The 144,179-nt window shown below is 45.6% G+C and overlaps 1 protein-coding gene across 1 annotated transcript; it reads left to right on the top strand.

Annotated features, from left to right (window-relative positions):
- The first annotated feature begins 60,237 nt into the window (after positions 1 to 60,237).
- On the top strand, positions 60,238 to 138,593 carry LOC138266271 (ubiquitin-conjugating enzyme E2 G1-like). The gene is made up of 6 exons (XM_069214877.1): positions 60,238 to 60,405; positions 69,729 to 69,831; positions 78,097 to 78,194; positions 81,244 to 81,422; positions 89,785 to 89,886; positions 138,078 to 138,593. The coding sequence occupies exons 1-5, from the start codon at positions 60,363 to 60,365 to the stop codon at positions 89,869 to 89,871; spliced, it is 510 nt and encodes a 169-aa protein (XP_069070978.1). The 5' UTR covers positions 60,238 to 60,362; the 3' UTR covers positions 89,872 to 89,886; positions 138,078 to 138,593.
- The last annotated feature ends 5,586 nt before the right edge of the window (positions 138,594 to 144,179 follow it).

The following is a 144,179-nucleotide window of genomic DNA, read 5'->3' as shown; positions in this document are numbered from 1 at the left end:
TGCTTCGAGAAAGTTTCTTTCGATGTGTTTGTCTCTATGTTTTCTCCTAATCCGTCTCCACCTCTACTTTGGTGAGCGCTTTGTCTCCTGCAGCCCACCACCTTCCCAGATGTTTTAAAAAAACTTTTTAGTTCTCTTTTTCTTGGGAAGTTGCTCCTGAGGACAGCATCTTTTAAATTTTATGTTATCGAGTTTAAACAGGAAGGAAGACAAAACACTGAACTGTTCAAAGCGCGGGTATTTGTGTCACGGTGAGGTTACATGTACATGGATGCTCTTAGCACCTGCATCATCGCTTCGGGTCGCCTCGGCCCTCCACCTATTTACCCTGCGAAAACTCAGCCCCACGCAACATTAACGGATCAGATCAGTCGACTCCCATCAGTTTATTTCGTCATTCAATTCAGGTATGATTGCAAGTCCCGATTCCACCCATGCTAGCTTGTCAGCGAGTACATCATTCCTATAAGAAAATGGAGGGAGGGGCTGTGTTTGCCAATTTTCCATCTGTCTCCAGGTACCAGGTCAAAGGGTGACGTAAAGTCCAAAAATGCCATATCCAGTAGTATTTATTTTTCTTTGCTGTATTCGTACACTATTGAATAAAATGCAAAGACCTGGTCTAGGGTAGAAAGCCCCTTTGGTTGTATTCAATAAATTCTGATCTTCCATCCATTCTTCCACAAAGATTAGGACTTTTTTGGATCATATTTTGCAGATATATAAAAGAGGATAGTCGGTCTGTAGGGTTTCGTTCTTAGTGCCTTTCTGTAGAGGGGGATAATTATACTGGTTAGCAATGAAGGAGGCAGGCCTGGTGGACTGAGGTCTCAATCAAAAGAGGTGTCTGAATTGATGATTGTTGGTGCTTGAAGGCCTCAGATAGCATCATGTTTGGACACAGAGGCCCTCATTCTGACCTTGGCGGGCGGCGGAGGCCGCCCGCCAAAGTCCCGCCGTCAGATTACCGTTCCGCGGTCGAAAGACCGCGGCGGTAATTCTGACTTTCCCGCTGGGCTGGCGGGCGGTCGCCTTCAGACCGCCCGCCAGCCCAGCGGGAAAGAGGCTTCCACGATGAAGCCGGCTCGGAATCGAGCCGGCGGAGTGGAAGCTGTGCGACGGGTGCAGTTGCACCCGTCGCGTATTTCACTGTCTGCGCAGCAGACAGTGAAATACATGTAGGGGCCCTCTTACGGGGGCCCCTGCAATGCCCATGCCAGTGGCATGGGCACTGCAGGGGCCCCCAGGGGCCCCGCGACCCCCCCTACCGCCATCCGGATCTCGGCGGTCCGACCGCCGGGATCTGGATGGCGGTAGGGGGGGTCGGAATCCCCGCGGCGGTGCAGCAAGCTGCGCCGCCGCGGAGGATTCAATGGGGCCGCGGTACACTGGCGGGACCCCGCCAGTGGTGCCGGTCCGACCGCGGCTTTACCGCCGCGGTCGGAATCCCCATTGGAGCACCGCCGGCCTGTCGGCGGTGCTCCCGCGGTCCTCCGCCCTGGCGGTCAAAGACCGCCAGGGTCAGAATGACCCCCAGAGTGTTCCCCCTTGTGGCTTGTTGGATTATCTTCTTTACATTCTCCTCTGTGAAGATTTCATAATATTTCCTTCAGCCTGGTTATTGAGCCTTCCAGCTCCTTTCTTGATTTTAATAACCATGCCTCCCTCTTGTCATCATAACACGATCCCAGGCAAGTCTGTGATGTTATAGGTTGCACAGTAGTGTGTGTTGAATGTTACAAGGTAGGGTTATGGAGGTGCTTCTAGCACATCCTGTGTCCTCCTCAAAACAGCCTTAACGCTGCCATGTGCTCCTTGAAGGTACTCTGTTGCTCCTTTGCTGATCCTTGATGTGCTTGTTGATGTGTGCTAGTGTGCTAGTAGTAAGCTCAGACGCAGCCTGCTCTTATCCTGTGGTCTGACTGAGTCGTCCAATGTTAACTTGCCTTCGTATTGTCTCAAGCCATCACAGGCAGCCACAAGCCAACACATTCCATCTCAGACTGTCGCCAGCTGTTTGTAGCCTCAAGCCACATGCCAGAAGTCACTGAGCGTAAGCTGTTACAAGTCTCATGAGGTTGAGCGTGTAAATGCTCTGACGTGTTGTAATCTATCAGTGGGCTTTTAACCACACATACCACATGCCCATCACTATCACTCGTTCATGGGCTTGCCTTTCAAAAATCCTTTATTCTCATTGGTAAATGCTTTACGTTTGTCCTTCCTCGGGGCGGTTTTGTTACTACCTTGGCCATCGACCCTGTTACATGGATAATTGCACGTTTGCCCATACGTTTGACTGCGAGCAAACTTCTTTTTCCTTTTGTGTCTCTCCTTCGCGCTCACGCTCATGGCGGCCCTGGCGCTTTGAATTGGCTTGCTTATATCAACTGTTTTACTTTTAATTTTCAATTTATGTGACAAGAAAAGTCCAATTAGGAATTTACAGTGCTAATATCTCTAACTCGAGCAAACACGAGACCCATTGTATTGTAAATGCTAGGTTTGTTTTAGCTCTAAAGCTGCAAGCGCCCCAGGAATGCCGTCCTGTGTTGCTGAAATGTTCTGGTGCTTACTGCAGGCTGCTCTAGCTTCACTAGTCCTTGTGAAGGTCATTGATAAAGCACTGTCATTAGTCTGTTGCGGCTTCTTTTAGCATTCTGTAACATACTGTAATAATATTTAGCCTTTTAGTAGTTTGATGTAGCATCAGCAGGCAGTGTGAGGCTGAATGGCGTGTGAGAATGTATGCGTACCCATATGCCTTCAGAGGCACATAAATGGCCTATTACTTTGCTACCTAGTGCTACTGTCATTTGCTCCCTTCCTCCTCCCCAGGGGGTCTTGTATTCCTTGCATGCCTTGTGAACTTCTTTGACCACACATGTCTCTTGCAGGCCTCTGGGCCTCCGTGGGCCACAGCTTACACACCTGCTGGGTGGCCTGTTATCTTGCTGAGGTTCTGGGCGGTACCATGTAATTTCAGCAACCAGCACAATCAGGACCAGGACTGAATCTCTCCATCCCCCTGCCCTTGCCCTTATACCTGTCTCCTGGTTCTCTTGGTGGCTCAGCAGAACATCTCATTTGGCTTCTAGTAAGCTTGTACATCAGGTCGATGTTGATACTAAAACCTACTTTTGAGGGACAGGGGCTGTAAATAGGAGGTGCCAAGGCTACTACAACAGAGACAGGGCCATCCTAAATGGCTCTTTGGGACTGCCAAATTCAAAATGAAGCCCTTAATCCCTTGTGTAGGAAAGTACCATCTTGCCTGGCATGTTACCCCCATTTTTCACTGTATATATGTTGTTTTAGTTGTATGTGTCACTGGGACCCTGGTAACCCAGGGCCCCAGTGCTCATAAGTGTGCCTGTATGTGTTACCTGTGTAGTGACTAACTGTCTCACTGAGGCTCTGCTAATCAGAACCTCAGTGGTTATGCTCTCTCATTTCTTTCCAAATTGTCACTGACAGGCTAGTGACCATTTTTACCAATTTACATTGGCTTACTGGAACACCCTTATAATCCCCTAGTATATGGTACTGAGGTACCCAGGGTATTGGGGTTCCAGGAGATCCCTATGGGCTGCAGCATTTCTTTTGCCACCCATAGGGAGCTCTGACAATTCTTACACAGGCCTGCCACTGCAGCCTGAGTGAAATAACGTCCACGTTATTTCACAGCCATTTTACACTGCACTTAAGTAACTTATAAGTCACCTATATGTCTAACCTTTACCTGGTAAAGGTTAGGTGCAAAGTTACTTAGTGTGAGGGCACCCTGGCACTAGCCAAGGTGCCCCCACATTGTTCAGAGCCAATTCACTGAACTTTGTGAGTGCGGGGACACCATTACACGCGTGCACTACATATAGGTCACTACCTATATGTAGCTTCACCATGGTAACTCCGAATATGGCCATGTAACATGTCTATGATCATGGAATTGCCCCCTCTATGCCATCCTGGCATTGTTGGTACAATTCCATGATCCCAGTGGTCTGTAGCACAGACCCTGGTACTGCCAGACTGCCCTTCCTGGGGTTTCTCTGCAGCTGCTGCTGCTGCCAACCCCTCAGACAGGCATCTGCCCTCCTGGGGTCCAGCCAGGCCTGGCCCAGGATGGCAGAACAAAGAACTTCCTCTGAGAGAGGGTGTGACACCCTCTCCCTTTGGAAAATGGTGTGAAGGCAGGGGAGGAGTAGCCTCCCCCAGCCTCTGGAAATGCTTTGTTGGGCACAGAGGTGCCCAATTCTGCATAAGCCAGTCTACACCGGTTCAGGGACCCCTTAGCCCCTGCTCTGGCGCGAAACTGGACAAAGGAAAGGGGAGTGACCACTCCCCTGACCTGCACCTCCCCTGGGAGGTGTCCAGAGCTCCTCCAGTGTGCTCCAGACCTCTGCCATCTTGGAAACAGAGGTGCTGCTGGCACACTGGACTGCTCTGAGTGGCCAGTGCCACCAGGTGACGTCACAGACTCCTTGTGATAGGCTCCTTCAGGTGTTAGTAGCCTTTCCCCTCTCCTAGGTAGCCAAACCCTCTTTTCTGGCTATTTAGGGTCTCTGTCTCTGGGGAAACTTTAGATAACGAATGCAAGAGCTCAGCCGAGTTCCTCTGCATCTCCCTCTTCACCTTCTGATAAGGAATCGACTGCTGACCGCGCTGGAAGCCTGCAAACCTGCAACATAGTAGCAAAGACGACTACTGCAACTCTGTAACGCTGATCCTGCCGCCTTCTCGACTGTTTTCCTGCTTGTGCATGCTGTGGGGGTAGCCTGCCTCCTCTCTGCACCAGAAGCTCCGAAGAAATCTCCCGTGGGTCGACGGAATCTTCCCCCTGCAACCGCAGGCACCAAAAAGCTGCATCTCCGGTCCCTTGGGTCTCCTCTCAGCACGACGAGCGAGGTCCCTCGAATCCAGCGACACCGTCCAAGTGACCCCCACAGTCCAGTGACTCTTCAGCCCAAGTTTGGTGGAGGTAAGTCCTTGCCTCACCTCGCTGGGCTGCATTGCTGGGAACCGCGACTTTGCAAGCTTCTCCGGCCCCTGTGCACTTCCGGTGGAAATCCTGTGTGCACAGCCAAGCCTGGGTCCACGGCACTCTAACCTGCATTGCACGACTTTCTAAGTTGGTCTCCGGCGACGTGGGACTCCTTTGTGCAACTTCGGCGAGCACCATTTCACGCATCCTCGTAGTGCCTGTTTCTGGCACTTCTCCGGGTGCTACCTGCTTCAGTGAGGGCTCTTTGTCTTGCTCGACGTCCCCTCTCTCGGCAGGTCCAATTTGCGACCTCCTGGTCCCTCCTGGGCCCCAGCAGCGTCCAAAAACGCCAAACGCACGATTTACGTGTAGCAAGGCTTGTTGGCGTCCATCCGGCGGGAAAACACTTCTGCACGACTCTCCAAGGCGTGGGGGATCCATCCTCCAAAGGGGAAGTCTCTAGCCCTTGTCGTTCCTGCAGTATTCACAGTTCTTCAGCCTAGAAAGAGCTTCTTTGCACCAACCGCTGGCATTTCTTGGGCATCTGCCCACCTCCGAGCTGCTTGTGACTTTTGGACTTGGTCCCCTTGTTCCACAGGTACCCTCAGTCAGGAATCCATCGTTGTTGCATTGCTGATTTGTGTTTTCCTTGCATTTTCCCTCTAACACGACTATTTTGTCCTTAGGGGAACTTTGGTGCACTTTGCACTCACATTTCAGGGTCTTGGGGTGGGTTATTTTGCTAACTCTCACTATTTTCTAATAGTCCCAGCGACCCTCTACAAGGTCACATAGGTTTGGGGTCCATTCGTGGTTCACATTCCACTTTTGGAGTATATGGTTTGTGTTGCCCCTATCCCTATGTTTCCCCATTGCATCCTATTGTAACTATACATTGTTTGCACTGTTTTCTAAGACTATACTGCATATTTTTGCTATTGTGTATATATATCTTGTGTATATTTCCTATCCTCTCACTGAGGGTACACTCTAAGATACTTTGGCATATTGTCATAAAAATAAAGTACCTTTATTTTTAGTATAACTGTGTATTGTGTTTTCTTATGATATTGTGCATATGACACTAGGTGGTACTGTAGTAGCTTCACACGTCTCCTAGTTCAGCCTGAGCTGCTTTGCTAAGCTACCATTATCTATCAGCCTAAGCTGCTAGACACCCTATACACTAATAAGGGATAACTGGGCCTGGTGCAAGGTGCAAGTACCCCTTGGTACTCACTACAAGCCAGTCCAGCCTCCTACATTGGTTGTGCAGTGGTGGGATAAGTGCTTGAGACTACTTACCACTCTTGTCATTGTACTTTTCATAGGAGAAAAATATACAAAACAAGGTCAGTGTATATACACATAGACAAAAAGTTTTGCATTTCCTCTTTTCACTCTTTTCTAAGTGCTGAAAAGTACTACTAAACTTTCAAAAAGTTCTTAAAAGTTTAAAAAGTTTTTTTTCTGTCTTTCCAAAAAGTTCTGAAAACTTTTTTCTCTTTGTCTATCACTTTAACTCTCTCTAAAAATGTCTGGCACAGGCCAAAAAGTTGAACTGTCCAAACTTGCATATGATCACCTTAGCTGGAAAGGAGCAAGGAGTCTCTGCATAGAGAGAGGTTTGAGTGTAGGGAAGAATCCTTCCTTAGAACTGTTAATTAATATGCTTAGAGTACAGGATAAGGCCATAAGTGCCCAATCTGTAGAAAAAGTAGCTAATGGTTCTCAATCTGATCCAGGGACTCCCCCAGGAAAAGGTTCTGGAAAGAAAATTCTCAGCCTGCCCATTACTAGACAGTCTAGCATAGTTGGTACAGAGGTTGAATCACATCATACTGATGATGTGCTCTCACATTATACTGGTAGCCAAGCTGTTAGGGTGCCCTCTGTAAGGGACAGGTCTCCTTCTGTTCATTCCCATCATACCTCTGTATCTAGAAATGTCCCTCCCACCCACCCTGATGACAGATTGTTGGAAAGGGAGCTCAATAGATTGAGAGTGGAGCAAACCAGACTGAAGATCAAGAAGCAACAGCTGGATTTGGATAGACAGTCTTTAGAAATAGAGAGGGAAAGACAGAAAATGGGTTTAGATACCCATGGTGGCAGCAGCAGTATTCCCCATAGTCATCCTGCAAAAGAGCATGATTCCAGGAATCTGCATAAGATAGTTCCCCCTTACAAGGAGGGGGATGACATTAACAAGTGGTTTGCTGCACTTGAGAGGGCCTGTGCTGTACAGGATGTCCCTCAAAGGCAGTGGGCTGCTATCCTATGGCTATCATTTACTGGAAAAGGTAGGGATAGGCTCCTTACTGTAAAAGAAAATGATGCTAACAATTTCCAAGTTCTTAAGAATGCACTCCTGGATGGTTATGGCTTAACCACTGAACAGTACAGGATCAAGTTCAGAGATACCAAAAAGGAGTCTTCACAAGACTGGGTTGATTTCATTGACCAGGCAGTGAAGGCCTTGGAGGGGTGGTTACATGGCAGTAAAGTTACTGATTATGACAGCCTGTATAACTTAATCCTGAGAGAGCATATTCTTAATAATTGTGTGTCTGATTTGTTGCACCAGTACTTGGTGGACTCTGATCTGACCTCTCCCCAAGAATTGGGAAAGAAGGCAGACAAATGGGTCAGAACAAGAGTGAACAGAAAAGTTCATACAGGGGGTGACAAAGATGGCAACAAAAAGAAGGATGGTAAGTCTTCTGACAAGGGTGGGGACAAATCTAAAAATGAGTCTTCATCAGGTCCACAAAAACACTCTGGTGGGGGTGGTGGGCCCAAACCCTCCTTTAATCAGAACAAGGAAAAGAAACCATGGTGCTATTTATGTAAGATAAAAGGCCATTGGACAACAGATCCCAGTTGTCCAAAGAAAGGCACCACAGCTCCTACCACTACAACCCCTACTGCTACACCTAGTGTCCCTACTAATAGCAGTGGTGGTGGGAGCAAACCTACTAATAGCCAATCCAAGGGAGTAGCTGGGCTCACTTTTGGTAATTTAGTTGGGGTTGGTCTGATTAGGGAGACCACAGAGGCTACTTTAGTCTCTGAAGGGGCTATTGACTTAGCCACTTTGGTTGCTTGCCCCCATAACTTGGAGAAGTACAAGCAACTAACCCTAATAAATGGTGTTGAGGTCCAGGCCTACAGGGACACAGGTGCCAGTGTCACAATGGTGATTGAGAAACTGGTGCACCCTGAACAACACATACTTGGACACCAGTACCAAGTAACCGATGCTCACAACATAACACAAAGCCACCCCATGGCTGTTGTAAATCTCAACTGGGGGGGGGTATCTGGTCCAAAGAAAGTTGTGGTAGCTTCAGATTTACCTGTAGACTGTCTATTAGGGAACGATTTGGAGACATCAGCTTGGTCAGATGTGGAGTTGGAGGCCCATGCAGCAATGCTGGGCATCCCAGGGCATATTTTTGCTTTGACAAGGGCTCAGGCCAAAAAGCAAAAAGGACAGGGAAGCTTGGATCCTGGAACAATGGACCAAGTGCTCCCTAAAGCTAGGGCTAGTAGAAGCAAACCACTTCCTACTATCCCTCCCTCTACAGTGGATTCTACTTCTGAGGAAGAAGAATTCCCTCCCTGTGCAGAACCTACACCAGAGGAGCTGGAAGCAGACACTGCTGAGCTTTTGGGTGAAGGGGGGCCTGCCAGAGAGGAGCTGAGTGTGGCACAGCAAACCTGTCCCACATTAGAGGGTCTCAGACAGCAAGCTGTCAAACAGGCTAATGGGGATGTCAGTGACTCACACAGAGTTTACTGGGAGGACAACCTCTTGTACACTGAGCATAGGGATCCTAAACCTGGAGCTGCCAGGAGATTAGTGATTCCTCAGGAGTACAGAAAGTTCCTCCTAACACTGGCACATGACATTCCCTTAGCTGGGCACCTGGGTCAAATGAAAACTTGGGACAGATTAGTACCACTGTTTCATTGGCCTAGGATGTCTGAGGACACAAAAGAATTTTGTAAGTCCTGTGAAACCTGTCAAGCCAGTGGCAAGACAGGTGGCACTCCAAAGGCACCCCTTATCCCACTGCCTGTGGTTGGGGTTCCCTTTGAAAGGGTAGGGGTTGACATAGTTGGCCCCCTTGACCCTCCTACTGCTTCAGGCAATAGGTTTATCTTGGTGGTAGTGGACCATGCCACAAGATATCCTGAAGCTATTCCTTTAAGGACCACTACAGCTCCTGCAGTGGCAAAGGCCCTCCTGGGAATATTTTCCAGGGTGGGCTTCCCAAAGGAAGTAGTATCAGACAGAGGAAGCAATTTCATGTCTGCATACTTAAAGGCCATGTGGAAGGAGTGTGGTGTAACTTACAAGTTCACAACACCCTATCATCCACAAACAAATGGACTGGTGGAGAGATTTAATAAAACTCTCAAAGGCATGATTATGGGACTCCCTGAAAAACTCCGCAGGAGATGGGATATCCTTCTACCATGCCTCCTTTTTGCCTACAGGGAGGTACCCCAGAAAGGAGTGGGCTTCAGCCCCTTTGAACTTCTTTTTGGACACCCTGTTAGGGGTCCACTCACACTTGTAAAGGAGGGTTGGGAACAACCTTTAAAAGCTCCTAAGCAGGATATTGTGGACTATGTACTTGGCCTCAGATCAAGGATGGCTGAGTACATGAAAAAGGCCAGTAAAAACCTTCAGGCCAGCCAAGAGCTCCAGAAGCAATGGCATGATCAGAAGGCTGTTTTGGTTCAGTACCAACCAGGGCAGAAAGTGTGGGTCTTGGAGCCTGTGGCCCCAAGAGCACTCCAAGATAAATGGAGTGGTCCACACACAATTGTTGAAAAGAAGGGTGAAGTCACCTACTTGGTTGACTTAGGCACTGCCAGGAGTCCCCTTAGGGTGCTCCATGTCAACCGCCTGAAACCCTACTATGACAGGGCTGATCTCACCCTGCTCATGGCAACAGATGAGGGACAGGAAGAAGACAGTGATCCTCTACCTGATCTCTTCTCTTCCACAGAACAAGATGCTCTTGTGGAAGGGGTAGTTTTGGCTGATTGTCTTACTGCTGAGCAGAAAGATAATTGCATAAATCTCCTAGGACAATTTTCAGAACTCTTCTCCATTGTGCCAGGCACCACTTCTTGGTGTGAGCACACTATAGATACTGGAGACAGTTTACCTGTCAAAAGTAAGATCTATAGGCAGCCTGACCATGTCAGGGACTGCATAAAGCAAGAAGTTCAGAAGATGTTGGAACTAGGAGTGGTTGAGCACTCTGACAGTCCATGGGCTTCTCCTGTGGTACTGGTACCAAAACCCAATTCTAAAGATGGAAAGAAGGAAATGAGGTTTTGTGTAGACTATAGAGGTCTCAACTTGGTAACCAAAACAGATGCTCACCCTATACCCAGGGCAGATGAGCTAATAGATACACTGGCATCTGCCAAGTATCTAAGCACTTTTGATTTGACTGCAGGGTATTGGCAGATCAAAATGTCAGAAGATGCTAAACCTAAAACTGCATTTTCTACCATTGGAGGACATTACCAGTTTACTGTAATGCCTTTTGGTTTGAAAAATGCACCTGCCACTTTTCAGAGGTTGGTGAACACAGTCCTGCAAGGGCTGGAAGCTTTCAGTGCAGCATATTTGGATGATATAGCTGTCTTTAGCTCCAGCTGGGATGATCACCTGGTCCACCTTTGGAAAGTTTTGGAGGCCCTGCAAAAGGCAGGCCTCACTATCAAGGCTTCAAAGTGCCAGATAGGGCAGGGTAAGGTGGTTTATCTGGGACACCTTGTTGGTGGGGAACAGATTGCACCACTTCAGGGGAAAATCCAAACTATTATTGATTGGGTTCCCCCTACCACTCAGACTCAGGTGAGAGCCTTCCTAGGCCTCACTGGGTATTACAGGAGGTTCATTAAGAACTATGGCTCCATTGCAGCCCCTCTTAATGACCTCACATCCAAGAAAATGCCTAAAAAGGTATTATGGACAGCAAACTGTCAGAAAGCTTTTGAGGAGCTGAAGCAGGCCATGTGCTCTGCACCTGTCCTGAAAAGCCCTTGTTACTCTAAAAAATTCTATGTCCAAACTGATGCATCTGAATTAGGAGTAGGGGCAGTCCTATCACAACTTAATTCTGAGGGCCAGGATCAACCTGTTGCTTTTATTAGTAGAAGGTTGACCCCTAGAGAAAAGCGTTGGTCTGCCATTGAGAGGGAGGCCTTTGCTGTGGTCTGGGCTCTGAAGAAGTTGAGGCCATACCTGTTTGGCACTCACTTCATTGTTCAGACAGACCACAAACCTCTACTTTGGCTAAAACAAATGAAAGGTGAAAATCCTAAATTGTTGAGGTGGTCCATATCCCTACAGGGAATGGACTATACAGTGGAACATAGACCTGGGAGTAGCCACTCCAATGCAGATGGACTCTCCAGATATTTCCACTTAGACAATGAAGACTCATCAGGTAATGGCTAGTCTTATTGTCCTTCGTTTGGGGGGGGGTTGTGTAGGAAAGTACCATCTTGCCTGGCATGTTACCCCCATTTTTCACTGTATATATGTTGTTTTAGTTGTATGTGTCACTGGGACCCTGGTAACCCAGGGCCCCAGTGCTCATAAGTGTGCCTGTATGTGTTACCTGTGTAGTGACTAACTGTCTCACTGAGGCTCTGCTAATCAGAACCTCAGTGGTTATGCTCTCTCATTTCTTTCCAAATTGTCACTGACAGGCTAGTGACCATTTTTACCAATTTACATTGGCTTACTGGAACACCCTTATAATCCCCTAGTATATGGTACTGAGGTACCCAGGGTATTGGGGTTCCAGGAGATCCCTATGGGCTGCAGCATTTCTTTTGCCACCCATAGGGAGCTCTGACAATTCTTACACAGGCCTGCCACTGCAGCCTGAGTGAAATAACGTCCACGTTATTTCACAGCCATTTTACACTGCACTTAAGTAACTTATAAGTCACCTATATGTCTAACCTTTACCTGGTAAAGGTTAGGTGCAAAGTTACTTAGTGTGAGGGCACCCTGGCACTAGCCAAGGTGCCCCCACATTGTTCAGAGCCAATTCACTGAACTTTGTGAGTGCGGGGACACCATTACACGCGTGCACTACATATAGGTCACTACCTATATGTAGCTTCACCATGGTAACTCCGAATATGGCCATGTAACATGTCTATGATCATGGAATTGCCCCCTCTATGCCATCCTGGCATTGTTGGTACAATTCCATGATCCCAGTGGTCTGTAGCACAGACCCTGGTACTGCCAGACTGCCCTTCCTGGGGTTTCTCTGCAGCTGCTGCTGCTGCCAACCCCTCAGACAGGCATCTGCCCTCCTGGGGTCCAGCCAGGCCTGGCCCAGGATGGCAGAACAAAGAACTTCCTCTGAGAGAGGGTGTGACACCCTCTCCCTTTGGAAAATGGTGTGAAGGCAGGGGAGGAGTAGCCTCCCCCAGCCTCTGGAAATGCTTTGTTGGGCACAGAGGTGCCCAATTCTGCATAAGCCAGTCTACACCGGTTCAGGGACCCCTTAGCCCCTGCTCTGGCGCGAAACTGGACAAAGGAAAGGGGAGTGACCACTCCCCTGACCTGCACCTCCCCTGGGAGGTGTCCAGAGCTCCTCCAGTGTGCTCCAGACCTCTGCCATCTTGGAAACAGAGGTGCTGCTGGCACACTGGACTGCTCTGAGTGGCCAGTGCCACCAGGTGACGTCAGAGACTCCTTGTGATAGGCTCCTTCAGGTGTTAGTAGCCTTTCCCCTCTCCTAGGTAGCCAAACCCTCTTTTCTGGCTATTTAGGGTCTCTGTCTCTGGGGAAACTTTAGATAACGAATGCAAGAGCTCAGCCGAGTTCCTCTGCATCTCCCTCTTCACCTTCTGATAAGGAATCGACTGCTGACCGCGCTGGAAGCCTGCAAACCTGCAACATAGTAGCAAAGACGACTACTGCAACTCTGTAACGCTGATCCTGCCGCCTTCTCGACTGTTTTCCTGCTTGTGCATGCTGTGGGGGTAGCCTGCCTCCTCTCTGCACCAGAAGCTCCGAAGAAATCTCCCGTGGGTCGACGGAATCTTCCCCCTGCAACCGCAGGCACCAAAAAGCTGCATCTCCGGTCCCTTGGGTCTCCTCTCAGCACGACGAGCGAGGTCCCTCGAATCCAGCGACACCGTCCAAGTGACCCCCACAGTCCAGTGACTCTTCAGCCCAAGTTTGGTGGAGGTAAGTCCTTGCCTCACCTCGCTGGGCTGCATTGCTGGGAACCGCGACTTTGCAAGCTTCTCCGGCCCCTGTGCACTTCCGGCGGAAATCCTGTGTGCACAGCCAAGCCTGGGTCCACGGCACTCTAACCTGCATTGCACGACTTTCTAAGTTGGTCTCCGGCGACGTGGGACTCCTTTGTGCAACTTCGGCGAGCACCGTTTCACGCATCCTCGTAGTGCCTGTTTCTGGCACTTCTCCGGGTGCTACCTGCTTCAGTGAGGGCTCTTTGTCTTGCTCGACGTCCCCTCTCTCGGCAGGTCCAATTTGCGACCTCCTGGTCCCTCCTGGGCCCCAGCAGCGTCCAAAAACGCCAAACGCACGATTTGCGTGTAGCAAGGCTTGTTGGCGTCCATCCGGCGGGAAAACACTTCTGCACGACTCTCCAAGGCGTGGGGGATCCATCCTCCAAAGGGGAAGTCTCTAGCCCTTGTCGTTCCTGCAGTATTCACAGTTCTTCAGCCTAGAAAGAGCTTCTTTGCACCAACCGCTGGCATTTCTTGGGCATCTGCCCACCTCCGAGCTGCTTGTGACTTTTGGACTTGGTCCCCTTGTTCCACAGGTACCCTCAGTCAGGAATCCATCGTTGTTGCATTGCTGATTTGTGTTTTCCTTGCATTTTCCCTCTAACACGACTATTTTGTCCTTAGGGGAACTTTGGTGCACTTTGCACTCACTTTTCAGGGTCTTGGGGTGGGTTATTTTGCTAACTCTCACTATTTTCTAATAGTCCCAGCGACCCTCTACAAGGTCACATAGGTTTGGGGTCCATTCGTGGTTCACATTCCACTTTTGGAGTATATGGTTAGTGTTGCCCCTATCCCTATGTTTCCCCATTGCATCCTATTGTAACTATACATTGTTTGCACTGTTTTCTAAGACTATACTGCATATTTTTGCTATTGTGTATATATATCTTGTGTATATTTCCTATCCTCTCACTGAGGGTACACTCTAAGATACTTTGGCATATTGTCATAAAAATAAAGTACCTTTATTTTTAGTATAACTGTGTATTGTGTTTTCTTATGATATTGTGCATATGACACTAGGTGGTACTGTAGTAGCTTCACACGTCTCCTAGTTCAGCCTGAGCTGCTTTGCTAAGCTACCATTATCTATCAGCCTAAGCTGCTAGACACCCTATACACTAATAAGGGATAACTGGGCCTGGTGCAAGTACCCCTTGGTACTCACTACAAGCCAGTCCAGCCTCCTACACCTTGGGACTCTCGAAGAGCTGACCAACTTCACCATGCCTTCAGAAAAAAAGGTTTGGAGCGCCCTAATAAAAGTCATTCAGATACAGTGCACCAAGGTTCCTTCAGACAAAAGTAATGGTTTCCAATTTTTGATGAACTGGTGGCAAAGATGTTTGGCATCTGCCAAAGCAGAGAGAAAGACAGTCCATCTGAACACTTTGATGTTAAGGGAACTACCTGATGAAATCTTGGAAGGCGTTGCTATTGATTTAATTGGATCCATTACCACTGGTCAGTGCCATTGCATTGTGCTGGATACATTTCCCAGATTTCCTGAAGATGTGTCTGTTCCCAGCACATCAGTGGAAGTGGTCATTCCGACTCTAAACAAAATCTTCTCTACCTTCAATATTCCTACAACAATCAAGTCAGACAAGTTAAATGCCAAGGACTTAAAATAATTTGTGGAATACAGGGGATTTCATGACCACAAGATCATGCCTTTAGGTTCTTAGGCTTATAGCATTGTGGAACATTTCATGGCTGCATTAAAGACATTTGCAATGTCTCGAAGTTTTATGACCAGACATGCTAAGTCAAGCCTCACGGACTCATAACATCCCTCACAACAACACTCAGAATTCTCCAGCTGAATTGCTGCATGGCTATTACCTGAGAAGTTACCTTCCATATGTCAAGCTTGGATCATTCACTGACCTGGATACAATGACCATCGTAAGAAGGGGAATAAGAACAACTACGCTGATCACACTTGAGACACTTTTTTTAAGGAGACTAAATGACAGCCCAGTAAAACTTTCTCTCAATGATGATACCTCTTTCAATTCTCAGCAATGCATTGTAACATAAACAGGTCCAGGAACACACGCACCTCCTCATACTTCTGTATGCTTAATAGAGATCCTTCTGAACTGTCATCTACTGATGAGCTACTTGACATTGTGGAGTCTTAGAAAGGTCCACCTTTCTCTGAGGAGTTAGTAACTGGCCCTCTTGCTTTCTTCTCCCTCTACATCTCCAGTTCCAAACATGTCCCCGCACCTAAGACCGCTCAGCTTCTCTGACCCTCCTTGAGAGACTCATCACTGTGATGAATTGACCCTCAAGTTGCTGTTCACTTTGGGGTTGTTGTTGTAATATCGCCTTGACAGAGTATCACTCCTGACATGCTTTACCTGGGACCTCTGGACGCCTGAACAGCCAGGAATCAGAGGGTCGAGAAACCCACCCACACAGGAGACAGTTACTTACATGACAGAGTTCCTGTCTGCAAGGAGACTGCTACCTAATTATCTTTGGCAGTCTTTTACTGTCTGTAATTACATTTTGTTTCAGTCTGCTGCTTAAGTCTTTTTACCTAACAATTACTGTGGTGTTCATACAATTCAGAAATAAAAGCAACATGATCCTGATTCAGCTTATTCAAGTATGTAAATGTAGCAGCTATCTGCTGAATTGTCTTGTTCAGCAGTCACAAGGAGGCATCTGTAGATTGCCAATGTGATATCTTTATTTGATTGCAGTTATTTGTTTATAATATAGGAAAGGTTGTTATTAGGGAATTTTTCAGTATCTTTGTCCACAAGTTGGATTGGGCGTCTGACGTATCTAAAGCTTTGGGTGCAGCGTCTGCTCTTCTTTCTGACTCCCCCACCCCGACCTGTGCTTCTGCAGCGCCTCTCTTCCCCATGTGAGACAGGAAATACATCTCCGTGCAGAAGGAACAATGCGACAGGAAGTTTGAAATGCCAAGATACCACACTAGTTTAGGATTGTGCTGAAAATTTTCAAACTAGTTGCTTTCTGCAAATCACAAACCAAAAATAACTCATAACATATACATTCAAAAGATTTTACTTCATTTAGTAACATTTTACAATGCCAAACCAAATCGATACTCGTTTTTAGGTCTTGCATGATAGAGTATCTGGCGCTACACTTACGGCCTCATTATGAATTTGGTGGTCCGGGCACCAGTAGGCTGTCGGAGAGGACCGCCAAATTATGGCATTGGCGGTGATGCATACAGAATCCCGCCAAAGCACTGCCGGCACCACCAGTGGATTCAGACAGCTGCGTTTGATTGGGAGCCACCATCAGTCTGGCGGAGACCATGTTTCCTCCAGACTCATTACAAGGCTGCTCAGCGCCAACATAATCGCCGCAGTCAGACCACCATGGAACACCAGGCAGAAACAAACAGAATAAAAGGAGACACTCACCTCCAGGAAGCCATACTCATCCAGAGCTGCCATTGAACCACTGCTCCTGCTTGCCAAAAGATAACGGAACCATCGCCGACGAGAATGACAACAACCATAAGTACACACACTCACCTGTTACATTTGTAAAATGTGTCTTTTTGAACAGTTATATAAGATACCATAGGGAGGGGGTGCGAGGGCTATACACACACTCACATACAGCAATAAATACACCCACACATACACAGCACACACACTGCAGCCAGCACACACACACCACACATCAATAACACATATTTAGGCACGACAACACAGCACAGGGCCAGCCTCACCAATTCATATACAACGAATGAGCTCGTAACAACAACACCACAAGTGCACAAATATGAACACATCAAACTCTCACAACGACACTGTCCAGGAACTCCACACACATACAACACAATTTACAACCATCTATGATGAAACACACACATTTACACCATCATACAACCTTGAAATCAATATACACATCACACAAAGACATACAGTACACCAAACCTATTATGCCATACCGTACACCGAATCTATTATGCCATGCACAATACACTCAGACTCAAACAGGCCAAACACACAAAGCCACACAGCAGTACAACAAACACATATCAACACTAACACACCACACCACCATGGCAACAACAATTCACCTACATACACATACCCATCACACAAAACAACCCTATCTCTGGGGATAAAAGCACTGCACACAACCTCACAGACGGCCCAGACAATACCAGAAGCATCAAGCAACACACACACAAATACTGCCACACAACCAATGTCAGCCAGGAACAACTATAACCTAGGAAAGGAAATGCAGGACAAAGATGCAACCAGAAATACCAACTATTGGTTGGTTTAATTGTTAGTAAATTATGGAGCTAAATAAGATTGTCCAGGGCCATAGGCCAGTTTATTCTCCTCAAAAACAGCACCAAAGGGACCAAATGGGGCCCCTACTTGACTCTGGACTGCCATGAAACCTCCACAGGTAGGGGCATCAATGGGTCAGGCAGGCTCCTCAGGGAACCTTGGGAGTGGGAGGGGTGTTTTTGGCATAGGCTTTAAAGGGGGAGGTTTAGGCTGTGGGGGGGCGTTTGGGCTTAGGCTTGAAAGGGGGAGGTTTAGGCTTTGGCTTGAGAGGAGGAGTGTATCTTTTTGGGAGCAATGGACTTCTTTTTGGCAGGGGGAGGGGCATGGGTGCTAGCAGGGAGGGGAGGGGAAACAGACCTTGGAGGTGGAAGGGATGGACTTGGGGAGGGAAACAGACCTTTTAGGGGTGTCACAAGAGGAGGAGAAGTAGGTAACAGGTCAAACTCGGAAAGGAAAGTTTTTGGGGATAGACAGGGACGGTCATATGAAGGGGGTTTGGGTGTGGAGGGTGAGGAAGTGGTTGTATGATGTGTTGGTGTGGATGTTTTGGGTGCTTGTTTGTGGGAGATGTGCTTGTGGGTGTCTGTTGGGTGGGTGAGTGTGGGTGTTTATGTGTCTTGGGCTGAGGAGGGGTGAAGGTGCTGGCGGATGCCATGGTGGGTGAGTGGCTCTCTGTTGGGGTGGTGACTGCAGATATGGTGGATGTGCTGCATGTAGGCGTCTCAGTAGTTGTGATGTCTGTGGGTGTGGTGACTGGAGTGAATGTCTGAGGGTCTTTGTTGTTGTGGTGTCTGCAGGTGTGCCAGGTGTTGTGTCTGTGATCCTGGGGGTAGGGGGGGTGTCAGGGCAGGTTGTGACTGTTGCTGTGTCTGCAGGTGCATGTTGTCTGTGTGCGTGCCGGTGGTATGTCTTGTGGTGCTTATGTTTGTGTGCTTTGACTGGGTCGGATTCAGACTGGGAAAGGAAGGTGGAGGGGGGACTGTAGACAAAGGGTGACTGGCTGCCATCAGTGTGGAGGCCAGAGGCGGAAATGATCTCTGTAGGCCAGCCAGTCCACCATGAATGCCCTTCAGGAACGCATTGCTCTGTTGATTTGAGTTGCCAGTCCCTGGATGGCATTCACGATGGTCAGCTGACCCACAGAGACCTCAGGAGGTCCACAGCCTCCTCACTGAGGGCAGCAGGGCTAAGAGGGGCTGAGGTAGAGGTGCCTGCGGCAAAGGAGATGCCCACCCTCTTGGATGGGCTGGCATGGCCAACTGGGTTGGGAGCTTCAGGAAGGGCAGTGAGAGGATGGGGGTGGCAGACAGAGGTGGTACCGGGGTGGTCCACGATGGGTCCACCACCAGTAGGGAGTGGCCAGTGGAGGAGGATTCCAAAGAAGATGTACTGGATCCAGTCTCCCCCGTGGCACTCCCCTCACCCTCAAAGCTACTGGGTCCCTCGATGTCAGTGTTCTCCTGACTGGAGATCCCAGGGCCGGAAGCTTCCCCACTCAGCTGTGCCCGTCTCCTTTGCCTACTGGTGCTGAAAAATAAAAAAACAGGTATGGTCATCACATTCACAAGATAACACTTCCATCATACAGTACACATAATTCACATTACATCCTGTTCACTAACACCCTTAGGTAGTGCTGGTAAAGTGCCAACATCATGTCACAACAAAATATGATGTATGTCCCTCCATATTTATATTGTTAAACACCAGCTAAGCTACCTAACTGACACCTACAATATTACGAATGAAGTAGACCAATCACACTGACCATACCATTACCAAGTGACTTTGTCACATGATACAGGTTCTCTATCCACAACAACATAGTCCAGCACCAATGAAGAAATAGTTTAGGAATGTGAAATTGCTTTACACTGATTAAAACCACATACTCAACACATACAAACAGTTTTATTCTGATGTCATGTACCAGGTTATGACACCTGTTGTAAAGTAAAGGCAAGCAAGCCTAGGATAGACAAGCCAAAACGTCTTAATTTCACATACTTATAACCATACAAAATGGACATATGCAAACCTGTAAGAACTCAAATTGCAATACATTGCAAGTTAAGGTAAATGAGTCAGAACACATGTCAGACACACATGCACCAATAGTGATGCATCAAGTGTTGAAATACAATGTGGACCAAGTCATCTAGGTCATTGGTCTTCAGACAACAAACATCATCAGTCAAGTAAGGGCCAAGTTAGCTCTGACCTATGTCCCACACACAACCATAAGATGTCAAAAAGAGTGTACCAGAAATATGGACAACTAAACTGTGCAGAAAGATGACAATCAGACCTACCTAATCATGCTTCTAGTCCATCATAGGGCCACTGACTGAGTCGGTACATCACTACACACACATCAGACATGACAAGCCTCACATCTGTCTGTGGAGGATTCTCTGGGTCAAAGCACATGTGTTGCTAACATAACAGGTACACCTACCATGATGCAAGCCACAAGCCCAGATACACTTACATTACTACTCACATGTGTATGTGAACGTCCATAACTGCATCACATGGGTACCAATGCCAAAATTAGGCTCCCAAACAGCCAGAACTCATTTGCCACATCCTTCGTACCAACAGTAAGTATACATCCAACATATTTGCAATGTTGAATCTTCCCTGAACCTTCCAAATGATACATGATGTTGATACATATCTGTCAACAATGTATCTGTGAATAAGCTACCATTGCCTATGTGGTATGCCTACAACAGTTTGCCCAAGGACAATGTTGTGTGGCCACTTTCCACTAACAGAACAGTAGCAAGGTTGTAACATTCCTAGCTTCTGAAATCAAAATATGATCAGTGTCTGCACTTTCTTGGTGATGACACACCAAATCCCCTTCTTCTGATGGGCATTGACCTGCACGGATGACATAGATAAAAAACATATGTGATGTCCACATGTACCATACTACAACAGGCAGAGTGATAACTAGTTAGTACAACAAGCCAAACACAGACTGTCTTTAACATCCCCTCCACTGATAGATAAGCATATGCAGTCAGGCCAGATGTGAGGTGGAAACAGGCAGACAACATGCATCTCCAGCACCAGCTGTCATGTCATTACACATGACCAGACAGCAAACTCATTTGCAAATATGCTATTTCAGGAGGAGTCTTGTATACCAACTCCACTAACCTTGTGCAACAGTCACAATGTGGGTCACGGAACATATATCAAACACTCTCCACATTGTCTCAGGACTCACAATCTGTCACCAAATGTAGGTACATGACCAAGAACTCATGTAATTCTATCAAAGCTTTGCCACCCTACAGACTTTAGGCACACAATCAGAAATGTTGCCCATCAGCCTTTGCTTAGTTTCACAAAGTATAGTTGGGCTCAGGAAATGTTTGTGCACATGGTGCACTTACCTGCTCCTCTGGTGCACCATAGAGCTGTTCATACAGGCGTAGGACCTCCTCCACCAGATTCTCAAACTTCTCGGGTGAGAAGGCACGGGCCCTATTACCTGTAGGACGTGACACCATCACCGCCAGCGAACATCATCATTGACCTAAGACCACCAAATGCAGCAAGGTGTTCCAATGGCAATATCCGCCGCTGTAGTATCCGCCTCCCGCCATGATGATTTCCGCCGGTGGACGTAGGCCATTTCCTAATGTCCAGTATTGTCACCATCTACCTTCTGCTTACCGCCCTGGACAGATGGAGCTGAAGTGCGACCTCGGTTCTTGTAAGTCCTGCTATGGCCGAGGTAAGGGCGACCCCTTCCGGTAACATCGGTGAAGGTGACAGTGGTATGCCACAACAGACCGTGCCATCCTGAAGGAGTCCCAGAGGAAAAATCCATAAGGGAAAAAACCTCTATGACAGGAACTCCCTGGTACAGAAAAAGAAGGACATGTCACAAATCCGAACTCCAGCACCAGGAAAAGAAAAACAGGATAAGCTGGAAAAGCAGGAACAAAAACTGGAATCAGAGAAAACCAGCCGGAGCGTGATCACCACCAAGGGAAGTGTTGCAACACAAAGAGAACAAGAATCTGACCCCTTATATACCACTTAGCAGGAAGTGACGTGCAGGAAGAAGCAAGAACACCATCTTGGATTGGGAAAGGAGCTATAGAATAAGGCAGAAAAAGGCACCATATTAGAAAAGGAAAGAGATACTTGCATGGGAAACAAAATAAGAATGCTGGGAAGGAGAGAACATGGCCCTACAAGGAAAAGAAAAAAAAGGAAGAAAGGAAGAGCCCTAGATCAGGGCATCAGGTAAGTGAAGGGCCAGGGTGGGGGCAGACACCCCGCAGCAAACACCCATGCCACGCGTTGAACACAACAAGGCCCGACACCCACCCCTGACCCTCCAATATTGCCGCGGGCAATAGAATATACTGCACCTGAGGAAAAAGGCTGTGGCAAGCCCTGCAGCCTGAAAAACGGACCGCACTTAAGCACGGGACGCCGCGGGTGCCTGGGCGTGACAAGTATAGTAAGTCAGACAGCTACCACTGAAGGCCCTTAGATGGTCGGAAAAGTTCAAATGAAGATGCGCCACAAGGTCAGAAACAAATCTATGCCATCGTTTTCGGTGCTGGCTTTTAGCAACCATGTATTTTAATTCCAATTTAATATACATGTTATATGATACATGATATGTGAGTTATGTATCATTAGAGGCATGGTCTACACCCTCATGGCAATTGGATAGATGGTATTAGTGTCTATCATATGTGAAACATGATAAGAATGTCATTATCACTGAGACTTTCAGTGACATGTGTATCCATTTCCAAGTCATAATCGAGGTAAGTGGATGACATGGCAGCAATAATCCATTATCTCCCTAGGTATGTCCTGTGTATTATGTTCAACTATTTCATATGACAAGTCCATGCATCATGTGTGACATATGTGGATTCACACTTACAATGGACACAATGACTGATCGACATACCTTCTTGTATTCCTTCAACTAGTTACCCTGGAATGACAAGGGTCAGACAACCCCCAGTGTACCATCCACTAGCAGACCATGGAGGATCAACATGTCATCCAGATCTACCGCCTGGATAGGCAGACAGTCATGGATCTGAGTCGTCAGTTGGAGCCAGATCTGATGCCTGCTATTCATCATCCAAATAGCATACCACCCATTGTACAAGTCATGTCAGTGCTGCATTTCCTAGCCAAAGGGTCCTCTCAGAATACCGTGGCCCTAACTGCAGGCATGTCCCAGCCTATGTTTAGTCTAGTTTTGGAGGATGCACTCTCTGCATTGTTGAAACACCTGGACAGCTACATCAGATTTCCACAATGTGAGGATTTGGCTCATGTGAAGGCAGATTTTTATGCTTTGGCACATATCCCATATGCGGTGGGAGCCATTGATTATACCCATGTAGCATTGGTTCCCCCAAATGGCAATGAGCAGGTGTATCGGAATAGGAAGAACTTCCACTCTATAAATGTGCAAGTAGTCTATTTGGCTATCCTCTACATTTCCCAAGTATGTGCAAAGTACCCAGGTTCAGTTCATGATGCCTTCATCAAGCGAAACAGCAATATCCCACTGCTGATGACACAACAGTACACAGAGAGGGCCTGGCTTGGTTGTGATGTGTGTCAGTATCTTATGTCTGCTGCCAAAAGTAAAGATATGAAAGATTTATGTTTGAACACTTTTAATGATTCCTTACAGGGGATTCTGGCTACCCAAACCGTCCCTGGTTATTGACACCAGTGAGGTACTCAACCACGCCAGGGGAAGTTCGCTTCAATGAGACCCACGGAGGACAAGGCATGTCGTGGAGCAGACTTTTGGGCTCCTAAAGGCTAGATTTTGTTGCATTGATAAATCTGGTGGAGCCTTCCTCTACTCACCCGCCAAAGTGTGTCAAATCATTGTTGCCTGCTGCATGCTCCACAACCTCACACTGAGACGTCAAATCCCATATATACCAGATGAGGGGGAGCCAGCAGTTCCAAAGGGTGAGAATGCAGAATTACCAAGTGATGGTGACAGTGATGAAGAGGAAGGTGAAGACAGCCGAGCAAATCTCATAAATCAGTACTTCAACTGACTGTAGGTATGTGTTGCTCTGTTACATATTTGACTCAGTGGGTTATTGGGGGGGCTTAGAGATGTTTGAGAAGGGTCTTTGTATGACCATCAGACAGCTCATTAGTTGCTTTGCAGTACATAGCTCAGGTGTGCATGCAAAATTGTACTTGGAGCTGTGATTATCATGATGATCTCCTTTGTTAATGTTTGTCACACTGCACAACCAGTGTTACTCTTGTATTTGGGACATGTAATAATATAGGTCTCCCTTACCATTACCTGCCTATACGTTTTGTATCACATTTGTACTTTGCAGATTTTTTCACAAAGTCATCCTCATTTGGTCCTTTGTGAAATGTGTCACAGACAGGTGGTATTTGCAGGTCCGACATGTGAGGGGAACATGGATAGATCTAGGAACTGTGTGTCATCATGTTGGTGGTGTATTAGTTTCATGCCCAGAATGGCAGGACAGTGGGATGGTAGTGTACTGTTCCACACATTCGATATGTGTGCCATGTTATCTGGGTCCAAGGGTGTCAAATGTGTGATCTTGTGTATCTGACACGTCATTCTGTGCAATCCATAACCTCTATCTTCTCATTCGTTTGATGTGGATGCTATTTAGCTTCTATGTAGCTGTCAATGTATTACCTCATTACAGGCCACTGTGCATGTGTGTAAAGACTGACATAGGTGAGTAGCATCCCTACAGATACCTGACCATGGTAAGTGGAAGGTTCAATGACTGGGGACAGTTGTACTGGCCTCTGTCTGTATCATGGGGTATAGTCATAGTGGTATGGTATGGGAATGAGATAAGGCTTTAGCTGATGACTAATAGAGCCAATCTGTTTGCCTATTTGTATAGACAAAGACTGACATGTCCCTAACTTCATTAGTCTGTGGGATGCTTGTTATTCACACCTATGCTTAAGCTTTAAATTGTGAAGCTATACAGCATGTTGTCAACCTGTATGCCAGAAAGTTCAATAAATGGGATTAGGGATGTGTCCGTTTGTATAATTGTACATATATGTGAACTAGATTCAATAGTACATGTGAGATGAGACTTAATAGATTTGGTACGTATGGGAACATCATGTGTCAGCAACAAATTTCTCAGTTAACTGTTCAAAGTAGCTGACAAATGGCTCTCAAACATGATATATGGTTTAGTAGTGTTTATTTACAAGTGCTCATGGATATTTAAGGAATAGGATCAAATCATTAAATGCACACTGTAGGAAGCTGGCTCTGTGTGTGCTATTTCAAAGTAAGAAATAGCATGCACAGAGTCCAAGGGTTCCCCTTAGAGGTAAGATAGTGGCAAAAAGAGATAATTCAAATGCTCTATTTTGTGGTAGTGAGGTCGAGCAGTAGGCTTATCAGAGGGTAGTGTTAAGCATTTGTTGTACACACACAGGCAATAAATGAGGAGCACACACTCAAAGACACTTCCAGGCCAATAGGTTTTTGTATAGAAAAATATATTTTCTTAGTTTATTTTAGGTTCAAGGTTCAAGATTTACAAGTAATACTTCAAATGAAAGGTATTTCACTTAGGTACTTTAGGAACTTTGAATCAGCAAAATAGCATGTACAGTTTTCACAAAAATGGCAATAAGCTATTTTAAAACTAGACAGTGCAATTTTCAACAGTTCCTGGGGGAGGTAAGTGTTTGTTAGTTTTGCAGGTAAGTAAACCATCTACAGGGTTCAAAGTTGGGTCCAAGGTAGCCCACCGTTGGGGGTTCAGGGCAACGCCAAAGTTACCACACCAGCAGCTCAGGGCCGGTCAGGTGCAGAGGTCAAAGTGGTGCCCAAAACGCATAGGCTTCAATGGAGAAGGGGGTGCCCCGGTTCCAGTCTGCCAGCAGGTAAGTACCTGTGTCTTCGGAGGGCAGACCAGGGGGGTTTTGTAGGGCACTGGAGGGGACACAAGTCAGCACAAAAAGTACACCCTCAGCGGCACGGGGGCAGCCGGGTGCAGAGTGCAAACAGGCGTCGGGTTTGCAATGGAGTTCAATGGGAGACCCAGGGGTCTCTTCAGCGAAGCAGGCAGGCAAGGGGGGGGTGGTCCTCGGGGTAGCCACCACCTGGGCGAGGGAGAGAGCCACCTGGGGGTCACTTCTGCACTGGAGGTCGGATTCTTCAGGTCCTGGGGGCTGCGGGTGCAGTGTCTTTACCAGGTGTCGGGTTCTTAGAAGCAGGCACTCACGGTCAGGGGGAGCCTCTGGATTCCCTCTGCAGGTGTCGCTGGGGGGTCTCAGGGGGGTCAACTCTGGCTACTATCGGGCTTGCAGTCGCCATGGAGTCCTCCCTGTAGTGTTGTTTCTCCGCAGGTCGAGCCGGGGGCATCGGGTGCAGAGTGCAAAGTCTCACGCTTCCGGCAGGAAACGTGGAGTCCTTTTAAAGTTGTTTCTTTGTTGCAAAGTAGTTTCTTCTTTGGAGCAGAGCTGCTGTCCTCAGGAGTTCTTGGTCCTTTTAGATGCAGGGTAGTCCTCTGAGGCTTTAGAGGTCGCTGGACCCTGTGGAACGCGTCGCTGTTGCAGTTTTTCTTGAAGTGGGGAAGACAGGCCGGTAGAGCTGGGGCCAAAGCAGTTGGTGTCTCCGTCTTCCCTGCAGGGCTTTCAGGTCAGCAGTCCTTCTTCGTCTTAGGTTGCAGGAATCTATCTTGCTAGGTTCTGGGAGCCCCTAAATACTCAATTTAGGGGGGTGTTTAGGTCTGGGGGGTTAGTAGCCAATGGCTACTAGCCCTGAGGGTATCTACACCCTGTTTGTGCCTCCTCCCTGAGGGGAGGGGGGCACATCCCTAATCCTATTGGGGGAATCCTCCATCTGCAAGATGGAGGATTTCTAAAAGTCAGAGTCACCTCAGCTCAGGACACCTTAGGGGCTGTCCCGACTGGCCAGTGACGACTCCTTGTTTTTCTCATTATCTCCTCCGGCCTTGCCGCCAAAAGTGGGGCCGTGGCCGGAGGGGGCGGGCATCTCCACTAGCTGGAGTGCCCTGGGGTGCTGTAACAAAGGGGGAGAGCCTTTGAGGTTCACCACCAGGTGTTACAGTTCCTGCAGGGGGAGGTGAGAAGCACCTCCACCCAGTACAGGCTTTGTTACTAGCCACAGAGTGACAAAGGCACTCTCCCCATGTGGCCAGCAACATGTCTGGTGTGTGGCAGGCTGGTAAAACTAGTCAGCCCACACTGGAAGTCGGGTATGTTTTCAGGGGGCATCGGTAAGATGCCCTCTGGGATGTATTTCACAATAAAATGTACACTGGCATCAGTGTGAATTTATTGTGCTGAGAAGTTTGATACCAAACTTCCCAGTTTTCAGTGTAGCCATTATGGTGCTGTGGAGTCTGTGTGTGACAGCCTCCCAGACCATTTACTCTTATGGCTACCCTGCACTTACAATGTCTAAGGTTTTGCTTAGACCCTGTAGGGGCATAGTGCTCATGCACGTATGCCCTCACCTATGGTATAGTGCACCCTGCCTCAGGGCTGTAAGACCTGCTTGAGGGGTGACTTATCTATGTCATAGGCAGTGTGAGGTTGGCATGGCACCCTGAGGGGAGTGCCATGTCGACTTAGCCATTTTCTCCCCCCCAGCACACACAAGCTGGCAAGCAGTGTGTCTGTGCTGAGTGAGGGGTCTCCAGGGTGGCATAAGACATGCTGCAGCCCTTAGAGACCTTCCCTGGCATCAGGGCCCTTGGTACCAGGGGTACCAGTTACAAGGGACTTACCTGGATGCCAGGGTGTGCCAATTGTGGAAACAAAGGTACAGGTTAGGGAAAGAACACTGGTGCTGGGGCCTGGTTAGCAGGCCTCAGCACACTTTCAAATCATAACTTGGCATCAGCAAAGGCAAAAAGTCAGGGGGTAACCATGCCAAGGAGGCATTTCCTTACACACACAGTGAAGGGTTCAGTCATGGTGACTGTAGTCATCAGAATAGCTGCTACAACATTTGGAGTCTCACGTCAGTGTCTTTGTGCCATTGGAAAATGGAGAGTGGTTGTAACACAGTCAACACGGAGTATCTATGACACACAAGTTGAACCAATGAATAGATTATCACTTCCTGGCAGTGGTTGAAGTCTTGGCATTCGCTACTCCTGGATGTTTTGGTGGATGTCCACGTTTACGGGGGGTTCTTCAGCTACGGAGGCAGGGGTGTCTGAGGCATGTCCTTCCCCTTGAGGAACCTCCATTCCACTGGCTGCCACAGATGTAGAAGGGCCTGATGTTACATGGCCAATGGAAGGGGTCTGCCGTTGAGGACATAACCTACTCAGGGTGGTGTTAATGTCTCTCAGCACCCCTGTTAGGGAGGCTACATTGGCACTGTGAGCCTCCCACTTTGGCATGACTTCCTGGTAGTTGTCCCTCTGCAGGTGCTTAATCTTCACCATCATGGCAAGTCCTTGGCCCACATGCCTTGGTACTCTTGGTAGCTTCCAAGGCTTGGGAGATTGTGTCCTGGCCAATTGTATCCCTAGGAGCCTCAATCATCTGGCCTACAACATCCCTCCCATGCACCCTACTCCCACATGCCTGTGCCCTTGGCACAGTTTACCCACTCCCACTGGTGCCACGTCCTTCATTGTCAGGGTTTTTAGTGGTGACTCCAGTGCCTGTACTGAGGGACACATGATGGTATTAACTGTCCTTGGAACACAGATTTAGGGGCGAATGGTTGCTTGGGATGTAGATGCAACATGGCTGAGAGGGGTCAATATAAGCAGGGTGGGGCTGATAGTTGTAGACTGACCAGGTGTCCCAGATGGGCCAGATTCATCCTCAATGTTCTCACATCCAAGGATGTTGTCCTCACTGAGAGCTTCTTCTAGGGGGGAAGTGGCTGTCTCAGGTGTCCTCTCCCAGTTCACAATGGGTAGGTGACCTGTCAAAGAAGTGGAACAGACAGTTATAGATTGTAATGCAACATGTGGTGTCAAGCTTTGACAGGTAGATATGCATTGAGCCATGTACAGAAAGCCTTAGCTAGATTCCCTGATATGGCAGTGCCACCTGCTTTCAAATCTGGGTTACAGCTATATGGGATACAGGGAATTCCTATGACATACACCTTGCTACAGGATACAAGATTAGTATGACAGTTAGATGTCTGTTGATAGACTCATATCTTGTCTAGTGTGTAGATTAATATTGTCCATGTTAGCTCTGAGTTAGTTCAGTATTGAGACACCAGGCAGCTGCAGAATGTGAAGTGGAAACTGACCTGTACATCAGCTTCGGGGTAACCAATTTACCTGGTCATATATATCAGGTTACACCAAGTACAGCACACTGCAGATATGTGTGTTCCTCCTAGGTGAGTAGCTTTCAATGGGTGTTAGGAGCTAAAAGGGCCATTTTGGCATTGGACACAGCTGTACCTGTGTGTTGGTGGTATTGCACTGGCAGATGCCCGTGTCATTGCTGTCATTGCCTTGGACTGTGATATTATGGATCATTCAGGTGGGTTTAGTCGAATGTGTAGTTGACATGCAAGGCTATTTTCACTTTGGTACATTGTTCTGGTTTTCTTAATGGTAGAACAGTCCTTGCTGGGAGCTGTAGTGCTGTCAGTCCCTGTACTACCCATGACATTCATAGACACTGTGACCCCAGGTGAGTTTAGTTGACATGTGGTATGCCAGAGAGAGGTATGTGGACAGTTGGACACAGGTGTGGTGAGTGTATTGGCTGCTAAGACGTCAAGAGGTGATCAGTGAGCATGCAAGAAAGAACTCTAGGGTGACATTTTCAGTGTTGTGACTCACCCGACTCCACTCCCCCAGGTATTCCTGTCAAGCCCTCAGGTTACAGGATGTCCAAGACCTTCTCCTCCCATAATGTGAACATTGGGGGAGGAAGTGGGGCCCCACCACCAGTCTTGCGGACCGCCAGCTGGTGCCTGACGGCCATAGAACATACCTTCCCCCTGAGGTCGTTCCACCTCTTCCTGATGTCCTCTCTTGTGCGTGGATAGCTGCCCACAGAATTTACCCTGTCTACTATATTTTTCCACATCTCCATTTTCTGGCAATAGAGGTTTGTTGGACTTATGCTCCAAACAGATGTGACTCTACCCTGATGATTTTGTAAACAATGACCCTCAACTCATCGTCTGTGAAGCGGGGATTTTTGGGGGGGACATGGTAGTGGTGGTGGACAACACGATAAGGAATAAAAAACAGGTGATGGGGTTTGGGTGCTGGGTGATGAGTGGTGTCTTATATATGGATAAAATAATTGTGTGATATGTATTTTTTTAAAAAATATTTTTTATTGAGTTTTCAATACAGATCCATACAACATGAATATGTGGTTACATTGGTAGGATTTTGTGGATCTGTTGTATTTATGCTTCCTCACCTAATAACAAAAGAGAGGAGGAAACAGCATGACAAAGAAAGAAAAAAAAGAATATATATGCAAAAAAAAAACGAAAACCCCACCACACATAAAACATAACTTAGGTCTGATTTACAGTATATATATTTTTAACTGCCGTGCAAAATTGAGGGATCATTCTGTGTGGCACCTAATGGTCCCACCTCAGGGCCCCTGGTTGATATTGTACCCTGATAACACTTATTGGTTGTATTGGGAGGAGGGAAGCTGAGCTTATGACTGATTGTTTAGTGTGGTGTGTTCGTGTACGTTATGCACGTGCTGCTTGTGTGTTCCTTCCTGAGTGCTAGTTATAAATGACACCGACCTCTGATGAGCGGTGTGGGCGCCCGCCGCTTCCGCATAATGTTCTGCGGATATTATTTAGGTAAGCTACCGCTGAGTGAGTGCTGGCCGGGTCAACACCCATACAAGGTCTATGTCTGGCTCAAGGCGGCCTCTCATAGTTTTTTGCCTCTAGTCGGGCTGCCAGTGTTTCCCAGGTTTCCTTTCCCGTGTGTTGCTGTCCCCCGCGTGCTAATTTGCTCAGTACCTGGGATTCTGTCCGAGTCCAGCAAAGAGTGAGGGAGTGCCAGGCTTTCAGGTCGGGTGCCCTGGGCGCCTTCCAATTCATCGCAATCAGCCTTTTGTACATCACATTTGCAAGGTCTACAAACTTATGTAAATACCTATGCTTCTTTTCTCTGATTCTCAGCCCTAGCAAGCAGGACTTAGGGTCTGCTACAAGTGTCAGACCTGTCAGTTCCGAGACCGCTTCTACCACTCCTCTCCATTCCCTATATATGTGTGCACACTCCCATACCATATGGTAGAAGTGTGCCTCTGAGGCATCACACCGCAGACAGGCAGACGTCGAGCCAGGAAACATGGGGTGAATCCTGGCTGGAGATAGGTATGTTTGGTGCATGTAATTGAATTGCGTGTAGCGAAACCTGGGGTTTCTGGATACCCCGAGTGTGATAGAGGGCTTTCAGCCAATCCGTTTGCGATATCGGGTCAGTGAGGACTGCATTCAATCTATCCCTCGTTCTCTCCAAATTCAGCTCAGGGGTTTTATTCAGAGTTTTGTACAAATTTGTAACTATTTTTGTTTGGTCATCGGATTGCAGCATGTGGTGCAATATGGGAGAACTCAAGGGTTCCTTATCTCCAGCCACCCACGTCTTTTTAATTAGATGACATATGGCGTAGTAGGACAGAAAGTGCCAGGGTTCACTGCCGTGAGGGCTTGGATGGATTCAAATGACATCAGTTTCCCTTCTTCGAAGCAGTCCCCAACCACTGTTATTCTGGCCTCGGTCCAAGTCTTAAGTGAGTGTGATCCCACTGCATTAGCCCAACCCGGGATCAATCCCAATGGGAGGAGCGGCGAGTTTGGAAGTACTTTATAGCTCTTTTGTATGTACCTTTGCCAGCACGAGTGCGCCACTGCCATTAACGGGTTGCCATGTTCCCCCCTCGGTGTTTTATTCGTTAACCATGTGATCAAGGGTGCCCCATTTAGCCGCGCCTGAAGCCACTTGGACTCCGCCTGTGTTGGCCTGTGCAACAATTCAGTATCCACTGTAGCTGTGCAGCCGCATAATAAAGTTCAAAGTTGGGAACTCCCAGCCCTCCCGCAGCAAGCGGGTGCTGCAGTATGGTGAGTGCGACCCTTATCCTGCCACCGCCCCATATTAGTTGCAGTAGCACTGCGTTCAGATCTAAAAAAAAAAAAAACTCCTGGGAACCCGTGGCAGCGCCGCAAAGTAATATAACAACCTAGGCAGCTGCAACATGTTTGACACCGCCACTCTGCCCATGGGCGACAGTGGGAGTTTGGTCCAGAACCGTAGCAAATCCTTCATAGAGGCTAGTGCTCTCCCTAGGTTCCCATCTCTAAGGTCTTCATTTCTGTTGTATATGTGCACCCCCAAGTATTTGAACGTATCAAAACTCCATTTCAAGCGTCTAACCGGGGCATTCTCTTTTCTTGCCGGAGACCATCTAGTTAGCGGGAATATACACGATTTATCCCAGTTCACCACCAGCCCCGATAAGTCCCCATACTTGGTTAGGAGTGACATTACTAAGGGTATTGTCTCGTTTCCATTCCGCACATATACTAGGGCATCATCTGCGTACAGTGATATACTGTGGTGTATCCCACTCCTGACCACTCCCCATCTCTCTTGCATAGCACGTATTCGGGTAGCCAGCGGTTCCATTGCTATGGCAAATAGCAAGGGGGACAAGGGACAGCCCTGTCTAGTGCCTCTTGTGATCAGAAAACTCTCAGATATGACCCCACCCATTTTTACCCTGGCTTGTGGCTTGGCGTACAATGTCTGTACCCATTGTATATAAAAAGGCCCTATTCCCATGCTCTGCATAGCGGCAAACAGGAAATCCCACTCCAGGGTATCAAGTGCCTTCTCAATATCTAACGACAGTACCATCTCATCATGAGCCTCCGGGGGAGTATCCCCCATGACCCCCAACAGCCTGTGGATATTTAAGAAAGTGTTACGTTTTGGGATGAAACCATTTTGGTCTTCATGTATCACAGTATGTATAAGGGGGGCCAACCTGTTGGCCCAAATTTTGACTAGTATTTTGCAGTCTAGGTTCAGGAGGGATAATGGCCTGTAGGATTTAACGTTGGTGGGGCCGCGCCCTTGTTTAGGGAGGACCACCACCATTGCCTCTCTTAATGTTGGAGGCAGAGTTTTGCTAGTCCATGCCTCCTCAAACACTTTCAATAAGTGCAGCTTCAAGTGTGTCGAGTATGCGGAGTAGTAGTATTCTATTGGGAGTCCATCTGTTCCTGGGGCTTTATTCCTGGGCATCTGCAACACTGCTCTATGTATTTCTTCTAGTGTTAATGGAGCCTCTAGTATCTGCCTGTCTGTCAGCGATAATTGCGCCATTGGGGATCCTTCTAAGAAAGACCTCCAACTGTAGAGGTGTGCATGTTGTGCGTTTGGTGTATAGGTTTGTGTAGTATTCCCTAAACGCCCCATTAATCTCTTCCTGTGTGGTGAACATTCTGCCTGCGTCTCCCTTTATAATCCCAATGGGGGAGTGCTGCCGATTTTCACAGAGGAGCCACGCCAGCAGCCTGCCCGACCTGTCGCCCTCTGTATGTAAGCGCATTAAGCGGTATTTATGGTCGTGTCGCTGAAGGCGAAAGTCTGCTTTGTTGTATTTTGTTCGTACCTCTTTTAGCGCTGTGTATGGAGTTTCATTACTTGCCACCGCTTTTTCCATTTCTCTCGGTTCCTTTTCTAATTTATTTATCTCCGCGTGTAGCGTGCGTCTGACTCCCCAGCTGGTTGCAATACAATGCCCCCTCACTACAACCTTGTGTGCCTCCCATTCTAATGAACTAGTAGATTGATCCTGGAGAGCCTCCCCCTGCATTCGGCAGGTGGGGATCTGCGAACGTCTCCTGCCCCAGTTCAATGTTATTCCAAGTGGAGAATGATCGGATAGTGTTTTGGCGAGGTATTCTGACTTATTCGTCAGATCGCAAATATCCCAGGTCCCCCACATTATATCTATTCTTGTGTATACTTTGTGGGGTATTGAGTAAAATGAGTATTCCCTCTGCTGCGGGTGTTTTGTGCCCCATAAGTCAAATATTCTCATATCTGCCGCCCAGGCGAGCAAGGGGCCTCTGGCAGTTCTATTTGGTGTTGCTTTCGGGGTAATGTTTGACCTGTCTAATTCTGCGTTCGGTATGCTATTAAAATCGCTGCTCCAAATAGCTGGGGCTTCGGGGTTTACTAATAGTGCTGGGGTGAGTGTGCCCGGGAATTCAACTGTCGCACTGTTGGGGGCATAGATGCCGATTATTGACAGTTGTTTCCCATCTAGGTGCCCCTCTATTACCACATGTCTACCCCCTTGATCTATTCTCTGTGAGGTTTGGACAAAGGGAACCCCGCCTGCTATCCATATCAACACTCCCCTGGCGAATGCAAAGTACGTTGTGCCCACCACCTATCCGCCCCATCTTTCCCGAAGTTCCCGTAAGTCAGGTTCCAGGCAGTGTGTCTCTTGTAAAATGGCAATGTGTGCACCCGGACGTCTGAGGCGGTCATATACCCGGATTCTTTTGCTTGGTGCACCCAGACCTCTCACATTGCACAAGATTATATCATATTGATGCACTGAGAGGTTTGCATTTAACGCCATTTAGCATTATGTGGAGCGCCTGCCCGCATCGCAGTTCTGTTGTCTGTGTCCTCGCGAGTCCCATCCACCCCAGTTAGGTGTGCCCTTAAGTGTATCAGCACTAGCAGAGTTACCTGTATTTTGTATTGACCTTTTGAATTCAACTTAACTATAAATCCCCCTACACTCCCTCTACTGGCACGCAACACCAAACTGTTAACTAATGCCAAACTACCAAACACTCTAATACTTAATGAACTTTGTATCCATGTGAATACCTGTGGGGCAGCCATGTTGGCAACCAGATGTGGCTCACGTGCGGGGCACACATCTTTCCGCAGCCGTGGACTGCGTGTATAGTTGCGCGCTCCCGGACTGTCTTCCCCCACCCTGAGCGCATGATCAATGACATTAAACAATACTTTCATTAGGAGAAGTTGAATAGTCAAAAGATAATCGTGGTCAGTGACAGCGTTCTTCTACATGCAGGTGCGCGTATAGTTAATCTGTCCCTCCCTGCAAATTTGTCATTCCTTTTGGTGGGGGGGGGGGAGGAGGGGAGGCGGCCGGCGTCCCTCATCTACAGTTCGTCCGCAGATCTGGGCATGAGTTTCGGCCCCGTGAGTGTTTCTGTGAGCGTGGAGACCGAGCTGACCGAGTCGGAGTCTGGGCTGTCACCTGGGGCTTCCTGCAGAGCCTCAAAGGTGTTTTGTATGTACAGAGGGGTTTCTTTCAAGGCTTTTGCCCTTTCCTCAGCTGCCTGCTGTTCAGTTGGCTGATCCTTGGTTCTTTTCTTGGGACGCTTCTGCAATGGAGTGGTCAGCCATTCCTCTCCCTCATCCGTTCCGGTTTGGGTTCATGCCAGTCCTTTAGCATGCAGCCACGTCCAGGCATCCTCAGGAGAAATAAATACATGGGTGCGTTCGTCTGATATTACTCTCAGCTTAGCAGGGAACAGTAGGGCATATTTAATGTTGTGCTCACGGAGGCGTTGTTTGATTTTCACAAATGAGTTGCGCTGTCTCTGTACTTCCTGAGTGAAGTCTGGGTAAGCGTTAACTTCTGAGTCCTCGTGTCGGAATGGGCCTTTGCTGCGGAATTGCTGTAGAATTAGGTTGCGGTCTCTGTAATTTAAGAATCTCGCTATCAGCGGTCTAGGTGGCTGACCTGGGGCCGGGGGCCTCCCAGGTACCCTGTGCGCTCTTTCCACAGAGAAGAACTTCGACGGGGTCCCATTTAGCACCTCCGTGATCAGCCATTGCTCTAAGAATATTTCTGTATTCTGCTCTGTTAGCTTTTCGGGGAATCCTAAGAAGCGTACATTATTCTGCCAGGATCTGCCTTCTGCTTCTTCGGCGCGACGCCATAGTATTTTTACCTCTGCATCCAGCCATTGTATTTGTTTTTGGTTAGCCAAGACCGACGGATTCAAATCTTTTAGCTCCACTTCCGTTGACTTCACTCTCTCTGCCAAATTACTATGATCCACCGTAAGCAAATTCAGGTCTTGTGATACTGAGTCTATCCTGTTCTCCAGGGAGGTTTTAGTGTCCATAATCGCTTGGAGTACTTTTTCAAATTGGGTGGATTGGGCCTGCAGTGTGGTTTCCAGTGCTTGTAGAGTCGGTGCTAGCTGCTGGTCGCTTGTTGACTGTCCCTGTGTGAGTCGGTCTTGGTTTTTCACGGATTTAGTTCTTCCAGCCATAATGTGCAAAGGATGGGCAACTCGCAGTGAGCGGGGCGATATGACGGTGCGCTGGTTGGGCAGTATGTTCCTCAATTAAAACCCCTGTGTGCCGCCAGTCGGGCTTTCCCCTGCGCCACAGCCAGCTCAGTTCGTGGTCCTCACCGCGCAGAAAAGAGGGGGGCGACGGTTCAGCGCGGTCTACAGGCTCTCTCTGTCTGCAATACTTCTAGGCCTCACTTTGGCCCACTTGGGACCCTTGGCCTGTCCCCTCTGCTCCCCGCTCACGCGCTTTTCCCCGCCCCTCGATAAGTGCAGGGGGGGGAAGCCAGAGCAACCCACAATGCAGACAATACCGGGGCGGGGGGGAGACCCAACTCCACCGAGGCTCACCCCCCCTCCCACGGCCCGCTGCAGCAGCTACCTACACCCTCGCCGGGGGAAGAGGGAGGCACCACCCGATGGCTGTCCCCAGCCGCCTCCGCGTCCCCACCTCGATGTTGCCAGGTCCAGGTTGGTTTTCCACATATGCATTTAATGTCGACCCCGCATCTCCACCGCTTCACTTTTGGCCTCCGAGGGGGCGCCGCAGTTCAGCGGGCACCCCTGGGTGCCGGGGCTGCTCCCGCGCCCGCCCGGGCCGAATCAGAGACGCCGGGGTGCTCCGCCGCTCATCCAGCAGCTCAAAGGCAACCGCCGGAGCTCACAGCAGGCAGATGGGACAGTGGGGGGAGGGGTGGCAAGCGCGCAAGCCTCCCCTCCGCAACAAGCTCCGCAAGCAGGAGGGCACCGTCAAAGCCTCGCCCATCACCTCAAGTCGGATCCCTCCAAGTTTGCACCGCGGAGTGATCCACGCCGTCCCCGTCTTCGCCGCGCCACTCAGAGAGGGTCTCGATAATGTGGCCACCAGCTTCTCCGCGACCCGCACTGCAGCAGGCCTCGCGCGTTGTCTCACACGAGCGCTCCTGGGGGCCACCGGGTGCTCGTACCGGCTTCCCCTGCGTTTGTGCTCCACACGGGAGCACCTTACAGGATATTTTATGTGGCCTCGAGTCGGAGCTCTAATTTAAGCTTCCGTCCCGGCCGCCATTTTGGCTCCTCCTCCATTGTGTGATATGTATGATGTGCAGGTGTGTTATTAGTGATATTTGGAGTGCTGGGGGTGCCTATTCAATGGTTCCTAATTTCTGTGTGCGGCCTATATCTTGCTGTGTATAGTGTTTTTGATGCAAAGATTTGTGGGGTGGGTGTGTTTGTGTCTGTGTGTATGTGTGTCAGGTGTGTGGAATTTAAACTATCCAGTGTGGTGTATTGCTGTGTAGACCGCTGCAGCTCGCACCACCATTTGTTTACTGCCATGGGAGAACCGCTATTGTGTTTTGCAGGTCGTAATTGGTTCAAAGGATTTTTGATGGGCTGGCGGTGCTGGTGGGGAAACTGCCTTTTTCCCACCCTCCAGAGTCGTGGCGGCACCTGAATTTTGGCTGAATTTCAGTGTTCCTGGCTGTGTAACTCGTAATACAGCGGTCTGTATGACTGCCAACAAGGCGGTCGTCACCGCAGCGGTCTTACCATCGGACCACCAAACTCGTAATAAGGCCCTTAATGTTATCAGCAGAAAAAGAGCTTTAAGAAGCACTACTGAAGAGGCTCTTTGGCTCCTATTATGTGTTCATTTCCCTCACCGCAGGATTTGACCGGCACAGTTATTGTGCTTCCACTTAACAAGAGTGCTTGTAATACATAATTCATAGGTCTGATCTGTTATTATGAAAAGTTATGAAAAAGTTAGATGGGTGGCCTGACTTACTTACAGCGAAAAGCATATGTTAAAGTCAATAGGCTTGTAAGAGCCAGTCCTGCCTGTCCTGGTGGAGACAGTAAAAAATCTGGGGGTACAGACTAACATATATGTAGTTACACCATTGGGTATAACACACCCAAAGAATTAAAGAAGGGGCAATGAGAAAGCTCACAGCTTTTGAAAAATACATACAAAAGTGCCCCGAAATCAAAGGAGTCATCTCCAACACCTATAAAATATTTAAAATGGGAGGAAACAATGTTGAGGAGAGACATTTTGGACAGTGAGTGAGAGGATATAAACGAATGAACACAAAAATGTTGCACAGAGAGAACAAAGATACAAACTGATGTACCACTGGTACATAACGCCATAACTGCTAAAAAGATTTACCTGACTATGCAAGAGATGTGTTGGAGAAGCACAGGGGAGGCCATAACTGTCCTCCATATATGGTGATCCTGTGATAAACAACGTTACTTTTGGAAATAAATTATTTCTCCCGCTCCCTTTATTCCACAAGGGTTGCTTAACGATCCTCAAGGATGCTACACCTTGGTATGGGGTAGACTGGGCTGGATATCCATCACAATTATGAACTGTTATGGCCCTAATACAGATGATCCTGTTTTTTTTTTACACGCTCTGGGGGTTAACTGCAAACACAGACTCCACTTATGTTATCTGGGAATGGGACTATAACGTCGCCCTTTTCGTAGATATGGACAGATCCATTGCTGTCAGCAATACCAAGGCTGGCAAACACATTTGGACAATATTGGAAGAGAATGTGCAATTGGATGTATGGAGATTTATTTATCCCGAGAGGAGAAAGGGCACCTTCTACGCAGGCGCCTGCAACAGCTGGCCTAGAATAAATTTAGTGGCTTATCGCCAGAAAAATAGGACCCTGGTGAAGGCAGTGACCCATTTGGCCCGTACATACTCAGACCACTAACCAGTGATGATTACCTAGACACCTTCTGCAATGGTCTCCATATATGATTCCTGGAGACTTCTACCAAACTCTCTGTTAGATACAGCATTCTGTGAGTAACTCAGGGGAGAAGTGGCTGTCTTCTATAGGAATATAAACTCAGTACCACAGAAGGGTGTAATCTAGGTGGCCTTTAAGGTCACTATTCGAGGGCTGTGCATTTCTATGAGTAGAGGGATTTTACTTTTGATTCAAGGAGAACTAGGGGGACTTGAAATGAATCTCAGGAATATGGAGGAGAGTCTGAGGGATCCCCTGATCCTAGTATTGCTGGCAAAATCTGAGGAACTATTACAGAATATCAAGGTTTGGCCAAAAGGGAATGACTGTTTTGTGGGAAGTACTGTACTGCCAGAGCGTATGGTAAAGGGGAAAGGCCGGGGCATACTTTAGCTTCCAATATACAGAACCCTCAAGGCTCCAATTTTATTCTGGAAAAACTTGATGATGATGGAGTTGCGCAACATGACAGTCTGGACATTTTAGAGACATTCTCCAATTTTTTCTGCATCTCCATACCTCGCACAGCCCTTCAACAATATGTACTGATCAATACCTGGAAGGCGTTGGGATGGCTCAGCGATGCACAAGAATTTTTATCTGCCGCCATAGATAAGGATGAAATTAGGGATGCCATAGTATAACTGCGTCCAGGTTGTGCCCCGGGTACAGACGGTTTACCAGATTTTTATAAGCTGTACACCGGCTCATTAGTGCCTAACCTAAAAGAGGTGTACCATGAAGTGCGGGAGAATGGTCAACTCCCCCAAACGATGTGGGATTCAGCCAGCGAACCACTGCGATTCATACAGTCCTTTTTCACTCATTAATTGTGACGTTAAAATGTTAGCCAAAGTCCTTGCAAACCGGCTAAGCTCACTGATGCCCTTCTTGATGCGACCCGATCAATCATGTGTGCTACCTCCCATAATTTGCGTACTCTGTTTGCACTTATGCAGGGCGTAGACCCAGATTTGGTGGCCGCCGCAGTATTTCTAGATGCCACTAAGGCGTTCAATTCAGTAGAATGGGACTATTTGATGGAGGTGCTACAGCGCATGGACTTCCCATGTCCATTCTTGACCTGGATAGCCCTTCTCTATTCTCAACCCACTGCTAGGGTCCACCTAATTGGGATTGCTTCAGCCCCCTTCTGTATTACATGTGGTACTCGGCATGGGTGTCCATTATCGTCACTGTTGTTTGCTCTGGCACTTGAACCCCTTGCGGCCAAACTGCATCAACACCATTGTGACTATGCCACTCGCTATCCTACTAGGCATATATTGATATCCTTATATACTGATGATATCACACTATACCTCAGAGACCCACAGGCCTGTTTGAATGGGGTATTGCACAAATTTGTACAATTTGGAGGACGATAAGGCATTAATATTAACTGGAAAAAGTCCTTGCTGTTTCAGCTCACGCCCGTCACAGCATGCTTTAAATCGGATTTTCCACTCCAGTGGTGTGACTTGGATCTCAAGTACCTTGGTATAGTTATATCACAAGATCAAGGTTAATTAATCTGTGCCAGCTATGGAGTCATCTTGGATGCAATTACGGATAGAATATCACGGATGACATTACCTCTTTCATTGGCAGGCTATATCGCCCTGATGAAAATGGTCATGTTGCCCAAGCTGCTTTGATTATACGTCAATATACCTCACCCCCCAGGTCGTCATTTCTTTAAGCTTCTAAAAACACAACTGATCAGACTTGCCTGGGCGGGTAAACAGTTACTCGCACAACCCTTTGCAGTGGGCGGCTTTGAAGCTCCAGACATGGAAATGTACTCCTTATATACCCAGGCGCTTCAAGCCATTTATTGGTACAAACCACCCCCTACATTCCACAGTTGGCTATCCAACAGGGGTAGATGGCTCCTTTCCCTAACTTCACTTATTTAGGTGCGTAGTCCTGTCGGGCAGATATCCGAGGTTCTACTGTAGTATGCACAACAGCAGTGTGGGAGAGAATGGCCAGGAAACTTTGTAGGCCCCTGCTCTACTCTCCGCTGGTCCTCCTGCCGTATCAATCAGCGCTCTCAGTCACTCATGAAGCCGCATGACGGGCCACTCTTCTCAAAGCTGATATCCATACCTGGGGAGACCTTTATTCAGGTGGTTTGTTTCTAGATAGAGAAAGCTTTTTGCAGGAACACGCCAAACCCACTAGATATGTTTATCTATAATAGAATATGGTACAATGTTAAAGAGGTCACCCCTGACTTTCCTAGGGAGCCCACATCTTTCAAACATCGCATTTACTTCTCACATCCACAGATCCACGACACCTAGTATCAGCTCTATATCACACAGCACAATCTGAATCTATGGAATGTAGGGGGAGCGCGAGAGCTAGATGGCAATCGGAGTGCGGCCTAACACTGACAGATAAGCAATGGTCTCATTGCTGTCAACAAACTGAATGTATAGCTTCAAGCAGTCGACTAAGGATTATATACTTTAAAATCTTGCACTGATTATACTATAAACTTTCCAGACTGCGTAGTTACCAGCTACCCCAGATAGTACATGTGAGATATGTGGAGTGGAAGAAGCAGATTTTTTTACTCCTGGCTTGGAAGGTCGGTCCTGTTCAGGCACACTGGGGGGAGGTTGTGGACACGCTGTCTATCATGATAGGACAAAATCTCCAGTTGACACCCCTCCTGGCTCTACTAGGGCACACTGCTGACAGAGGGCAGATACCGGAAATATATGGCACTAACTCTTCTCCTGGCTAAGAGACGAATAGCATGTAGGTTGGGTAGAGGAAGAGCACCTAAGTTTAAGGAATTGTTGCAAGACCTCCTACTGTAAAGAGCAACTAATTACCTACACTGAACTTCTTCCCATGAGTTCAAGATCTCTGGACATTTGGGACCCCTTCCAGATATATGTATTTACACAACATTTTGAGGGATAGGGAGAAGACGACAACCATACTCACACCAGACCATACAATACAGTAGTTAGGACAGCCCCTCTTAACAGACGTACGATACACGAATATCCTCCTGTCCACCATACTGCTCCATCACCAAAGATTTATGCTATTTTAGGCAGTAGACAAATGCCTGGCAATATTCCTTAGGTACAAATATGGGATTATCCATCTAACATGACTGTTCAGACACCCCAGTATTGGAATATTGCACAGGCTGCTCACAATTGGTTCAGATACATGCCTTAGATAATTTCTTTGCGTATTCTTCCCCTATTGAATGTGACCGTGCGACCAGCAATGGAACATTATTATATTCAAATGTACTTGTGGAGATTCAAATGCTCCATAACAACTTTGTACAACATGTCTATTGAAACCCAATAAAGAAAGTTATATATATATATTTTTTTTTTTAAATCTCTCTCCTATCAAACAAATTACGGGCTTACCTATTGCTTAAGATTCAGCATTGATTATGCTGGGAATGAAGGATCCCAGATACTGAGGCATGAGCAAAGGGCTAAGAACACTTATTCAACACTTACTAACATCCACAAGGCAACTCATAGGGTCAGACTAGAAAGAAACAGAAGCCTTTACAGTCACTTGCAACTCTGGAGTGGACTTGCTAGGGAAAAAAATAATGTATGATTTGGATAATCAATATGATAAGATTCAATGAATATGGCAACATCTAATTGACCACCGGCTAGAACCTGAGCCAAGTTTAACTAGACCTCATAGACTTCGAGCATAAGACTAGAACTAGTAACATAAAATTGTTTAAAGTTGAAGAAAATCCTGCCTCTTCTCCCAAAGAGTGTCCATTGTGTTGTGATCCAGCCGACTATACTAAGTCTCCTGGATTACCAGAGTTCCATTTTCTTGGGGATAGACATAGGTCTAATGAGGAAGCTACTGAGGGTCCACAAGGCAGCAGTCAGATTGGCCTTAGGACTTCCACAGCTTTCCTCTGCTTCTGAGGTCCTATTGGCCCTGTAGTGGCCTGTGGTGGAAAAGAGGTTTGTTTTAAGTCTTTGTGCCATATTACTAAAGTAGGCCATCATTTTGGTCTCAACTATGTACCACAAAAGGTCATAATCTATGTGTCCACATGTTGTTTATGATCATCTGAGTCTTAGCTGCTCATTATACAAATTAAGCTGACTCACTCTGGGAATAAAGCACTCTTGGTTAAAGCTGCAAAACTCTGGAATGAACTACCTCCCACTCTTTGGAATACCCCTGTATTATTATATTTTAGGAAAGCATTGCGCACCTGGCTTTCCAAGATTTGGGACTGCTCACCTGTTGATAGTGTGTGCCTCTCATTTAGCCCCAGGAAACCCCTAGGTGTATTTGTTACAGTTTAGACATATTATAGCGTAATATACCATAGCATAACAAGAGAGATTGTTACCACACTGTGGTAGCGTCTATACCTGGTTATTTGTTACATGGATACTCACAGATTAATATAGTAGGCCAGGTTTTTGATGTCCGTTACCCTCTTTGACAAACCCTTGGGCATGGGATTTGCACTGTAGGAATCCCTGTAATGCTCACCTAGGAGAGGTGCACATTCTTTTGGCAATTGTAATTTTGTGCATATTTGTAGTTTTATGATGGTATGCTAATGGTTCGTTTGTAGGAAAGCTTATACTCATTGCACTAAGCCAGTGTTGTTTATAGTGACAAGCCAACGATAAAAGCTACAGACCGGATTGGTTAATTGGAAAAGATATGTCAGATGCTCATATGTGTGTTCAGTTTATTGAAAAAGCTATGGCAACGGTAGTATATTTATACTTATTCATAACAAAAAACATATGTTAAAGACAATAGGCCTTTGTTAAAACCTCTTAACAGAATTTTTTTCCATGCAATCTAACAGATTACTGTAGTAGGCAATAGCAGGCAAAGGTTTGGGTATTTGTTGCCCCGCCACCTGACAAACCCTGGGGGTGGAAAGTTCGCATTAGACAACCCTAGTCAGGCCTCTTATGAGGAGTTGCATATTGCAGTAATTATATTACATGTTTATAATGTTATGGGTTGCATTTAGGAGTGTGAGTATTAAAGTTGTGAATGCATAAATCAGGTACCCTTGTCTGTTAATGAGAGACAGCAATCACACACAGTTGTGGAGTTATGTTTATGTAAGTTTGAGATTAAGAGATACGAAGCAGCCAGCTTCCAAATATGCTCTGCAAGCTGCAGCTGGTGCAATCTTTATATACTGTTTGAACAATGTTGACATACAATTGAAATAGCTGAGCCAGACGTGTATGCAGACAGTTGGTTTCTTAAGTTAAGCTTTATACAATAAGGAACAGGAATCATAGCAGAGCATGAATACATTCTCATGGTGTGAGAATAGGTCAGTTTCAACATCTGCTGTTATCTTTCTTTAGGATCTACTTACCTATCAGTTCCTTCCAAGCTTGAAAAGAAAGAGTTAGCTAACAAAGCAAACAGTTCTCAGACTTTACCCTTGTCCAGCCTATGTGTAGAAGCCATGGTTTGTACAGCTGCATGGCTCATAAAATCATGGCAAAGTCGCAACATGGAAGAACAGTTGCTCAGTCTCACATTTATGCTCCCACTAAGTACAGTTTGGATCCAGTCTGACAGCCTTAGTGGTCAGTCAATCTACTGTAATCAAAACAATAAATAAAAATGCATGCCTAAAATACATACATAGAGGAACTTGGGGTCAGCCCTCTTCAGCCAGTGTTCTGTTTGAATGTCATTCATATCCTGTTCCCACCCATAACAGCAATGGGTCAACCTATTTCAGTCAATGTATTGCCCTTCAAGTGACAGCATTTTGCCTGATCAGTTGTGTGCATCTAGCTGAAATTGAGTGTGCTTTAGTGCCGGCACCTACACATTAGTCATTTTAGTTTTTAATTTTCTCCTTTTATAAGTCCCCTTTTTTCTCTCCTTGGCTCTCTCCTTTTTATTTTCATTTTTTATTTTTATGCACCCTGCATATCCCTAAGCAATGCTACTGGGCCCCTTCTATACTGCTCATTTAATCTGCAGTGTCCCACATCCCGCATGGCCAATGTTTTGAAATGGGCAACCGCCTTGAAGGGTATTATCCATAGTGTATCATTGTTTTACCATTCCACACGGACCACAACATTTAGAAGTAACATGCAGCCAACCTGGATTGGTACAGCAGTTAATCACTCCATGCACTACCATTCCAACATGGCTGCTTGCTGATGTATTTATCTTTTTACTTATTTTTAATTGCAAAGAAATGTGCCCCTAGTTTCTACTGCAGCGCTTTTCCTTTTTCCTAGTTGTATATTTTGGAGGAGTAAGTGGATGACTATAAGAATGTGTTAGTGGAGGCATGAATGCAATTGATGAGTTAGAGAATGTATGTATGGTGAGGTATTGAGTATCTAAACTAACCAGTAACGTAAGAGGAACTTTCAGGAAATTTCAGTCATAAACCAGATTTAAAGTGCAATATGCAAAGTGCAATATATTTCCCTCACTTTGTTTATGTACTAATTTATTTATGTTACAGAGGTATTTACTTACCTGTACTTATGGTACTGTTACATACTTTCCCATCTATTATGGTAACAGCTTGCATTCCATGTCTCCTGTTGTTCATTTATGTATTCCTTGAAGTTGGTGGGGGATTCTGGAATTCAGGGTAACAGCACTTGCCTAAAGATTGAGAGCCTGCCAGATGCTTTTAAGATTGTGGGTCTGTTGTGGTACTAAACTTCAGCTCTTTATGTTTGATCTGGAACTTTGAACCAAACCATTCTATATAAAGGTCCATGCTAAACAGGATTACTTTAGAAGCCATCCCAGAGTCTTTGGATGTACTAATGTAGAAGTCATCAGACATCATCAAACACCAGAAGTCATCAGCAGAGTTTAGAAACTTGTATGTGATGATTTGAGTATGACAAGAAAAGGAGCATCTGATGACTTCTCAAGACCTGATTGTTCCTGATGATTTGAGGATGACTTGAACATGAGCATCTGACTAAATGAGATTGTTGCGGATGACTTGAGGATGATGTAAAAATGAGTATCTGATTACGTCACAAACATTAAAAAGATGAAAGCATTCCTGGGGATTAGCTAGCAGTCAATTAGCAATATGCAAAAACAACAAGTGATGGACGGAATGCTGAACATTGTCAAACACTCACCCCCAGTCACAGATCTGGGTTTAATCCATCGTTCTTTTGCTCACCATGCCACCCCAGTTTGGAACAGCCATATGCAAATCAGTCTATCCTGGGACCGGTTTCGGGGTTTCACCCCTCATCAGCCAGGCTAGCTTGAATCCAGTGGCATGGGAAGCACGGGACCCACGTCTGGGCATACCCTTCCCACTTAGGGCGACAAAGCAAAAACAACAAGTGATGGACGGAATGCTGAACATTGTCAAACACTCACCCCCAGTCACAGATCTGGGTTTAATCCATCGTTCTTTTGCTCACCATGCCACCCCAGTTTGGAACCAGCCATATGCAAATCAGTCTTGACCCTGTCCATCATGGGAACAGTCGAGCCCGAACTGCCAAGCCAGGTCCTCACTGGACCGGAAACAAGCATCCTGGGACCGGTTTCGGGGTTTCACCCCTCATCAGCCAGGCTAGCTTGAATCCAGTGGCATGGGAAGCACGGGACCCACGTCTGGGCATACCCTTCCCACTTAGGGCGACAAAGCAAAAACAACAAGTGATGGACGGAATGCTGAACATTGTCAAACACTCACCCCCAGTCACAGATCTGGGTTTAATCCATCGTTCTTTTGCTCACCATGCCACCCCAGTTTGGAACCAGCCATATGCAAATCAGTCTTGACCCTGTTCCTCATGGGAACAGTCCAGCCCGAACTGCCAAGCCAGGTCCTCACTGGACCGGAAACAAGCATCCTGGGACCGGTTTCGGGGTTTCACCCCTCATCAGCCAGGCTAGCAATATGCAACAGCTGGTCCCAGCGAAAAACAATTAAAAAATAAAAAGTAAGTCTTGGGGGAAAGTACAAGAGGGGTAACATATAACTTGCATAATTTGCTGTAGCATAATCATGGTAGGCATGGTATGTGTGTAGGAGCCTACAAAGTTAATTGATCATTGACAGCCACATCATCATCCCTTTTTTCTTTTAGAAATGATGCACAGAATCAGCAAAAGGTTCTGGCAAAGAAATTTGTCCCAATGTCATGATAAGAACTGTGTTGCAGTGTTTGGAATGCTACATTTTATTTATGTAAAGTGAAGCTATCTGTGGTTGCCTCTCCCTCTGAATGGAGGATGGACATCTGAAAGATGTCGCTTCATACCTGTCTACCTCTGGAATCAAAAAGGCTGGTGAGTTCAGGGATTTAAGGGAGTACTCTCATTAAGGTGAATATAGAATGAGGACTTTTTTGGAGGGTGATCTAGGTTTGAAAAGTGGGTGACCTCCATTAAAGACAATGGAGGCATCTTATGTGTCAGATGGGTGGATATGTGAAAAGAGGGTGAGGCCTGCCTTATGCAGGTGACAAAATGGGTGCTGCCCTTATGCTTCCAGAGTCTGGATGTAGGGTTGTCCTCACCCAGTAGCGACCCGTAAGCTGCCAGTGACTGGGCTGGAGTCATGCCCTCACTCAGTGGCTGTCAGTGCCATGGCTATCACCCATTACTGACTCCCAAGCCTGCTAGTGTCTAGGCTTCTGTGGTGTCCTGACAAACACTCACTCGTACAGCTCCAAGTACCAAATCCTAGGCTGCTGGTTTGTGGGCCACAACATAGCCAATACTTGTTAACTGGTGATTTTCATGTTTCAAACAAACTTTATTCAGTTATAAACCATCAAAGTGTACATAAAAACAATCATGACAAACATAAAACATATTCAAATACACAAAACCACACAAAGATAGGTGTCAGCTGGGACTTCACAGTTATTATAACCTCTGACTTTTCTTCAATGATAAAGTGCTTAAAATCTCAGTCATGAGTTATTCCTTGTATTCCTTATTTTTGCAAACACCTTGCAACAGCACTTAATTAATTAAAAGTACACTGCACCCACTTGCCAGGCCCAAACCTTCCCTTTTGCTACATGTAAGTCACCCCTAAGGTAGGCACATGGTCAGGGTGCAGTGTATTTATAAGGTAGGACATGTACTGGTGTTTACGGGTGTGTTTTGCATGTCCTCATAGTGAAATACATACGTTTTTCACTATTGCAAGGCCTATCTCTACCATAGGGTAACATAGGGGTTGCCTTATAATTTCCCATTGGGAGAAGACACAGATATGGAGTATATTGAGTTTGGGGGTCTCTGAACTCACAATGTAAAAATACATCTTTTGGTGAAGTTGTTTTTGGAATTGTAAGTTTGAAAATGCCACTTTTAGAAAGTGGACATTCTCTTGCTTAACCATTCCGTGCCTCAGCCTAGCTGTGGAATACACGTCTGGGTCAGGACGACAGTTGGTCTGTTTGTGCATTCTCTCTAGACAGTCACATAAAGGGAGCTGAGGTGTGCCCTGCATATCCTGATGGGTCTTTCTAGGCTAGAGTGGTGGGAGGAGCTGACACTTGCACCTGAATAGGGCTGTTCCTGCCCTTACACAAAGCAGTCTTTGACCCCCTGGAGTGTGTCTGGGGCTAAAGCAGAAAAGGCGTGGTACCACAAAGACTTTTCTTTGAAGTTTGCCTGCTTTAAAGGCAGAAAAGGGAATAAGTACTGGATCTCTGACCCCACAAAGTTAGAACACCTCTGGACTGAGGACATTCTGCCAGGAAGAAGAGCTGGATGCCGTAGGAGGGACTGCCACTCTGCCTGTTGCTTTGTTGTGCTGGCCTGCTGCTTCTGACCTGGGACTGGACTTTGCTTTCTACATCCTGCTTTCCAAGATTCTCCAAGGGCTTGAACTAAGCTTGCCTCCTGTTAGAAGTCTCAGGGACATCAAAGAATTCAACTGCCAGTGCCTGGGCTCTTGTGCTGAGAGTCTTGACTTGCCAAGTGGTGACAACTCCAGTCCCTGGGCCCTTGGAAGTGTAAGCTGGTGCCTGAATTTTCTTCTTCAGGTCATCACAGCAGATAAAACTACGCAGCGCCTGTCCCACAGCTGAAGAATCGTTGCAGCACCTGTCTCACGGCTGTAGATTCCACGCAGCACTGGTTTACCACGACTCCACCAACACAGCACATCTGGATTTTCCATGCATTGTCCCCGGGGCATCAATTTCTTATCGATCCCATGCCGGAGTAAGGAACCAAGGCTGCATGTCTGGAAATCAACACATTGCATGTGCTGCAAAGAAAAAATAGACGCATCACCTCCCCTGCCTGTAAGGAACCAATGCATCGCCTCTCCTGCAAGGAAAGAATTGACACATCACCTCCCCTGCGACGTAAGAAACTGATGCATTGCTTTGCTTTTCGATGCCTCACATCCCCTGTGGCCAACTTCGTATTTGTTATTGATGCATCCCAGGTAATTTGTCCTAAAAAGATACAATCATTGATTCCTATGATTAAGACTCATTTCCACTTTTAAAAAGTGATATCTTTATGATATCTTTATTTGTGTATGTTGGATTTTTGTTGTTTTGGTTTTGCTATTTTTCTAAACTGGTGTGAAGTATTTTTGTGGTGTTTTTACGGTGTTACTGTGTGTATGTGCACAGATATGCTACCAATTGCCTCTGTGATAAACCTGATTGCTCGTCCCTAGCTACCAAGGGGGGGGGAGCAGGAGTTAACTTAGCTGTGTTGCTCCCTTAACCTGACTAGAGTGAGGGTCCCTACTTGTACAGGGTGCAAACCATGCCAACTAGAGTCCCCATTTCAAATATGTAGGAAGGCATCTGTCGCTGTCACCTCCGGGTCCGTCCTCCAACTGAAAAATATTGGAATCTGCTGGTTCAGATGTGAGGCAAAAAGTTCCACTGAACAAGGATCCCACTTGCGATTGAGATATAAAATAACCTTCGGGTGGACTCCCCATTTGCATAAGTCTCAGAGAAAGCGGGAGTGCCAATCCACTATGAGTTCCTCTCCCCTGGCAGGTATTCTGCTATGACTGACATCCGGTGTTGAAGGCAGAAATGACAAAAGTCCTCAACAATCTCCGCTAACAGCTTAGATCTTGTACCGCCCAACTTGATGACATACCGGACTGCTAAGATGTTGTCCATCCTCAGCAGTAAGCAACAATCTGTCCGTTATGGGGAAAGACTCTTGATCGCGAAAGAGCCCGCCAGGTGCTGTAGGCAGTTTTATGTGGCTATGAAGTTCCATCTCCGACCAACAACCTCATGTAACCATCGACCCACACCGGGCTTCCCAGCCCCATTTGCTGGCTTTCGAGTCCAGAACGACATCCAGGAAGCTGCAGAATATCACCTTCCTGTACCAGGCATCCATGTGGTCCAGCCACCATGTCATTTCTGTCCTGGCTTCCTCCGACAGCAAAATTTGATCCGAGTAGGACACACCCTTCTACAAATGCAAGATCTTGATCCTCTGGAGGGCACTGTAATGAAGGGGGCAAAGAAAAATGGCCTTGATGTACGAAACCAAGAGGACCACAATCTGTGCTAGAGACCTCAATGAGATGTCTGTTGTTTAATGCCACCCTCAATTCCTTTTTTATATTCTGTACCATCTGGGCCGAAAGAATCAACTGGAAGGAAACTGAATTTACCTCAACCCAATAATTCCATAGCTTGTGAAGGGATCAGGCTCAATTTCGGTTGACTGATAAGAAATCACAGACCTTGGAGTAACTGAATTGTCCAGGACAGATGAAGACTTACCAATTGTGGGTCCTGGGCCAAGAAAATCTAGTTGTCGAGGTATATGATCAACCAAACTCCTCCTCCTGAAGAGACTCTACTACAGGTCTCATTAACTTGGTGAAGGACCAAGGGACTGATGAGAGCCCAAAGAGAAGGACCCTGGACTCAAAGCAACGTCTGAGCCAAGGTAACTGCAGAAATCGATGATGAGTGGGATATGTGGGGGTCATCAAATATGCGTCCTTCAAGTCCAAACAGACCATCCAATCTCCTTCTTGCAAAATGTCCCTTACAAGATGGATCCCCTCCATCTTGAAATGCATGTATACTAACCACGCGTTGAACTCTTTTAGATTTAAGACTACGTGAGACCTGCCCCCTCTCTTGTCTACCAAGAAAATGGTGCTGGTGAAGCCTCCAGGCTGAGGGGAAGAAAGGCCAATGGCCTATTTGTGCTAGAGGTAATGAATTTCTTTCGATATTATGTCTCACTGGGAAAAATGTAGTTCTAGGAGAGGACACATTTGAAATGGGGAACAATAAAACTCCAGTTTGTAGCCCTGGATAGCCTTGAGAAACCAAGTGCCCTGGGTTAGAAGTTGCCAATTGTGCACAAACCATCTTGTCCTGCCCCAAAATTACCTCAGAATGATAAACGATTCTTACCAGAGTAACTGGAGACTGGGGAGGCTCCTTGCAGACTTCTGCCATACCCCTTACAAAATCATTGACGTTGTCTACGAGAATGTGTGGGGTAGAAGGTGCTGTTGGCTGATTGGTATTGCCCATAACCTTGTCTGCAGTAGGAGAAATCTCAGTGGGGGCCTTGCTGCCTGAAAATCAGCCCGCAGTCGTCTGGCTCTCTGAAAAATAGTGTTGTGGAACACCTTTTTTAATGATGACAGTTGGGCTTGGTCCATGGAGTTGAATGTTGCTGTGAATTTGGCTAAGTCCTCAATAAATGGAGCCCCAAAAAGGAGTTCCTGCGCCACTGACCACCCCCAACCCCCTCTCCATCTGAGGATGCCATATCATTTAGCTCCAGGCCAATTCTCATCAAGATGGAGCAATGACGCTCAGTACAAATCGCTACATTGTCATTTCCTAGTTGGCAGACTGCCCGCGGCGCCCACCCCACAAGGAGGTCTGGGTCTATGGGGGAGTTGTTTTCTTTGGCCTGAAAAGCCAGCTCCACAATTTTTGTAAGGGGCTCGGAGATGTCCAGGAGTTTTTTCTTGGCATGAGCGCCAGGCTCTGTGAAGGCTCTTCTTTGCGTCTTTAGCCCATTTTTTAAGGAGGGTCACCATTGCAGGGTCCACTTCTGGGGTCTCTGTGACCTTCCTCACTAGATCAGGCCTGGGGCATTCGGCATGAAGCCTGGCACGCACTTCTTCATCAAAGCTTTGTCTTATGTGCTTTTGGATGTACTCCGCCACCTCCAGTGTAGGTGTCCAACTAGAGGATCACAGGTGTACGATCTCCCCAGGGTTGAATGTCAGTACTTTAGGGGTTTTGGGATGGGTCGAAAGGATGGAGGAGGGGGGAGGGGTTGGAACGTTTTCTTATGCTAGGCCCCGGGTTGTTGTCCTTATCACTGTCACTATGTCCCTAAAGATACTGCAGCACTCCCAAATAGTCCATAATAAACAAGTCATCCAGATGAGTTTGGTTGTAGTAGGTTCTATTTATTGTAGATATGGCCATCAATGTGGAAAGATGAATATAGTTCCACAATAACAGCCAACACATGTTTCATCACACTCATTACTTTTTCAAGGCTAGTTAAGTGAAGGAAGTATAAGTCATGAAAGCATCATCGTGCCTGTAGGTAAGAGCACTCCAGTGTCTCACTATTACAAAATGTGAGAAGAAGTAACTAGTAAACCGGTCACTAATTCATGTAGCAAAAGCCAATGGTAGTTCCTGGTGCAATAATGACCATGATAAGTCTGAACCTTATGTGTCTGCAGAATACTTTTCTTGAAAAAGTCACGAGTGTGACGAAATTCGTGTTGGTTGTGTGCCACATTGGTGTCCATACCCACAGTAAATAGAACCTACTACAACCAAACTCATCTGGATGACTTGTTTATTATGGACTATTTGGGAGTGCTGTGGCATCTTTAGGAACATATGTGAGGTGTCACATTGTGGACCCCAATTTATGCTTTTGGGTAGTGAGGTATAGACTGTGCTTTATTTTATTTTGGACTGTTTCTAACTCTAATTATGAGTGTTTGTACCTTGAATAACTCATAGGAAGTGCACCCATTTGACCATTACTAACCGTATTCTTCACTGTCACTGTGTTTGGGGTTGAGGAGTCTGAGTCAGTCAGCCTGGAGGGGTCCAGCGAATCATCCTACTCCTGGGTTTGGAGGACGCTATGGCCACGGTCGTACCTATCGCCAACAGCTTTTCAAAGGCCTCCATGTGAGGCCACCTTTTGGCCTTAGCTTTGCCTTTAGAAGGCTTGCCCTGCGGGATTTGCGGGTCCTTTGAAGGCGTGACAGGAGGAAGCTAACCCTTTTGAAGGGCAAAACTCTTAAAGTGTTGGGTAAGAGGACCCAGAGCTTTGGCCAGGGCTTTATTGACTAAGATCTGGACACTATTGCCCAAGGCACTGACTAGATTATTTTCCAACGAGGGCTGAGCATCCTCTTAATAGTACTCATCATCCTCAAAGGCTCCATACTGCACCATGGTACCCCAAATTAGTAATAAATCAGGCATCAAGGTGCCTCAATCAGGGTAACTGTAAGCTACAATCAGAGGGAGTGCAGGCCCCAGGAGGCGGAAATAATACAGACTTAGGCCCTCATTATGACATCAGCGGTATTCTCAGAATATTCCCAATGCCTAGGGCGCCAGAAGACAACCAGTGCTGGTGGTCTTTTGCCCGCCAAATTATGGACACTGCAGGATTTCCACCACAATCAGGGAGACATCCTGCATTAGCCATGCTAGCGGACGCTGGTGCCCTGGCGCTGCTACCACCAGCACCGCCACCCCAGCCATATTAAGGCTATTAGTACGGCCTGGCGATGTCCTGCTGGTGGGGAGCTGCTGGCGGTGGCAGCGCCCATTCCCATTCCCTACCGGACTACTTCCTCGCCACACAAGGTAAGTCGGGGTCCGACAGGGGAAGGGGTTAGGGGGTGGGGGTGTTTTGTGTGAGAGTGTGGTGTCTGCCTGTGTGTGTGAGAATGTGAGTGTTGTATATGCGTGGTCGTATGCGTGTGAGTGAATGTGTGTATGAAAGTTGAAATGAGTGCGTGTCTGCATGGAAGTGTGTATGCATGCCTGAATGGGTGTTTGGATGTCTGCATGAATGCGTGCCTGAATGCGTGTTGGTATGTATGAGTGAATGCGTGCATGGAAGTGTAGGTAAATGGGTGTATGCATGTGGGTGTCTGTGTGTGTATGCGGGGAGGGGGTTGTGGGTTGAGGGGCGCTGGGTCTGTAGGGGGTGGTGGGAGGGGAAGTGATGTGAGTGTGTGTGACTATGGCTGGGGTGGGTGGGGGCAGTTGTGTGGTGGGTGCGTGTCTGCGTGTGCATGAATGGGTGTCGTGACTGCGGGTGTGTGCGTGTATGGGGGTGTGATGGTGTTTGTGAATGAATCGGGTGGGATGTGTGTGTTTGAATTGGGGTGGGGTGTGTGTGTGTTAATATGGGGGTTGAGTTTAGATGGGGGTGGGTGGAAGGGGTTAGGTGTTTGCTGGGGGGAGGTAAGGGAAAATTCTTGACGCGTAAGCTAGAAGTTTTCTTATTCTATGTCAGGACCAGAGGCTCCGATTATGCTCGTTTAAAGCTGACCAACCACCACAGTCACCACATCCACTACAAGTTTATGATAGAATTTTCTAAAGGTAGATTCTGAAGACCAATCAGCTGCTCTCATAATGTCTTCCAGACGAGAACCTAGAGAAAAGGTCTTGGAAGCCATAGCTCCTCTAGCTGAATGCGCTCCATGTTTAGAGGTGTCAATACCTGCCTCTTTCATCAACCACCTCATCCATGGAGCCAAAGTGGCAGCTGAACCCGGTTTAAATGGTTTTTGTAAGGATATCAACAGCTGACCTTTATCAATTTGTCTAATGTCAGCAGTAGCAGATTCATATTCCTTCAAACTTTAAACTACACACGATTGTTGATTATCAGGAAACCTAGGATAAGTTAACAACCTCCAATTAGTCTTTATTCTTCTGGTGACATTAAAAGTAACTCTGGGTGAATACGCTCGACCCGTCAAATCTAAAGCCCTAACATCTGAAACACGTTTACAAGAAATAAGACAGAGTAACATAGTCAATTTTGCTGAAATTTGTTTCCTAGACAAGTAACGGTTGGAAGGCTATTTATCTAAAAAAAAAAAAAAATTACATCCACATCCCAAAGGGCAGTGTATTTAGATTGCGGAGGAGACGTCAAGCGAATCCCTCTCATCACCTTACAGACTAGAGAATGTTCGCCTACAGGTTTTCCTTCCACCTGAGAATGACCTGCAGAAATAGCTGACCTGAAATTACTGTATTCATTGTATGATAGGCTAGACCCGAACTCTCAAGTTCTGCTAAAAAGTTAACAATCATGTCAACATTCGACCCCATGGGATCGATGCTCCGTCCATCACACCAACTGGACCATCTCCGCCAGGCTGAAGCATACCGCTTATGCGTGCCTGAAGACCAGGCTTGTTCAATGAAATCCGCAGCCGGTTGCGAAAATCCTGGGAGCTCCATCTCGCCCTGAAACCGTCCAGGCCATCAACCAAAGCTGGTTCAACAGAACCAATGGATGTTGAAGGCCCTCCGGACTCATCAGAAGATTCAGATGAGGAGGAATGAGAAGAGGCAGAGAGCAAGCTAACTGCAGAGCTACTGGGAACCAGGGCTAGCACTCCAGTACAAGTTCCACTTTTTGTCTTCTCACTTGGGCTAATACCTTGGGGATCATCACAAATGGAGGAAAGGCATATCCCCGAAATGGGCTCCAATCCTGAAGGAAAGCATCTGTCGCCCGGACCATCGGGTCTGGACGCCAACTGAAAAATATTGGAATCTGAAAATTGAGACGTGAGGCAAAAATGTCTATGTCGCAAGGACCCAGTTCCAGAAGGATCTGCTGAAAGAGATCTCAATTTAATCTCCAATCGCTGGCATCCCCCAAATACCTGGAGTTCCAGTCCGCTATGATGTCCTGATCCCCCGGGAGATACACTGCTGTGACATTCAAACGATGGAGAAGGCAATAATGCCAAAATTTCTCCGCTATCTCCGCTAACATTTTGGACTGAGTTACCCCGAGTTTGTTGATCTATCTCACTGCTGAGCTGTTGTCCATCCTCAGCAGGATACAACAATCTCCCTTCTGGGGAGAGAGACTCTTGATTGCGGAAGAACCCGCTAGCAGTTCTAGACAATTGATGTGAAGCCTCATCTCTGTCTGGGACCTGTGCCTCCCCGTCGCAATCGAGCCACAGCGTGCTCCCGAGCCCCACTGGCTGGCGTCCGACTCTATTACAATGTCCGGGAGAGAACCAAAAATGGCCCTGCCATTTCAGGCTTCCATTTGGTTCAACCACCAAAGAATCTCCGACCTTACCTCCTCGGTTAATGGAATCTGTTCAGAGTAGGAAAGGTCCTTGCGCAGATGCTGAATTTTCAATCTCTGGAGGGCCCAGTAATGAAGGGGAGCCGGAACAATTGCTTGGATGGAGGAGGACAGGAGTCCCACTATCCTGGCAATGGCTCTCAAAGACACGGTCTGGTTGGTCAAAGCCGACCTCAGTTCCCTCTTGATTTTGCGAATCTTGGGAGAGGGCAGAATGTGTTGGGCTCGCACTGAGTCTATCGGAAAACCCAGAAAATCTATTAACTGGGTAGGATTCAACAGTGACTTCTGCACATTGATAATAAATCCCAGATCCTGTAACAGATGAATAGTCCACGACAAATGCCTCAGGAGAGTCTGAGCATCCTGAGCCATCAGCAAAATATTGTCCAGATAAATTATCAACCTGACCCTCTTGGCTCGAAAGGACTCTACCACTGGTCTCATCAACTTTGTGAAACACCACGGGGCAGACAACAGGCCGAAAGGAAGTGCCTTGAACTCTAGGCAATGATCCCTCTACAGAAACTGAAGGAACCGTCTGTGAGGTGCAAAAATAGGAATTGACAGGTGGGCGTCCTTCAGATCCAGGCGCACTATCCAGTCGCCTTCTAACAGAATGTCCCTCAACATGTGAATTCCTTCCATCTTGAAGTGTCTGTATAAAATCCAGCCATTGAAATCTTTGAGATTCAAGACAAGATGGTGACCTCCACCCTTCTTGTCCACCAGAAAAATAGGGCAGATAAAACCCCCTGGATGTGGAGTGGAAAACTCCACAGCTCTCTTGTCTATAAGAGATTGCACTTCTTGATCTATAATGGAAAGATCTGCTAGGGAAAAATACATTGGAGTGCGAAAATGAGTTTGTTTCGGGGTACTGAAAATCTCTAGTCTGAAACCTGTCACTGTCTGAAGAACCCAAGGGTTCCCCAAGATCAGTTTCCAATTGTGGAGAAAGGAACTGACCCTGCCCCCCAAAATTACATGTGAAGGTGGAATACTGCGTCCTGAATTGCACCCTGTTGTCCTCTTCTGGGACCTCTGCGGAATCTAGCGCGTCTGCCACGAGAACAGGTGGGGTAGAATGTGGGCTCTGCAGGTTCTCCATACCAGCCTCCTCGACCTCTGGGGTAGTAGACTTGAGGGCTTGTGAAGGCTCCTTGGCCGGGCATACGCCCTCCGTAATGACCGGCCCTGAGAAAAAGGCCGCGCTTGAATACCTTCTTGAGGGACATCTGGGCCTTGTCAAAGGAGGTGTAGGTAGAGCAAAATGTTGTCAATACTTTCACGAATGGTGCACCAAACAGCATACCATTCGCAGCAGGGCCAGCTTCCGAGGAAGACAGATCATTAAGCTTGGGATCGATGCGCATCAAAAATGTCCGATTGCGCTTGGTAGAAAAAGCACACTTAGGGGGTCATTCTGACCCTGGCGGCCGGTGGCCGCCAGGGCCACCGACCACGGGAGCACCGCCAACAGGCTGGCGGTGCTCCCACGAGCATTCTGACCGCGGCGGTTCAGCCGCAGTCAGAAGCGGAAAGTCGGCGGTCCCCCGCCGACTTTCCGCTGCTCGGGGGAATCCTCCATGGCGGCGGAGCGCGCTCCGCTGCCATGGGGATTCTGACACCCCCTACCGCCATCCTGTTCCTGGCTGGTCTCCCGCCAGGAACAGGATGGCGGTAGGGGGTGCCGCGGGGCCCCCTGCAGTGCCCATGCCAATGGCATGGGCACTGCAGGGGCCCCCGTAAGAGGGCCCCGCAAGGTATTTCAGTGTCTGCTTTGCAGACACTGAAATACGCGACGGGTGCAACAGCACCCGTCGCACCTTCCCACTACGCCGGCTCCATTCGGAGCCGGCGTCCTCGTGGGAAAGTAGATTTGCCCTGGGCTGGCGGGCGGCCTTTTGGCGGCCGCCCGCCAGCCCAGGGCAAATCTCAAAATACCCTCAGCGGTCTTGTGACCGCGGAGCGGTATTTTGACGGGGGAACATTGGCGGGCGGCCTCCGCCGCCCGTCAATGTCAGAATCACCCCCTTAGTGTTGCCAAGTTGGCAGATGACCCTCTGTGCCCATCCAATTAAAATGTCAGTATCTACCGCCATACCAGATTCCTTGGCATGGAAGGTCAACTCCAACGTTTTTGTAAGGGGACCAGACATGCCCAAGAGTTTATCTTGACAAGAGCGCCAAGCTCTGTCTAGACCCGTTTTAGGATCCTTCGAAAGAATTTTCATAAATACTACCATAGTGGGATCCACTTCAGGCGTATCTGCCACCTTCCCATCTAGGTTGGGTCTGGGACATTCGGCCCGAAGCCGCGCACGAACCTCCTTATCGAAAGCTTTACGCACGTGCGATTGAACATAATTAGCCACCTCAGAAGGAGGAACCCTGTTGGACACCCTAAGGTGAATGATATCAGTGAGGTCAAAATCTAGAACTTTGGGAGGAGAAGGCTGTCTCTTTGATTTCTTTCTGGGACCGGTACATCAGGGTCATCCAAATCAGAAGAGGCGTTGTCATTAGAGGAAGAGAGAGTATCAGTATCCTTTTAACTGCTGTAGTTGTGTTCCCCAGCTCTTTTGCAGCGTAATTTCTCAAAAGCCTCAGCCTGATCAGAAGAGGTACTGGGGTCGCTCTGTTTCCCTTTGTACCTGGACTTAGGATGTTCAGCAGGGGCAGGAAGGCTCAGCATCCAACCTTGATTACGAGCGTAATCAATCAACTGACCCCAGAAGGGTCCTAAACTTTAATCAGATCGTCATTTACTGATTGTTGCACCCTAATGTCAAGGGCTTCAACAAGATTCATCTCCGGCTGGTCAAAATTATCTTCAGGATAATATCCTGATTCATCACCATGCCATTGAGCCATTCTCCTGAATTCCAGTTCAGTATGAAATACAATACTATATGCAAAATAAGCAATATAGTAAACTCAAGAGATCAAAAGGGGGAGTGTAAAAAAACCCTGCCAGGTCAACGGACAGATTCTATAATAAAGTGTGGAGGGAACAACCTGGCACAAAAAATTACACGCTAGGTAAAGCCTATTCAATTTTACAACCCCAAGCAGAGTTGTGGGGCATCAGGGAGCACAGTATAGGGCAAGAAAAACCGGGAAGTCAAGCACTGTTGTGTCGCACCAAATGCGCCTGCTCTTCACAGTAAGAAACAGGAAAAAGAGCCGGACGCCACGCGGTGGTAGAAATAAAGAAAAGACTACACGAATATTGTGTAGTCCGCACCATAAAACTGTAAAAACAGTACACGCAAAGCAAGCGCTGCAAATAACTCACAAACGCGCTATAAAAAGACGATTGTTTCAATAGTTTAGAAAGACAATGCAAGTTGTACTTATCTGCTGGGGAGCAGCAAAGAAAGAGGAAGTGACTGTCGAGGTCATGGCCTTTATGGAGTTAGGTCCTGTGATATGATTGGACCATGTGACAGTTACTATACTTCATGGGTATTGAGGTTTTTGTTTACTGTTATATTATTGGCTGCTGTTAGGAACAGTAAAAGAAAGAGAAAGCATAATCGGAGCCTCCGGTACTGACATAGAATTATAGTTTTTAGGAAAAGTTTTAGACGTGATTTTAGCTCTTCAAAGATGGCCGCTTGTTCTCCTAACTTGGTTCGGCTCTACCGCCCTAGAACAGGAAGTCAAGAATCGCATCCCGGCCCCGGAATCGTAGCAATGGTAGTGGACTACTGCAAAAGGAGAGTCAATAGTGCTGAAATGTGATGGCATCTTGAAATGAATGAACTACATCGGTATTTTTTATTATTTTCTGACAAAGTTTCAGCAATTAATTTATTGTAGGTTGAGACATTATTTGTTAGCATATGGCATTGCACTGAATAACTTAAGAATATATAATTAAACGCCGATGTATAATTTTGTGTCGGTGTCTATTTTCATTGTTCTGCCCAGCGTGGCCCCATTATGAAAATATTTGTTATAAAGTTATTTTCAATTATCACACCTTTTTGATTTACCACTCTTTCTCCTGAAAGCGAACGAACGAAAGAACTTTTGACATGGCCGTTCCGTTTACTCAGGCCTCAATAGAGGCCTGGATCGCCAGGCACGCTTGTCTTTCTTCTATGTCCGTGGCTGAAGGCCGGGACAGAAGGGGGTATAGAGTCTGGGCCAGAGATATCGGGGTGCTTATGGCAGCTGGGCTCCCTACAGGCCCTGTGTTCTGACCCGGAGTGGCTCCAGTCCACGCGCCCCGCACTATGACCGACCAGTCGGTACTTCTCTTGAGAAAGCAGCTGGCAGGTAACGTGTCCGGTCTTTGTGTGACAGCCTGGGTGAAAGAGTAGACGTTTCGGTCGGTGTTCGTGGGGTGGGGAAGCGGGCGGCATTGTAGCCTCGGTCATTGCCACACCTAGCCATTAGACACGGCGAGGGTATACCACGACATACTGACCCGTGACCGAATAAAGCGCATGTCAAAACTCAGCTGACCCGTGTCCCTATGGAACAAGCCGAGTATGACCCGTAGGGTATCTGACCTTTAACCCACCCTTATCTGGCTATATAGGGGCTTACTGTTCTCTGACTCACCCTCGCCCTGTTAGGACATGGCTACTTGAAACTTTTGCGGGCCCTCCCAGAGTGACGCGATACGCTAGGTGTAACAGGCCTTGTGCCTTCTGATAAGGTATACCGGGACGTGTAAGGTTACCCCATGACATGTCAAGGGGTTGAGGTTTCAGATGGTTTGTGACACCCGTTTCCAACAATCCAAGCCGGGGCTGGGATAGTCTATGTAACTCTCAACTTTACATATCTGTTTTAGAGTGACTAGGCGGGCGGGACTCCTACATCCTCGTAAGACGACTCCGGAGCAGAGCTGCCTACAGGCTTGAACTTGGCATGGCAATGGCCACCGGAGAGGCAGTGTCAAGGAGAGGTTGTGATCAAAACGGGCATGGCGAGAGACGTAACCGTAGTTTAAAAAGATGGCAAGAAGGGGAAGTTACAGGATTACGTATTAGCTATCTACTTTACACTGAGTTTTTCTCTCCAGCCGGATAGCATGACATTAAAGAGTAGCTTGTGTAGCATTCTTATAAAAAGGCACTACCCTTTTCACACCCTGTCGACAGATCTTTAAACTCCAGGTTGGGAAATGGTGACCAGACGTCCTAGATTTCCCTGGAAAGTCCCGATTTTTAGAGGACTGTCCCGATGCTTCTCTTAATTATAAACAAATGTCCCGGTTTTTGGGACAAAGGTCAGATCATTACATAAATGTCCCAGTTTTTGGGACAAAGGTCAGATTATCTAGGGAGGCATAAATTCAAGGTATGCTCACATTTAACAGACGCTTAGAAAGTATGCAATGATTAAAGTAATGTACCTGTTACTGTCAGGCAACACAATCACCTGTCTGCTCCCAGCAGAGAGGAGTGGGGAGCAGAGAGAGGTGGGTGGCGGCGGGTTGGAGGTGCAGGGTGGGAGGTCAAGCCATAGTTAATTTTATATGTGTAGTCTTATAAATGTATGTGTGTGTTTGTGTGAACACACACATGTATAGGCACACATTCTCAAAGCTACGCAAAAAACGGGCATGCCAGATATAAAAGAGTGTAAAGTCGTTAGTCCTTCCTTTATGTCTGACCTTTCCCGGTTTTTGCTCCTCAAAATCTGGTCACCCTAGGTTGGGAGGATTACAGGGGTGTGATGAGGAGCATTAGGACTCTGTGTAACCCATTTGGGCTAGAACCCTTCGTCCATTCTTCCTTGTCCCAGTACTTATTAATGAGGACTTAACAAGCAACATCGGTGTTCAGAACACATAAATATAAAGAATAAACAGCAACTGTGCATCTCACACATAATGCAGTTCACTGAACGATTTGGAATATACTGGAATTGCTTAATCAGCCGATGATGAAACCAAACTAAGCCAACAGCAATAAAGAATGCTGCAGACGCACCTTGGTAAGTGTGATACAGAAGAATGAGAATAAGCCCAGAGAGCAAGGCTACATATGGCAGTCTTGGACTCTCTTGCATTCCGTCCATGAGGATGCAAGCCCTTGAGTAGGTCACCCAGTGTAGTGCAGGGGAGCAACTGAACTAGTAGAGGGAATATCAGTAAAAATCTAACCACTAATCATGGGCATGTACTTTATCCTCCATATGTTCTTTACCAAAATAAATTGTATTTGTCTTATGTAAGGTCCCTCAGCCCGACCCTCTTCAGCGTATCCATGGCCCGCGTGCTAATATCGCCCAATCCCACAACTTCAACATCATCTCGTACAGTGACCACACCCAGCTGATCCTCTCCCTCACCAAGACCTATGAAGGCCATCGCCATCGCCTCAAACTCAATTCCGACAAGATGGAAGTCCTCATCTTTCGGCTCCACTCCCTCTGCATGGGATGATTCCTGGTGGCCTGCCACTGTCGGAACCACTCTGACTCCCACCTACCTCGCACGCAACCTAGGATTCATCTTGGACCCCTCACTATCCACGACCCAGCAAGTCAATGCCATCTCCTCCTCCTGCTTCAACACCATCTGCATTCGCCGAAATATCTATTAATGGATACCCACCGAAACCAGAAGAACAGTCACGCAAGCCCTCATAAGCATCAAGCTGGACTATGGACAAACTCCAGAAGAGGCTGTACTGCATCCAGAACGCCTCCGCACGCCTCATCCTGGACATCCCCTGCCACTGCGACATCACAGACCACCTGAAAAACCTGCACTGGGTCCCAGTCAACAAGAGAATCCCCTTCAAACTCATCACCCATGCTCACAAAGCACTGCACAACACTGGAGCAGAATACCTCAACAGACGACTCTCCTTCTACTCGTGACCCAGCATCTCTGCTCCGCCGACCTCGCAACTGTCCCACGCGTCTGCAGAACTACAACCGTCAGTAGATCATGCTCGCACCTCGCCGCCAACACTCTTTCCCACCCACCTGCGCCAGACCAAATACCTCCTTACCTTCAGGAAACTTCTCAAGACCTGGGTGTTCGAGCAGTAGCAGCACCTTCCCTCTTGCTCCCCCCGCCCCCATAGCAACTTGAGACCCTCACGGGTGAGTAGAGCACACTACAAATTCCTGATTGATTGCAATGTTCCTGTTCTTTCAAATAAGCATTAACTTCCTATCTACATGCAATAAATGATCGGTGTTATCAGCAATCTCCGGACCAAGCGTAGGTAAATCAGTGCCTTGAGAAAGGTGAAAACGGAACAGCATTTCAGTCGTAAAGGAGAGGACTTTAACACATGCCGGTCAGGGAGAGATCTCATGTAAGATCACTGCACAACAGTGCCACCCTTCCCCCCCCCCCCCCCCCCCCCACCCCCCAAAAAATGTTTGGCAGATTAAATCACCAAAGAAAATGTCAGCTATGAGGTCAAAAAGTTTAAAGGGGGCGCTCTTATACAGGCTGCACACCAGTTTTGTCAGAGTCCTAAGATCCCAGGAAGGAGCCGCCGGCCACACCCTGGGGAGGAGCTCATTCAAAAACTATCAAAAGTGAGGATATTTTACACTCAATAGGAGTAAAAAAACAGAAATTGTATCTAAATACATATATGGCTGGCAGAGAAAAAATTCCACATTCTCTTCACCCACTTCCTCCCTTCATCACTCCACCTCCCCTCATCACTCCACCTCCCCTTTCTCCCTTACCTCTAACGATCCCCGCGCCCCACCACCACCAATTCCTGAAAGCAAAAGGACCACCCAGGTCTGTGATGGAGTGCTGACCCTCCCAACATGCCCAACCTCTAAAAAAACGCATTTTACTAATCCCTACAGCCCCAACCTAATGGGTGCATAACACAAACCACGTCAAACTCCTGGCCCAAACAACAGAGCCGAGATCCTTCCAAGAGCGATTTAAATCCAGATTTAGAAAGTCTAAAAAATCCAGATGTGCTGAGAGAAATTCTATCGTCAGCCTAGACTACCAAGAAACTTATGTGCCTTTATCTCTGACGTGAAAAACCGAGGTCTGTCCCGCCAAACCACCTTTAATTTGAATGGCTGCATCAAAAAGGACTGCACCCCTTTGCCTGAAAGGACTGAATTAACTGACGGAGCTGCTGCCGTCGCTCTACTGTGTAATGGCAATAGTCAGGCCCAACAAAAAATGAGCAGCCCTCGACTGAGCATTTAGGATCTGGATGAGCCAAATTGGAAATAGCTTGACGGAGCAAAACGTTCCCCACATAGATTAAAAGCTCTCTAGGTTTAGTCCCTTCATGAGATTTTCAATTTAATTTAAAGGGAAACTGATGGCTTGCTGTATTTCTTGCTCCTAGTCCCAGCCAGCCAGCTCCGGAAACCCTCTTGAAGAGGGCAATAATAGAGTGTTTTTTTGACGAGCATTCAGGAGCAGCTCGCAGTGGCAAATGGGGGCGGCTCGCGTGCGGGAGAGGGAATAAAAAAATAAAAACTTACCTGTGCCACCGCCACTGTCACCACTGCGCTGTTCCTCTCCCAGCCTACAGACAGGCTGCAGGCACAGGCTCCCTGCCTGCTTTGCAGACAATTTAGAGGTTGTCCAAATGGAAGAGCCGTGCCTGCAAGCATTGTACCAGGCGGAGGGGCAGATTGGGACTTTTGAGTAATGATCAGGCTATTGGTAGCAACATGACAGTAGTCTAAAGGCAGTGGCTTTATGTAGTCGAAAATTATGATTATGGATTGAGTACACATCTTTGCTATCAAAATCTGTGGCCTCAATTATAGAAATGATGGTTGGTCTGGCGCTACGCTATATGAAGGTAGATTTAGTCTGCCTGCAAGAGAGACACGTTTCATGGGCTAAACGATCCTGGCTCAAAGACCTGGGGCTGTCTCTGATAGCATCTACTCATCAGGTGTATACATCAAGGGGATGGTGGTACTAGCTAAGAAAGCGGTATGTTCAGTCAACGGGAGAAGAAGGATATAATGTCATTGGGTGATCACTCAATGCGATAAATGGGGTTTTTTGTTGATGAGCTGTTCCGTATATGGGTCTAATATGGACAAGGTGAAGGTGGTTGTTATTTAATTATTATTATTATTATTATTTTATAATATAGAACTGGCTCTCTGGCCTCGTCCCTTGTGTTCTTGGGGACTTAAATATACACCTGGGTTCACATATCAATCCATATTGGAAGAATTATCCTTTTTCTGGAAGGAAACCGGGTGTCTTTAAGGCCTTACAACGGCTGGTAATTAATCACGGTCTGGTTGAAATATGGTCTAAGCAGAAGACTCAAGATCCTGGCTTTACCTTCTGTTCGATTTCCCCCACAATAAACTGGTCCAATTGGATTACTTTTTCACCTCCATGACACTTGTAAGGCGAGCATCTGTTGGGAGGGTACCTGAGGTTTATATCAGGTCATAATCCATTATTATTGGAAGTCTCAGTTGAGAGGGGGGTGAGCTAAAAGAAGTCATGGTCTTGAGAGAAAATTATTAGACCAAATTTACAGGGATCATATGTCTAAATGCATTACTGAATTCTTAACAAATAATAGAGGAACAGCCGCAGCTGACTTGGTTTGGGATTCTTTCAAAGCTGTGGTGGGGGGACACCCTCAGCTTTTCTCTGAATCAGCAGTGGGTAAGGCAGGACGAGTTTCGGAACATGTTCGACAGGATTAGGTTGGCAGAGTGAACTTGTTAGACACAATCAGAATAAACAGGACCTTCTATGGCTGCAGCAGGAGGTAGAAATACTCAAGTCATTAATCAATAGACGTTTTGGTTCTGAGGCTGCGGCTAAGTATCATCTTTTTAAGAAACAATGTTATGAGTTGGGGGAGGCTTCGGGGCGATTACTGGCAAAGAAGATTAGGCAGAAAGAAGTTGCCAATCAGATTGTGGCTATTGAGGCTCAGGCCGGTCTTCGGTATGAATCCCCCACAGACATCCTTAGGGTCTTCAGGGAATTTTATTTGGCTCTTTATATGGGAGAATCGCCTCTATCTGACTAGTAATGTAGATTGCCTCCCAGGGCTACGGACAACTAAGATCAGTAAGGAGGAAGAGGCTATGATGGAGGCCCCTATAACCGTGGAAGAAATACATGAAGCAGTAAGTCAGCTAGCACCTGGTAAGGCTTTAGGCCCAAATCATATTCCGGTTGAGTTTTACAGAATTTTCTTCCAGGAGATTCAGCAGGCTATGCTGTTTACTTTCTTGCAGACCCAAAAAGGGGTGACCCCCAGATCATGGGAATCAAATAATATAGTGGTGTTCAGAAAAAAGGCGAATCCTGCGAAATTGCCAGAATCATATAGGTCAATTTCTCTTATTAACTGTGATGGAAAAATCTATGCAAAGGCATTGGCGATCAGATTAGGGAAAGTGATTTCCCCTCTGGAGTCTACGTGTCAACATGGTTTTATGCTAGGCAGAAGTACTACAGACCATATCTGCAGTTTTATCATGCTTTTTGATGTTGCATCTGCCACAGGAATGCCTTTGGGTCTCACTTTCCTTGATGCAGAGAAAGTGTTTAAATCCATATCATGGCAGTTTTTGTGGACGGTATTGCAATGGAAGGGTTTCTGTAATGTTTTTATTAAGTCAATCAGAGCCCTTTATAAAACCCGCAGAGCTGAATTTAGGATAATAGGGCAAGAATCGGATAGTTTTTTCATTTCAAGGGGCACCAGACAAGGATGTCCATGTCCCCTGCTCTTATTTGCTTAATACACAGACCCTTTTTGCAGATGCTGGAGGAGTGTGTCAGCATCAAACCCATCGTAATCCACGCGGCTGATTATATGGTCTTGGCATATGCGGACGATGTTGCGATTTTCATGGCGGACCTGTGGCACGGCCCTCCCCGCAATTGAGGCTCAGGCTCATCTGTTTGGATTGCACTCTGGCTGTAAGCTCAATGAACTTAAGACATAAGTATTGTGTACAGAGGGTGTTACTTTTAAGAATTCTCGAGTCGTAACAGAGGCCATCTATCTTGGGGTGAAACTCGCAACAGAGGTAGATAAGATTGCAGAATTAAATATAGCACCAATGTTAGGAAATATTAAGTGGAATCTAGGTGGATGGCCTATATTTGACAATTATTTGGGAGGGGCAGTGTCTTAAAAATGAGTATCTTGCAGAAGGTGTTCTTGTATGTTTTTAGGACAGTTCTGTTAGAAATTAATAAGAACTGGCCCTCAAGCTTGGAGAGCACATGTAGCCGATTTCTCGGGGGTTATTGTCGACCTAGGAGAGCAATAAATTGATGATCCTTCTGCGTCTCCAAGGAGGCTCGGAATGGTCGGTTCCTGGTTTCAAACTGTTCTATTTGTCCTGTATGTTACAGCATATGGTATCTTGCTTTCTGATACATTAAATAAGGTTAGTTTTGCCGAATTACCAACTACTTATGAGATAAGCTTGGGGATGCAAGCCAAAGGCTACTTTGGCTTTAATGTAGGACTCGGTTACTACAAAAAAAACTAGGTTTAAAACTGTCAAGGCCACATTCAGGGTCTGGTGGCAGGTCAGACGGCTGCTGGGTATATGGAAGTTAAATCTACATACACCTATGATGGCCGACGCCATACTCCGACTTGTATTTAGAGACTACGTAGCAACTACATTTTTACATTAATGGTCAAATTTATGCCTCCACAGAATTGCAGGAACGGTTTGATTTTGTGGCAGTGGTTGCAGATGCGTACCCAGGTGACGGACTCTTTGCATATATTTTTTTCCTGTCTTAAATTGCAGCGCTTTCTGCTTGGAATTGAGGCCTTTTTGGGAGCATTAAGTGGAATCTCTGGCCATATTACCCTAACTCTGATGATTTTGGGGGTAATTGATCACTCAGTGGGTAAGGAGGGGTTGAAATGGGAGGCAGGCTCGGTTGTGTATTATGTCTCACTGGCTTAGTCCTGATGTTTTTAGTTTGGAGAGCTAGGTTGCTAGCAATTTGCCTTATGGAGACTGCTTTATATGAAGGTAATGGGGTTCGCAAGAAGCGGTGGCGTTTTAAGGCTGCGGGCCCCAGTCACCAAATGGATGAAGGGTTCACTGAGGTAGACAGATTGGGTGCTAGGCACCCACACTCATGTATAGTTGTGGAGTATTCTCTTTTTGGGGAGTGTGCTATTGGCTACTGTCACTTGCAAAGCTTTGTTAAGAAATGTTTTTTCCCACACGAGGGGGGGAAAAAACTAAGCTGGCAGAGAAGTAGCAGGTAAGCAAAACACTGCTATTAAAAAAAAAAAAAAAAAAAAAAAAAAAAAAAAAAAAAATCAAAACCTTTCAAAAGGGCATAACCAATAGATGATCTTACAGATTTCATGCCAGGAACAGGAGGTCCTTTCATGGCATGATTACACTTTAAGAGAGCCTTAAAAAGTGTAGGGAATCTGATACCTCATTAGACATCTCCAGTCACAAATGGTCTAGGCGTCCAGCTTCCATTTCATTTAAACAAGATGGTTGGCTGAGGGACAAAGGAGGCCACCACAGTAGCAGAGGGACAATTAAAGAGGTCTTTCTGTCTTGACCATCCTTACTTGTTAACAAACTTGTGCGAAGAAGACGGATGCAATTAAAATATGCTTCAATTCCATAAGCTTCTGACATATTCTCCATTCGTACAAAATACAGGTAGTATAGCATTGTATTTGAAGGAAAATGTCAGTTCATATTAATCCTGACTGTCTCGTGATTTCCTAAAAGACCCCCAAGCTGAGAGAGAAGTTCTTCAAGGAGGAAAAGACCCAACTTGGGCGTTTATCCAAACATTCACCTCTGTAGGAGGTATGAGACTTGTTACCATGTCAAGTAGATAGTGTGCAAAAATGGAGACCTGGTACCACTGGCCTGCTGATGTAAGATTTTACAACCTGGTTGTTTTTCCTCACTACAAGAGCTGTCCCCTGGATGTGAATGGCAAATGTTTGCAAACCCATTCAGACAACAGTGGCCTTCATAACATCGAGTTCTACTGTTCCTTGTCACAGTCCTGCCCCAATTGTAACCACCAAGGGGGGGGGGGCAAGTTTTAAAGGCTATGGACAAGATGTGAAAAGAGGGGCATTGCCCTCTTACTTGGCTGCTACACATAGGGTGCAGCTGTGTTTTAGTTTCATGCTATCTGCTTGTTAATATGTATGTGCACACACGGTTAACACTTATTTGTAAGGAAAAGGATGAGAAACAGTGGACGAGGGGGAAATACATTTTCTAAACTGTTGTGTTTCCTGGATCGCAGGTCTAGAACTGTCAAACTAGATAATGAAAGGCTTGACTTATTTAGTTCATGAACTTGCAGGGGGCTTGATCCTTTCGGCATTTTTTATTCTCTTTGACTAACTTTCTTGATTTGGCCATATGCATATGTGGCTGGGAGACAGTAGTTCACGTTTGTCAAGAACCTTTTCTGTTTGCCCGAGTGGCTAGGTATGCACCGTGTAAATATCCAGTAACGCATTAAAAAAATTAAGCACAGCAGAACTTTTGTACATCTGAAATACCATTTGTTCACGTTTCAAATGCTTTAAGGCACTTAAACCATCATATGTCACATCACAGTTATGTACTTTTTTGACTAGTCATACTCACTGAGTCTTTAATTTATTTTTCAGAACTGAACAAGAACCCTGTGCAGGGTTTTTCTGCTGGTCTCATCGATGACCATGACATTTACAAATGGGAGGTTGTTGTAATTGGACCACAGGATACTTTATTGTAAGTACCTTTTTAACAATGCTTACATCTAGACTACACATAGACATTGTGGAGGTAAGGGAGAAGGCCAAAGTGTCCTCTTATTAATGTTCCTATTTCATGGATTTCCAGGAGACTGACTGCTCACATACGTGTGGCCCACTAATTGCAAGACCTCTGTATCCGTGTGTTTTTTTTTTTTTTTTTTTTTTTTTTTTTTTTTAAAGGTTGAAGCCTACCAGACAGTGCAGCTGTCTGTTTTGCTAAAGACATTTTGGAGACATTCAGAAAAGCTGACCTAGGAATGCTTTCCACCCTCTCCTTACCATTGGCTTTGTGGTTTTGTAACTCACATTCGCTTGCTTTCTGTTTGCTGACTTTATTTTTTTTAGGGTGTCCAGCTTGAGTTAGTTCATCCTGTGGAGCATACCCTGTTTGCTGTATTATTCCACAGCACTCTCTTTCTGTAAACATCCCTTTACATTTTCTTATCTTGTCCCACTTCCTGTGCATTTAAACACATAGGCCAAATGTCAGGCTCTATATTCTGACTGAGCTTGGTGTTCACGTTTCTTTCTCTGACTTCAAAGTGGGCGGCTTTATCTGACAATTTGGGTGTATGAAAGGGGTGACGTTTTTCATTTTGATTCTGCGTAGGGGTTTCTTGTCTGTTTCTTTTGTTCTCCCTGCCTCTTGTCAATGATTCTGGGTTTCGCTAGTGCAGCAGTGACACCTAGGTACTGTGCGCTCTCCAAATTAATTTTACTTACTTGTTTACTAAAGGCTTTGTTGTTTGTGTTTTTTTTTTTTTATTTTTTTTTTTTCTTTTATTTCTTTTATTAGTATACAACTAAACTTAAATACCTGTTAATGAACTGTGCAATTTTTTCAGCTCATGTCAGAATTAGGAAAGCACAATGAAGTAAATTTTTATGTACTTCTGAATTGTGCTTGAAAAAGTATTTGAATACGATCAATACACTAGGGGATACCATTTCCACACATTTATGATGTGTGTGGGGTGCATAGTCAAATCAGTACAATTGTATGTCTTTTAAAATGTTATCGTTATTTCAATTGAAAATGTGTTGTTTTTAATGGCAGTGCACAACAGCACCATGCATACTCCACTCTATGCCACTGCAGTGTACAAGACTCTACTCTGCCCTATGTTGCTGTACTCTACTCAACTCCACTCTTCTTCACTCTACGCTGCTATGCAACACTCTACTTTATGAAACTCTGCTCCATTCTACACCTGCTTAACAACACTCTATGCCACTTCACTGTAGGCCAGTCTACTTCCCTCTGACACTTCACTAAAACAATATGCTGCATCATTCTACTACACTTCACCCAACCTTACTCAAATCTACGACACGCCATGCTTCGCCACTCCGCCACTCCGCTCTAACATTTTACTCCACTTCACTCTACGGCACTCTGCTCCTTTTTGCCCACTCCATGTCGCTACTCTCTCCCCTCTGGCTGCTCCTCTCTGCTGCTCCCTTCTGCCAGTCCCCTCAGCATACTCCTTCCTGGTCCCCTCTATGCCCCGTAACTCTCCACTCTGTGCTGTTCTTCTCCTCTTTGCACCACTCTTCTCTGCTCTAACTGACTTCTAGACATGTTGAACAGCAGTCATGGTTGTGTACAATATGGCTAAAACATTAGCAAAGCCAATAGCTCTTGCGTAGGCAAGACTCCTGGCTTTGTCAATATTTATTTTAACATGCTTTCATTCAAACATTTACTGGGACATTGTGTGCCTTTGTATCCATCTTGATGAGATTCTTATAGTGAGTGAAGTTAAAAGGGACAAATAAGATTTTGGGTGGAGGGAGGAAGATGTTTGAGGAAAAGTCTTTAAAAAGGTTGGCCATCTAGTTAGTGACCTCGAGCGGACATGGGTTTCGAGTCAGAAAAAAGTCAAGGGTGGAAAATAAAGTGCCTACAATGTGTTCAGAAAAGTGGGTGGCCAAGTGATAGAAGTGCCTACAATGTGTTCAGAAAAGTGGGTGGCCAAGTGATAGAGGTGGGGTAAAGAGTTCTTTGCTTGATTTAATGAAACAGAGTAAGATATTGGGGTGAAGCGATATTGAACAATAAAGATTTTCACCTGGAAGCGTTAGAAAAGAGAACAGGCAGGGGTGTGGATTTTTATAAAATATCTACTTGTCCATGGGACAGGTTGCTTCATAAATCTACTTGTCCTGTAAAACAAAGCAAATTCCACTTGTGCCTTTGGTGCTATGTAGTTTGGCGACAATTTATGGCAGCGATCTCATTATATAAGAGCTCTGACAATAGATTCTCTGATCATACTAGGGCCCATACTGCAGTAGGGCTTGAATACTAGCAATTTTCTTATTTCGGCATCATTCATTAGATCTACATCCTGAGGCTGGAGATAGGGGTAAGCAGTAGTTTTAGGGTTGGAATGCCCTTTTGAGTCTGTGCAAACCTACTAACTTGCATACTTTAGGGGTTTACACAATCTCTTCTCTAATCTTTTCCCATAGAGAGAGAGGTTAGAAATTTACTCCTGACAAGGGCAGAAGTAAAACTTCCTGCAGGGTTGGGAAAAAGTGGTTGGAGGGAAAGTGAACTTGTAAAAGCTAAACAGATTTTCACATGAGCAAATCTAGATATGCACACTTTCTCGTGTTAAAATAAGGTTCACAAATATTTTCTAGGAGTACAATTTCCGGGCCCACTTCTGTAAATTAAAGTGAACTCATGAAAGCTGTAAAATCTGCACTAATGCAAGGACATATACTATGTGTGTGTGCATTGTTGTGATGTTCTTTGAGAATTGGGCCCCAAATTGATTGTTTGTATTAAAATTCTATATCGGTTGGCTTCACTGTGAGTGACAGCATTCTACACTTTCACACGGATGGATGTGGAATTCCTATCGCCCCACGCTCGGGACATATTGTTTAGTGTCAAGGGCAACATCTTTTCATGTTTATTTTGTCCTTGGGACAAGTAGGCCCAACCCCCTGCAGCTCAAACCCTTTGGCTGCCAGTTTACAGAGAAAGGAACTGTCTGCAGTTAAGGTAATATGTGTGTCCATGTATATGAATACTATTCTAACTTGTATTTATGGTTCATTAATGAAAACCCTTCATTATTAAGGTGAGCACTGTAAATAGGTTTTAAGGTCACACTGCACTACTGACTGGTTCCAGTAAAAAAAAAAGTGTACACACGTTTGAATTGTTTAACAATTTGTGGTTAAGTATAATGCTCCCAGAATGCTCTCTGATTAGATGTTTGCAGAAGCTGGTAAGCAAGAGTGATTATTATTTGCTTTCAAAATAAAATGGTCCGAAAAAAATGTAAGTAGGAAAAAAAATGTTTCGCTACTGTGAAATTTTAGGTGCCATTTCTTTTAAGCACCATTTAGTAAAATGTGTTGATGTATGCTAGTATTTCCCAAAAATATTCCTAAGGGAAAATCAGTGTAACCATTTTTAACAAGATTATGGGAAGCATGGAAATAAACCAGCACTGGCAAAGCCAACCGATCTGACATTTTTTTTGTGAGTCTTTTGGTTTTGTCAATGTGTGTCTGACATGGCTTTTGTAACACTTTATTTTTGTGGGAGCTGCCAGGCCCTCACCATTGTAACAAACACTGGCAAAAAGGTGATGTAACAAAGGCCCCCCAGCCTCCCACTCCCCCCCCCCCCCCCCCCCCCCCCCCCCAAGCATAGCACAGCACCTGCCCTGAGTGAGTCTGGAGTGGGACGGGGTGGGGGGGGGGGCTCCATGTTCTTTGCAGGGGTAGAGCGCTCCAGTTTCATTATGCCACTGATTGCCACAGTAGTTCTTGCCACTGAGAAAAACTACGTTGTGTGGCAATATGTTCCTTGTGGGAGAGTAGAATGCGTTCACTCACAGTAAAGGCAACTGATAGAGAAATAGAAGTTTAATAAAAACAAAATGTCTTTGTTAACGCCAGACCTAATAAGGGACCCAATTCTTAAAGAAAGTCACAAAAGTGCACCCATGGTATATGTCTTTGAATTAGTGGCTTTCATGAATTCACAAGAACTTACGAAAGTAGACCAGGAAATCGTACTACTAGAAAATATTTGTGAACTGTATTTTAACACGAGCAAATGTGCATGTATAAATTTGCTCATGTGAAAATATATTGAGCGTTTACAAGTTCACTTTCCCTCCAACCACTTTTTTCCCAACCCTGGAAGAACTTCTACTTCTGCCATGGTCAGGAGTAAATTTCCAACCTTTCTCATTATGAGAAAAGATTAGAGAAGAGATGGTGAAAAACCTTAAAACAAACATGTTAGTAGGTTGGCAGACTTAAAGGCATTCCAGTCCTGGAAGTATTGCTTACTGCTTCCTCCAGCCCCAGCAGTAGATCGGCAAAATAAGGAAATTGACTATATAGACTAAGGGGAACGTTGGGTGGTAGGAAATTTGTCCCAGTGCGGTGATCCCACACAGAAATGTGATTTATTTTTATTTTTTATTTTTGTTAAGCGAAATTTGCAATTTGCTGAGGATTCTAGGTAAGAATACACTGGGGGATCCACACAAGTCACACCTCCCTGATCTCCCTTGGGTGTCTAGTTTTCAGAAATGTTTGTGTTAGTTAGGTTTTGGGGCATTTCCTTTTGCGGGCACTAGGTCTACCCACACAGGTGAGGTACCATTTTTATCGTGAGACTTTGGGGCAAGCTGGATGGAAGGAAATTTGTGGCTCCTCTCAGAACTTTCTGTTGCCGAAATGAGAAGAAAGTTTGTTATTTATTTATTTTTTTTTCTTCTTTTTTTTTTTTGGGCCAAATGTTGAGGTTTGCAAAGGATTCTGGGTAAAAGAACCTGGTGAGAGCCCCCACAAGTCACCCCATCCTGGATTCCCCTAGGTGTCTAGTTTAAAAAAATGCACAGGTTTGGTAGGTTTCCCTAGGTGCCGGCTGAACTAGAGGCCAAAATCCACAGCTAGGCACTTTCCAAAAAATAAGCCAGAGTTCAATGTAAAAATGTGATGTGTCCTTGTTGCATTTCCTGTCGCGGGCATTAGGTCTACCCATGCATGTGGGGTACCATTTTTTTTATCGGGAGACATGGGGGAACACAGAATAGCAGAACAAGTGATATTGCCCCTTGTCTTTTCTCTACATTTTTTTCCTTCCAAATGTTAGGCAGTGTGTTTTAAAAAAACAAAAAAAAAGGTCTGTTTAAGAAATACCATGTAATGCACATGCTAGTATGGGAATTCAGAGATGTGCAAACAGCTGCTTCTCAACACCTTATCTTGTGCCCATTTTGGAAATACAAAGGCTTCCTTGATACCTATTTTTCAGTCCTTATATTTCACCAAATGAATTGCTGTATACCTGGTATACAATGAAAACCTGTTGCAAGGTGAAGCTCATTTACTGGGTCTGGGTACCTAGGGTTTTTGATGAACCTACAAGCCCTGTATATCCCCGCAACCAGAAGAGACCAGTAGACGTAACAGTATATTGTTTTAAAAAAAATCTGACATCACAGGAAAAAAGTTAGAGTAAAACGTGGAGAGAAGTGGCTGTTTTTTTTTTTTTTTTTCACCTCAATTTCAATATTTATTTATTCTAGCTGTTATTTTCTGTAGGAAAACCTTGCAGAATCTACACAAATGACCCTGTGCTGAATTCAGTATTTTGTCTACTTGTCCGGGATCCAGCATTGGCATCACACCCATTTGTCACTACCTGGAAGGAGGCTAAAATCACAAAAAATAGTTCAAAATGGAGTATGTCTCAGTAAAATGCCAAAATTGTGTTGAAAAATGTGGTTTTCTGATTCAAGTCTGCCTGTTCCTGAAAGCTGGGAAGATGGTGATTTTAGCACCGCAAATCCTTTGATGCAATTTTCAGGGGAAAAAAAACACAAGCCTTCTTCTGCAGCCTTTTTTTTTTTTTTTTTTTTTAGGGCGTAAGAACAGGAAAAATGTTCACTGTATTTTTATGTTAATTTCTTGGTCTCCTCCAAGGGAGCCCATAAACTCTGGGTTCCTCTAGAATCCCTAGGATGTTGGGGGGGGGGGGGAGGGGATGCAAATTTGGCATGGGTAGCTTATGTGGACAAAAAGTTGAGGGTTCAAGCCCGAACTGGCCCAAATAGCCAAAAAAAGGCCTGGCACCTAAAGGGGGGAAAGGTTTGGTAGCGAAGGGGCTAAAATTCTTTCTGTTCAAAAACAGTGACATTCTTGATGTTTATCAAATCAATAGATTTTGCATCTCATTATTTCCCATCCCCCCCACTCTGTCATTACAGATAAATTGGTGGCAGTCCCTAGTTTAAACCAATAAAATATTGTTTGCTCATCATGGTATACATTCAGAAATGTGGTTGGTAAGGGTTTAATTAATAAATGAGAAAACAAACACCTTCACACTGTTAAAAAATAAAAACACATGCACTTTATTTACTAGAATTCCAAGGTTTTTATTAAGTAATTGGTGCTAATAGCTTCATGTGGGATTTAGCACAATGATAGAAATGCCATAAATATGTATTACTGTCTATATTTCACATGGTACAAGGATCCTTTTACCTTAGTTCTGACCTTTTCTGTCCCATGATATAGGAGGTACCATATCACCCTTTTTTTAACACTAATTGTCTAAAAGTCAATTAGCGTGACACTTGCTACTGGTAGGAGATTTCAGTAGCTTTATGGTGCAGATGTGGAATAATTTGAACTATATGGCGCATCATCCTAGGCATTTAGTGGCAGTAAAACTCCATACCTGCCCGTATAATCTGCTTTTCAGAAAGGGTTTTGTGTGTGTGTGTGTATGTATGTGTATGTGTATGTATATATGTGTGTGTGTGTGTGTGTGTGTATGTATATGTATATGTGTATATATATATATATATATATATATATATATATATATATATATATATATACATATATATTCTCTCTTAATGCAGAGCTGCCCTTAATTAGGAACTGCAACCATATCATTTCGGAAATTGTGATACAAGTAGTTGCATCAAACATGGCTGCAGAGCCCATAATCCCCAGATTCTTGCCTTTTGCTCACCTCTCCCTTTTCATGAGTCGCCAGAGGTATCTGAAAGTAACCATCTGTTAACATTTTATGCATTATTGTGTTTGGCGTCGTTGACTAAAACACCTTTTGTTACCACTTCAGTTTCATGTGGAGAATTGTATAAAAAGGTTTACAAAATTCCTACTATTTCCAGTCATTATTGGTATTTCCACAGTTTGGGAAGTGAGCTATTACCAAACTTGCACTACTTTTTTTTTTTTTTTTTTTTTTTTTTTTTTACTATTCAGCAAGGTGTTGCGAACCATGATACATATTTTTTTTTTCTTCATGCCTGAAATGACAATTTGGTAAATAAAGACTAATATTAGGTGCATTTCGTTTGGGAGCTCTGAGTAAGAGTTTTCAGACACTGATGAATTTGTTCTGACATGAACAGTTGGGAAAAACAGAGATGGTTTTTGTAGACTTGCATTTATAGGATAAAATTATAGTGAAATACTAATGGTTACTATATTTTAGTGCTCTTCAATATAAAATACGCAAAGGCACATATTTGGTTAGGGATACTGTGCTGTAACTGAAGCGTATTGTGCAGGACCCCAAAGACCTGGTTCTTTAACGCCTCTACTCTTCTCAGAAACTGCTTACACTGATTTCAATGGGCCACTGTTCTAATACAGCCTTACACTCTATATATTCATCATTTAAAATAACCAGCTAAATACAAACCTTCTGTGTTTCAAAATGAATGAACTGTTTCTGAAAGAAACGTGTACTTTTCAACTTCAGCTGTCTCTTGGAAAGCTCAACTGATATTTTTGTTGGTTACATTTACAGGATTATACCACACCTGCTGTCGAATTTTCAGATCAGATCAGATACAATCCCAAAATGTTTAGGTCTTTATACTGGACTTTTTTGGGAAATCTATTGCCCAAAAGCTGGATATTAACATGAATTTCACAATAGAAGTATCAATGAAAGCTGAACAATCGAAGTCCACTTTTTTTCCGGTTGCGGGTCATTTTTGGGATGAACCCCTTTCTGTCCACAGTTTTTATTGGGTTAATAATTATCATTTGCAACTTCTCTTGCTGACAGTTTGTCTTCTCCTGTGCAATGTTGAATAAAGATGTACACTGTCTATGAATTTTTAGTACCTATTGTGCCCAGTAACCAAAATAAACTAATTATGTAGACTATGAAATTAACATGTTTGTCGTCTTTAATTTGGTGTTTCAGTGAGGGTGGATTCTTTAAAGTGCACCTAACGTTTCCTCATGATTATCCTTTGAGACCGCCAAAGATGAAGTTTATAACCGAAATCTGGCATCCCAATGGTAAGTTGTCCTTTCAGAAGTAGACCTCGTCAATTCAAACATGTCTGAACCTGAGCAGATTGAGTGCCTAACCCTTAACAATAACTTCAAAAGTGGTATGTAAAGGGTGTTAATATATTTTCTTTACAGTTAAGTATTTTGATGGTGATTAAACTCAGACCTATCAGTCCACCCAGGAAAATGTCCTTGACATATAGTTACTGCAGTGAAGATGTCATATTTTTCCACCCCTAGAGTATCTGCATCAGCACATTAAAGTATTTACTTGTACCGAGATGTTGCACTGGACAATGTTGAGATCACATCATTTGGAAAGATGTGAAGTGGAAGTGGGAGGAAGCAGTTCCAATGGAAGCAGGCCAGAGAGGATAGTAACAGTCACCTTTTCCACTTTAGGTGGAAGGCGGCACCCTGAGTGAGCGTACAGCAGAAAGTTGGCTTTCCAATACCTACATTGGCAGGTAGATAGGTATACTGTCTTGCAACAGCCTATTCCATGTGGAATGAGCCTGTCGTTTGCAAGCAGTGTGGTGGCTAGCATTGCCATCTGAGGCTAGCCTAGTTCCACATTTGTGTTGTGCAAAAAGTGTGTGTCAGTGTCACTGCCACTGCACAGAGGTTGGGACTGGTTCCAGAAGGGTAACTGGCATTACAGGAGGGCGTGAGACATGAAGCCGAATAGTGGGTGGCAGCAGGTTGGCGGAAAGAGGAGTGAAGGAAGGTTACTTTGCATAAGGAAGGAAGTGGAGCTACAGTGGCTGCGGATTATGCACCTTGCACATTTTCTGTTTTTTCAGAACCGATCTGTCAAAGTGTTCTGCTGTCTTTGTCGACAGCAGTGCATTTTAGCAACACAGACTTGATGCAGGAGATCAGCAAAATACGTATGCGTTAGTAGTTCATCACGTTTAATACAACTGGGGGGTTCTGCTGTGGTACACCTGCCTACTAAAGATACATCATTTACATTTTCAGAGTTGTAGACAATGACTTGTTGCTCCAGGCATGGATAAGTAAATAAATGTCATAGCCTTCCAGTCACCTGAAAGACATTTCTCAAACTGGTTCTTACTCCTCATAAGCCCCTTGCCAGTCCAGCTCTTGCTGTTTGTTTGCATAAAATAGAGAAGTACGATACATTTCCTGTCTTTGAGAAGGTGTCTGACGTTTTATTCAGATGTGTAGCACCCAATGTAATTTTGCCTTGCTTCTAAAAGAATATACAACAATGTAGTAAATCCAATATGTGGTCACTTGGTGATGTACCTTTTGACGTGCAATCTTCGCCGTATCACAACCGTATCTTTTTTTTCACACATCATTCAGGTAAAGCAAGGAGGACGGAAGTGAAGTAGAAAGTGTGTGGTATTTCACTGTGTGTGTGTATACAAAAATCAAAAAATTCATGTGTAAGTGGGATCAGCAAGAATATGTGAAGTCTTTCAATCAAAATGCCTGTGCTACCTGTCCAGTCTCACAAATAAAATATGTTGTCCTTTCCTGTGTGTGTAACATGTATTTATAAAAACCCACTTTTGGCATAATACATTCTATTATAATACAGGTTGCACACTAGTTAACGTTTATTTGTGTGCAAGTTGGTAAAGCCAATAAATTGAAAACCGTCTAACATAATGCAGTGCGGCCTAAACAGTTGACTTTTGAGAAAATCAATTTGTATTTTCTGTTAATAAGCTAATACACCAACTGCTTTTAGGTGCCACATTGTTGAACGCAGGGATGCAGATGTTATTAGGAAGGGTATTATCTTTGTAGGCTTGCATCTGCCCACTTGCATGGTAGAGCTGACGCACCCTAGTGGTGCTGAGCTATCTTTGTTTTCTCCTAGCAGTGAGGGAAGCAGATTGATGGATGTGTGGGGAGGACCAGACTGTAAGTGTCCATCCACACAGTAGGAGTGTGATTGGCCAGATGAATTTATGGGTGCCCCTGCAGATTACCTGCGCCTCCCTGTTGAATGCTTGGGGTGAGAATGTCCTGGAAAGGAAGGTTTGGTAATGAGAGAGGTGCGAGGAATCTTCTGAAAAGGCTAGTGTTTTGCATAGCACCCTGTGGAGCGTGCCTCTGAGCAGAGTCCCTTCCTGCAAAGGTCCCCAAAAGGTTTGGGACAGGACCCATATCTTGAGAGTGGGACAGGCAGGTGAGTAGTAGGTCATTATTTGCTGCTTCATTTTGTTCCACAGAGGAGACTTGAAACCCCACCCCCTCCCCAACCTTCCAACCACTGTGAAGCACATAGTGGCCCAGGTCCACATAGAAGCACAGCACCTAGGGCTTCAGGAGGGGAGCATCAAGTGGGTAGGCATGCAGGCTCACTGCATAAGCTGTGATTATGTTCTGAGACCTTGGGCTGTCTAGTAGGGTATAACATGGGGATCGAACCTTAATTTGACATTCCCACAGCCCAGGCTATGTTTGTTCTCTGAGGTTAAGAAGAAGAGGAGCAGCTCCGCACCTTAGGCCCACAGGCCTCCCCGCTCCCTATAGTATATAGGGGAGGCTTTTACACTCCACAGGGTATGGGATAGCCGGTAGGGATGACCAGCCATAATTGAAAAAAATTATAGAAAGCCATGAAAATATTGTTTTCTAAACTGTTCAGATTGGTGTTGCTTTGCCTGATGCAAGATGCGGTGTGTAGTTTAACAACGCCATGGCCTTCCTGGAACTATAGAATTTTTTTTTTTTTTTAAATATGGGAAATTGGGCAGTCGCATTACCCTCTCAACATTGTCAGGCGATACCTGCTGGCTTTAGTCAATGCCTCTTTTTTAAAGTGGTGTATGCATGAGCTTCTCCCTGCTAAGCTTGCTTCTAAATATGTATCTTACTTTAAAAAATGGACACTCCGTGAGAAGTTGTGCACCCCACGTAAATGAATTATTCATGAGTGATGAGTCTGTATGTTAACATTTTTTTGCTTGCTGAGTACATTTTGTAATAGTCTTGCAAGCCCATCGAAATATTTGTACAATTTATTTGTTTCCTGTTGCACATACATTTATCTCCTTTCCTATGTTTAATTTAGTTGCAAAGAATGGGGATGTCTGCATTTCCATCCTTCATGAGCCTGGAGAGGATAAGTTTGGTTATGAAAAACCAGAAGAGCGCTGGCTTCCCATCCACACAGTGGAAACCATCATGATCAGTGTTATATCTATGCTAGCAGATCCTAACAGCGACTCTCCCGCAAATGTGGATGCTGCAGTGAGTGTTCTCTTTTTGTATTTTTGATGAATGTTGATTAAACGTTGGTTTGCCGATTACAAAATGTACCGTGTATTCCCATACCAGAGCTGTAACTACTCGGACCCTGTTGTTTTTAAACCATAATTTTGGCAATGATTAGTGTTCAGCGCTGTGATGCAACCACGACCTCTTTCTTTTGATAAGCACGTTTATAAGAAATCTATTTAACTTCAGTTTAAATGTGTATGCTGTCTCCCCTGCTAGCCAATAAAAACAGGAAAAATCATGGTTGTTGGTTGTGTCGCACCTATTAAAGCACACACTACTACTTTGACCTAATTTTGCCTGATCCAAACGTTTTTGAAAATTTGAAAAAAACGGTATAGAAAAATCCAGGTACATATATCCCTATGTTGAGTGGCGGTGCCAGGTTATTGGTGGGACTGCCATCAACAAAAAGGACCAGCCCTGTCTGAAAGACATGGTGGGTAGGTGTGTGTGGTGTGTTTTTTTTTTTTTTTTTTTTTTTTTTGTTTTTTTTTTCCTCCCTCTCTATACATCGCCTACCCCCGCCCCCCCTTTCCGGGATTGTGTGTGTGTTTTTTTTTTTTTTTTGCCAAATTATAAACTCATGACTGGTAATATCTTGCAGATTAGTCAGCAAAGCGGGTTGCGCTTTGTTAGCCGAATTCTGAGAGTATCCTGTAGTTCCAAAACTGAATACCGAAAATGAATTGTGAATAGTGTTTATTCGCATTTAAGTGAATATAACTGAAATTACAAAAGCCTCAACACACAATACAGCAAATTCCCACCATTAGTCATACAGAGTCCCAAACAGTGAACCAGCAGTTCCTGTATTCTCTCGCTCGGTGGGGGTGGCCAGAACGTGGGGGCTGTGGCCCCTTAGAGGGGGTGGAGATGGGGAAGGGGCTTACTTTCAACCATCGCAATGGATAACCCAGCCCACTAATGGCAGAACAGAGCTAATGTCTCCGGATCTAGGAGTAGAAAAAGTACGCACTCAATATTCCATCTAGTATCTTCCACATGCAGGCACTCATCTACAACATTCCCAGACTTCTAGTCCTCATTGGAAGGGTCCTGGGTGTCTTTCCCCCCAGTCCTTTTTAGGCACATCCACCCAGCAGGCATCCCATGAGCAACACCTGCTCTGTCTCCAGGTGATCTCGGAGCTGAGCTATTTGATAGCACTGTGTCTCCCTCCCCAAAGTGGTCGACCATGTCACCCGAGAACTGCAAATCCTGCTCGGCATATACGTCCGTTCAGACCTTTCAGAGTCTGCATTCTTTTGCCACAGCCCGTTCCAGGAAGTCAGTCTGCCATTTGATTCTTGTTTGAGGGGTCGGGCTGGCCCAGTAAATGGCAACATGATGTCTTGCGAGTACCAGCCCCAATTGGACAGACTGCATTTTCCTGCCTTTCTTAGGGGCAGTAGATCTAAAAGGCAATGGCGCCTCGGCAGATCCACCTTTACTGCTGCCATTCTGCCCAACTCCCTTATGATTGTGGTCGAGAAGGCTGTAGCCTCCTGCAGTCCCATGTGACATGACCAAATGTGGCTGAGGATATGCCACAGCGAGCACATTCTGCAGGGTGCGTTGGGTAAATCCGATGTAGCTGCTGTGGCGTCAGGTATGCTCTTTGTAGGTAGACCTAGCACTTGTGCCTGGGCTCGACTCCTCTTGATCAGTGAGTGGTGCCTCTAAATTTGCATCCCAAGCACTTTGTACCAACGACACATCCGTCCGTCTGTCTGTCTTTCTTAAAGGCCTTATATAGGTGGGAAAGGAGGCCCCTGGCCAAACCAGTATCTAATATCATCTGCAGAACGTGAGATTCGTCAGGCTCCTCTGGGAAAGTCATCCAAATCCCCCGAGCCATACGTGAGAAGCTTGTATATTGCAAAAATTGCTCTTGGCCTATTCCAAAATGAGCCCGAAATCTTCCAGGGATACGAAGTGCCATTTTGAAACCGATCTCCTGCTCTCTAAGAGTTTGAAGAATAATATTATGTGGTTTGCGTCATATAAAAATCTTCACTAATTCAGTTTTGTTGGATCACAAAAGTTTTGGGCATTAAGTTTTCCGTGAATGTGCATTTGGTGTTTGAAAGGGACCACTAGCTTCACACTGTGAAGATTCTCTTCCGTAGTATATCTTATGTTGAAGTTCTAGTCCATGCAATGTTATACTGATTTCCAGCCCATACGTTTAAGTAGCCCTTACAGCAAAGCCTTTTACTTATCCTCCCAGTATACGGGCCAAAGGATGCTAGTGAGGAGTGTTCTAGATATTGACAACTGAACAAACCTTAAAACCTATTTCGAGAGTTTCTGTAAAATTAGATCACCTTGCTAGCAATCTAAAAAAAGATAATGACCATAGCATAATGATATGTGTTGTGAAATGACCTTGGAATGCTTGTGTTAGAGAAAGGTATTTGCAATTGATAGACCACCACAGACAACTCCATCACTTCGACCTGATGATCTCCGGGTCTTGTGTATTTTCTTTGGTAGCCATTGTTATGTCAGAAAATTTGTTCAGAACTTAAGAATGCCTAATAAGAGTCAACACTTACTGTTCACACCCATTTACGTTGACAGTAAATCTCACTCTAAATCAGTTGGTGTAATCTTCAAACCCCTGTGAAGCACTAAAGAGTGTTTATTACGAGAAACATATATTGTTTTTGGTAACATATATACACAGAATTCAAGTGGAAGTTACTTTTATTAACCTGGCCATATTTGAAGAATAAAGTGGGAAAAAAGCATACTTCGGATGACAAATCTTGCCAGTTGAATTAACTGCCCACATGGGTCCCACTTGCATGTTGCCCCACTCAAAATTTGCAGAATCCTTTATTTTTGGTGTCCCTGTTTTGAAGACCTGAGGAGTGAAGGCTATATTTGGAGTGATGCTGTACTCTTGGCAGGTTTTAAGGGCTGACTCTTCTGTGCCTGGCCAGAAGACAGGAAAGAAAAGTGTGAGATTAGTTTGGTGCTGAAATAAGTAGTAGTCCTCCTGCATTGACATTCTAAAATTCCAGTTTGCCTACCGTTGTATTTTTCTGCCTGTCAAATCTTGCAAATTGGTCCTCCTATGTCCCCCCCCCGCACCCCCCCAAAGAAAGGTGCAAGCGACACCCCTATTTTAAGCATTCTAAGCGGGAGTGCAGAAGAAAACGACGCACATACACTTTGGTGGTCATTCTGACCCTGGCGGTCTTTGACCGCCAGGGCGGAGGACCGCGGGAGCACCGCCGACAGGCCGGCGGTGCTCCAATGGGGATTCCGACCGCGGCGGTAAAGCCGCGGTCGGACCGGCACCACTGGCGGGGTCCCGCCAGTGTACCGCGGCCCCATTGAATCCTCCGCGGCGGCGCAGCTTGCTGCACCGCCGCGGGGATTCCGACCCCCCCCTACCGCCATCCAGATCCCGGCGGTCGGACCGCCGAGATCCGGATGGCGGTAGGGGGGGTCGCGGGGCCCCTGGGGGCCCCTGCAGTGCCCATGCCACTGGCATGGGCATTGCAGGGGCCCCCGTAAGAGGGCCCCTACATGTATTTCACTGTCTGCTGCGCAGACAGTGAAATACGCGACGGGTGCAACTGCACCCGTCGCACAGCTTCCACTCCGCCGGCTCGATTCCGAGCCGGCTTCATCGTGGAAGCCTCTTTCCCGCTGGGCTGGCTGGCGGTCTGAAGGCGACCGCCCGCCAGCCCAGCGGGAAAGTCAGAATTACCGCCGCGGTCTTTCGACCGCGGAACGGTAACCTGACGGCGGGACTTTGGCGGGCGGCCTCCGCCGCCCGCCAAGGTCAGAATGAGGGCCTTTGTCTGTTTGATTGTCTTGGATGGCACACCTGAGGTATGTTTGCTGTCTTTCTCTATGATGGCATTTAAAAAAAAAAGTTCTTCTTTTCAGAAGCATTAGAAAATATTAACCTTTTTGTAGAACCCTTGGTCATGTTTTAAAAGATGGAATTTTCATTTTTGAGACCTAGCTCCTTAGAAAAGATACGTTTCTGTCTTTTTTTTAAATTAAATGGAACACATTAATAATATAAAATACATCTGGGTAAAAATACCACTTTAATACACCCAAAAACAAGCAGAACATGTAGGCAACATTCTTAAAATGGGAGATTTTTGACACTGTTCCTTTATGGAATCCCAGAGTGCAAACAATCCATTTCATGTTTCTGCAGTGTGGGACAAGGATACCCTCGCACTATTCTAATGTGACACAGAACCGTAGTAGTTTACTGGTAATTGTTAGTACCAATTAAATTAAGAACTGACCATTTGAGGTGAGTGGAAGTTTAAAAAATAACTTACAAAATGGTTTTATTCATGCAAATGGAAACAATGTGTACTTGTGATGTATTCATTTACAGTTGGCTTAGTTGCATTTTCCTCAAACAGGTTATGAACACTTCTGGAAATGTTCAATAGAATTCAGCTACTTGCCAGTGTCACAGTTAGTACACAAAGTTCATCATGGCTATGATTATTCCCTGTGTGTATTTCCTCGGTAAAATGCATTGTATGGGATTCTGAAACTTCCTTTGTCTGGAAATATCCCCTTTGAGTTTAGTGGAGTGTTTTTTTTATTTTTATTTTTTATATTTTTTTTTTAACGAAGTCCAGAAAATGAAGACTAAAACTGAAACTTTGAAGTTCGTGAGCTTTGTGGACAGGAAGCCCTGGCTTATAACAGAAACCGAATCGAAAGTCTTGCCCCAGCTGCGGTTTCATACTTTGCTGGCCTGTAGCATCAGCACCACCAATAAAACATTCTCGGCATCAGCCAAGATAAAATAAAAAAAAGTGATGGAAGAAACCAGCAGCTGTCCGTAAAACATCCAATAACAACGATCATTGCTGTTCCTGCAATGAGATGCACTTGTTAGAATGAAACACAAATCACCTTTCAATTGGACAACGTATAATAAATGACAATTTGCTACTAAATGTTGCACAGCATGGTTAAAAACTCACATTTTGACTTGGCAGCTTTTTTTTTTTTTTTTTTTTTTTTTTTTTGTCTGGCCCGCTTGTTGTAGGACGCCAGTCCTTGGGTTTAGAAAAAGCAAGAACGTCTAAGAGGCCAAAGGAATCATGGTACATATTTTTGCTGCTTCAAGGTAAACAAATTCCGAACAGGAATTTCATCCCATATTAGATCACAGGGCCACAAACTAATGGATTAAGAAATTAGAATTTCAACTTGCTCTCCATCCCATATAATCACCAATATAGCCTGCAGGACGCATACATTTGCAGCCCAGTTACCAGAAAACATAAGAAGTTTATTTAGGTCTCTGCTGCAGACGGCTTTTTTGATTGTTGGCCAGAGCTGCTGTTTGGAATACATTGCATACACAAAGTGGGCATTCGGTCATTCTTGCCATGACTGGGCAGCTTTGTTGTCTACCTTTAATTTGATGACTTTCCACAATAGTCTTGTTAGTGTCTTTCCAACTATAAAGAACTAATTCAGTGAGTTACAAAGTATGTATATCCCACTGAAAGTAAAAATACTAATTCTGTTTCCAAGACCTTCAAATTTGGAAGCTTACGATAAAAGGACAAACTGGAAACGGGTGTCTCCTTTAGTTAAAGCACCTGGACCCAGAGGATGTCGTGTATAAAATAGACAGTGCAGTGGAAGAGGGCCTGATAGGGTGATCAAAGACAGTCAACAAATATACAGTGATGGGATGGACTATCCAACAGTGAAAAAGTGACCAACAGATAAAAATGGCAGTGGTCGCTGTATCACAGAAGCATGCTTCAAAAAAAAAAAAAATGCCATTAGGTCTTGATTTAGTGGTCCATGTGAGTGTGTGTTATTTTAAATTTAGTAGTTCATGGGAGTGCAGGTGTTCCTGCTGTTTTCTTCCTATTTGTTATTTCTCACGCATTCCTTTCATTCTGCCCGCTCTGTCTTATTCTGGTGAGTTTTATTATTGTTCCTTCTCCCTCCCCTGTGCACTTTTTCTAGTTGCCTCCCTTGCCCCAGCTCATTTTATTTATATAAATATTTTTTGCGGACTCGATCATGCACTTTTCGACTTTATAAAAATCGTATTTATTTATAGTCTACAGGTAACTAAAATTAGCTGCTGTGCATCACCACGCCTGGGTGCGTATGCTTTATGATGTGCACATTGGAGTCCATCTTTAATTGGAATTTCATTAATAAAAACACTTTGCAACAATGCTAGTTGTGTGCGTTTATAGGAATAGCAAAAAGCTCTGGCAAAGACAATAGCTTGGCATTTGAGAGCGGAGTCCTTTTAGCTTTGTCAATGCATGATTTCAAAATTGCCACCATGTTCTCTCAATACAACATTCTGCCTTTCTGAATGCAGTCTGCTCTTTACTATTTTTGTCAAGTGCTTGCCAGTAATGGCAGCTTATCTGAAGGGAAATACTCCAATACCAGTTAGACAACTGGTTGGTCCAGGCAACGGATTCCTGAATGTGTGGCAAGATGTTGTGACTTCTGGTTCTACAAAACCTGGGACTGCAAGTAAGATATGCAAAGTTGACAACCGTGCTAGTTCAGCAGTGGCTTTAGATAGATGTGTTGCTGATGTGTATCCTTTGGAGGAAAGACTGTGTTCTGTACACTAGAAATATCTTCAACTTCAGTCTATTCCTGACAGCCAGCCAGATTTCATCTTTTGGGCTCTGTGCCATTGTGTATACTTATGGACCTTATTACAGTACTTCATGAGAGACCTCTAATGGTGCCAAAGAACAAGAGATTGAGAAAGCCAATTCAGTGATCTCCTGCAACTCAGTTGTTCTCTTGGTGTGCCAGAGGAAGGATATGTTGACGGTGAGGCTCCTTGCAGAATCTCTTCCTTCACAACCAGTCTTCATAGATGCTTTGGGACAGTTTCTTAAGAAGGAACTTTAATTGTAAGGGAAATGGTGAAGGAGTAAGATTTGGTATAGGTTTGTGGCTCTCTAGCCCAAGACTTCCAGGCTTCTGCTGTCTGCATGCTGGGCCATCAGGCACAAAGGCCGATGAACTAAAAATCATCTGAAAAATACAAGGTGTGTGCAAATGACTATGTTTTCAAAAACATATTCCCCGGAAGAGACCAACAGCAAATCAGTTGTTTTGCACTGCAAGAAATTAAACAGACTTTGGCCCCATGTACATAGAAGGCACTCCATGGCGAATGCTGTTTTCATAGACTGAAAAGGAATATAAACTTTGCTTTTTCCGAAATACCTTTCGCTGATCAAGTGAAACCCTCACAAAACAAAGATGGCTTGCATTTCTCCTGACTGCGTATGCCAGTGGTGGTATCCAGATCCTTGTGTCTGATCACAAGAATGAGGCTGGAAACACCGTGTAGGTTATGTCTCTTATCCAAGATGTCACAGGAGACCATTCATCATAATCTTCGCCACTGACCAGAATCTACTGTTCTCGAATATCACAGCAGTAGCACAGCCATCTAAATCTTCCCACAGACTGTCTGTCAAAATGCCTATAGAGTCTCGCCACTTGTGGGACATTCTTCCACGGTACTGCTCATTACGCCAGAGTGTCTTCTGGAAATGGACTGATTAACACTGCTGGTCATTTTGCGGAATTGGAGCTCCCAGATTCCATAAAGGATCTGATTTATTTTCCTTTTTTTTTTTTTTTTTTTCTTTTTTTTTTTTTGCGGGGAGAAATAGAACTCGATTTTAAACAAATGTAATTTATAGGGTAAGAATGTAATTCCAATTAGCTTCATTTATAAAAAAAATGTTTTACCATCTTGCAGGCGTAGTGTCCAAGCTTTTAGGTTTACCAGACACAATGTGTTATAGGTAGTCTATTTTTATTAATTCAAAGGCCATGCCCGTGGCAGAGAACTAGATTTACAAGTTATGTTTCCTTACTTTAACAACATCTTTATAGCAAGGCCATGCAGAGAGATGTGCACCTCTGAATGTTACTGGACAAAGGACATGGATCCTTTGCTGTATGTCTCCACCCATACCGCTGTTTGCGCTTCACCAGTGTTGGAAATTGTACCTGTATTGCTTGAAGAATTGTGCCACACACTGGTCTAGGACCAGTCTTTACTCAGTGTGGGATTTCAGTCTATGGTTTTGAAAATCTCTTGCTTACTATTATGTCTTGTCTACATGCTGTGCTTCGTGCATCAGATCTCAAATTGGTGATGTCATTCGAATCACATATTCATCGTATGACTAATAACCGAGTATGATTTTAAACTGGTATTCCATTCTTGAACAAGATGATAAAGCGATGTCTGACCTTCGCCTCCTTTCTTCCCTAACTGCCCCTCCTCCTCCTCATTCCAACGTTACAGAAAGAATGGAGAGAAGATCCCAATGGTGAATTCAGAAGAAAAGTAGCTCGATGTGTGAGAAAAAGTCAAGAGATGGCGTTTGAATGAGCTTGATACAAGCAGGTAAATGTTGCAACCTTGCACCATTAGTTTGTGATAGTGATCTAATTGTTTTAACTAGCCACTGCTCTGGCAACCACTTGTAAAAAGACCAAATATCCATTCCTCGTTGCACTTCCCATTGCATATAGAGGAATTTATCTGATGTAACTTCTCAGCTTACTGTGATCACAAAACAGAGGCATCACATGCATGGAAAGCCAGCAGTAATGAATGACAAAGTGAAATGTTTATGTTGCTCAAAACCACTGCTCTGCTCTAATGGCAATTTAATATTAACTTCTTGTAAGGAAATGCCTCCTTGGCATGGTTGCCCCCTGACTTTTTGCCTTTGCTGATGCTATGTTTACAATTGAAAGTGTGCTGAGGCCTGCTAACCAGGCCCCAGCACCCGTGTTCTTTCCCTAACCTGTACTTTTGTATCCACAATTGGCAGACCCTGGCATCCAGATAAGTCCCTTGTAACTGGTACTTCTAGTACCAAGGGCCCTGATGCCAAGGAAGGTCTCTAAGGGCTGCAGCATGTCTTATGCCACCCTGGAGACCTCTCACTCAGCACAGACACACTGCTTGCCAGCTTGTGTGTGCTAGTGAGAACAAAACGAGTAAGTCGACATGGCACTCCCCTCAGGGTGCCATGCCAGCCTCTCACTGCCTATGCAAGTATAGGTCAGTCACCCCTCTAGCAGGCCTTACAGCCCTAAGGCAGGGTGCACTATACCATAGGTGAGGGTACCAGTGCATGAGCATGGTACCCCTACAGTGTCTAAACAAAACCTTAGACATTGTAAGTGCAGGGTAGCCATAAGAGTATATGGTCTGGGAGTTTGTCAAACACGAACTCCACAGCACCATAATGGCTACACTGAAAACTGGGAAGTTTGGTATCAAACTTCTCAGCACAATAAATGCACACTGATGCCAGTGTACATTTTATTGCAAAATACACCCCAGAGGGCACCTTAGAGGTGCCCCCTGAAACTTAACCGACTATCTGTGTAGGCTGACTAGTTCCAGCAGCCTGCCACACTAGAGACATGTTGCTGGCCCCATGGGGAGAGTGCCTTTGTCACTCTGAGGCCAGTAACAAAGCCTGCACTGGGTGGAGATGCTAACACCTCCCCCAGGCAGGAACTGTAACACCTGGCGGTGAGCCTCACAGGCTCACCCCTTTGTCACAGCCCAGCAGGGCACTCCAGCTTAGTGGAGTTGCCCGCCCCCTCCGGCCACGGCCCCCACTTTTGGCGGCAAGGCTGGAGGGAACAAAGAAAGCAACAAGGAGGAGTCACTGGCCAGTCAGGCCAGCCCCTAAGGTGTCCTGAGCTGAGGTGACTCTAACTTTTAGAAATCCTCCATCTTGCAGATGGAGGATTCCCCCAATAGGGTTAGGATTGTGACCCCCTCCCCTTGGGAGGAGGCACAAAGAGGGTGTACCCACCCTCAGGGCTAGTAGCCATTGGCTACTAACCCCCCAGACCTAAACACGCCCTTACATTTAGTATTTAAGGGCTACCCTGAACCCTAGAAAATTAGATTCCTGCAACAAGAAGAAGAAGGACTGCCCAGCTGAAAACCCCTGCAGAGGAAGACCAGAAGACAACAACTGCCTTGGCTCCAGAAACTCACCGGCCTGTCTCCTGCCTTCCAAAGAACTCTGCTCCAGCGACGCCTTCCAAAGGGACCAGCGACCTCTGAATCCTCTGAGGACTGCCCTGCTTCGACGACGACAAGAAACTCCCGAGGACAGCGGACCTGCTCCAAAAAGACTGCAACTTTGTTTCAAGAAGCAGCTTTAAAGAACCCTGCAACTCCCTGCAAGAAGCGTGAGACTTGCAACACTGCACCCGGCGACCCCGACTCGGCTGGTGGAGAACCAACACCTCAGGGAGGACCCCCGGACTACTCTACGACTGTGAGTACCAAAACCTGTCCCCCCTGAGCCCCCACAGCGCCGCCTGCAGAGGGAATCCCGAGGCTTCCCCTGACCGCGACTCTCTGAAACCTAAGTCCCGACGCCTGGAAAAGACCCTGCACCCGCAGCCCCCAGGACCTGAAGGACCGGACTTTCACTGCAGAAGTGACCCCCAGGAGTCCCTCTCCCTTGCCCAAGTGGAGGTTTCCCCGAGGAAGCCCCCCCCTTGCCTGCCTGCAGCGCTGAAGAGATCCCTTGATCTCTCATTGACTTCCATTGCGAACCCGACGCTTGTTCTAACACTGCACCCGGCCGCCCCCGCGCCGCTGAGGGTGAAATTTCTGTGTGGGCTTGTGTCCCCCCCCGGTGCCCTACAAAACCCCCCTGGTCTGCCCTCCGAAGACGCGGGTACTTACCTGCTGGCAGACTGGAACCGGGGCACCCCCTTCTCTCCATTGAAGCCTATGCGTTTTGGGCACCACTTTGAACTCTGCACCTGACCGGCCCTGAGCTGCTGGTGTGGTAACTTTGGGGTTGCTCTGAACCCCCAACGGTGGGCTACCTTGGACCAAGAACTGAACCCTGTAAGTGTCGTACTTACCTGGTAAAACTAACAAAAACTTACCTCCCCCAGGAACTGTGAAAATTGCACTGTGTCCACTTTTGAAATAGCTATTTGTGAATAACTTGAAAAGTATACATGCAATTGAAATGATTCAAAGTTCCTAATGTACTTACCTGCAATACCTTTCAAACAAGATATTACATGTTAAATTTGAACCTGTGGTTCTTAAAATAAACTAAGAAAAGATATTTTTCTATAACAAAACCTACTGGCTGGATTTGTCTCTGTGTGTACCTCATTTATTGTCTATGTGTATGTACAACAAATGCTTAACACTACTCCTTGGATAAGCCTACTGCTCGACCACACTACCACAAAATAGAGCATTAGTATTATCTATTTTTACCACTATTTTACCTCTAAGGGGAACCCTTGGACTCTGTGCATGCTATTCCTTACTTTGAAATAGCACATACAGAGCCAACTTCCTACATTGGTGGATCAGCGGTGGGGTACAAGACTTTGCATTTGCTGGACTACTCAGCCAATACCTGATCACACGACAAATTCCAAAATTGTCATTAGAAATTGATTTTTGCAATTTGAAAAGTTTTCTAAATTCTTTAAAGTCCTGCTAGGGCCTTGTGTTAGTCCCTGTTAGCATTTCTTTTAGAGTTTAAAAGTTTGTAAAAGTTTGAATTAGATTCTAGAACCAGTTTTAGATTCTTAAAGTATTCCAACTTTTAGAAGCAAAATGTCTAGCACAGATGTGACTGTGGTGGAACTCGACACCACACCTTACCTCCATCTACAGATGAGAGAGCTAAGGTCACTCTGTAAACTAAAGAAAATAGCAATGGGCCCCAAACCTACCAAAGTACAGCTCCAGGAGCTTTTGGCAGAGTTTGAAAAGGCCAACCCCTCTGAGGATGGCAACTCAGAGGATGAAGATAGTGACTTGGAGGGAAATTCCCCCCCTCCAGTCCTACTTAGGGAGAGCAGGGCTTCTCAAGCCCTGACTCCACAAATAATAGTCAGAGATGCTGGTTCCCTCACAGGAGGGACCAACAACTCTGAAATCACTGAGGATAACTCCAGTGAAGAGGACATCCAGTTAGCCAGGATGGCCAAAAGATTGGCTTTGGAAAGACAGATCCTAGCCATAGAGAGGGAAAGACAAGAGATGGGCCTAGGACCCATCAATGGTGGCAGCAACATAAATAGGGTCAGAGATTCTCCTGACATGTTGAAAATCCCTAAAGGGATTGTAACTAAATATGAAGATGGTGATGACATCACCAAATGGTTCACAGCTTTTGAGAGGGCTTGTGTAACCAGAAAAGTGAACAGATCTCACTGGGGTGCTCTCCTTTGGGAAATGTTCACAGGAAAGTGTAGGGATAGACTCCTCACACTCTCTGGAAAAGATGCAGAATCTTATGACCTCATGAAGGGTACCCTGATTGAGGGCTTTGGATTCTCCACTGAGGAGTATAGGATTAGATTCAGGGGGGCTCAAAAATCCTCGAGCCAGACCTGGGTTGACTTTGTAGACTACTCAGTAAAAACACTAGATGGTTGGATTCAAGGCAGTGGTGTAAGTAATTATGATGGGCTGTACAATTTATTTGTGAAAGAACACCTGTTAAGTAATTGTTTCAATGATAAACTGCATCAGCATCTGGTAGACCTAGGACCAATTTCTCCCCAAGAATTGGGAAAGAAGGCGGACCATTGGGTCAAGACAAGGGTGTCCAAAACTTCCACAGGGGGTGACCAAAAGAAAGGGGTCACAAAACCTCCCCAGGGGAAAGGTGGTGAGACAGCCAAAAATAAAAATAGTAAAGAGTCTTCTACAGGCCCCCAAAAACCTGCACAGGAGGGTGGGCCCAGAGCCTCTTCACAAAACAATCCTGAGTACAAGGGTAAAAACTTTGATCCCAAAAAGGCCTGGTGTCGAAACTGTAGTCAGTCTGGACACCAAACTGGAGACAAGGCCTGTCCCAAGAAAAGTTCCACTTCAAACTCCAATCCAGGTAACACTGGAATGGCTAGTCTCCAAGTGGGATCAACAGTGTGCCCAGAGCAAATCAGGGTCCACACTGAAGCTACTCTAGTCTCTGAGGGTGGGGTGGATTTAGCCACACTAGCTGCCTGGCCGCCTAACATGCAAAAATACAGGCAGCAGCTCTTTATTAATGGGACAAGTGTAGAGGGCCTGAGGGATACAGGTGCCAGTGTCACCATGGTGACAGAGAAACTGGTTTCCCCTGGCCAATACCTGACTGGAAAAACTTATACAGTCACCAACGCTGACAATCAGACTAAAGCACATCCCATGGCAATGGTAACTTTAGAATGGGGAGGGGTCAATGACCTGAAACAGGTGGTGGTCTCCTCAAACATCCCAGTAGACTGTCTGCTTGGAAATGACCTGGAGTCCTCAGCATGGGCTGAGGTAGAACTAAAAACCCATGCAGCCATGCTGGGTATCCCTGAACTGGTGTGTGTAAAAACAAGAGCACAATGCAAGGCACAGGGTGAAAAAGTAGAGCTGGAGTCTGGAAAAATGGCCCAGCCTACCAAGAGAAAAGGAAAGTCAGTTGGGAAACCAACTGCAACACAGTCAGAAAAAGAGAACCTCTCTTCTCAGGAAGAAGTTCTGCCCTCTGAGGGAACTGAGCCTTTGGAGCTTGAACCTTATCAGGTTGAGCTCTTAGGCCCAGGGGGACCCTCAAGGGAGGAGCTGTGTAAGGGACAAGAAACCTGTCCCTCTCTTGAAGGCCTTAGGCAGCAAGCTGCTGAAGAGTCCAAGGGCAAGAAAAATGGAACACATAGGGTCTATTGGGAAGATGGACTCCTGTACACTGAGGCCAGAGACCCCAAACCTGGTGCCACTAGGAGAGTGGTAGTGCCTCAGTCGTTCAGAGAGTTTATTCTGACCTTAGCCCATGATATTCCCCTTGCTGGGCATTTGGGACAAACCAAGACGTGGGAGAGGTTAGTCAACCACTTCTACTGGCCCAATATGTCCCAGAAGGTTAAGGAGTTTTGCCTCTCCTGCCCCACCTGTCAATCCAGTGGTAAGACAGGTGGGCACCCAAAGGCCCCCCTCATTCCACTTCCAGTGGTGGGGGTCCCCTTTGAAAGAGTGGGTGTGGACATAGTTGGTCCACTAGAACCTCCCACAGCCTCAGGAAATATGTATATCCTAGTAGTAGTGGATCATGCTACTAGGTATCCTGAAGCTATTCCCCTTAGGTCGACTACTGCCCCTGCAGTAGCCAAGGCCCTCATTGGTATCTTTACCAGAGTGGGTTTCCCTAAGGAGGTGGTGTCTGACAGAGGTACCAACTTCATGTCAGCATACCTAAAACACATGTGGAATGAGTGTGGAGTGACTTACAAATTCACTACACCATACCATCCACAAACTAATGGCTTAGTTGAGAGATTCAACAAGACATTAAAAGGCATGATCATGGGGCTCCCAGAAAAACTCAAAAGGAGATGGGATGTCCTCTTGCCATGTCTGCTTTTTGCTTACAGAGAGGTGCCACAGAAGGGAGTAGGATTCTCACCCTTTGAACTTCTGTTTGGTCACCCTGTAAGGGGACCACTTGCTCTTGTTAAAGAAGGCTGGGAGAGACCTCTTCATGAGCCTAAACAAGACATAGTGGACTATGTACTTGGCCTTCGCTCTAGAATGGCAGAGTACATGGAAAAGGCAACCAAAAACCTTGAGGCCAGCCAACAGCTCCAGAAGTTTTGGTATGACCAAAAGGCTGCAATGGTTGAGTTCCAACCAGGGCAGAAAATCTGGGTTCTGGAGCCTGTGGCTCCCAGGGCACTTCAGGACAAATGGAGTGGCCCTTACCCAGTGCTAGAAAGGAAGAGTCAGGTCACCTACCTGGTGGACCTGGGCACAAGCAGGAGCCCCAAGAGGGTGATCCATGTGAACCGCCTTAAGCTCTTCCATGACAGGGCTGATGTAAATCTGTTGATGGTAACAGATGAGGATCAGGAGGCAGAGAGTGAACCTCTCCCTGATCTTCTGTCATCAGACCCAAAAGATGGCTCAGTAGATGGAGTGATCTACTCAGACACCCTCTCTGGCCAACAGCAAGCTGATTGTAGGAGAGTCCTACAACAGTTTCCTGAACACTTCTCCCTAACCCCTGGTCAGACACACCTGTGTACCCATGATGTGGACACAGGAGACAGCATGCCTGTCAAAAACAAAATTTTTAGACAGTCTGACCATGTTAAGGAAAGCATCAAGGTGGAAGTCCACAAGATGCTGGAATTGGGAGTAATTGAGCGCTCTGACAGCCCCTGGGCTAGCCCAGTGGTCTTAGTCCCCAAACCTCACACCAAAGATGGAAAGAAAGAGATGAGGTTTTGTGTGGACTACAGAGGGCTCAACTCTGTCACCAAGACAGACGCCCATCCAATTCCTAGAGCTGATGAGCTCATAGACAAATTAGGTGCTGCCAAATTCTTAAGTACCTTTGACTTGACAGCAGGGTACTGGCAAATAAAAATGGCACCTGGAGCAAAAGAGAAAACAGCATTCTCCACACCTGATGGGCATTATCAGTTTACTGTTATGCCCTTTGGTTTAAAGAATGCCCCTGCCACCTTCCAAAGGTTGGTGAATCAAGTCCTTGCTGGCTTGGAGTCCTTTAGCACAGCTTATCTTGATGATATTGCTGTCTTTAGCTCCACCTGGCAGGATCACCTGGTCCACCTGAAGAAGGTTTTGAAGGCTCTGCAATCTGCAGGCCTCTCTCTCAAGGCATCCAAATGCCAGATAGGGCAGGGAACTGTGGTTTACTTGGGCCACCTTGTAGGTGGAGGCCAAGTTCAGCCACTCCAACCCAAGATCCAGACTATTCTCCAAAAACCCAGACTCAAGTCAGGGCATTCCCTGGCTTGACTGGGTATTACAGGAGGTTTGTGAAGGGATATGGATCCATTGTGACAGCCCTCACTGAACTCACCTCCAAGAAAATGCCCAAGAAAGTGAACTGGACTGTGGAATGCCAACAGGCCTTTGACACCCTGAAACAAGCAATGTGCTCAGCACCAGTTCTAAAAGCTCCAGATTATTCTAAGCAGTTCATTGTGCAGACAGATGCCTCTGAACATGGGATAGGGGCAGTTTTGTCCCAAACAAATGATGATGGCCTTGACCAGCCTGTTGCTTTCATTAGCAGGAGGTTACTCCCCAGGGAGCAGCGTTGGAGTGCCATTGAGAGGGAGGCCTTTGCTGTGGTTTGGTCCCTGAAGAAGCTGAGACCATACCTCTTTGGGACTCACTTCCTAGTTCAAACTGACCACAGACCTCTCAAATGGCTGATGCAAATGAAAGGTGAAAATCCTAAACTGTTGAGGTGGTCCATCTCCCTACAGGGAATGGACTTTATAGTGGAACACAGACCTGGGACTGCCCATGCCAATGCAGATGGCCTTTCCAGGTTCTTCCACTTAGAAAATGAAGACTCTCTTGGGAAAGGTTAGTCTCATCCTCTTTCGTTTGGGGGGGGGGTTGTGTAAGGAAATGCCTCCTTGGCATGGTTGCCCCCTGACTTTTTGCCTTTGCTGATGCTATGTTTACAATTGAAAGTGTGCTGAGGCCTGCTAACCAGGCCCCAGCACCCGTGTTCTTTCCCTAACCTGTACTTTTGTATCCACAATTGGCAGACCCTGGCATCCAGATAAGTCCCTTGTAACTGGTACTTCTAGTACCAAGGGCCCTGATGCCAAGGAAGGTCTCTAAGGGCTGCAGCATGTCTTATGCCACCCTGGAGACCTCTCACTCAGCACAGACACACTGCTTGCCAGCTTGTGTGTGCTAGTGAGAACAAAACGAGTAAGTCGACATGGCACTCCCCTCAGGGTGCCATGCCAGCCTCTCACTGCCTATGCAAGTATAGGTCAGTCACCCCTCTAGCAGGCCTTACAGCCCTAAGGCAGGGTGCACTATACCATAGGTGAGGGTACCAGTGCATGAGCATGGTACCCCTACAGTGTCTAAACAAAACCTTAGACATTGTAAGTGCAGGGTAGCCATAAGAGTATATGGTCTGGGAGTTTGTCAAACACGAACTCCACAGCACCATAATGGCTACACTGAAAACTGGGAAGTTTGGTATCAAACTTCTCAGCACAATAAATGCACACTGATGCCAGTGTACATTTTATTGCAAAATACACCCCAGAGGGCACCTTAGAGGTGCCCCCTGAAACTTAACCGACTATCTGTGTAGGCTGACTAGTTCCAGCAGCCTGCCACACTAGAGACATGTTGCTGGCCCCATGGGGAGAGTGCCTTTGTCACTCTGAGGCCAGTAACAAAGCCTGCACTGGGTGGAGATGCTAACACCTCCCCCAGGCAGGAACTGTAACACCTGGCGGTGAGCCTCACAGGCTCACCCCTTTGTCACAGCCCAGCAGGGCACTCCAGCTTAGTGGAGTTGCCCGCCCCCTCCGGCCACGGCCCCCACTTTTGGCGGCAAGGCTGGAGGGAACAAAGAAAGCAACAAGGAGGAGTCACTGGCCAGTCAGGCCAGCCCCTAAGGTGTCCTGAGCTGAGGTGACTCTAACTTTTAGAAATCCTCCATCTTGCAGATGGAGGATTCCCCCAATAGGGTTAGGATTGTGACCCCCTCCCCTTGGGAGGAGGCACAAAGAGGGTGTACCCACCCTCAGGGCTAGTAGCCATTGGCTACTAACCCCCCAGACCTAAACACGCCCTTACATTTAGCATTTAAGGGCTACCCTGAACCCTAGAAAATTAGATTCCTGCAACAACAACAAGAAGAAGGACTGCCCAGCTGAAAACCCCTGCAGAGGAAGACCAGAAGACGACAACTGCCTTGGCTCCTGAAACTCACCGGCCTGTCTCCTGCCTTCCAAAGAACTCTGCTCCAGCGACGCCTTCCAAAGGGACCAGCGACCTCTGAATCCTCTGAGGACTGCCCTGCTTCGACGACGACAAGAAACTCCCGAGGACAGCGGACCTGCTCCAAAAAGACTGCAACTTTGTTTCAAGAAGCAGCTTTAAAGAACCCTGCAACTCCCCGCAAGAAGCGTGAGACTTGCAACACTGCACCCGGCGACCCCGACTCGGCTGGTGGAGAACCAACACCTCAGGGAGGACCCCCGGACTACTCTACGACTGTGAGTACCAAAACCTGTCCCCCCTGAGCCCCCACAGCGCCGCCTGCAGAGGGAATCCCGAGGCTTCCCCTGACCGCGACTCTCTGAAACCTAAGTCCCGACGCCTGGAAAAGACCCTGCACCCGCAGCCCCCAGGACCTGAAGGACCGGACTTTCACTGCAGAAGTGACCCCCAGGAGTCCCTCTCCCTTGCCCAAGTGGAGGTTTCTCCGAGGAAGCCCCCCCTTGCCTGCCTGCAGCGCTGAAGAGATCCCTTGATCTCTCATTGACTTCCATTGCGAACCCGACGCTTGTTCTAACACTGCACCCGGCCGCCCCCGCGCCGCTGAGGGTGAAATTTCTGTGTGGGCTTGTGTCCCCCCCGGTGCCCTACAAAACCCCCCTGGTCTGCCCTCCGAAGACGCGGGTACTTACCTGCTGGCAGACTGGAACCGGGGCACCCCCTTCTCTCCATTGAAGCCTATGCGTTTTGGGCACCACTTTGAACTCTGCACCTGACCGGCCCTGAGCTGCTGGTGTGGTAACTTTGGGGTTGCTCTGAACCCCCAACGGTGGGCTACCTTGGACCAAGAACTGAACCCTGTAAGTGTCGTATTTACCTGGTAAAACTAACAAAAACTTACCTCCCCCAGGAACTGTGAAAATTGCACTAAGTGTCCACTTTTGAAATAGCTATTTGTGAATAACTTGAAAAGTATACATGCAATTGAAATTATTCAAAGTTCCTAATGTACTTACCTGCAATACCTTTCAAACAAGATATTACATGTTAAATTTGAACCTGTGGTTCTTAAAATAAACTAAGAAAAGATATTTTTCTATAACAAAACCTATTGGCTGGATTTGTCTCGGAGTGTGTGTACCTCATTTATTGTCTGTGTATGTACAACAAATGCTTAACACTACTCCTTGGATAAGCCTACTGCTCGACCACACTACCACAAAATAGAGCATTAGTATTATCTATTTTTACCACTATTTTACCTCTAAGGGGAACCCTTGGACTCTGTGCATGCTATTCCTTACTTTGAAATAGCACATACAGAGCCAACTTCCTACACTTCTCTTTTCACAGCACTGAAATTGTGTTATTTGCTGACCACTTAAGCATCATTATTCTTACAGTATGCACAGTACACCACTCATAGGCGAGCCAAAAGAGGGCAAAATAATGTTTACCTTCTGTGGGAGAATTCTCGCGAAGTCCGGTTTAAAGTGACCTTGACTGCCGTTAAGCCTCCAGTCTAAGGTTTTTCTGAATCATAGAAGCTACAGAATGACTGTTCCACAGTAAAAATGTGCATATATTAAGCTACTGCTTTCTCCTCCGTTCTGGACTCAAGCCTCCAGAGAAAGGACTGTAGGTGTTTGTGTTGTGCCGATTCTGACGTTTATCAAATTATTAAAAGTGATCCAGAGAATACTTTTTAATAGGTAAGCATTTTTTTTTAAATGTGCTTCAGTAAAATCAATTTTGACAGTAATAGGCTTTGATGCTTCCTTTGACCTGGTAAGCTATAACAAACTGTGCTTTAAAAAAAAAAAAAAAAAAACACACACATATATTTAAAAATATATGAAGGTCCATGTATTGCAATAATATCCTATATATATATATGTGAACTACAATACCGGAGATTGAGAGTTTGAAATGAACCAGCAGGTGAAAAAGGTTTCCTAACCTCCGCCTTCCTCCCTTGCTCCTTTTTGACCGACAAGACATCTGCATCTCTAATTGTCAATCTGATGTGCCTGCATCCTTTTCCTCTTGAGAATCGCTGTTTGCCTCTAAGGATTGTACTTGTGACTGTCTTGAATAAATTATAATTGGGTCCTGATAATGAGCCAATAATTTCAGTGGATCGAAATGCTGTTGACTGGCTGTAGAGAACCACTAAAATAATAATTCTAAACTGGCAAGCTGTACTGATACTTTGGAGATTGAGGCACACATTCTACATTTGTTTTACTCCCCTTGAGCACTGAGTATGTTTTATTCATCTCTGTTGACAATAGTCCAAACATTACTGCTACCTTAGGGGCCAGTGTTCTTTAGAAGTTTCTCAAGGTCCCAATGGTTCCAGGATTTCCCCTGTGCTATAAAACATACAGGGAGTGCAGAATTATTAGGCAAATTAGTATTTTGACCACATCATCCTCTTTATGCATGTTGTCTTACTCCAAGCTGTATAGGCTCGAAAGCCTACTACCAATTAAGCATATTAGGTGATGTGCATCTCTGTAATGAGAAGGGGTGTGGTCTAATGACATCAACACCCTATATCAGGTGTGCATAATTATTAGGCAACTTCCTTTCCTTTGGCAAAATGGGTCAAAAGAAGGACTTGACAGGCTCAGAAAAGTCAAAAATAGTGAGATATCTTGCAGAGGGATGCAGCACTCTTAAAATTGCAAAGCTTCTGAAGCGTGATCATCGAACAATCAAGCGTTTCATTCAAAATAGTCAACAGGGTCGCAAGAAGCGTGTGGAAAAACCAAGGCGCAAAATAACTGCCCATGAACTGAGAAAAGTCAAGCGTGCAGCTGCCACGATGCCACTTGCCACCAGTTTGGCCATATTTCAGAGCTGCAACATCACTGGAGTGCCCAAAAGCACAAGGTGTGCAACACTCAGAGACATGGCCAAGGTAAGAAAGGCTGAAAGACGACCACCACTGAACAAGACACACAAGCTGAAACGTCAAGACTGGGCCAAGAAATATCTCAAGACTGATTTTTCTAAGGTTTTATGGACTGATGAAATGAGAGTGAGTCTTGATGGGCCAGATGGATGGGCCGGTGGCTGGATTGGTAAAGGGCAGAGAGCTCCAGTCCGACTCAGACGCCAGCAAGGTGGAGGTGGAGTACTGGTTTGGGCTGGTATCATCAAAGATGAGCTTGAGGGGCCTTTTCGGGTTGAGGATGGAGTCAAGCTCAACTCCCAGTCCTACTGCCAGTTCCTGGAAGACACCTTCTTAAAGCAGTGGTACAGGAAGAAGTCTGCATCCTTCAAGAAAAACATGATTCTCATGCAGGACAATGCTCCATCACACGCATCCAAGTACTCCACAGCGTGGCTGGCAAGAAAGGGTATAAAAGAAGGAAATCTAATGACATGGCCTCCTTGTTCACCTGATCTGAACCCCATTGAGAACCTGTGGTCCATCATCAAATGTGAGATTTACAAGGAGGGAAAACAGTACACCTCTCTGAACAGTGTCTGGGAGGCTGTGGTTGCTGCTGCACGCAATGTTGATGGTGAACAGATCAAAACACTGACAGAATCCATGGATGGCAGGCTTTTGAGTGTCCTTGCAAAGAAAGGTGGCTATATTGGTCACTGATTTGTTTTTGTTTTGTTTTTGAATGTCAGAAATGTATATTTGTGAATGTTGAGATGTTATATTGGTTTCACTGGTAATAATAAATAATTGAAATGGGTATATATTTTTTTTTGTTAAGTTGCCTAATAATTATGCACAGTAATAGTCACCTGCACACACAGATATCCCCCTAACTTAGCTAAAACTAAAAACAAACTAAAAACTACTTCCAAAAATATTCAGCTTTGATATTAATGAGTTTTTTGGGTTCATTGAGAACATGGTTGTTGTTCAATAATAAAATTAATCCTCAAAAATACAACTTGCCTAATAATTCTACACTCCCTGTAGTATTCTTAGAATGTCATCCAAATGGCAACAAGTAGTAAACTATGCAAGCAAATTTGAAACTGGTGTACTTGGAATGCGGGGCATACTGAAGGCACGATCCCCTCACAGATACATTTCTTTAAAGGAGTTGTTTGTGCTGGGTATATAAAGACATAGGAAAGGACTTGATCTATGTGTGAAATTCTGTCTCAGACTCGGCTTGCACCATAAACAACTAAATCCTTGCCTCACCTTTACTGCTTTTCCTATTGAACAAGCCATCAAAGAGAGAAAAATACAATTTAAAAAAAAAAAATAATGCAAAGAATGTGATGGGAGCAAGAGTACCTGGCACAAATGCCTAATTCTCTAATTAAGGTCAAGCGGCTGGCCTGTCTGTTAGCTGTTTTCTTTCCTCTGCCTAAAAGGAGTGTCATATCCCATTAATCCCCTTTTCCCTGCCATTTGTTTTCCACCAGCCTATTAAATATCTTAATACTATGTTATGTTGATGCTTTTTGAAGAGCGCACGTTTACCAACTAGGCATCTTAGTGCTACAACTGACAGTCCAGAAGTTGATAGGCTGTATGAGTTTGCACGTTAACAGATACGTTAGCATGTAAATAGGTTGTTATCTTTCTGAAAACCAGGTAATTTCCAGTAAGATACAGAGGGGAAGGAAGTCGGTTCGACATCAGAGGTTACACTTCAGGGGGAGGGGGCAAGGTTGCGGTCAGTAAACAGTGTATCTGAACACATTTCTAGAGGGCACATTAGCAGTCTCTGTGATGCAGCTTTAGATGTGGTGCTGGGAAAAAAGTGACGGGGGAGGGAAGTATGAAAAGGGTATGTAAGGTAAGTTTGTGGTAGGATGAGTTTATAAGGATATAGTGGTCCCTCTCTTTCACACATGCTTTGACTTATTTGAAAAGTTGTAATTTGGCAACTGCTGCAATACAGCACAACTGAACTTTTGTTTTCTACAATAATGCAGCAGAAGCCTAGGCTTCTGGTGCTTTAGTATTGTCACTCTAAACAGCATACCCTGATCCTATTACTGCACATTTCCACACCGCTTGCAAATGTAGGCATTCAGTTGTTCTTGCCAGTAAGTCTGACACCTTGCCCTGACTTTCGCATTTGCCCTTCAAAGGTTATCTACCAGGGGTGGCTCCTTCACAATGGCGAAGGAGCGTTGCCCCCCTGGCTAAGCCAGGAACTGAAAAATAAAACTCTATTTCTCTGTTGTTTTGATCTTTCAGCTGTTGCCTCAGCCAACAGCATGTGTAGGATGGGGACGGGCTGTGCCACAGGAGGGGACAGAGAGGAAGAGGAGAGAGTGCACCCAAGTGTGCATGTGTGTTTGGCTGGCCGTCTTAGGCACAGACCCCAAGGCAGTGCCCGAGTGGCAGTCCAAGCCACTCGGGCCAATCCTTGCTGTGCTTTCATTCTAGGATTAGCATGAAAGCAACGCCAGGGTTACTGGGGAGCTTGTACTAGTGTCCTAGAGAATGTTGGGACACCAGAAGAAGAGCAGAGGAACGAGGTGGCAGGAGGCGGTTGTGACAGGAAGAGACCGGTTTCGTTTATTTTGATATTTTGTTTTTTAATTTCACTCCCTCCTGTCGGTTTCACCCGCCCCGCCCCTTCCCTTGAGATTTGCAGTGGGCTCCACTGTTAGCAACATTGATTGTGTGTTTCCATGTGTAGTACGATCTATGAGCGCTAAAGAGCAGTTTGCATTTGCAGAACATCTCTCACAGCCTTGGTAGTAGGGTGACAACCTTCATGGAGCCAAATTCTGGGCAGTAACTTAACATTCAAGACAAAGGGTCAAAACTTGGGACAAAAAGATCAAAATAAAAATTCAGTTTTATGGACAGATCTGAGTAGTTCAAGCAATAAAATAAAAATAGATGGCCAACACAAGAACAAGTCAAAGTAGCTTTATATTTTATGATTTTATAGAATTACATACCAGTATTGAGCAAACATTAATCTGCAACTGGTCTTATTTAAAGATTAAAAAAACTAGCAAATGTATGCATACTAAGCAAAATTGGACATCCAACATAAGGGAGGGTTGTCCCACAATTCCGCCCCTTTACCATGAATGATAGTACCAGATGCTCTGTTGACGAATTTGGTCTCGCAGCTCATTGTCATTAGTACTACTACTAGCAGGCCCCAGATAGAGTGAAACGTAGAGTAAGTGGTTAGAACAAATTTGAGGGAAATGGTGCATTTGTGTGTGTGTATGAATTTCACTGTGGTTGTCTCTGATGAAACAAGTGGAGTTTCAGCTAACCTCCCTTCAGTGATATTTGCTCTACCTCTGCCTCCACCAAAATAAAAAAAGGATTTCCGTCTCAGGTGGTAGCTTCAAGATTTTGTACTACGGAAAAATACCAGCTTAATCTCTGTTACACAGCCACTTGGGGGGGGGGGGAGAGGGGGGTGTACGTGTGTGTGTGTGTGTGTGTGTATATATATATATATATATATATGTGTGTGTGTGTGTGTGTATTTTCGATGGCATGTGTAGCTGCAGATACACATGCTGTGCACTGTTCCTGCCATCTAGTGTTGGGCTCGGAGTGTTACAAGTTGTTTTTCTTTGAATAAGTCTTTTTGAGTCACGGGACCGAGTGACACCTTCCTTTCGGCTCCATTGCGCATGGGCATCGACTCCATCTTAGATTGATTTCTTTCCGCCATCTGGTTCGGACGTGTTCCTCTTCGCTCCGTGAGTCGAATCGGGAAAGTATTAAAATCATTGAAAATCCGTCGGTATTGTTGCGTTCGGGACCGGTTTCCTATAGATACATCGGCACCGACGAGACAACCGCTTCGGCGGCCCTTTGGGGCTTCCGCGCCCAGCCGAGGCCTGGTCGGCCCGACCACACCCATCGTCGAAGCCTCATGGACCGGACCCCCTTCCGTTTCTATCCAACGTGCCAAGCCAGGTATCCTTTTACAGACCAGCATCGGGTCTGTAATCTGTGTCTGTCACCGGAGCACAGGGAGGATACCTGCGCCGCCTGCAAGGCCTTTTGGTCAAAAATACCTTGATGGATCAGCGGGTGAGGCGCTTACAGATGGCATTGAAATCGACGCAGCACCTCGACATCAAAGAGGAAGAGATGGCTATCTCTAACCAGGGATCGGAATCGGACGACTCAGACGGAGACCGACCGCCGCCAGCGGGCCAAAAAGTAAGTACGCCTGGCCCGACCCAACCCCAAAGTCAGCCAAAAAAGCAGAAGGCCCCGGGGACACCACTGCCTGAAGGCCATAGCTCGACCCACAAGAAAAGCGGTGACCAAGTAACATTTTCGGCACCAAAAAAGTCCAGAATCGTGCCAAAGTCTTCCGAGTCGAGAAATCGGCGTCAGAAAAAAGTTAACATCGACTGGTCGAAACCACTAAGCCTCGCAAGAGCCTTTCGGAGCAGAGGCCAACCGTGACCATGGGTATTTCGGTGCTGAGGAAGCCGGCTTCGGAGCCGAAAAAGACTTCTTACACAGAAGAACATGGGCTCTCAAAACAACTTGGAGAGGCACAGGTTTGAGCAGGAGCTGGATGTGGAGGAGTTTGATCAAAGTCAACTAAGATTACAGATCCAGAAGGATCCTCCTCTCAAATTTAAAAGGAAATTGGCTTTTCACACACAGGCAGAGACTGAAACTGATCAGCCAAGAGCAAAGGTGGCTAGAGAAAGGTCACCAACTCCACATTTCTCAAAAGAAAAATAGCGACCACATTCGCCACAAAGGACAAGGTCACCATTTGGCACGCTACCTGCACAGTCACCCCACACACACTGTGCAAACACAGGACGATGTAGATCCCTGGGACCTCTACGACCCACCAGTTTCAGACAACAGTCCTGAGTGCTACCCCTCAAAGCCATCTCCTCCAGAGGATAGCACCTCCTATACACAAGTACTAGCCAGGGCTGCGACATTCCATAATGTCACTATGCACTCGGAACCATTGGAGGATGATTTTCTTTTCAATACCCTGGCGTCCACGCATGCGTTCTATCAAAGCCTGCCTATGCTACCAGGCATGCTTAAGCATGCACAACAAGTCTTTCAAGAGCCGGTCAAGGGAAGGGCCATCACACCACGGGTGGAGAAAAAATATAAACCACCCCGTCGGACCGTGTGTTCATTACACAGCAGCTCCCTCAGGACCCTGTAGTAGTGGGAGCTGCAAGAAAGCAGGCAAACTCAGTCATCAGGAGATGCACCACCTCCTGATAAAGAAAGCTGCAAATTTGACGCAGCGGGGAAGAGAGTGACGTCGCAAGCTGCCAACCAATGGCGTATCGCCAATTCACAGGCCCTCCTTGCCCGTTACAACCAAGCCAATTGGGATGAAATGAATGATATCATTCAGCATCTACCGAAAGAATATCAGAAATGGGCTCAACAGTTGGTTGAGGAAGGACAAGCCATCTCCAACAACCAGATCCGTTCGGCACTGGACTCTGCCGATACCGCAGCAAGATCTGTTAACACGGCAGTCACCATCAGGAGGCATGCCTGACTACGAAGTTCAGGTTTCAAACCTGAAATCCACATGCGGTGTTAAACATGCCGTTAAACCAGCAGCAACTATTTGGGGCGGAGGTGGACACCGCCATTAAAAAAATGAAGGGGACAGACACGGCCAAAGCCATGGGCGCGCTCTACTCTTCCCAGTCTAGGGGGACATTTAGGAAGCCATAATTTAGGTGAGGGTTTAGAAGGCAACCCTCAGAGGCATCCACCTCTCAAACAAAACACACCTACCAGTCACAATACCAGAGAGGGGGGGGTTGTGGTTCATTCAGGGGACAATTCCCAAGAGCAAGGGGAAAAGTTCTGCCTACCAAGCAGACCCCCGGTAACAAACCGTGATTTCAGTGTCACACTTCCCCAACACACATCACCGGTAGGGGGAAGATTAACAAAATACCACAAACATTGGTCAGACATAACCACGGACACATGGGTTCTATCAATCATCCAACATGGTTATTGCATAGAGTTCACACATTTCCCTCCAGATGTTCCCCCAAGAACGCACAAACTGTCGGCACAACATCTGGACCTGCTGCAAATAGATGTACAAGCACTATTAACAAAACAAGCCATAGAACTAGTACCTCACCATCAAAAAGGAACAGGGGTTTACTCCCTATATTTCCTTATTCCCAAAAAAAGACAAAACACTAAGACCAATTTTAGTTCTCAGGATATTAAACCTCTTCATCAAATCAGAACATTTCCACATGGTCACACTACAAGATGTAGTTCCCTTGCTAAAACAGGGAGAATACATGGCAACACTGAGTTTAAAAGATGCGTATTTCCACATATCCATCCATCTCACAGGAAATACCTCAGATTTGTCATACAGGGCAAACATTACCAATTCAAAGTATTGCCCTTCGGGATAACAACAGCGCCCAGAGTATTTACAAAATGTCTTGCTGTAGTAGAAGCTCATATAAGGAGACATCACATGCACGTAGGCCCATATCTCGACGATTGGCTAATAAAAGCCAACACTCAACACTGGTGTCAAAGTCGCATGCAATATGTAATAGATACCCTATACAAACTAGGGTTTTCTATAAACTACCCAAAATCTCACTTGCTACCATCCCAAATACAACAATACTTGGGAGCCACACTCAACACACACAAAGCAATTGCCACTCCAAGCCCACAAAGAGTTCAGTTGTTTCAAGCTATGGTGTCAAGCATACAACCAAATCACCAGTACACAGTCAGGTTTGTCATGAAACTACTAGGCATGGTGTCCTCATGCATCGCTATTGTCCCAAACGCACGGCTACACATGCGGCCCTTACAACAGTGCCTAGCAAAATAATGGACGCAGGCACAGGGTCAACTTTAGGATCTAGTGTTGATAGACGCCAAACATACATTTCGCTTCAATTGTGGAACCCTGTAAATTTAAACAAAGGGTGGCCATTTCAAGACCCAGTGCCTCACGCCATTATTACAACAGACGCTTCCATGATTGGGTGGGGAGCACACCTAAACAATCACAATATACAAGGTCAGTGGGACAATCAACAAAAACAACTACACATATATCACTTAGAACTACTAGCGGTCTCCTTAGCACTAAAAGCTTTTCAACCCCTTCTAGTCCACAAACACATTCTTGTCAAAACAGACAATATGACAACAATGTACTATCTAAACAAACAGAGGGGGACACACTCGTCACAACTATGCGTCTGATAGCGCAATATATACCAGGCATTCACAATCAGTTAGCCGACAATCTCAGTCGAGATCACCAGCAAACTCACGAGTGGGAAATACATCCCCAGACTCTACAGGATTACTTCTACCGCTGGGGACACCAGACATAGATCTGTTTGAAACAAAACCCAAAAATGCCAAAACTTCACATCCAGGTACCCACACCCTCAGTCCAAGGGCAATGCTCTATGGATCAATTGGCCAGGGGTATTTGCTTACGCTTTTCCCCCCTCTCCCACTCATTCCTTTCCTTGTCAACAAACTGAGTCAAAACAAACAAACTAATACTCATAGCACCAACGTGGGCTCGCCAACCGTGGTACACCACACTGTTGGACTTCTCAGTAGTACCCCACATCAAACTCCCAAACAGACCAGACCTGTTAACACAACACAAACAACAGATCAGACATGCCAATCCAGCATCGCTCAACCTAGCAATCTGTCTCCTGAAGTCCTAGAATTTGGCTACCTAAACCTTTCAAATGAGTATATGGAAGTCATTAAACAAGCAGGAAAACTGACAGCAAGGCATTGTTATGCTATTAAATGGAAAACGTTTGTTTTCTACTGCCAAGCAAACCAAATCACGCCGTTCGATGCTTCCATACAAAACATTGTGAGTTATTTACTACACCTACAAAAAGCAAATCTCGCTTTTTCTTCTATCAAAATTCATCTCACTGCAATCTCTGCTTACCTGCAGATTAAACATACAAAGTCACTTTTTAGAATCACAGTTATTAAAGCCTTTATGGAAGGACTAAAAAGGATTATACCTCCAAGGACCCCACCAGTACCCTTGTGGAATCTTAATATTGTACTTACACGACTCATGGGCCCACCTTTTGAACCCATGCATTCTTGCCAAATCCAATTCTTGACTTGGAAGGTAGCATTTCTAATAGCCATCACCGTGCCGTGTAACGGGTAACTCTCTTTTAGCTTCAAACCAACAGAAAGGAACAGGAGTTTACTCTCTGTACTTTCTCATACCCAAAAAAGACAAGAGTCTGAGACCTATATTAGATCTCAGAACATTAAATACCTACATCAAATCAGATCACTTTCACATGGTGACATTACAAGACGTAATCCCACTGCTCAAACAACAAGACTATATGACAACACTAGACCTAAAGGATGCATATTTCCATATACCGATACATCCTTCACACAGAAAGTACTTAAGGTTTGTATTCCAAGGGGTACACTACCAATTCAAGGTGTTGCCGTTCGGAATAACAACTGCGCCAAGAGTTTTTACAAAATGCCTAGCAGTCGTAGCTGCACATATCAGAAGGCAGCAAATACATGTGTTCCCGTACCTAGACTATTGGTTAATCAAAACAAACACGCTAGAACGGTGTTCACAACACACAAAGTATGTCATAGAAACCCTCCACAAACTAGGTTTCTCAATCAACTACACAAAGTCGCACCTTCTGCCATGTCAAACACAGCAATACTTAGGGGCGACAATCAACAAAGCAAAAGGGATTGCCACGCCAAGCCCACAAAGGGTTCAGGCATTTCACCATTTAATACAGACCATGTATCCAAAACAAAAAATACAAGTCAAAACAGTGATGAAACTCCTAGGCATGATGTCCTCATGCATAGCCATTGTCCCAAACGCAAGGTTACACATGCGGCCCTTACAACAGTGCCTAGCATCACAATGGTCACAGGCACAGGGTCAACTTCTAGATCTGGTGTTGGTAGACTGACAAACATACATCTTGCTTCAATGGTGGAACAGTATAAATTTAAACCAAGGGCGGCCTTTCCAAGACCCAGTGCCACAATATGTAATAACCACAGATGCCTCCATGATAGGGTGGGGAGCACACCTCAATCAACACAGCATCCAAGGACAATGGGACACTCAGCAAAAACAGTTTCACATAAATCACTTAGAACTATTGGCAGTATTTCTAGCGCTCAAAGCTTTCAACCTATAATAAGCCACAAACACATTGTTGTCAAAACAGACAACATGACAACGATGTATTACCTAAACAAACAGGGAGGGACAAACTCAACGCAGTTGTGTCTCCTGACACAGAAAATATGGCATTGGGCGATTCACAACCACATTCGCCTAATAGCACAATTTATTCCAGGAATTCAGAATCAGTTAGCAGACAATCTCTCTCGGGATCACCAACAGATCCACGAATGGGCGATTCACCCCCAAATACTAAACATTTACTTCCAGAGTTGGGGAACACCACAAATAGATCTATTTGCAACAAAGGAAAACGCGAAATGCCAAAACTTCGCATCCAGGTACCCACAAGATCAGTCTCAGGGCAATGCGTTATGGAGGAGTTGGTCAGGGATATTTGCTTACGCTTTTCCCCCTCTCCCACTCCTTCCATATCTAGTAAACAAGCTGAGTCAAAACAAACTCAAACTCATACTAATAGCACCAACATGGGCAAGGCAACCTTGGTACACAACACTACTAGACCTCTCAGTAGTGCCTCATGTCAAACTACCAAACATACCAGATCTGTTAACGCAACACAAACAACAGATCAGACACCCAAATCCAGCATCGCTGAATCTAGCAATCTGGCTCCTGAAGTCATAGAGTTCGGACATTTAGACCTTACACAGGAATGTATGGAGGTCATAAAACAAGCTAGAAAACCTACCACTAGACATTGCTATGCAAATAAGTGGAAAAGATTTGTTTATTACTGCCATAATAATCAAATTCAACCCTTACACGCATCTGCCAAAGACATCGTAGGATACTTACTACATTTGCAAAAATCAAAGCTAGCTTTTTCTTCCATTAAAATACATCTTACAGCAATTTCAGCTTATCTGCAAATTACGCACTCAACTTCTCTATTTAGAATACCAGTCATAAAAGCATTTATGGAAGGTCTAAAGAGAATTATACCACCAAGAACACCACAAGTTCCTTCATGGAACCTCAACATTGTCTTAACACGACTCATGGGTCCACCTTTTGAGCCCACGCACTCTTGTGAAATGCAATACTTAACATGGAAAGTTGCATTTTTGATTGCCATCACATCTCTAAGAAAAGTAAGTGAGATTCAAGCATTTACCATACAAGAACCATTTATTCAGATACACAAGCATAAAGTAGTTCTACGAACAAATCCTAAATTTTTACCAAAAGTCATATCACCGTTCCACTTAAATCAAACAGATTTACCAGTGTTCTTTCCACAGCCAGTTTCTGTAGCTGAAAGAGCACTACATACACTAGACATCAAAAGAGCGTTAATGTACTACATTGACAGAACAAAACTTATTCGAAAAACAAAACAATTATTTATTGCCTTTCAAAAACCTCATACAGGAAATCCAATTTCTAAACAAGGCATTGCGAGATGGATAGTTAAGTGCATTCAAACCTGTTATCTTAAAGCAAAAAGAGAACTGCCTATTACACCAAAGGCACACTCAACCAGAAAGAAAGGTGCTACCATGGCCTTTCTAGGAAATATTCCAGTGACCGATATATGTAAGGCAGCTACATGGTCTACGCCTCATACATTTACCAAACACTACTGTGTAGATGTGTTAACGGCACAACAAGCCACAGTAGGTCAAGCAGTACTACGAACATTGTTTCAAACAACTTCAACTCCTACAGGCTGAACCACCGCTTTTGGGGAGATAACTGCTTACTAGTCTATGCACAGCATGTGTATCTGCAGCTACACATGCCATCGAACGGAAAATGTCACTTACCCAGTGTACATCTGTTCGTGGCATTAGTCGCTGCAGATTCACATGCGCCCACCCGCCTCCCCGGGAGCCTGTAGCCGTTCAGAAGTTGATCTTGAACATTTGTAAATTCATAAATGTGTAAATTTGTAAATACATAACTTTAAACTACATTAGGTACATACCTATTCACTCCATTGCATGGGCCCTATTACTAGTATACACAACTCCTACCTCTGCGGGGAAAACAAGCTAAGATGGAGTCGACGCCCATGCGCAATGAAGTCGAAATGGGAGGAGTCCCTCGATCTCGTGACTCGAAAAGACTTCTTCAAAGAAAAACAACTTGTAACACTCCGAGCCCAACACCAGATGGCGGGATGTGCACAGCATGTGAATCTGCAGCGACTAATGCCACGAACAGATGTACACTGGGTAAGTGACATTTTCCATATATATATATATATATATATATATATATATATATATATATATATAATAATAATGTGCTTTCCTTTCTCTCCCATGTCCCCCCCCCCCCCCCCCCCCCCCAAACAACATTTAAGTGTAAGGTTCTGAGGATATACATAACAGCAGAGGTGTACACAGGAGGGGCACCAGGAGGCCACAATCTCTGACACAGATGAGTTCCAGTCACACTATCAATCTCAAGATCCTGTATGCTGCTGGTGTGTAGGCTCTCATTATTCTAATTAGACTACTGGATTTGAGCAGCAGAATCGCCTGTGCTGTGGGAGACTGAGTCTTAACCCACTACAGGTGACACCTGTCGCCCCAATCCGGGTTATGCTCCGGCTAACTAGCAGTGCTTCATCTCTACCCAAGAACAGGGATGATTGGGCAGCTCAGCACATAGCACAATTGAATCCTCAAGGAAACCGTGGTTACTCATATTTGTCTGTTACATTAGTCTCACATATACAAATGCCAAACAGAGGCAGTATATGTTCCAGTAAGGTTTTTAATGAAACGACTGCATCTTAGACAATAAAGCATGTACTGCAATAACCAGAACGATAAAGATTGACAGGATTAAGATTGTGACAAGCAGAGTAAAGCATAGAAATAACGCTACCATATTGTCACTAGTCAAACAGACTAATTCCTACCTAGGCTATATTAGAACACAGCATGTTAAGCTCTAGTTCTGCCCTTCAGGTTCCCCTGGGAAGACATCATCCCCCCCCCCCATACCTGAGCAAAGTCCTGAAGTCTACATAAGCAGCTGCAGTGAGGTGTTCAGCAATCAGCATACAGTCATGGTCCTCTGGCTGGAATCTCCCTCTAACGTGTATGGAACAAGGAAGTGTTTTTTTATAATAAAAACAACTGGTGTTCTGAGAAAATGTTCCTACGTAAGGATGTGTGTGTATCTATGAATGAATACCAGAGACAAAACGTTTACCATGTTCACCAGCAATCTATCTTACTGTAGCCTTGAGAGAAGCACAGAGTGCTTGTTTAAGAAAACAGTGCTAGCCTAAGCAAAGAATAGATAGAGAGAAATAAGACAAGACCGCAAATGTGGCTATTGCTAAATTACCAAACAAAAAGTCGAATAAAATATATCTAGGTTAAAGTGCACAGCGGCAGGCCTGGTGTGCTAAAATAATGTGCATGGAGCTATAACTAAAGTGGCTACACAACACTGCCATCAGCGCTTTGTGTGTTATACCCAGGACAGGAAAAATAGACCTCTGTCCATTATGAGAGGCATGTTTGGTGCAATACTCTTGGTCACAGGAAAGGGACAGGTCTTGTGCACATACTTAGCCCACCCTACCCCTTTGTTTTGTTTTTTCCTGACGTACATAAGTTCAAGATGAGCACTGTACAAAAATCTTTTTGTGTTTGAGTCAATAGACTATAATGTTGTTCCATGTATACTAAAAATCTTTGCTTCATATAAGGTCACGTAACTGAATTGTCTTTTAGTTACTAGTGACATTGTTGGCAGGCCAGGAGAGTATGAATAGTCTTAAGTTCTTGTTTAAAAACTATCACTTTTAGTAAATGCCTCTCAAGGAAGAGATATAATCTGATGCACTAAGGTGAAACACATAAGTGTGTTCAAGAAATACACTTTTAATTGTGAAGGGACTTTTTCATATTTTTACCTGCTATCTGTTGCACGATTTACATGCTAAAATGTTTGTGACTCAGCTCATGCACGGGCTCCTAGAGCCAAACCAGACCCCTTAACTCTGCTATTCTTGATAATTTTCTGGCTCTTCCACCTCTGGTCAGTATAGACTTTAATTTGTTGAGTCAGTTGAAGCTTTTTGATGAGAAAGATTTATTCTTTTTGAGAGGTACTGCAAGGCTGTTGCCAGCTGGGTTCTGTAATGCGGGCTTCTACTGGACACTTATTAAAAAAAAGGTTTCTACTAGGTACAGTTTTACTGCACGCTTCTAGAAAATATAAATGTTAAAATCATTACTTTTTCTTAAACACTAAGGGCCAGATGTAGCAAAGGGTTTTACCCATTCTGTGTCTATGGCAAAATGCGTTGGTACATATGGCCCTAAATCTTTCTGCAAAAATATATCTTACACTGTGTATCTATAATACAGTTTTAAAATAATGACATACATATTCACAGTGCTTGTTGTTGCGGGCCAGGACCTCGTACCACTGAAAATATTCTCCCTATTCCCCACTGCTTCAATCAGGATTACATTTGGTGGTTCATACACAAAGACAGCGGCAGTGACCGCTTTAACCAATTGAGCTTTCATGATGTAAAAGAGTGCAATTTTCACTTAAGGAGTGTGCGCTATATTTTCTGTGCACATACTTGAAGGCGAAAGGGCAACAAAATAGTAAAAAAATATTTGGTTCTATTAACCGCATTCTGATCCCATTACTATTGCACTCAGGTTCTAAGTTCCCATACAGTTTTTAATCCTGGTCAACCACTGCCTTTAACATGTGACTCGGTTTGTAATGTGATGGTTGACAGGGAATGCTTACGAATGATTCCCGACTTTAAAGATGATACTCTACTCGGGAGCGTGGCCTGACACTGAGAAAATGGCCATCTGAGCTTTCACTCAGTTGCCTCGGTGCATGTCTGACTCTATAAAGCAAGTCATTTGCACTTGGGACAACTGATCCTGCAGAGGGAAAGTTTCGGAATAAATGTGAGGCGTGTTCACACCCTGCCTGATCTTGAATACTTCCTCCATGGTCGAATGGCATGATTGAACCACGGCCCAGCTGCGGCTCCCAACATTGCAGCCTCGCTGCTGCTACGCGTAGGCCGCATTAGAGAATCCGATGCGATTGCCACAGCTGGAGACAAACATACCACCGAATCCAGACATGGGCCTAACGATCCCTAGGTACCGCCTAAAGTGAGTGATCATATCTTAAAATGTGGAGGATGAACCCATAGTGATAAAATTGGTGCTGCCCGCAACCCTCCTCCTGTGTGGTCTGAAGATACGTTGATTGTGTCTGAGTAAGCGACTCTAATCTGTTAGTCAGCCCTGCCAACTGGGATGTTATACTTGTTTATACAGGAGTGCGCTACACCTACCACAAGAGGCGATTGAACCATGCCCTGGCTGCGGCACCCAACATGGCTAGCCCCACTACTGCCTATGTGGTAGGCCGCTCAGAGAATCTGATGCAACGTTGATTGTGCCAGAGTAAGCTGCATCAGTCTATTAACCAACCCTACCGCCTGAGACGTTATAAACACAGCAGCCCGCTACACTTACTGCCAGTGATGACACTAACTGCTGCCCATTCACTACAAAACAACTGCATACGGACCACTGCTGTCAGACCGCCTCCTGCAAAATAATCTATACTTCTGCCTCTACTTGCACTGCACATCATTTACACCAGGGTTAATGGCTAGAGCCAAGTATGGATGTTTAATACACTGCAACTGTTATGCATCAAACCAATAGTTAGGGAGCAATATACAACACAAGTGATCGCACCACAGCTGGAGAGATTATCAATGAACTTAACTTGGAACTGACAAATCTATTGGCCCCCTTCGTACCACACACAACTTGGATCTGTCTGACCATATCTACACGAGCACAGCCTGACATTCGATCTTCCCACTCCGGAGCCTTCCCTGCACCAACTACCACACACCAGCACTGTATGAACTCTAAGTGCCCAATCACTCAGTAATATTGTCACAGGTTAAAGAAGGATCCGCTACATAGTCCTGTGCACAATCCATTATGATGATGATGATGATGATGATGTTTTCTAAGTGGAACCGGCCTTTTGGGGTACTGTTAGATACATCAACAAACGTGGCCTGTTTAAAACCAAAGAAACCAGGCAGAATCTGGGCAGGCAGACATCTCACTAGATCTGATTAGATCAATCTGACCAGGCCACTACCCTGGGTTGTCTCACCCTCTGTTTCCCCCATAACCAGAATCTAACTGAAACCAAAAACATTACACTGAGATAATAGAGCCTCAACACCCTCTTACTGCAAAGTATACTGTCCTCTCGAAGAGTGTGAGGTCACCTTTCGCACGCTGTACCTCAACGAGAACCCTATATTCCCTCATCGAGCCATTGCGATTGGAGAATTAGGATGGCTGACAAAGACACAAAATCAGCCACGAAGAGGACAAAGTCGGAACCTCCAATACCGGAATCTCCTGTCAAAAATGATCTCCAGGACACAGTGAACACCATTCTTAATTTTTTTTTATCTAATGCCTTACTGTAAGGAAATGCCTCCTTGGCATGGTTGCCCCCTGACTTTTTGCCTTTGCTGATGCTATGTTTACAATTGAAAGTGTGCTGAGGCCTGCTAACCAGGCCCCAGCACCAGTGTTCTTTCCCTAACCTGTACTTTTGTATCCACAATTGGCAGACCCTGGCATCCAGATAAGTCCCTTGTAACTGGTACTTCTAGTACCAAGGGCCCTGATGCCAAGGAAGGTCTCTAAGGGCTGCAGCATGTCTTATGCCACCCTGGAGACCTCTCACTCAGCACAGACACACTGCTTGCCAGCTTGTTTGTGCTAGTGAGGACAAAACGAGTAAGTCGACATGGCACTCCCCTCAGGGTGCCATGCCAGCCTCTTACTGCCTATGCAGTATAGGTAAGACACCCCTCTAGCAGGCCTTACAGCCCTAAGGCAGGGTGCACTATACCATAGGTGAGGGTACCAGTGCATGAGCATGGTACCCCTACAGTGTCTAAACAAAACCTTAGACATTGTAAGTGCAGGGTAGCCATAAGAGTATATGGTCGGGGAGTCTGTCAAACACGAACTCCACAGCACCATAATGGCTACACTGAAAACTGGGAAGTTTGGTATCAAACTTCTCAGCACAATAAATGCACACTGATGCCAGTGTACATTTTATTGCAAAATACACCCCAGAGGGCACCTTAGAGGTGCCCCCTGAAACTTGACCGACTGTCTGTGTAGGCTGACTAGTTCCAGCAGCCTGCCACACTAGAGACATGTTGCTGGCCCCATGGGGAGAGTGCCTTTGTCACTCTGAGGCCAGTAACAAAGCCTGCACTGGGTGGAGATGCTAACACCTCCCCCAGGCAGGAGCTGTGACACCTGGCGGTGAGCCTCAAAGGCTCACCCCTTTGTCACAGCCCAGCAGGGCACTCCAGCTTAGTGGAGTTGCCCGCCCCCTCCGGCCACGGCCCCCACTTTTGGCGGCAAGGCTGGAGGGAACAAAGAAAGCAACAAGGAGGAGTCACTGGCCAGTCAGGACAGCCCCTAAGGTGTCCTGAGCTGAAGTGACTCCAACTTTTAGAAATCCTCCATCTTGCAGATGGAGGATTCCCCCAATAGGGTTAGGATTGTGACCCCCTCCCCTTGGGAGGAGGCACAAAGAGGGTGTACCCACCCTCAGGGCTAGTAGCCATTGGCTACTAACCCCCCAGACCTAAACACGCCCTTAAATTTAGTATTTAAGGGCTACCCTGAACCCTAGAAAATTAGATTCCTGCAAACTACAAGAAGGACTGCCTAGCTGAAAACCCCTGCAGAGGAAGACCAGAAGACAAAAACTGCCTTGGCTCCAGAAACTCACCGGCCTGTCTCCTGCCTTCCAAAGAACTCTGCTCCAGCGACGCCTTCCAAGGGACCAGCGACCTCTGACTCCTCTGAGGACTGCCCTGCTTCGAAAAAGACAAGAAACTCCTGAGGACAGCGGACCTGCTCCAAAAAGACTGCAACTTTGTTTCAAGAAGCAGCTTTAAAGAACCCTGCAACTCCCCGCAAGAAGCGTGAGACTTGCAACACTGCACCCGGCGACCCCGACTCGGCTGGTGGAGAACCAACACCTCAGGGAGGACCCCCGGACTACTCTACGACTGTGAGTACCAAAACCTGTCCCCCCTGAGCCCCCACAGCACCGCCTGCAGAGGGAATCCCGAGGCTTCCCCTGACCGCGACTCTCTGAAACCTAAGTCCCGACGCCTGGAACAGACCCTGCACCCGCAGCCCCCAGGACCTGAAGGACCGGACTTTCACTGGAGAAGTGACCCCCAGGAGTCCCTCTCCCTTGCCCAAGTGGAGGTTTCCCCGAGGAAGCCCCCCCTTGCCTGCCTGCAGCGCTAAAGAGATCCCTTGATCTCTCATTGACTAACATTGCAAACCCGACGCTTGTTTCTACACTGCACCCGGCCGCCCCCGCGCTGCTGAGGGTGAAATTTCTGTGTGGGCTTGTGTCCCCCCCGGTGCCCTACAAAACCCCCCTGGTCTGCCCTCCGAAGACGCGGGTACTTACCTGCAAGCAGACCGGAACCGGGGCACCCCCTTCTCTCCATTCTAACCTATGCGTTTTGGGCACCACTTTGAACTCTGCACCTGACCGGCCCTGAGCTGCTGGTGTGGTGACTTTGGGGTTGCTCTGAACCCCCAACGGTGGGCTACCTTGGACCAAGAACTGAACCCTGTAAGTGTCTTACTTACCTGGTAAAACTAACAAAAACTTACCTCCCCCAGGAACTGTGAAAATTGCACTAAGTGTCCACTTTTAAAGTAGCTATTTGTCAATAACTTGAAAAGTATACATGCAATTGAAATGATTCAAAGTTCCTAATGTACTTACCTGCAATACCTTTCAAACAAGATATTACATGTTAAATTTGAACCTGTGGTTCTTAAAATAAACTAAGAAAAGATATTTTTCTATAACAAAACCTATTGGCTGGATTTGTCTCTGAGTGTGTGTACCTCATTTATTGTCTATGTGTATGTACAACAAATGCTTAACACTACTCCTTGGATAAGCCTACTGCTCGACCACACTACCACAAAATAGAGCATTAGTATTATCTATTTTTACCACTATTTTACCTCTAAGGGGAACCCTTGGACTCTGTGCATGCTATTCCTTACTTTGAAATAGCACATACAGAGCCAACTTCCTACACTTACAGCTCGCTCAAACAACAAAATTAAGTATAGAAGTCATGCAGCAAGATGTAGTGGGCATGAGATCAGACGACATACAAATGACAAACTCTCTTTTGCTGAACAACACAAGTGACCTGGAAGACACATCTGTCTACAAAAAAAGACCTGAACTTACTCCACAAAACCTCCTCATCAATCCATCAATCACTTGACGATTTGGAGGATAGAAACGGAAGGGGCAACATAAGGCTGTTTGGCCTTCTGGAAAATTGTGAAAGACAACACTGCTCGGGCATTGCCTTCCTGAAAGAAAAAATCTGTTGTGTTGTGTTATGTTAATTAATTTACAAAGTGCATGCTGCTCAGAAATAGGGCTTCCGAGTGCTAGACCAACACACATCCAACATGACCAACCGAAAGAGGCCAGAGAATAGAATAGAAAATACAAGACGAGAAAAGCCTGGTTTTCAAGGCTTTCCTAAAAGACAGATGATTCTGGAGATTCCTGATGGCAAGGGGAAGACAGTTCCATAGATAAGGGGCTTTGACCCGAAACGAGCAGCCTCTTGTATGTACTTTCTTAAAGAGGGGGGCACGGGAAGACAGTCGCTTGCCTGAGACTCGCTGAGCGCAGAGGGTGAGTCTGATGGTAGAAGGTCCTCAAACTTGCCAGAATGTGTGCCCCCTGAGATAACAAGATTTTAGTTTGTACAGAAAGAGGCAGGGCAAAACTTGTGGACAGAAAACAGCACCCTGGTTGCAGCATTCTGCCTTGCTGAAGTCTACAGACTACAGATTTACTAGCTCCCAGGTCCGGTATAAGATGTTACAGTAATCCAAGCGCAATAAAATGGCTGCCTGCACAATGACCCGATGAACATCTGGAGCAAAAAAAGCCTAGTGTAGGTTTGAGACTAAGCAAAAGACAGCAACATGTACCTGATACTGCTCTCGCCTGTGCTTAAAACATTAGATTATAGTCCATCCAAACACCAAGATTTATTTACTGTGGGCTTGGGTAAGGAAAGAGCCCCCAAAGAGGAGGGCCACCAGTTTCTGTCCCAAAGAAGGGGGTCTGTGCCGAGTCCCATGATTTCTGTTTTATTGGCATTCTGGCATAAGCAGTTTGAGTTCATCCACTCAGCTATAGCAAGCATTCCTTTGTCAAGCACTTCAAACTTGAAAGAGCTTACCCTATCCCCTCAAGACAAAATGACTGCTCTACATCAGGAGAACCACCTAGACCAATGATCAGTAAGCCCTTGCACTACCAACATGTCAAGATGATCCTAGAATTAATTTGCAAGAACAAGTTTTCTTAACTTTGAAGGCCACTGGACTACTCCAAATTCACGGTCCAAACAAGAAAATGATTTCCCTCATTCAGGTCAGACTACGAAACATGAACATACCCTTCTTATTTTCAGGTCCTAACAGGTTTTGGATCACTTACAAAGGAACTGAACATCTATTCCAGGGTCACCAAGACCAGGCCTCTTTTCTGGGCAACATTCATGAAACTGAGATGTCTACTTCGTTCCCCTCCAATTCAGGGACTTTGTAACATCAATACACTGCTTACTGCTGTATCCGTTCACCAAATTGCGTCATTATCCGAACCTGCATCCATCCGAGTGTAATCTGTCCATACATGGACACATACTGCATAAGCACACCCTATTGCTGTATTCTTGTACTAGTGTGTTAACACAAACTGGTTCCTATACCATTTTGCATTTTTATCTGAATGTAACTTGTTCACGATACCATACCACACTTACTCCTGATACCATCACACTAAGCATATCCTCTAGTCCTCTGATAACATACCCTTACCCCTCCTAGGAACACCTGGGTACTCTGCATCCATGTCCCTATCAAACCTCAGAATCACATAATATTCTGACAGTCTTTGTCTCTTTACTCGGTTATGTCACATGACTGTTTTGGTCTACACCACTGTGATTGCTCCACAGACATTAAGCCTCTGAGCTTACTTTGAAATTGATCTAAATTCTATCAAGTCAAGTTATCAAACTGTATTCCTCACCATCAGTGTTTTTATATACGCGTTACATTTTTCCATTTAAGAGTACCATGCCTATGTTTAGGCTCACTTTTATATCTCCGAACCTATCTTGTGGCACCTTGGAAATGTTTTTTGGCCTTCTCCTTGGGTCCCATGCATTTCCTTTTTCAGGTTGGGTGGGGCTGGGCTGGGTTATGGAGGCTTGGGCTCTGTTTATTTTAGATCTCTCCTCTTTCTATCTCCTTTGTGCCCTTCCCTCCCTTGGATGTTCCTGCTGTGCTAGCACCAACTGGAAATAAGCACCAACCATTCCAAAGAGATCCTAATGCAAAACAACTCTCAATAGATCCATCTTCCTTAATTATCCTATCATAACTACACAGTGTGACTGTCCTCCTCCAATACCACTTGAATCACATGGCGAAGATTGATTCTTTAAACATTCTGTTGCTTGATACAAAAGGGCTAAACCACCCTGTTAAGAGAAGGAAAATTATTGAATATACATGCAAATTCAAATGCAATATACTTAAGCTCTCTCTGGAAGAAGTAACATCTTTTAATGCACACTGGTTCTCGGAGGTCATTAGCTCACCTGTACACAAGAAGAAAAACTGGACACCTATTACTAAACAGGTGAAGATCACAGTACTAACACATCCCACGATCAGGATGGGAGATGGATACTCTATAAGCTAGCAAAATTGGGCATTGAATTTTTCCTACTGAATATCTATGCACCCAATGCCAGTGACACTGACTTTTGAAAACACACTGACAAGCTGATAGCAGGTCTTTCCAGCACTTCCCGCTTGATAGGGGGGGGGGGGGGGGGGGGGGGAATGCTTTAACCTCCCTCCAGATCCTACTATTGAGTGTAGTTCAAGAGCCAAATTCAGACCCTGCTCCTCATACAAACGGCTGTACAAAATATACTCCAAACGCTCTCTTGTAGACACATGGCACATCCAGCACCCAGACTCAAGAGATTATACTGTCTTCTCTCCACGTCACCAATCATTCTCTAGAATTTACCACATATTAGTTTCCAGCATACATGACTAGTATGATATCTGATTCATCTATTGAACCCAGAGTGGTTTTGGATCACACAGCCATTCTGACCTCATTACACTGGACAGCATTTCACTGGCAACACCACCAGCAAACTTCTAGCCCCACCCCTACTGATCCCCCTATTAGACAACGAGGGACATTTACACCTCTATGCTCATAAAATCTCAAAAGATCTTCCTAGCCTTTTATCCTACATTATATGATACAAACACTAGCATTAACTCCTTGGATAGCTTAGCATACCTCCATAAGCTTGAACTCCCTAAATTAGACCCTCAATGCCAAACTCTCCTCTTTCAGACTATTACAAAAGCAGAACTACAATCCCCTATCAAATCTCTTAAAGTTGGTAAAGCTCCTGGACCAAATGGCTTTACAGCCCAATTGTATAAACTATTCACAGGTGAGTTACAAATGCCCCTAATGGAGCTCTGCAGAAACCAGGCACATAAGAGGAAACACGTCAGAAGCGATCATAGCCGTCATACCGAAGAAGGGCAAAGATCACACCCACCCTAAAAACTACAGGCCAATCTCACTCCTCAACCTAGACCGTAAGCTTTACCCTAGAATCTTTGCTAAACGCCTTGAACCAATGTTATTGACGCTGATCGGACTGTACCAAGCTGGATTAATTATAAGCAGACTATCCAATGACAACATCAGTCTTTTAGGGCATGCAATACAGATCGCCAAAACCAAAAACTCACCAGTAGAAGCCATTGGCCTCGATGTTTAAAAAAAAAAAAAAAAGAAGTCAACAAGGTGGTGTGGCTCTTCTGCAGACATCAATGCCCTGTTTCAATTTAGGGAACCCATTCATAAAGATTGTAATGGCCCAATACGCAAATCTGACTGCCAAAATTAGGTGTAATTGTGTACTGTCTGATTCGTTCCCAAATAGACAAGGCATGAGACAGGGCTGCCTGCGTTACTCTTCCTGCGAGGCATTACTAATTTCATTCGATGAAAAACGCTTAATTGACCTTAAAATCAAGGACATCTCTCTTAGAAGAGCGGCATACGCCGACGGTGTGCTCATAATGACAGAGCATGCAGACATAGTTATTCCTGAAATATTTCAATGTTCACCAACTACTCCCTGGTCTCGGGCTGCATGTTAACATGGACAAATCAGAGGTACTTCCTCTCATATGTACCAAAGAGGTGTTGGGTTCCTCCGGACTAACGTGGCAATCCGAGTATCTTAAATATCTAGGCTTCGAGTTCAATTATGAACTCACTGAATATATGACACAATGAGTCCTTAGTTATTCAGAAGATTCAAAATGACCTAGATGGATGATCACCAAAATTCCTGACCTTGTGGGGCAAACTGTAATCCATAAAAAATGTTTATCACTCCAATTTTTAATTACCTTCTGAACATATCCCCCATGCCCTGCTCAGATGAGCTCTTCCATACCATAGACCGCCTCCTCAACAAATTCTTATGGAACTTCAAGAAAGCTTGTATCCCTCTATGAAAACTGTCTTCCTAAACTCCTAGGTGGAGGCAATCTTGCTGATTTGAGAAAATACCAGCTAGCATTTTATATCGCCCAAGGTGCAAAATGGCTAGACTGGTCCCCAGACGCTGTACTACCTTGGCTTCCTCTGGAGCAATGGCTCTCTGATAAATTGCTGCTGATTTTCCCCCCCCTTCCCCCCACCATGTCCAAAGATCATGACTTATTTGAAAATCTGATTCTGAAGCACAATACAAATGCCCTATTACCCCTTGTCCTGTCCATCTCGACTGTCTGATATTTTCATTAAACCAAATGGAAGTTTGTAGGGATTGCAAGATTCAAACACAGCCCTAAAATATCCATTGGTAATTTGTGGAGATCTAATGGAATCCCAACAGTGAAAGACCTCTGCTCCAGACTGCCCCTCCTCTCATTTTCAGATATTGGACGTAAATACAACATCGATTCCCTCTGACTTCTACAACTTCCTCAGACTTAAGGAAGCCATCTCCATACACAAGCCATTCCTTTTAAAGAAGCCTCACTCTCAATTCTTCTATCATTACTTAGGAAGCAGACACATGGCCTCTAAGATTTAGGTCAAACATAGACCCAAGACTACCTTACTATGTAATGCAACCCAAAAAAAGTGGTGCAATGACTGGACTGAAGAAAGACTACCCAATCCTACCAACATTGACTGACCAAAACTGTGGGCCTCTCTAGTCAGAAAGAAAATAAATCCAAACCTTGTACAGACCAAACTACACGTTATCCATAGAACCTTCTGGACTTCACGCTGACAAGCCTCACTAGGATTCATTAACAAAGATTCTTGTTGGAGCTGTAACTCCGAGAATGCATATCTCCGCCACATGTTATACAGAGGCACCCTGCTTCACCGTGTCTGGACCAAGGTCCACAACACTATAGACGACATCTTCAACTTTTCCTTTTCAGTATGTGACGTCTTTAACCCACAACTCACAACTGGATTACAACAAAACGACTTGTACTTAATTGACCTCATGTTCATTTGAGCTCATAAGACAATTCTCTCTTCGTGGAAATCACTGAGAAACACCTCCAACAATAGATGGTGGGAGTGGCTGAGATACATCAAAGGAGCACACAATATTCTCTCTACCAAATACCCCTGGATCTCGTCCCACAAAGCCTTATGGAACTACCTAGACTGCTTCCTCGAACTGATCAACCCCCCTTTAGACACTAACAGAGCACACCGACCTTGAAATGGAGTATCCAACTAGATAAGTCAGCTCCAACACACCCTATATAATACAATATCCCCGGCCGCTTTGTCTCTCCTCTTCACTCGCTCTTTTTAATTTCCCACCACATGGCTTAGCAAGACAGCTGTATTTGCATTGTAACCAGATGACTGTATACAACTCACTTACTTTTGCAAAACTGCACCCTTTCTCATGTATGCTTGCTTACCATGTTTTGTTGTAAAACCTTTAATAAAAACTTTTGGGGAAAATTAAAAAAGACTGTTCAAGCACTTAAGCTAGGCTGTGTGCCACAGGGATTCAGCAGGGGTACAGCTGCAGTTGGCCCTGCTCTCCTTTCTAAGCAGTAGGCTTTACCTGGCTTTTCCAGTCTCGCCATTCTGACCAGCATCCACGTGTTTTCCTGTGACACAGGCAGCCTTGGTGCTGTGAAAAATGGCTTTTGAGACTTTTTTTTTTATACTGTAAATGCAAATTGGACATTAATTTTGTATAGGTCCTTGTAGGAAGTTGGCTCTGTATGCACTATTTCAAAGTAAGGAATAGTATGCACGGAGTCCAAGGGTTCCCCTTAAAGGTAAGATAGTGGCAAAAAGAGAGAGAGCATTAGTATTATTTTGTGGTAGTGTGGTCGAGCAGTAGGCTTATCAAAGGAATAGTGTTAAGCATTTGTTATACACACACAGGCAATAAATGAGGAACACACTCAACCAGGCCGATAGGTTTTTGTATAGAAAAATATATTTTCTTAGTTTATTTTAAGAACCACAGGTTCAAATTTTACGTGTAATACTTCAAATGAAAGGTATTGCAGGTAGGTACTTTAGGAACTTTGAATAATCAAAATAGCATACACAGTTTTCTTATAAATCACATATAGCTATTTTAAAACTAGACAGTGCAATTTTCACAGTTCCTAGGGAGAGTAAGAGTTTGTTAGTTTTTGCAGGTAAGTAAACCACCTACGGAGTTCAAGTTTGGGTCCAAGGTAGCCCACCGTTGGGGGTTCAGAGCAACCACAAAGTTACCACACCAGCAGCTCAGGGCCGGTCAGGTGCAGAGGTCAAAGTGGTGCCCAAAACGCATAGGCTTCAATGGAGAAGGGGGTGCCCCAGTTCCAGTCTGCCAGCAGATAAGTACCTGCGTCTTCAGAGGGCAGACCAGGGGGGTTTTGTAGGGCACCGCGAGGGACACAAGTCAGCACAGAAAGTACACCCTCAGCAGCACGGGGGCGGCCGGGTGCAGTGTGCCAACACGCGTCTGGTTTTCAATAGGTTTCAAATGGGAGACCAAGGGGTCTCTTCAGCGATGCAGGCAAGCAAGGGGGGGGCTCCTCGGGGTAGCCACCACCTGGGCAAGGGAGAGGGCCTCCTGGTGGTCACTCCTGCACTGGAGTTCGGATCCTTCAGGTCCTGGGGGCTGCGGGTGCAGAGTCTTTACCAGGCGTCTGGATCTGAGGAGCAGGCATTCGTGGTCAGGGGGAGCCTCGGGATTCCCTCTGCAGGCGTCGCTGTGAGGGGTCAGGGGGGGGCAACTCTGGCTACTCACGGTCTTGCAGTCGCTGGGGAGTCCTCCCTGAAGTGTTGGTTCTCCACAAGTCGAGCCGGGGGCGTCGGGTGCAGAGTAGCAAGTCTCACGCTTCTGGCGGGAAATGCAAGTTGTTTTAAAGTTGCTCCTTTGTAACAAAGTTGCAGTCTTGGGTAAACAGAGCCGCTGTCCTCTGGAGTTCTTGGTCCTTCTAGAGCAGGGCAGTCCTCTGAGGATTCAGAGGTCGCTGGTCCCTGGGGAAAGCGTCGCTGGAGCAGTGTCTTTTAGAAGTGGGGAGACAGGCCGGTAGAGCTGGGGCCAAAGCAGTGGGTGTCTCTGTCTTCTCTGCAGGGTTTTTCCGCTTAGCAGTCCTCTTCTTAGGTTGCAGGAATCTCAGTTCCTAGGTTCTGGGGAGCCCCTAAATACAGAATTTAGGGGTGTGTTTAGGTCTGGGAGGGCAGTAGCCAATGGCTACTAGCCCTGAGGGTGGATACACCCTCTTTGTGCCTCCTCCCAAGGGGAGGGGGTCACATTCCTATCCCTATTGGGGGAATCCTCCATCTGCAAGATGGAGGATTTCTAAAAGTCAGTCACCTCAGCTCAGGTTGCCTTAGGGGCTGTCCTGACTGGCCAGTGACTCCTTGTTTTTCTCATTATCTCCTCCGGCCTTGCTGCCAAAAGTGGGGCCGTGGCCAGAGGGGGCGGGCTACTCCACTAGCTGGAATGCCCTGGGGTGCTGTAACAAAGGGGGTGAGCCTTTGAGGCTCACCGCCAGGTGTTACAGTTCCTGCAAGGGGGAGGTGATAAGCATCTCCACCCAGTACAGGCTTTGTTACTAGCCACAGAGTGACAAAGGCACTCTCCCCATGTGGCCAGCAACATGTCTCGAGTGTGGCAGGCTGCTAAAACCAGTCAGCCTACACGGGTAGTTGGTTAAGGATTCAGGGGGCACCTCTAAGGTGTCCTCTGGGGTGTATGTTACAATAAAATGTACACTGGCATCAGTGTGCATTTACTGTGCTGAGAAGTTTGATACCAAACTTCACAGTTTTCAGTGTAGCCATTATGGTGCTGTGGAGTTCGTGCATGACAGACTCCCAGACCATATACTCTTATGGCTACCCTGCACTTACAATGTCTAAGGTTTTGCTTAGACACTGTAGGTGCACAGTGCTCATGCACTCGTGCCCTCACCTATGGTATAGTGCACCCTGCCTTAGGGCTGTAAGGCCTGCTAGAGGGGTGACTTATCTATACTGCATAGGCAGTGTGAGGTTGGCATGGCACCCTGAGGGGAGTGCCATGTCGACTTACTCGTTTTGTTCTCACCAGCACACACAAGCTGGCAAGCAGTGTGTCTGTGCTGAGTGAGGGCTCTCCAGGGTGGCATAAGGTATGCTGCAGCCCTGAGAGACCTTCCCTGGCATCAGGGCCCTTGGTACCAGGGGTACCAGTTACAAGGGACTTACCTGGATGCCAGGGTGTGCCAATTGTGGAAACAAAAGTACAGGTTAGGGAAAGAACACTGGTGCTGGGGCCTGGTTAGCAGGCCTCAGCACACTTCCAAATCAAAACTTAGCATCAGCAAAGGCAAAAAGTCAGGGGGTAACCATGCCAAGGAGGCATTTCCTTACAGTCCTACTTTTAAGTGTGCCCTGCCTTATAAACCTAAATATACAATTTCTTTATGAAAGCAGCTATAACTGTGTTTAGCTGATATATTTCTTTCACAAAGTTATTCTAGGGTACCATGACAATGCAATCTTTAAAAAAACAATTTTTTTTTACTTATTTCCTGGCAGAACAATTGTGCATTTTGTAGTTGTAAACATGGCCGTCCGGGCGTGATTGTTGGAGGCTTCGCTTGAACCCTTCACAGAAACGCTGATCGCAGTGTCTAAATGTAAACCGACCAACAGAACTGCACCTGGAAAGGTGCAAGGAGTGCAGGACACCATGGCATAGGCACAAAACCGAGGGATTTGACTAACTTAGAACCCACAGCGATGAGATGTAGTGAGCCAACATGGCTGTGGGTGTGAACCTCTGAGCCCGTCCCCGCTATCCCTGGAGCGGACCGATAAGACGACGCAGGGGGAAAGTGGCTTGCATCCACAAATGGTCACGGACTCCAACCAGGGAGGAGAATCAATGTAGAGGGAAGCGGGTGTGCAACAATCGACTGGGTGGTCGGGCACGACCTACCATTAACTACAGACAAAAACAGTGAGCAGCGGTCTGAGGACCACAGGGTGAATACCAGGGGTAAGAAAGGTGGACTATCCGCTTCGCCCCAATAGTGAGGTGGGAATATAATGAGACCCCGAGTTGGCTGACAGGAGGCCTACAATTTCAGTTGCCTGATTCTAAGATGGCGCCCATCAGCGGAAAGCAAGGGAAAGTTAAAAGACGCTCTGGGGGCTCGCCGAAGCCCAACACCACATAACTCAACCTCCCTCCTCCTCAAACAAGCACAACCCATCACATGATAAAAGCACAACATGAATGACAGCGGCGACTCCTTTACCAAGCCCTTTAATAAGAGCTTAGCGAACCGGGCTTACTGGGCAACATGAACAAGGAGTAAGTGGCCTGGGCTGAATGCGTGGAAGCAAGTGCCACTACTAAAGGTAGCGAGGGGAAAAAAGTCTGTAATGAGATGGGGTGGCAGATATGTCACGATGGAAGCTACAGTCTAATAGGGTCTCTAACTACTTTGGACCCGCCACATCCAGACCAGACGGACCCACGCAACCACAGGCAGAAGATATGATGCTGACCGGAAGATCTCCTAAAATTGCTCCGCAAATTCACAATGAAAGAAGTGATGGCTGATATCAAGGCCACACTCAAAACCTTTAAATCCAAAATCAATACCCGATGTAGATTCAGTGGGGACCCACCCACTGGATCTCTAGGCAAAAGTCCAAGAGATGAAACAACAAATAGACCATTTGGAGGGCTAGGTCACCCAGATAAAGACGCAACTTCATCTACCGCTCCTCAAATGTGAAGATTTGGCAAAATCGCTCCCATAGGGACAACACCTGAGTGAGGGGGCTCGAAGAAGGTAGCGAAGGCCCGCATCTTTGAGGCCTTTGCGGTTGGTCTTTTCTCCACTATCTTAGGCAACGACCACCCGGAGGTCCAACTGGAACGAGTGCACAGGATAGGCATCCCCACCGCAAGTGAAGAGGCCTAGAGACATCCTTGCGAAAGTGAGTTCATTCAAGGTAAAGGAACTAATCCTCCAGAAGGCTAGAAAGCAAGACACCATCTCCTTCCAGGGTGCAGAATGCTCATTATACCAAGCTATTGCTCCAGCAACGTTAACCCGAGGACTGCAATTCCGACCAATCACGGACGCATTGTGAAAGAAAAATGTCAGGTACAGATGGACCTATCCCTTTGGCATAGCTTTCGATATCAATAGCAAACAGCATCACTTCACGGACTTTGAGGAGGCAGCAGTCTCACTAGACTTGCAGGAGAGGAGTACAAAGGAGACGGCCGGGAACTTAGACAAGACACAAAGGCGGGGGGGGGAGACATCCACCGCCACAGAGCCTTGGAAGAAACCTAAAAGGGGGAAAAGAAGCTACAAGAAATAAAGCTTTCCAGCAGATGCGAGAAAAAGGTCAGAGTGCTGCCCAGTTATGGACCACATGAGAACTGCCATCAGATCCTAGGGAGGGAGCCCTAAAGAAGAATACCAAATGAGCATGATCAGAGATCTATTGGTACCCAAGGAAAATGGACATGGCTAGAGACTGTGAGCAACAAGGCATAAGCAATGTTAACAGTTGACACTCGTAAGGTTTCATCACGTAGTCTCCGTAAGGAATGAGAGTGGATGTGTATTCACTCCCCAATATGAAGATCTCAAAATGGTTTGATATCCAGCAACATGTTTACACGTTAATAGGTCTTACAATGTTTTTATGTGTTTATTTTTTATTTTTTAGTGTCCTTACCTAGTATAGGTAGGCATAGCTGAGGATATGCAACAATGAAAGAGAATTGGAGAGGGAGGCAAGGGTCGGAGGAGGATACTGATCACCAAGGGAGAGGGGCAAAGCCAACTATAGCAACAACTGCTAGAATAGCAAGATGCTCGAACTGTTATCCTGTAATGTCAGGGGAATCACTTTTCCCCTAACAAGAAGTCACAGCTTGGGAAATACTTTGACCATCATTTTGATATAATAGCCCTGCAGGAAACTCATCTTAAGAAGGGGGATGGACATCGGTTGCACCACAAACACTACTCACAGGTATACACTGCCTCACCGACAACAAAGCATTGTGGGGTTGCCTTGATGTTCCACAACTCCATCCACTTCCAGTTGCAGGGTACGGAACAGGACAAAGAGGGCAGATAATTAATAGCCAAGGGCAATATTGGAAGGAGGACATGTACAGTGGCCACATTATACGCACCCAAAAGTGGACAAACTCAATTTCTCTTAGCTTTCCTAGCTAAGCTGGAGGGATACGCAGAGGAGGATATTCTTTAACTGGGTGACTTCAGTTTGATGAGACAGCACCCAAGACACAACTCGCCCCCAAAGAGCACAAACGTGCACCTTTGCGAATTCTGTCAAGACTGCCATTAACAAGATGGGCCTTATTGACGCATTGCACATGCTTAACCCTATGGTAAAAGATTATACTTTCTTTTTGTCTCACACAGATCCTACTCAAGGATTGACTATATATTCATGAGCCAACCCCTTCAACAAACACTCAGATCTGCAACTATTTGCTCAATTATTATCTCTGACCATGACCTGCTGGAGATTGGGCTTGACTGGCCCGCCACACCCTCTACATTTCGTAGATGGTACTTCCCTAACATTTTAACTTGTGACCCAACGCTTCGAGACGAAACGCGGAAGGCAATTATGGACTTTTTTCAGCATAAAGACCCAACTGACACTCCCTACCCCACTAATTGGGATGCATTCAAGGCAGTCATACGGGGTGAGTGCATTTCTTTAGCAGCTTCTCTACACCAATTAAAGGCCAATGAAATACGGGAGATAGAAAACCAATTGACAGTCGCAAAAAAAGGTAAAAGAAGGTTACTTCAGTCAAAAGTAAACTGTAGTTGTAAAGATAAAGGCCTGCATGGGGTAACCTGTTGACATTTACAAGGAATGTTTAGACCTCGTAAAAGTGTTTACTTTGACAGGTTGAATTACATAGTCCCATTTCAGTTGCACTTGGAATACTATTGTTGCCTCATTGGCCCTGTCCATCAGGTTCTTCCTGACCGCCATTAGCTCATGCTTTCTGATGTGGATGTCTGGGCACACATCTAGGAAAAGCAGCACCTGAAGGTTGCATAGCACCACAGTCTTGGATTGTAGGGCTTCTTGCAATATATTCTCTGCTTTCCCCAGAAAATCACAATGACCATCACTGTGCCTCCTGCAATCTCCCCATCTTTTGTTGACCATGTAGGCAGTCTGAGTGCCCTGCAAATCCTTCACTGGACATCTCCCACTTGAGTTCCACAAGGCCTTCTGGACCATTTTCAGCACCTCCAAATAATACTCCTAAGGGACTCCCACCCAGCACCCTTAGTTGGGCTCCCCACCTCTGTTTGCCCAGCAACTCACAGTTTTATAGTTTCATCAGGTTCGGTACTTAAACGCAGTAGTTTGGCATGGGCTACCATTTTATCTGCCTGTTGCCTTTTCATGTGGCACAATTTGGCCACTGATGTCGGCTCACTTTCCAGCTCATGATTTTTCAAGCCCAGCATTTTTTCTTTCACATTTTTGACAAACTTTCCAATCCTAACCATATACTCGTCTATGCTTTCATTGAACGCCATGAATAAAATGTAGAAAGCCATGTTCTCGTTTTGATAACCCCTCTAATTTTAGGTGTTTCAACTCCCTCATTTACATTCCTACTGTTACAGCAGTTTGTGGTGTAAAGAGATCAGTTTTTTCTCTTAGTCAAATTACAAATGATATAGACTGCAGCATCTCTTCTAGTTAAACCTATTATTTAGAGGGTGAGGGGCTCTCTACTAATGGCACTTTTCCATGCCCAGTTTAACTTGACAGAGTCCACAAAGAAGCAGAAGCCCCCTAGAGCAAAAGAACTGCAGTGGTCACCACCTTGGCTTACTTCTCTGCCATCCTCATGTCCGCAGCAGTTGTTTCAGTTCATGTCATGATTCACCACAGCTTTCTTCTCTGTTCTCTTCTCCCCACATCAAACATCTGGAGTCACCTGAACCCTGCCTCGATTTTGGAGGAGCAGACTCTGCTCCCCTCCTCTGCTCAGGTCTCTGCAGTTTGTGCTGGAGGAAGAATGATTAGGATAAATTGCCATCACTGGCCTTACAGAGTACCATTCCTGAGCTTAGAGCCGCCTATTCAGCTCCCCAGTTCTTTGGCCACCAGTGAAATGGGCTCCTTCGTTCTCTGCTGCTGCAGGACTGCCTAGAAAGGCACAAAAAGCAACATGGTAACTGGAGCCTTCCAAGAATCGGGCCACCTTGCACCTCTACAAAGCTACTTTTTTTTAAGCTGTGGTGTGTAAGCAGTTGCTTATTTCAGAGTTGAAAGTGACAAACTTGTAGCTTGGTGCAGGCTGACACGTCTCTTGCATACGTTTTAGAAGCATGCGTTATCTGTTTACAAGTTCTTTCATTTTAATAGTAGATGACTGTGTTTTATTAACTGATGCACAGGCAGAACTAAGAAAGGACGTAGTTTTATTGTTTTATGGATATCACACCTATCCGGTGAGAGTCTAAAGGGGGCTTTGTTCCCATGTATGTTGACAAACCATGGTAAACTTGGTTCTCCAGGGTCCATCCTAGAAGATTGTGCCTTAACCATGCTAATGACCATATTTTTAATTAAGTGGAAAGAGGTGGGGTGGAAGCTTATTGAGTCCAGTATGTCACACCGTATTTATATGGATGACTAGAATGGTTGCTAAATTTTGTTATATGTACCGCAAGCTCCCAGTACTCATTGAGGTGGATCAGGTTTCCTGCACTGGCCTTGTCGTCAGTTCTTATTGATGGTTCTTCTGAGCTTTTGAGATTGTTTGTCTCTAGAACCTATATATTATATTGCTTATTTTAATACTCTAATAGCTTTACTTGATTTTAAACTTTCAATCTTGCTGGAAATCCGACTATTTTCTTCCTGTCCCTTTTTAGAATGTATTTATTTGCATTTCAAACATTCCTGTGTTTCTTCGTTTCCTTCTGTGTCTGAGAATGCAGCCACCTTTTACAGTTATACATTATCCTTTTATTTCTTTTTCTCTCTATATTGCATCATAATCATATGTGTAGTACTATTTTTAAATTATCCGCAATTGACAGCCTTGAGGTGGTCTTGCACCTCGTACGCTATATCCATGTTGTGTTGAGAAGTACCTCGATAGAAATTTCCTAGCATATCTTTACTATAAACAACTCTCCTTCTTTTGACTACATCTCTCTTTAGGATATCTATGATTTAATATTCCCTTTCTGTTAACTTTTCTGCAAGACCTCCTTTTTCTACCCCCTCACTTGTCACACACCAAAATTTCTTAATTTGGCTTGCAATAGAACATTCCCGTGTTGCTACAACTGATTTCCAACAATCCCTGCTTTTTAGTATGCTCCAGTTTTAAGTAGGGCTTCCATTTATTTTCTCCTTCTCTTGATCTTTACTTGTCTTGTAAAAACTGCTTGAGCTCCTAATGTGGTTTCTCCAACCCCTTCTCTCCTTGCAGGTTTTTTGGGACTAAACAGTCTTATGTTTTAAGGGTCACTTTTTTCCTTCCATTCTTATATTTGTACCATTTCCTTCCTGCAACCTGCTTGCAGAAACCAGATATTGAAGTGTGCGCAGCGGGAAGAAAGAGGTGTGGCACTGTTATATTTAAACCGTGCCATACCTATTTTTCTGACATTTTTTTTCTGCCTTTTGGTTTACGAATCTTTCACCCCTATTTGTTTCATGTTTGGTGGTTCTGTTAGTTGGTTATTCTAGAGGACTTCAACCACAGCGTTGGTTGCGTCATACACATTTGTCTCATTTAGTGATGATAAATGTTGAAACCTAAAGCAGGGGATACGTGTGACTCCTTTACCACAGCAGTTTTTTTTCTTTTCAGTTTGGTTTCTGTTAATGACTTTTGTCTTTAATTTGGACCTTCAGTCTTAACTTTCCTGCTCCTTTTAGGTTGTTTGTACGCTTCTCTTTTAAACATAGGATTTTGTATTGTCTCTTGGTATCCCTTCTCTACGCTTTTAGATCTTTCTTTTTTTTGCACTGTTTGCTGGTTGTTTGTGTTTCCCAAGACTTTTGTGTTTTCTTTACATGTGGCCCATGCACGCTGTTAAGATTGACTGTATTTTAACTCTGACCCCACTTCCTGCCATTATTCCCAACATCTTCTCCCCCGTGGTTTCAAGCATGAGCTTCAGGTCAGCATGCCTTCCTAAAAGTAAGCTCCATGTCTAGGCTAGCGACTTTAATGGATGCATTATTGGTTCCTGTCACTATTCTTGTGTTACCCTTTGCTGCCTCACCATTATTTGTGGTGCCGCACTTATGCAATAGCCAAACAAATCCCTCCCTTGCATTTATTGTTTAACCTGTTCTTTGTTATAACCATGGTACTGTATCTCACTCCTGTGTCTCCTGCCTCTTGCCTTCGCCTCATCTGATCTGCTGGAATGATGAGTTTATTTCAGGATGTTCTTACTCTTCCAATTCTGTGGACACCAGATATACAAAGTGTAGTTCCTTCTGTATGTGCCTTTTGACCAGGATTTCATAGAAGACAGGAAAAAGAAATTTATATATTCTGCCTTAGTGGTCTAATCAAATCTGTGCCATAGGATGCAACCCACAACATCTAAATTACTTGGTTACATTAATTTCCTTTAACATCATGCAAGTGCCTTCCTACATTGTCAGCTTAGCATCATAAAATGATAAAATTGAAAAATACAGCCATTATCTAAGCTCCTGAACAAACGCAAGGCTTCTTCAGTCAAGGCACCTCCTTGGTTGTTCCAGTATTGTAAGCCGGAATCTGCATGCCTTATTGCTCTCTAAAACATTATCGAGTCCTACTGAGTAGCTCTTTGAGGCTTTTTGGCCTTCCATATCTCTGAGTGAGGCTCAAAATGACGACTCTGTGTTCTGGTAGGAGACGCTGTATTGTGACCAGCTTTTCCCTACTGGGAACTAGTGTCTGGTTCATCTTGTTATTTTAAGCGCTGGTACCAATTATCAATTAATAATTTGGTTTTAGTTAAAGTTGTTGATTAAGGTACTAACCAGACCCGTAATCACCATCTCAGTTGTAATTGACTAATCAATTCCAGCTTGCAGTGTGGCAAGAAATTAAGACCAAAGTGTATTTTATATATCACTCGGGTCCGATATATATATATATATATATATATATATATATATATATATATATATATATATATATATATATATATATATATATATATATTTTTTTTTTTTTTTAAATTTCAATTATTGTGGGTCATTTAAGACTTTCATTTAGTAGAGAAATCGTGCAGAGGGGACGGTGAGGGTAAACATACAATAATGGCCTGTTTCTCATTTTTCTGTGAGGTGTGCCTTACTTTCAGCATACACTTGACTTGCTCATGGATTTCCCAGAGTAACTCACACTTACTCATAGAAGAAAGATTTGTAAATTTGCCCATTGTGATGATCCGTACCAAGTAACCTTTTTCAGGTCTCTCTCGGCCAGCCAAACGTATTTAGTCACAGTATTTCAGACCAACCAAATGGTGGTCAAATTATAGAACAGATTGGCTGCTTTTCACACTGTTATTTATATTTTGAGTTCATTGTGTCTGCCCAGGCCACTTCTAATGTGTGTCCCCCTAGAAGCTCAACTCTTTATTGATCATTATGCATGTGCTTATTAACAACAATACAGTGGACTACAGCAACAGTTTTCATCGTTCTTCCCCTTGTTTGTGACTTTTGGTATTTGTCAATCAACTGCTAGCAGTAGAACACTACATATCAATGACTTAGTGATGGAGAGGTACAAAAATCTTTAACAGCTTCTTGTCTCTTTCATTTCAGATTTCAGCGCAAGAACATCTTCTCAGTACTTGATCCTTAAGCAATAGTTTTCACTTTGTGGATAAGAAACATGGGGATTTCATGCTCTCGCCGTGAGCTTGAAATTTTGTATTTCATACCCCTTTTCTCTTCCTCCTTCTGAATACTTTGCCTTTTTTTGAGTTTTTAGTGTATTAACTGCATAAATTATGAAATGATTGGTATTCAATCCCGCCTAGGACTGTACATTTATTTATTCCAAATAAATATACCTTTTGAAAATGTAATTTTAAAATGACTTTTATATGTTCCCCTTTATGCAGTACATAATGTTTGCAAATGTCTTTTTTGACCCCTCCACCCCATGTCTTTATCTTGTTGGTGTAGTTTGGAAAGGATTTTTGTCACTGTTGGTTACAATAGGCTATTTGTTAATGCAATTCTTGGTTATTAAATAAAATATTTTTTCAGCAGTTTTGATAATGCACAAGTTGAAGCTCCGTTTCAGCTGGATCCAATAAAGTTGTGTATATTTTGTCTGATTTGTCAAACCTGTTTCTCTACTCCATAGCAGCTGACTCTTCAGAGTCCAAAGATTTATTAAAGCATGACTAAATCTCAAGCACCACAATGCCATTTAAGTGGCATATGATCTGTCTTGCCTTAAAATGCTTCAGTACAGGAGGTAATAGCACACCTGGCCATGTTAAACCCATTGCTAGTACGTGTCAAGTTTCAAGTTTCCAAGCATGCTTTCCTTGCTAGGAAAGGATGGAACTGTCCTATGTGCTCACCCCTAAAATAAGGAACAGCGTGCCACTGACCTTCAAGCTACAATGCTCCATCTAGCATTTTTCAAACTTTTTGAATGCTCACTTGCAACAACAAAAGAACCTTTGTCCTTTCAACTGCTAGTCTTGGTGTTAAGATGGGTACATGGAGGCAATGTGTTTCCCTCCGTGCAATACATCCACTGTCATATTGCACCTGGTATTCAAAAGAAATAATGTATGTTGGACCGGGCCCTATGTGCAGGGTCATCCCCAAGCTTTTTGCCTCCTTCCTCCTATATTGTCTGACCTGTTTTGTTGGCTTTAGGACTCTGGGTACTTTACCACTGCTAACCAGTGATAAATTGTAAATGCTGTCTGTGTACATTGTGATTCTGATTGGTTTTCCATGGTTGGACATTTGATTTACTAGTAGTTCCCTATTAACGTGCACTATGTGTGCCCAGAGCCTGTAAATCAAATGCCACTAGTGGGCCTGCAGCACTAATTGTGCCGCCCAAGCGAGTAGCCCTGTAAACATGTCTCAGAGCTGACACTGCAGTGTCTGTGTGTGCAATTCCAAACTGCCATGTCGACCTGGCAAGTGCACATACTTGCCAGGCCCAAACTTTACCTTTTTGTACATGTGAGGTTCCCCTAAGGTAGGCCCAAGGCAGCCCCATGGGCAGGGTGCAGTGTATTTTAAAGGTAGGACATGTACTAGAGTGTTTTACATGTCCTGATACTGAAATACTGCCACATTTGTTTTTCACTATTTCAAGGCCTATCTCACCCATAGGTTAACATGGGGATTGCATTTAAATTCCTCTTAAGTGTAATTTCCCACTGGGAGCTGATATATGTGTGGAGTTTGGGGTCTCTGAACTCACAATTTAAAAATACATCTTTTAGTGAAGTTGGTTTTTAGATTGTCAGTTTGAAAATACCACTTTTAGAAAGTGGGCATTTTCTTGCTTGACAACTCTGTGCCTCTACTTGGCTGCTGAATCCATATCTGGGTCAGACTGACAGTTAGGCTGGTTGTGAATTCACTCTAGACAGTGACGCAAAGAGAGCAGAGATGTGTCCTGCAAATCCTGATTGGTCCTCCTGGGCTTGCGTGGGAGGATCTGACCCCTGCACCTGAAAGGGCTGTGCCTGTCCTCACACAATGTAGTCTCCGACCCCCTGGAGTACTCCTGGAGCAAAGACTGGGCAAGGTAGGATCTTGTGAACAACAGAGACTTTCCTTTGAGGTTTGCCTACTTCAAAGGCGGAAATGAGTATAAGTAGTTGACCCAAAACCCCAGACACTTAGAACACTTTGAGATCAAGAGAAACCTCTGCCAAGGAGAAAAGCTGAAGAGATCTGAGGAGTACTGTCCCTTTGCTGTGTGCGCTTTGCTGAGTTGCCCTGCAGTTGCTGCTTCTGCTGTGGAGAGGACAAAGACTAGACTTTGCTGTGTATACTGTTTGTGAAATTTCTCCAAGGACTTGAAGTAGAGCTTGCCTCCTGTTGGTAGTCTTAGGGACACCAAAGAATTCAAGTTCATCTGCATACAGCAGTGGGAACTATGTGTTTGTGCTGCAACCGAAGAACAACCATCACACTGCTGCCTGCGCTGTGACCTGATGGCACCACATGGAGCCTCACCTCTGTTTTGCACCATAACCCTGGTCTCACCGACACTGCCACCTGATGCCGTCACCGAGACGTTGCTTGCACATGACCTGTGGTCCCTGCATGTCCCATTGCCTTGCTTCACACTGATGACACTGCTGTACGCTGACACTGCTGCCGCTGCCTGCACCATGGCCTGTGGGCACTGCTTGTGAGGTACATGAAGCGTTGCCCCGCCCTGCAGTGCAGCCCCGGTCGACGGACGCCAGTGCCATTGACAACAGTATTGTCAACAGATGCCACTGCGTGCACCGTGACCGCCTCACAAAGCCTGCGTGGCACCGCAGCCTTGGGCCTACCAAAGACAGCACTTCAGTGATGACGACACTGCTGCCTGCGCAAGGACCTGGAGACACTGCACATCGCACCGCCCTGCTTCACACCGCAGACCTGGTCTCACCGATGCCTTCACCGAGCCGCTGCCTGCACAGTGACCTGTGGGCACCGCACATCGCATTATCTCGCTTCGCACCGCAACCCCTACAGCATCAACACCAGCGCTACTGCTTTTGTCATCATCCTGGAGTTCGATCTGCAACGCGTGTGAATTCAAGGGCCCAACGACCCCTGCACTGATCCCCGGAACAGACGCCAGCGACGCCGCACTTTGGATCTCATCGCAGGGATTGCGATCCCCTACATTTCCAAGGTACTGTTTGCAGGACTTCCTGACACTGTAACTGGCCTGCAACCTCGTGGTCGGCCTGAACTGTCGGTTTTGTTGCTCACGATGACTTGATGGCGCCAGACTGAGTTATCAACTTCAAGGAACTGTATTTTTAAGTTCATTCTTGCAAAATTCAGATCTTTATTACTGTATGTTGAATTTTTCTCATTTTGTTCTTGTTTTACAAAGATAAATATTGGCTATTTTTCTAAAACTGGTGTGGTGTCTTTTTGTAGTGTATTTCGGTATGTTATGTGCAGTTGCTTTACACATTGCCTCTGAGGTAAGCCTTACTGCTTGTGCCAAGCTACAGAGGGGGTGAGCAGGTGTTATCTTAGGTGTGTGACTCTCTTATCCTGACTAGGAAGAAGAGTCCCTATTTGGACAGAATGCAAGCTACTGCCAAATAGAGACTCCCATTTCTAACAATGAATAATTAAGTCCAGTGTTGTAAAGTTTAAAGAGTTCAAGAATCCATCTCTGTGCTGATAAAATTATTGGTACAGTGGTAGTGTTGGTTTGTAAAATGGCAGTAAAGGGATTTAAGCAGGAGTTATTAATCAGAAATATACTTGATTGCAGCACAATTACATATGAGGGGCAAATGTGAACACAGTTGTTGTACCTCTCCAAATATTTGAGGGGAATTCTTCAATAGAGACTGAAGTCTACCCCAAAATGATGCTTTATTTACTTAATATCTGTGCTGGAACACCACCAAAGTTGTGGAGATCCTAGAGAAAGTGCATGAGTTGATCAGTATACTGTGACAGGGCCCATTTAAATCTCTTGTATTTTAATCATATGTTTGCCTGCAAATTATTTTATTTCTTTCTATTAGAAAGTAAAATTTAGATACACGAAAATGTGTAAGCATCATTTCTGCCTCCTACCTTGGCTGGCATATTTTTGTTTATATTTTGGTTGTTGCAAAGTTAGTATGGATTCTTACAGTGAAGGCTCAAATGTCTACATGTGAATGATATGACACATGTTTGGCATCTGTGGCAATAGATACACATGTTGTGCATACTCCTGGCATATAGTGTTTCGTCCAGAGTGGTGTAAGTTATTTTTCTTCAAAGAAGTATTCCTAGGGATGAGATTCAGTGACTCCTGTCTGTGATAATGCACATGGGCATTGACTCCTTTGTTAGATTGTTTTCTCTCTGACGTCAGGTTTGGACGTGTGTCTTCGCTCCGTCTGTCGACTTGGTTCGGTTTTTTTCCTACTTTGTCTCAATTCGACAATATTGTCCTCATTCATACTTTATTGATCCTAGCATTTTTGTTGGTTCTTCTGCTTTGAGCCTACCTTCCACGCAGTACCGAAGGTAATACTACCCTGATGGAACAAACTCCATTCTGCTTCTGTCCTCGGCGCCACACCAATTGTCCACACACTGACCAACACCACATGTGCAACCTTTGCCTCTCTCCGGATCATCGTGAGGCCGATTGCAATGCCTGCAAGTCCTTCCGCTCCAAGAAAACTCTTCGAGACAAAAGAGCTAGTCGGCTGCAGCTGGTCCACAAGACGCTCTGATATCATTGGAGAGGAGCATACACAGGAGGAATGTGTGGAGGACTAGGAAGCCTTTTCTGTTGAGAATGTCCAGTCCAATATCGAAAGCCACTTCTGCCCAGTGCATGAGTGCTGTGGCCCCTCCAACCCAACATAAGAACTTTAAAAAGACTTTCCAGCCCCTTGTTGCGGTCGCTGGCCCATCACTGCCACCAGTGTCTGTACCGAAAAACTGCTTCAAATGCCCCACCTTTTGGCTCGGCACTAAAAACAAGCACTAAAACCAAAGCTGCATCCTCTGCTTCAACCTCCATTTCTTTAGGCCGGGAGATCGTTTTGGTTTTGATCCAAACCTCTGTACCCATCCTCCAGCCTTGACTTCAGTGCCGACCAAACCACTCAGACTGAAACCTTTGGTGCCGAGATCTTCGGAGTCGGAGACAAGAAAATTGGGCCAGTCTTCTAGCCTCTGTCTGGTTGAGCCAGTTTTGGGGACACTGGATGCTCTGCAACACAAACTCCAAATACAGGCGGGCACAGACCAAATCTTTGCTACACCTTCCTCCCATGTGCTTCCTAAGTGAAAACTGTCTGCAGGAGGCCTTGGACGTCCCGGCCCCTTCCAAGAGGAAAATCAGGGACAAGGCTACCAGCCCTCCATGCAGGCCTTCTACACCAAAACCACCTCCTTGCCATGCCTCCGTTTTCAATTCTCCCCTCCACCCATTCCCCCACTTCACCCTTAATGGTGGGATTATACACCTCCAGGATCTCCACTGTTTTTCACTGGGGGATTAGGGTCGGCCTCAGGATGACAAAGATTCTTGGGATGCATATGATCATGATCCTGTTCCTTCCAACAACCCTGACCTATACCCCGCATGCACCTCACCACCTGGGGACACTACCACTTACCAACAGGTAGTCACTAGGAAACTGCTTTCCACAACGTGGAGCTGCATAAAGATCCCATCGAGCAGGACTTCCTGTTTGACACTCTTACAAGCACTCATAGGGACATACAATATCTCCCCGGCATGCAGAAGATATTTTCATGGAGCCTGTCCACTACAGAATAATCACGCCAGGGGTAGACAAGAATATAAGGTGGCTCCCTCTGACCTGCTCTACATACCAACACAGGTGCCACCCGACTCCATTGTGGCAACAACAGCCCGTAAACGAGCAAACAGTCAGGCCACTGAGGATTCTCCTCCTGAAAAGAAGAGTAAGAAAATAGATGCTGCGGGGAAAAGAGTGGCTGCACAGGCCGCATAGCCAATTCCCAAGCCCTCTCAGCCGAGTATGACTGGGCTCATTGGGATTAAATGGAGGAGCCCTTCCAATTCTTACCTGATGAACATCGCAAAAGGAAACAACAGAAGGTTGCTGAGGGGCAAGTCCTTGCCAACAATTCATTCAGGTGCACCCTGAATGATGCTGACAGCTCATTGACTCTTGAAAACTACAGTACAAGAAA

This window comes from Pleurodeles waltl, chromosome 11, assembly GCF_031143425.1.
Source record: "Pleurodeles waltl isolate 20211129_DDA chromosome 11, aPleWal1.hap1.20221129, whole genome shotgun sequence".
In the NCBI taxonomy this organism is placed as follows: Eukaryota; Metazoa; Chordata; class Amphibia; order Caudata; family Salamandridae; genus Pleurodeles; species Pleurodeles waltl.
Note: the sequence above shows the minus strand (reverse complement) of the source record. Positions and strands in the feature narration are given on the sequence as shown.

Excerpts from the sequence above, each read along its gene's own strand:
- LOC138266271 (XM_069214877.1), top strand. The coding sequence starts at position 60,363 with ATGACCGACCAGTCGGTACTTCTCTTGAGAAAGCAGCTGGCAG. Across the intron at positions 60,406-69,728 it reads CTTGAGAAAGCAGCTGGCAG|AACTGAACAAGAACCCTGTG; the intron begins GTAACGTGTCCG and ends TTTATTTTTCAG. Across the intron at positions 69,832-78,096 it reads GGACCACAGGATACTTTATT|TGAGGGTGGATTCTTTAAAG; the intron begins GTAAGTACCTTT and ends TTGGTGTTTCAG.